The sequence below is a fragment of the Molossus molossus genome, unplaced genomic scaffold (genome assembly GCF_014108415.1).
Source record: "Molossus molossus isolate mMolMol1 unplaced genomic scaffold, mMolMol1.p scaffold_m16_p_4, whole genome shotgun sequence".
Classification (NCBI taxonomy): domain Eukaryota; kingdom Metazoa; phylum Chordata; class Mammalia; order Chiroptera; family Molossidae; genus Molossus; species Molossus molossus.
The window spans coordinates 81,987,562-82,128,819 of record NW_023425377.1 but is presented as its reverse complement, the minus strand read 5'-3'; the positions used below and the strand labels follow the sequence as shown (position 1 = coordinate 82,128,819).

At 48.5% G+C, this 141,258-nt stretch overlaps 6 protein-coding genes, 1 non-coding gene and 1 pseudogene across 13 annotated transcripts; 1 reads left to right on the top strand and 7 right to left on the bottom strand.

Moving 5' to 3' along the window:
- Positions 1-8,701: 8,701 nt before the first annotated feature.
- On the top strand, positions 8,702-9,636 carry LOC118643923 (annotated as a pseudogene).
- Positions 9,637-17,626: 7,990 nt separating this feature from the next.
- Positions 17,627-17,730, bottom strand: LOC118616589. The gene has a single exon (XR_004956585.1). It is a non-coding gene; the product is annotated as a U6 spliceosomal RNA (small nuclear RNA).
- Positions 17,731-30,608: 12,878 nt separating this feature from the next.
- On the bottom strand, positions 30,609-39,936 carry PLPP2 (phospholipid phosphatase 2). 4 transcript variants are annotated; one of them, XM_036241511.1, is made up of 6 exons: positions 39,806-39,936; positions 36,767-36,918; positions 36,258-36,535; positions 32,989-33,046; positions 32,555-32,731; positions 30,609-32,278 (listed from the first exon to the last, which is right to left on the bottom strand). In XM_036241511.1, the coding sequence occupies exons 1-6, from the start codon at positions 39,855-39,857 to the stop codon at positions 32,129-32,131; spliced, it is 867 nt and encodes a 288-aa protein (XP_036097404.1). In that variant the 5' UTR covers positions 39,858-39,936; the 3' UTR covers positions 30,609-32,128. The 4 variants fall into 4 exon arrangements, with proteins under 4 accessions (XP_036097404.1, XP_036097407.1, XP_036097406.1 ...); XM_036241514.1 differs by having other exon boundaries at positions 39,847-39,901; XM_036241513.1 differs by lacking the exon at positions 39,806-39,936 and adding an exon at positions 39,724-39,781.
- Positions 39,937-45,827: 5,891 nt separating this feature from the next.
- MIER2 (MIER family member 2) lies at positions 45,828-75,605 on the bottom strand. 3 transcript variants are annotated; one of them, XM_036241794.1, is made up of 15 exons: positions 75,580-75,605; positions 65,723-65,813; positions 64,078-64,220; positions 59,470-59,595; positions 58,694-58,817; positions 58,116-58,207; positions 57,606-57,675; positions 52,180-52,331; positions 51,538-51,619; positions 51,363-51,457; positions 48,896-49,020; positions 48,649-48,776; positions 47,247-47,676; positions 47,058-47,090; positions 45,828-46,859 (listed from the first exon to the last, which is right to left on the bottom strand). In XM_036241794.1, the coding sequence occupies exons 1-14, from the start codon at positions 75,586-75,588 to the stop codon at positions 47,087-47,089; spliced, it is 1,671 nt and encodes a 556-aa protein (XP_036097687.1). In that variant the 5' UTR covers positions 75,589-75,605; the 3' UTR covers positions 45,828-46,859; positions 47,058-47,086. The 3 variants fall into 3 exon arrangements, with proteins under 3 accessions (XP_036097687.1, XP_036097686.1, XP_036097688.1); XM_036241793.1 differs by lacking the exon at positions 47,058-47,090; XM_036241795.1 differs by lacking the exons at positions 47,058-47,090; positions 65,723-65,813; positions 75,580-75,605 and adding an exon at positions 65,000-65,715.
- Positions 75,606-77,335: 1,730 nt separating this feature from the next.
- On the bottom strand, positions 77,336-94,623 carry THEG (theg spermatid protein). Of its 2 annotated transcripts, XM_036242004.1 has the most exons (9): positions 94,316-94,623; positions 93,092-93,208; positions 92,778-92,849; positions 92,348-92,409; positions 91,614-91,683; positions 84,542-84,659; positions 82,942-83,101; positions 77,434-77,578; positions 77,336-77,399 (listed from the first exon to the last, which is right to left on the bottom strand). In XM_036242004.1, exons 1-9 carry the CDS (start codon positions 94,621-94,623, stop codon positions 77,336-77,338), a joined length of 1,116 nt encoding a protein of 371 aa, XP_036097897.1. The 2 variants fall into 2 exon arrangements, with proteins under 2 accessions (XP_036097897.1, XP_036097898.1); XM_036242005.1 differs by lacking the exon at positions 92,778-92,849.
- A 16,316-nt stretch (positions 94,624-110,939) lies between these two features.
- Positions 110,940-112,199, bottom strand: C2CD4C (C2 calcium dependent domain containing 4C). The gene has a single exon (XM_036242082.1). The coding sequence runs from the start codon at positions 112,197-112,199 to the stop codon at positions 110,940-110,942; it is 1,260 nt and encodes a 419-aa protein (XP_036097975.1).
- A 5,946-nt stretch (positions 112,200-118,145) lies between these two features.
- Positions 118,146-132,776, bottom strand: SHC2 (SHC adaptor protein 2). Its single transcript, XM_036240943.1, has 13 exons — positions 132,303-132,776; positions 128,810-128,880; positions 128,317-128,377; positions 127,951-128,070; positions 127,607-127,660; positions 127,426-127,477; positions 127,212-127,338; positions 125,913-126,075; positions 125,578-125,635; positions 124,957-125,100; positions 123,401-123,708; positions 120,592-120,725; positions 118,146-118,712 (listed from the first exon to the last, which is right to left on the bottom strand). The coding sequence occupies exons 1-12, from the start codon at positions 132,774-132,776 to the stop codon at positions 120,597-120,599; spliced, it is 1,761 nt and encodes a 586-aa protein (XP_036096836.1). The 3' UTR covers positions 118,146-118,712; positions 120,592-120,596.
- A 2,654-nt stretch (positions 132,777-135,430) lies between these two features.
- ODF3L2 (outer dense fiber of sperm tails 3 like 2) lies at positions 135,431-141,056 on the bottom strand. Its single transcript, XM_036241996.1, has 4 exons — positions 140,930-141,056; positions 139,403-139,510; positions 137,090-137,203; positions 135,431-135,978 (listed from the first exon to the last, which is right to left on the bottom strand). Exons 1-4 carry the CDS (start codon positions 141,054-141,056, stop codon positions 135,431-135,433), a joined length of 897 nt encoding a protein of 298 aa, XP_036097889.1.
- Between the last annotated feature and the right edge of the window lie 202 nt (positions 141,057-141,258).

Sequence of the window (141,258 nt, the reverse complement as noted above, 5' to 3'; positions counted from 1 at the left end):
TCCTAGGTGGATCCTGGTGTTTCTAGCAGACCTCTGTGTCCATGGTGGACCCGTATTCTATTGGATACTGGCATCGCTGGTGGATAAATGTCCCTGGAATATCCAGGGACCCTGGAGGACTGTGGTGACCCTGGTAGATCCAGTTTCTCTGGTAGTATCAAATATCCTTAGAGGCCCCCAATGTTCCTAGTGGATTCTGAGGCTTTCATTAGCATTTTGTCCTTTCTGGAGGATTCAGCGTTCTATTGGATCATAATGTCCCTGGTAAATCCAAGTGTCTCTGGTGGATCTGGGGTTCCTGAATGGCTCAGACATCCCTTATAGAGTCCAATACCTAGCAGATCCAGGTATATCTATGGATAATACTGTCCCTTGTGGATACAGGTGTCCCTCCAGGATCATGGATTCTCTGGAGGACATTTGTGTTACTGGAGGACCTCAGTGTCCCTGGTGAACCCCAATGTACCTGTTGATTCCAAGTGTCCCTGGTGCATCCTGGCATACTTGGTGCATCCAGGTGTCCTTGGAGGACCCCACTGTCCCTGGTGGATCCTAGGGTCCTTGGTGAGTCCTAAGGTGTCCCTGTATGATACAATTTCCCTGAAAAACCCCAAAGTATGTCAAGGGAACTAGTGTCTGGTGGATAATTGTGTCCTTGAAAGATCTCAAGCCCTGACTGGTGTTGCTCAGTGGTTAGAGCATTGGCCTATCTGGAGCATTGCACCAGATAGTCGCGGGTTCAATTCCAGTCAAGGGCATGTACCTAGGTTGCAGGTTCAAGCCCTGGCCCTGGTTGGGGCATGTGCAGGAGGCAACCAATTGACGTGTCTCTCTTACATCAATGTTTCTCTCTCTCTCTCTCTCTCTCTCTCTCTCTCTCTCTCTCTCTCTCTCTCTCTCTCTCTCCCTCCCCCTCTCCCCCCCTTCCTCCCTCCCTTCTACTCTAAGAATCAATGGGAAAAATATCCTTGGATAAGGAGTAACCAAAAAAAAGGAAGAAAGAAAGAAAGATCTCAATGTCCTTGGTGGATTCAAGTGTCCCTGGTAAATAACATTGTCCTTGGTGGATCTTGGTGTTTCTGGTGGAACTTAGTGTTCCAACAGAACCTTGGTATCTCTGGTGCACCCCAGTGTTTCTGGTGGATACAAGTATCCATAGCGGATCCTTGTGTCCCTGGTGTATCCAAATGTCTCAATTAGACATGTGTCCCAGTTGATCCAAGGTGTCCTTGAAAAGTCCCTGGTGGCTCCTGGTGTCCACATTGGACCTTAGTGTCCCCCATGGATTCTAGTGTCCTTGGTCCCCACCAATGTCCCTTGCAACCTGGTGGCCCTGGAAGACCCTGGTTTCCCTGGAAGATTCAAGTGTTATTAAAGTACCCCAGTGACACTCTAATACACAAGTGTCCCTGGTGGATGCTGGTGTTTCTGGTGGATCTTGTTGCTCCTGGTGCATTCAAGTGTCCCTAGTGGACTCCATTGTCCCTGGTGGATCTTGGTGTCCTTCTGTGATCCCTATTGCCCCTATTGGATCCATGTGTCTCTTTTGTTTACCCTCTTAAAATTTTAAGTAGACAGTAGTCTTGCTAACTATAAGCACAATGTTGTACAGCAGATCTCTAGAACACTGTCATTTTGCATGACCAAAACTTTATACCCATTGAATGACAACTCCCCATTTCCCCTACCCCCACCCGCCCCTAACAACCACAATGCTACTTTCTGTTTCAATGGCACTGACATTTTATAAACCTGATATAATTGAAATCAAGTAGTAATTGTTGTTCTGTGACTGGTTTATTTCACTAAGCATAATGTCTAAAGACTCATCTATGTTGTAGCATATGACAGGATTTCCTTCTTTTTAAATGATTATTCTATTGTAGGTATATAAAACATCTTCTAAACCCATTTATATATGCATTGGCATTTGGGTTGTTTATACATATCTCTTGGCTATTGTGAATAATGCTGAAATGAACACCCATGTCCATTTGACAGCTGTTGGAGGCAGTAGGGTTGGGGGCTAGGCAAAGGGTGGAGGGATTGAGCAAAAAAGAAACAAAAGAAAAAACTCATGGACAGGAACAACAGTGTGGTAATTGATGGGGTCGTGGGAAGTGGAGGAGGATATAGGAGGATAAATGGTGATAGAAGGAGACTTGATGTGGGGCAGTGAACACACAATACAGTGTACAGATGATATCTTGTGGAATTGTACACCTTAAACCATATAATTTTGTTAACCAGTGTCACCCCCAATAAATTCAATAAAAAGGAAAAAGAGCCAGTGTGGCTCAGTGGATTAAGTGTCATCCCATAGACTGAAAGGTTCCAGTTTGATTCCTGGTCAGGGCACATGCCTGGGCTGCAGGCTCAATCCCCAGTAGGGGTTGTGCAGGAAGCAGCCAATTGATGTTTCTCTCTCACATCAAAGTTTCTATATCTCTCCCCCTTCCTCTCTCTCAAAAAAAAAAAAAAAAAAATCAATAAAAACTTATTTTAAAAAAGAAAAAAATGTCTCCTCAAAATCCTTATTTTAACATTTGAATATCCAGAAGTATGATTTCTGAATCATATAATATTAATTCTATCTATAATTGTTTGAGGAACACTCGTTTTGTCTTCTATTGAACTATATACTATTTTACATTCCCATAAACAGTGTACAAGAGCTCACATTGTTCCAACACTTGTCATTTTTTTTATTTTAATAATAGTCATCCTACAAGTGTGAGGTGATATTTCATTGTCATTTTGATGTTCATTTCCATGAAGATTAAGAATGTTGAGTATTTTTTATATATCTGTGGGCCATTTGTGTGTAATCCTTTAGAAAAATGTTTGAGTCCTTTGCCCATATTTTAATTGTGTCTCTTTATTTGCTATTTTGTTGAAGTAGTTCCTTATAAAGTTTAAATATAAATGCCTTACAGATATATGATTTGCAAATGTTATCTCTCACTTTGTAATTTGCCTATGTACTTTGTTGTTGTTGTTGTTAATCCTTACCCGAGAACATTTCTCCACTCATTTTAAATAGAGTGGAAGGGAGGGAGGGAGAGAAAGAGAAACATCGATAGGAGAGAGGTATATCAATTGGTTGCCTCCTGCATGACCCCAACCAGGGCTGGGGATAGAACTTGCAACCCAAATATGTGCCCTTGACCGGAAATCAAACCTGTAACCCTTTGGTCTGTGGGTGGTGCTCTAACCACTGAGTGAAATTGGCCAGGGCTGCCTATTGGCCAGGGCTGTGATTTTGATAGCTTCCTTTGCTGGGCAGAAGTTTTTAGTTTGACTTAGTCCTAATTGTCTATTTTTGTTGTTGTTGTCTCTGCTTTTAATGCTGTATTTTTTTAAAAAATTGCTAAAATGAATGATATAAAGCTTCCCACCTATATATTTTTAGAATTTTAATTAAATCTTTATTGTTGAAAGTACCACAGATGTCCCCTCTTTTTCCCCCATTTCCCCCCTCCTCCCAGTTCCAATCCCACCCCAGGCCTTCACCACCCTATTATCTGTGTCCATGGGTAATGGCATATACATATAAGTTCTTTGGTTAATCTCTTCCCCCACTCCCACCCCCTTCCCTCTGAGATTCTTCAGTCTGTTCTAGTTTCCATGCCTTCGTTTCTATTTTATTTATCAGTTTATTTCATTCATTAGATTCCACATATAAGTGATATCATGTGATGCTTGTCTTTCTCTGACTGGCTTATTTTGCTTAGCATGATACTTTCCAGGTCCCTCCATGCTGTCTCAAAGGATAATAGATCCTTCTTTTTTTTCCAGCTGCATAGAATTTCATTGTGTATGTACCACAGCTTTTTTTATCCACTCATCTACTGATAGGCACTTGGGCTTTTGCCAGATTTAGCTATTGTAAATAGTGCTGCTATGAACATAGAGGTGCATATATTTTTTCTGATTGCTATTTCAGGCTTCTTAGGATATATTCCAAGAAGTGGAATCACTGGGTCAAATCTCAGTTCCATTTTTAATTTTTTGAGGAAACACCATATTGTTTTCCATAGTGGCTGCACCAGTCAAGTCTGCATTCCCACCAGCAGTATACTAAAATCCCCTTTTCTCCATATCCTCACCAGCACTTGTTTGAAGATTTGTTGATGGCAGCCATTCTGGCAGGTGCGAGGTGATACATAGTGGTTTTAATTTGCATCCCTCCACGATTAGTGACATTGAGCATTTTTTCGTATGTCTCTTGTCCATTTATATGTCCTCTTTGAAGAAGTGTCCATTCAGGTCCTCTGCTCATTTTTTTATTGGACTTTTTGTCTTCTTTTTGTTGACTTGTATGAATACTTTATATATTTTTAAAATTAACCCCTTATCCGATGTATCATTGGCAAATATGTTCTCCCATACAGTGGTTTCCCTTTTTGTTTTGATGCTGATTTATTTTGCTGAGCAGGTTTTAGTTTGATGTAGTCCCATTTATTAAATTTTTCCTTTGTTTCTCTTGCCCTAGATGATGTATCAGTGAAAATTCTGCTACATGTGATGTCTGAGATTTTGCTGCCTAACTTTTTTCTAGGATTTTTATGGCTTCACTACTTACAATTAAATATTTTATCCATTCTGAGTTTCTTCTTGTGTATGGTTTAAGTTGATGGTCTAGTTTTATTTATTTATTTATTTATTTATTTATTTATTTATTTATTTATTTTGCATGTACCTGTCAACACCATTTATTGAAGAGATTGTCTTTACTCCATTGTATGTTCTTGCCTTCTTTGTCAAATATTGAGTATAATGGCTTGGGTCAATTTGGGGGTTCTCTGTTCTCTTCCATTGATCTATATGCCTGTTTTTGTGCCAGTACCAGATTTTGTAGTATAATTTGATATCCAGTATTGTGATCCCTTCTACTTTGTTCTTCTTTCTCAAGATTGCTGTGGCTATTTAGAGATTTTTTTGTTCCATATAAATTTTTGAAGTATTTGTTCTAGATCTGTAAAATATGCCATTGGTGTTTTGATAGGGATTGCATTGAATTATAGATTGCTTTGCATAGTATGGACATTTAATTGATGTTAATTCTTCCAATCCATGAACACGATATATTTTTCCATTTGTTTGTATCTTTATTTTTTTCAACATCCTGTAGTTTTCTAAGTATAGGTCTTTTACCTCTTTGGTTAAATTTATTCCTAAATATCTTAATTATTTTGTTGCAGTGGTAAATGGGATTGCATTTTTAGTTTTTCTTTCTGATAGTTCATTATTGGTGTATAAAAATGCCACTGATTTCTGGCAGTTAATTTTGTATCCTGCTACATTGCCAAGTTCATTTATTAAATCTAGTAGTTTTTTGGTGGAGTCTTTAGGGTTTTCTATGTACAATATCATGTTATCTGTGAACAATTTTACTTCCTCCTTTCCAATTTGGATGCCTTTTATTTTTTCTTCTTGTCTGATCAATGTGGCTAGGACCTCCAGTACTGTGTTAAATAAAAGTGGTGAGCTTGGCCAGTGTGGCTCAGTGTACTAAGCATTGTGCCATGGACTGAGAAGTCCTGGTTCAATTCCTGGTCAGGGCACATGTCCAGGTTGCAGGCTTGATCCCCAGTAGAGAGCATGCAGGAAGCAGCCAATCAATGTTTCTCTCTCTCTCATTGATGTTTCTCTCTCTCCCATTCTCTTAAAAATTCAATAAAAATAATGGTAAAATAAAAGTGGTGAAAGAGGGAATCCCTGTCTTATTCCTGTTCTTAGGGAAAATGCTTGTAGTTTTAGTCCACTATATGATGTTGGGTTTAGGTTTGTCATATATGGCTTTTATTATGTTGAGGTATGATCCCTCTATTCCCACTTTACTAAAAGTTTTTATCAAAAATGTGTGCTGGATGTTGTCAGATTCTTTTTTAATAACTGTTGATATAATCATGTGATTTTTATCTTTCAAATTGTTTATGTGATGTATCACGCTTATTGATTTACAAATATTGCACCAGGCTTACATCTCTGAAATAAATTCAACTTGGTCATAGTGTATAATCTTTTTAATATATTGCTAGATCCTGTTTGCTGATATTTTGTTGAGGATTTTAGCATCTATGTCCATTGAGGATATTGGCCTGTAATTCTCTCTTTGTAGTGTCTTTGGAATTAAGATAATGCTGGCCTTATTTAAAAAAAAAAAAAAAAAAAAAAAAAAGATTGGAAGTATTCCTTCCTCTTTAATTTTTTTGAATAGTTTGAGAAGTATAGGTGTTATTTCTCCTTTGAATGTTTGGTAAAACTCCCCTGTGAAGCCGCCTGAACCAGGGCTTTTGTTTGGTGGTGGTGGTGATGGGGGTTTGTTTGTTTGTTTGTTTTTTATTCTCACCTGAGGACACTTTTCAATATTTTTGATAGAGTGGAAGGGGGAGAGAGAGAAACATCAACGTGAAAGGGACACATCGAGTGGTTGCCACCCACACAACCCAACCAGGGCTGGGGACAAACTGCAACCGAGGTACGTGCCCTTAGTGGGAACTGAACCCGGGTCTCTCCAGACCACAGGCTGACGCTCTAACCGCTGAGCCAAACCAACCAGGGCTGTTTGTTTTTATGACTGCTTCAATTTCATCAGTTGTTATAGGCCTATTTAGGTCTTCTGGGTTTTCCTGATTCAGTTTTGAAAGACTGTATTTTTCTAGGAATTTGACAATTTTGTCTAGGTTGTCCAGCTTGTTGGCACATAGTTGTTCATAGTATTTTCTTTTAATTCTTTGTGTTTTTGTGGTGAACACTGTTACTTCACCCCTTTCATTTTTTTTTTTTATTTTGGGGGATCCTCTTTGTTTCTTGGTGAGTCTGGCTAAAGGTTATCAATGTTGTTTATCTTTTGGAAGAATCAACTCTTGGTTTCATTGCTCTTTTGTATTGCTTTGTTGTTGTTTTTTAGTCTTTATAACATTTATTTCTGTTCTGATCTTTATTATTTCCTTCCTTCTATTTACTCTGGGCTTTTCTTGTTTTCTCTTTCTAACCCTTTAAGTTGTAGGGTTAGAGAGTTTATTGGACATTTTTCTTATTTCTTGAGGTAGGCCTGTAGTGCTATGAACTTCCTCCTCAGGACTGCTTCCACTGTGTCCCATAGATTTTGGGTTGTTGTGTGTTCATTTCATTTGTTTCCAGGAAGTTTTTTATTTCTTCCTCGATCTCATTGGTAACCCATTCATTGTTTAATAACATGCTATTTAGCCTCCATGTATTTGAGCGTTTTTTAGTATTTTTATTGTAATTGATTTCTAGTTTTATGCCATTGTGATCTAAAAGATGCTGAATATTATTTCAATCTTCTTGAACTTGTAGAGACTTATTTTGTGTCCTAACATGTGATCTGTCTTTGAGAATGTCCCATGTGCACTTGAGAAGAATGTATATTCTACAGCTTTACGGTGGGTAAAATGTTCTGTAAATGTCGATTAAATCCATTTGATCTAGTGTATCATTTAGGGTCAATGTTTCCTTGTTGATTTTTTTGTCTAAAAGATCTATCCAGTGATGTCAGTGGGGTGTTCAAGTCCTACTATGATTGTATTGCTGGTGATCTCTCAACGTCCTCCAAAAGTTTTTTTAAATATATGTTTAAGTGCTCCTATATTGGTTGCATATGTATTTACCAGGGTTATATCCTCTTGTTGTACTGATACTATTAGTATTATGAAGTGGCCTTCGTTGTCTCTTGTTATGGCTTCCACTTTGAAGTCTACTTTGTCAAATATGAGTATATGAGTATTGCTGCCACAGCTTTTTTTTTCCCCCATTTCCATTTGCAGGGAAAACATTTCTCCATCCTCTCATTTTCATCCTTTGTAAGTCTTTTGTTCTGAAGTGAATCTTTTGTAGACAGCATATATATGGGTCATGTTTTCCGAACAGCTACCCTATGTCTTTTGATTGGAGCATTTAAGCCATTTACATTTAAGGTTATTATTGATAGGTACTTATTTGTTGCCATTTGTATTCTTTATGCCTGTGTTCCTCTCTATATATTTCTTCTTCTTCTTACAACAATCCCTTTAGCATTTCTTGCAGTGCTGGTTTAGTAGTAATAAAGTCCTTTAGCATTTTTTTTGTATGCAAAGCTCTTTATTTCAACTTCAATTCTGAATGATAGCCTTGCTGGATAGAGTAGTCTTGGATTCAGTTCTTTGCTTTAAATATATATATATATATATATATGTATATATATATATATACACACACACACACACACACACACACACACACACACGTTTTTGTTCATTTTTTAGGGAGAGAAGTAGAAACATTGATGTGAGAAACATCAATCAGCTGCCTCCTGTATTCCCCACTGGGGATCAAGCCCACAACCCCAACAAGTGCCCTGACCAGGAATTGAACCAGAACTTCCCAGTCCATGGGACAATGCTCAATCCACTGAGCCACACCAACCTGGCTATCCCTTGCTTTTCATTATTTTGTATACTTCATGCCACTCCCTTCCGGTTTAGAGTGTTTCTTTTGAGAAATCAGCTGACAATTTAATTGGAGCTCCCTTGTAGGTAACCTTCTATCTCTCTCTTGCTGCCTTTAAGATTCTTTCTTTGAGCTCAGTCTGGCAGAAAGCAGGTGTGCTGTGACACTGGCGACAGGCAGGGCTGCGAGTGCCAAGGGGACCGGGTGGCTCGGGCTACTACAGGACGAGGCCCTGGGTGTGGCAGCCATGCCTTCACAGTGGAGGGGTATCTGGGGCATCCACAGGGAGACAGTGACTTGCCTGCACATCCTGGGCTTACCACCATCCCCAGCCTAAGGACAGGGTCTGCATGTGACCAGTGTCTCCTGGAACAGCACGGGCTCTGTGGTGGCCAGTGCCTGTGGCCAGCTGGATGATAGGGACTGGAGCATGCTAAAATCTTTTGTGTGTGCCTAGAACCTGGACTGATGAGGCCTGAATCCCCAGCAGCCATCAGCAGTGGTGAGTGGAGGTTCCCAGTGCTATCATGTGCCTGGCCTTCCACCCCACACAGCCATCCCATATTGCAGCCTCATCAGGGGGAGACTGAGGTGGGAACTATGGCAGTGATTTTCTCCAGCTTTGACTTTCTGGGCACGGAAGGTGGCTTCCCACTCAAGTGTTCCCTGGCAGCAGAAGCAGCTCTCAAGCAGATGCCTAGCTCTGTGCCCCTGCGGGCCTCGGCACAGTTCATCTTTTCTTCCCATGGCAGTCCTGTCTAATCTGTGAGCTGTTTCCCCTTCCTCGGGAATCTCTTCCTGAGTGTAGGGACCGATAGTCATGTCCACCTGTACTCCATGCTGCAGGCCCAGCCCCGGACCTCCTTGCAGCTGTCCCACAAGTACCTGTTTGCTGTGTGCCAGTCCCCAGTGTGTCCCTTGGTGTTTGTGTCAGCTTTGGTGATGGTGAGGTGCAGCTGTTTGATCTCCAGAAAAGCTCCCAGAAACCCAGTTTCAATCAAGCAAACCCAGGATGATAGCCCAGTCTACTGTCTTGAATTTAAGCACCATCAGAATCAGCTCTTGGCTGCTGGCAATGCAAAGGACACAGTGAAGGTATGGCTTCTGAGCACTGAGTTCACTGAACAAGGGCCCTGGGAAGCAGAGGACTTGGAGCAGCTGGCAGCAGAGATAGCCACTTGAGGATGATAAAGCTGTGGATGGTAATGTCCCTAAATACAGAGGCAGGTGGGGTGAGGCTACACCTGTGCTGGGCTGCGTATTTCTGATGGAAACTGAATGAAGAAAGATCAAACAAACAAAGATTCTTCCTTTTTGCCCTTCCCAGTTTGGCTCAGCAATTTGAGTGTCAGCCTACGGACCAGATGATCACAGGTTCAATTCCCGGTCAAGAGTACGTACCTGGGTTGCAGGTTTGATCCCCAGCCTCGGTGGGGGTTGTGCAGGAGGCAACCAATCGATGTCTCTCTCTCACATTGATGTTTCTCTCTCCCTTCCACTCTATCTAAAAAGCAATGGAAAAATATTCTCAGGTGAGGATTAAAAAAAAAGATTATTTGTCTTTAACATTTGCCATTTTAATTATGATGTGGATCTTTTTGGGTTCATCTTGATTGGGATTGTGTTTCTGGACTTGTGTGTCTTTTTCCTTCACCAGGTTAGGCAAGTTTTCTGTCATCATTTCTTCAAACATGTTCTCTACTCCTTGCTTAGATTATTTTCCTTCTGGTACCCCTATATGCAGGTGTTGTTACATTTCATGTTAACCCAAAGCTCCCTTAAACTCTCCTCCTGCTTTTTAATTTTTTTTCCAATACTGCTCTGATTGTTTTGTTTTGTTTTCCTACCTTGTCTTCTAATTCACCGATTTGGTGCTCAGCTTCTTCTAATCTACTATTGATTCCTTTCAGGGTATTCTTTATTTCAGATGTGTGATTCTTCATTTCCAATTGATTCTTATTCATGGCTTCTACCTCTTTTTTTAAGCTTATGTAGTTCCCACTGAGTTCCTTATAGTTCTCATTAAGTTGCTTGTAGTTCTAAGTTGTTTGAGCACCCTTAAAACCATTACTTTGAATTCTTTATCTGACAGATTGCTTGCCTCCAATTCATTTCATTGCTTTTCAGGTGGTTCATCCTTTCCTTTCATCTAGGGGTTATTTCAGTCTTGGAAGATTGTATGTTTCTAAGATTTATCTTTTTCTTCCACATTACCCAATTTGTTGGCATATAATTGTTTGTAGTATTTTCTTATAATCCTTTGTATTTCTGTGGTGTCAAAAGTTACTTGTCCCCTTTCATTAATTATTTGAGTTATCTCTCTTTTTTCTTGATAAGTCTAGTTAAAGCTTTATCAATTTTTTTTATCTTTTCAAAATCTAGCTGTTGGTTTTATTGATCTTTTGTATTATTGTTTTGGACTCCATTTGTTTATTTCTACTTGGATCTTTATTATGTCCTTCCTTCTACTCACTTCAGGCTTTCTTTGTGGTTCTTTTTCTAGTTCTTTTAGGTGTATGAGTAGATTATTTATTTGATATTTTTCTTGTTTTATGAGGTAGACCTGTATTGTTATGAATTTTACTCTTAGGACTGCTTTCACTGTGTCTCAGAGGTTTTGGGTGGTGTTTTCATTTTCATTCATCTCAAGGTATCTTTTCATTGTTTTCCTTCTCTCATTGTTGACACATTCATTGTTTAGTAACATGCTATTTGGTCTCCATGTTTTGTGGAGTTTTTAGTTTTTTTTCTTGCCATTGATTTCTACTTCCATACTATTGTGATTGGAGATGATGCTATGATTTCAATCTTAAATTTATTGACTTATTTTGTGGCCTAACATGTGGTCTATCCAGGAAAATGTTCCAGGTGAACTTGAAAAGAATGTATATTCTACTGCTTTGGGGTGAAATGCTCTAAAAATATAAATTAAATCCATCTGGTCTATTGTGTCATTTAAAGCCACTGTTTCATTGTTTTCTGTCTTAAATATCTATTCACTGATGTCAATGAAGTATGTGAATGTTCCCAACTATGACAGTATTACTTTTTTTTTTAATCCTCACCCAAGAACATGCTTCCATCTATCTTCAGACAGAGTAGGAGGGAGTAAGGAGGGAGAGAGAGAGCAAGAGAGAGAAACATTGATGTGAGAGACACATTGACTGGCTGCCTCCTGCACAAGCCTGACCAGGGCTGGGGCCAAACCACAACCAAGGTACATGCCCTTGACCGGAATCGAATCCGTGACTCATTGGTCCGCGGGCTGATGCTCTAACCACTGAGCAACCATCCAGGGATGCTTCATATATACATATGTTCCTATACTGGGAGCAAAAATGTTTACAAGGATTATACTCTCTTATTGGATTGAGCCCTCTATCATTATGAAATGTTTTTATTTGTTTCTTATTATACCATTTGTTTTAAAGTCTATGTTGTCTAATATAAGTATTGCTATCCCAGATTTTTTTCATTATCATTTGCGTGAAATATTTTTCCATCCCTTTACTATGTATATTTCCATCTGAAGTTGGTCTCTTGTAGACATATGTGGTCTCTTGTAGACATATGTAGATATATGTGGTCTCGCTTTCTTAATCATTCAGCTACCCGATGTCTTTCAATTGGAGCACTTAAACATTTACATTTAAAGTAATCATTGGTAGGTATGTAGTTACTGCTGTCTATTATGCATATTTATGCAATTTTTTTTTTATCCTCACCCGAGGACATTTTTTTTCCATTTTTTGTTCAGATAGAGTGGGAGGGGGGGAGCAAGAGAGAGAAACATCGATGTGAAAGGGACACATCAAGTGGCTGCCACCCGCATGACCAACCAGGGCCGGGGACAAACTGCAACCGAGGCACACGCCCCTAGCGGGAACTGAACCCAGGTCTCTCTGGATCGCAGGCCAACGCTCTAACCGCTGAGCCAAACCGGCCAGGGCACATTTATGTACTTTTTAAACCCTTTTTCATCTTTAAAAAGTCCCTTAATTTTTTAATATTTCTTGTAGGAATGATTTGGTGGTGATAAACTCCTTTAGCTTTCTCTTATCTGAGCTCTTTTATCTCTTCTTCAATTTTAAATGATAGCCTTGCTAAGTAGTCTTGGTTGTAGGTCCTCACCTTTCACTACTTTGAATAGTCCATGCCAATCCCTTCTGGCCTGCAAAATTTCTGTTGAGAAATCAGCTGACAGCCTTATGGGAGTAACTTGTAAGTAATTAACTGCCTTTCTCTTGCTGCTTTTAAGATTTTCTGTTTTTAACCTTTGCCATTTTAATTATGATGTGTTGTGGTGTGGGCCTATTTAGGTTCATCTTGTTTAGGATTCCCTGTGCTTTTTGGACTTGTATGTCTATTTCTTTTGTTAAGTTAGAGAAGTTTTCAATCACTATTTCTTCAAATAGATTTTTTTTTTTTTTTTATCACCAGAGGACATTTTCCCATTTTTTTGTTCAGGTAGAGTGGGAGGGAGAGAGAGGAACAGAGAGAGAGAGAAAGATCGATGTGAAAGGAACACATCGAGTGGCTGACACCCGCACGACCGACCAGGGCCGGGGACAAACTGCAACCGAGGTACATGCCCCCAGCGGGAACCGAACCCAGGTCTCTCCGGACCGCAGGCCGACGCTCTAACCGCTGAGCCAAACTGGCCAGGGCTCAAATAGATTTTTAATCCCTTGCTGCCTCTCTTCTCCTTTGGTACCCATATGATGTGTTCCAGATGCCCCTGAAGCTACCTTCATCTTTTCTTTTTTTTTTTTTCCTTTTTTTTTGTTCCAATTGGGTGTTTTCTGCTACCTCAATTGTTTTATCTAACATGCTGTCGATTCCTTCTAGTGTAGTCTTCATTTCTGACTGATTTTATATGGTTTTTGTCCTTTTTTGTGCTTACTCTTTCTTGAATTTCTCATTAAGTTCACAGAGCATAATTTTAACCAGTGTTTGGAACTCTGTGTCCGATAGATTGCTTGCCTCCATTTCATTTAGTTCTTTTTCTGGAGTTTTCTCCTTTTCATTCATTTGGGACATGTTTCTTTGTCTCATTTTGGCTGTCTCTGTGTTTGCTACTATGTGTTAGGTAACCCTGCTACATTTCCCATTCTTTGCAGAGTGGTTTTATATAGTAGGTGACTTGTGGGGCCCAGTGGTGCAGTTTCCTTAGTCACCTGAGCTGGGCACTCCAGAAGTGTTCCTTGTTTGGGTTGTTTGGCCTCCTGCTGTAGTTGAGCCTTGATTGCTGTTGGCATGTCAGTGGGTGGGGGTGACCCTCAGGCTGACTATGAGAATTGGCCATGACCACAATGTACAAGCTGCTATGAAACAGGATTCACCCCAGCAGGCTCTGGTGCCTGCCAAGACCACCCTTTGGGTCAGCTAATCAGGTGGTGCTTTGTTGTGGTCTGAAGCCCATCAGTGGGTGTATTGGTCCTGAGGCCTCTTGGGAAGGGCTCCAGTGCAAACCAAGGTCAGCTACTGCCTGTGACCAGCCCAGAGCTACCTGGAGACATGTGGAAGAATTCATGGTGCAAACCAAGGCCAGCAGCCACCAATACCAATTCTGCAGCTGCTCAACAAATATCACAGAACACCCCAATGCCTGCCACCACTTGCTGACTGCCTGTAAGTCTCAGCTTCTGAAAGAGCCTTGGGTGGTACAAGAATTGGATGAGGTGAGATTTCAGGGAGTCACCAGGGTTAAGTGAGTGGTGTTCACCTAGCTAATGCAGATTTAGATTTTGTTGTGTGTGGGGAACACTCAACACAGAAAAAATGATGCCTACCTGGTGGCTGTGTGGGAGGAGGGCTCAACACAAGGACAATGGTGGTTGTCTCTCCAGCCCTGGCCCTGAAGCCAGTGTTTCTCCTTGTATGTCTCCGGCACCCCCTGAGCTGCTGTCCTTTTTCTGGAGCCCAGGGGAAGTACTTGAGAGTGAATGTGTGCGGGCCCTTTAAGAGGATACCTAAGCCCGGCCAGTGTGGCTCAGTGGTTGAGCACTGACCTATACATTAAGAGATTGCCTATTTGATTCCTGATCAGGACACATATCCAGGTTGTGGGCCAAATCCCCAGTAGGGGCATGCAGGAGGTGGCCAGTCAATGTTCTCTCTCATCAATGTTTCTCTCTCTCTCTCTCCCTCTCCCTTCCTCTAACTCTAAAGTCAATAAAGAAGAAGAAAGTAAAAGAACAAAAAAAGAGGACACCTGGGTTTTCAGCCACCTTCTGTCTTATCTGGACGAATGGAATCCCCAATGATTTTCACAGCCAGATGTTGTGGGGGTTCCTTTCAGAACTGGTGAGCAGTGTGGGACTGGGACCCCTCACTTTTGTTTTTTTGAATCCTCGCCCGAGGACATCTTTCCATTTTTTGTTCAGATAGAGCGAGAGAGAAACATCAACGTGAAAGGGACACATCGAGTGGCCGCCACCCACACGACCCAACCAGGGCTGGGGACAAACTGCAACAGAGGTATATGCCCTTAGCGGGAACCGAACCCAGGTCTCTCTGGACCGTAGGCCAATGCTCTAACCACTGAGCAAACTGGTCAGGGCTTTTTTTTTTTTCCTCACCTGAGGACATTTTTCCATTTTTTTGTCCAGGTAGAGTGGGAGGGAAAGAGAGGAAGAGAGAGAGAGAGAGAGAGAGAGAGAGAGAAACATCGACGTGAAAGGGACACATCGAGTGGCTGCCCACCCGCACGACCAACCAGGGCCAGGGACAAACTGCAACCGAGGTACATGCCCTTAGCGGGAACCGAACCCAGGTCTCTCTGGACCGCAGGCCAACTCTCTAACCGCTGAGCCAAACCGGCCAGGGCTTTTTGGTTCTTTATTACTTTTCTAAAGAGAGAGGAAGGGAGAGAGAGAGATAGAAACATCGATGAGAGAACATCGATTGGCTGCCACCTGCATGTCCCCCACTGGGGATTGGGCCCACAACCTGGGCATGTGACCTGACCAGGAATCAACACACAACCACTGAGCCACATAGGCCTGGGGGGACCCCTCACCTCTTAGTGGGACCGCTGCAACTTAAATATCCCTCCCAATTCTCAACTGGTTGTGGGGCCAGCCCATTTTACATCTCTGCCCCTCCTACACCTTGACTGGCTTATTCTTCATATCCTTAATTATAGAACTTCTGTTCAGCTAGTTTTTAGATGGTTCTCCAGGTTAATTGTTGTATATATATATTTTTAATCTCACCTGAGGATATTTTTCCATTGATTTTCTAGATAGAATGGAAGGGAGGGAAGGAAACACTGATGTGAGACACATTGATTAGTTGCCTCCTGCACAACCACAACTGGGATGTGGGATTGAACCTGCAACCCAGGCATGTGCCCTCAACCAGGAATCAAACCCTTTGGTCCACAGGCCAACGTTCTAAGCCAAATCAGCCAGGACTAGATTGTTTCATTTGTTAATCCTCACCCAAGAATATTTTTCCATTGATTTTAGGTAGTGGAAGAGAGAGAAACCTTGATGTGGGAGACATCAATTGGTTACCTCCTGCACAATCCCAACCAGAGCCAGTATCAAACCCACAACCCATGTATGTGCCCTTGAATGGAATCAAACCCGTGACCCTTCAGTCCACAGACTGACACTCTAACTGCTGAGCCAATCTAACTAGGGTTGGGTTGTTTTATAATTTAGTTGCAATGTTGATGTGGACATGGGAGAACACAGTGTTTACCTACTCTGTCATCTTGACTGGAACTCTACTTATGATTAGTGATATTGAGCATCTTTGTGTGTGTCTGTTGGACATGTAAGTCCTCTGGAGAAATGTCCATACATATGTTCTGCCCGTTTTTAAATCAGATTGGTTAGGTTTTTTTAATGTTGAGCTGTATGAGTTCTTTATATATGTTGGATATTAAACCCTTATAGGGTATATCATTTGCAAATATACTCTCCCATTTAGTAGACTGCCTATTTTGTTGGTTTCCTTTGTGATCAAAAGCTTTTTAGTTTGATACAGTCCTATTAAGTTTTGCTTTTTTCCTTTGCCCAAGACATATCTAAATAAAAAATAAATATTGCTAAAACCAATGTCAGTTTATTGCCTTTGATTTCTCCTAAGAGTTTTATAATTTTACACCTTACCTTTAAATCTTTAATCTATGTTGGGGTGTTTTATATATGATATACCAAAATAGTCTCATTTTTATTTTTTTGCATGTATTTACCCAAGGTTCTCCCAACCCCTCATTAAAAAGACTCTTTACGCTATTGTATTTTCTTGACTCCTTTAGCATAGATTTACTGTATAGGAGTGCTCTTTATTCTGTTCCACTGATCTCTGTGTTTTTATTCCAGTAGAATGCTGTTTTGACTACCATAGTTGTGTAATAAAGTTTAATACCAGATAGTGTGATACCTCCAACTTTGTTCTTCGATTACTGCCTTGGCTACTAGTGGTCTTTTGTTGTTCCATATACATTTTTGGATAATTTATTCCAGTTCATTACTATTTTGATAGGGATTGCATTGAACCTGTAGATTACTTTGGATAGCATGAAATTCTAATTATGTTAATTTCTAGCCATGACCATGATATATGCTTCCATTTATTTGTATCTTCAATTTCTATATTCAAGGTCTTCAATTTTCCAAGTGCAGGTATTTTACCTCAATTAAACTTATTTCTAGGTGTTTTCTTTTTAGGCAATTGTAAATAAAAATTTTAATTAATTTTTCTGAGTTTGGTATTTGTGTATAAAAATGCAACTGATTTCTGACTATTAATTTTGTATCCTGCTACTTTACTGAATTTATCAGTTCTAATAGTTTTTTTTGGAGGAATCTTTAGGGTTATCTATATATAATACAGTGTCATCTACAATTAACCGTTTTTCTTTCCCCATTTCTATCTGGATACGTTTTCTCTGGATATGATTGCTATGGCTAGGATTTTCACTATTATGTTGAATAAAAGTGGTAAAAGTGATTATCTTTGTAATGATTCCTAATCTTGAAAAAAAGTTTTCAGTTTTTTCACCATTGAGTACGAGTAGCTGTGGGTTTGTCATATATGATGACCTTTGTTATGTTGAGATGTTTTCCTCTATTCCCACTTTGCTGAGAATTTGTATCATAAATAGATGTGGGGTTTCATTAAATGCCTCTTCTGTATCTACTGATCAGATTATATTATTAATATGGAATCCTTCACGAATTTGCGTGTCATCCTTGCACAGGGGCCATGCTAATCTCTGTATCGTTCCAATTTTAGTATATGTGCTACCGAAGCGAGCACTGATTATATTATTTTTATTCTTCATTTTGTTTATATGATTTATCATGTTAATTGATTTGCAGATATTAAACCAACCTTGCATTTTAGGAAAAAATCCCACTTGATCATGATGTATAATCTTTTTAATGTATCACTAATTTTTTTTTTTTTATCCTCACCCCAGGACATTTTTCCATTTTTTGTTCAGATAGAGCAGGAGGGAGAGAGAGAGAGAGAGAAACATCGATGTGAAGGGACACATTGAGTGGCTGCCACCCACACGACCAACCAGGGCCGGGGACAAACTGCAACCGAGGTATGTGCCCTTAGCGGGAACCGAACCCGGGTCTCTCAGGACCGCAGGCCGACGCTCTAACCGCTGAGCCAAACCGGCCAGGGCAATGTATCACTAATTTGGTTTGCTAGTATTTTTTAAGGAATTTTGTATCTATGTCCATCAAGGATGTTGGCCTATAATTTTCTTTTTTTGTAGTGTCTTTGTCTGGTTTTGGTATCAGGGTAATGCTGGATCTTGCTTGGGTTGACTAAGAATTTTATGGAGGATGGCCGAGGAAAATTTTCATGTAGGAATGAAGCATTCCTATAAAGATACCCACATTTGGCTCATCTGGAGTCATGCATGTAATGGCTGGTTTTTCCTAGATGTTTGTTCAGACTCTACACATCACAAAATTAACATAGGAAATCATGCCTCCAAGGCCAACAAGTACCATAAAGTGTCAGTCTCCCATTTATACTAAGATGGCCAAGAGGAGGATCTTTTGATACTTCTAAATTAATCTTTTTGTGTGCACAATTAGAAAAAGCTTGTTATAAAATTAGGCATCATGAATGATAAATATATTTAATTGGTCTCTTGAAGTTTCAAAAGTAGGATTTAGATAAATGGATCAATCTGTGACACTGTTTAAATGTCAACTCAATTATCGGGGTATCATAAAATGGCAGTCCTTATTTTAAAAAGGGGAAGGTAATTTGGAACTTGACCTGTCAAGGACACACATAAATTATAAAATGCCTCACAAACAGAATTTGAATTATTCTCTTTGTGCCTGTGTTTATATATGTATGTTTAAATGTGAGATAATTTTCTACCTCGAGATGGTTTTGTTAAAATTAATTTAAAGACAGGCACTTGTAAGGATTGGATATTCTAAAATATATAAACAAACTCAAATGCTTTTTCAAGTTTACATGACCTAAAATTAATCTTTAGTAAATAAAAGTTAGTTTAAAGTTTTGTTTTAAGTATAACAGACATGTCTTTTGAGTCACTGATATTAAATATAATATTTATATTTTACCCAGATTTCAAAAAAATAAGTCTATGTTAATCATTGATTTTGATGTCTATAAAGTGTTTCTAGAGGTTATAAACTGTCCAATATAAATACTGCTGATTGCTTACTTCTTAGTTTTCATTAGAAACTGAGGTTTTAAGGGTTAAAATCTCAATATCTACAGGAATAACAGTGCAGTATTCCAGGACCTCTGGAACATCTAAAAAAGATTTGTCTTTTATGTTAAATTTTATGGGAAGCATAGTAAAATAAGTGATTAAAAAATTTTAGGATAGCCCTGGCCGGTTTGGCTCAGCGGTTGGAGCTTCGGCCTGCGGTCCTGAGAGACCCGGGTTCGGTTCCCGCTAGGGGCACGTACCTCGGTTGCAGTTTGTCCCCGGCCCTGGTCGGTTGTGTGGGTGGCAGCCACTCGATGTGTTACTTTTGCATCGATGTTTCTCTCTCTCTCTCTGTTCCTCTCTCTCCCTCCCACTCTACCTGAACAAAAGATGGAAAGTTGTCCTCGGGTGAGGATAAAAAAAAAAAAAAAAATTTTAGGATATATTGTATGGGTAAACAATGGTTGTAAATTAAACAAATAGTCACAGCTATTAAAAACCAAGACAGCCACTTGGTTCTTTAATGATCCCTGACTCCCCAAATTTCAGTTTTTGCATTACCTCATGCACCATAGTGCATTTAAACTGAGTTAAATTGGATGAAGGATCTTATGAACTGATTATTGAAAGGAGATATCTTACACTATTGCCAATGTTTGATAGAGTTGCTTTAAGAAAATGCCAAGTTGGTAATTAATGACTTCCTTTCACAAAAAGTTCCCAGAAAACAAAGACTTTAGATACTGTTTTTTGAAAAGAAATTAAATAAAATCCACTCTCCACCTCACTGGAAGGAATCTTATCAGATGTCTAACTGCGCATGAACACCTACCCTTGTCTCTAACAATCACTAATGGACATCAAAAATTCCTTTAGGATGAGAAGCAATTGACATCAAAGGTAGCAGCTATCCCAAGACATTGACAAGGCCTGTATACCTACGGATTTTTGTTGAGCTCAAAATCAATTTTGTTTGATTGGTTTTACCTTTCTGCAAAATCCTAATCTCAAAACCAACCCTAACTCAAAAACATGTAACAATGTCAACCCTAAATTTAGCACTAATCCTCACATCAAATCTAATGCTAATCCTGCACCTAACCACAACCCTAAACCTAATCATAACCATAATCCTAACCTAAAACTTATACCTAACTCTAACACTAATTGTAACCCCAAATTTAGCGTATAACTAACCTCAAACCTAACTGTAACCATAAAACTAATCATAGTCTCAACTCTAACCCTAATCGTAACCCAAACCCTAAAATAAACCTTTATCTAACCTTACTCCTAAGCATAACATTATACCTAAATACAATCCTACTCCTAACATCAACTTAATGCTATACTTAAATCTACTCTAAGCCTAATACTATCCCTAACCTCAAACCTAACCCTAAATATAAGTCTAATCCTAACCTCAAACCTAACCATAATCTTAACCCTAACCATAATCTTAACCCTAATCTTGTTAATCCTAACCTATACCAAAATTCAACCCTAAATTTAATCTTAACCGTTTATTATATCCAACCAAAATTCTACCCCTAACCATATCCCTAATACAAACCAAAACCTTATCTCAAACCTAATCCTAATCCTTACCCTAACCTCAATACTAACCATAACCCTGTTACTAAACCTTTATTTTATTCCTAAACCAAAACCTAAGCCTAACATTCAAACCTAATTTTAACATTAACCTTAACCCTAACCATAACCCTACCTTAATTTTAACCTCAACCTGAATGCTAACTTTAACCCTAATATTATGCCTAACTTTATACCTAAGATCAACCCTAATTCTAACCAACCCATGACTCTTTGGTCCACGGGCCAACACTGAGCCAGCCAGGGCCCTAACCCTAAATTATTAACATCACCTATCTTCAACACTAAACCTAACCCTAACCCTAACGCTATACACAAATTCAACCATAATTTGATCCCTAAACTTAGTCCTAAACTCAACCCTAATCCAAATCCCAATCTTTCTTAACCCTAATCCTAACCTTGTACCTAACTACAAAATTAATACTGATCTTATCCTAAATCTATACCTAGCCTCTTAATAAACCTAATTTGCAAAACCTAATTTCATAAGCCTAACAAAACACTTAAAACTACCTAAGCCACTCACCTAGAGTTACACTATACCTAACCACCATCTTAATCCTAACCTTAACCCTACTCTAAACCTAACCCTACTGCTAAATTTAACCCTAACTTCAACCCTACCCCTAACACTGTCCTAAATCTAACTTCATATCAAATATCAACACTAAACCTAACCTTTACCCTAAACATAACCTCAACATAATTTTAACCCTAATACCGAATCACAACCCTAACCAAAACCCTATATATAAGCTCAACCCTAACACTAATCAAAACCCTTAAACTCTACCTAACCCTCTCCATAAATGAAACTTATAACCATAACCCTAAACTCAAACCTGTAATTAATCTCAAGCCTAACCCTAATCCTAACCATAACCCTCTAACCTCAACACTGAACCTACCCTAACCCTAAACCTAACTCTATACTTAACCTCAAACCCTAACCCTATACCTAAACTCAAACCTAACCTTAACATTAAGCCTTAACCTAAGCTTATACACAACCTAAACCCTAACACAAAATATAACCATACATCTAACCTCTCTGTAACCCTAACCCTATATGGAACAGTAAGCCTAACACTTATTCTATACCTAAAACTCTCCTTAAACCTAACCCTAACCATAACTCTAATCCTAAACTCAATCCTACCTAAACTTAACCTTAAACCTAAGCCTATACACCCTCAACTATAATCCTAACCTTAAGTGTAACCCTAACCCGAACCTCAATTCTAAATATAACCCTACCCTAACCCTTACCTAATCACAACCCCAACCCAATCCCTAACCATAACCCAACCCTATACCTATTTTCAACCTTAACCCTAAATCTAACATTAACACCAAACCCTCTTCAAAAACCTAACCCTTACACTAACCTGGACCCCTACCCTGACTCTTTACCTATACACAACCCTAACCTTCTAAATAACCCTAAACTTAACCCTACCCAAAAACCTAATAAAATCTCTACCATTACCTAAACCCAAACCTTATACCTAAACTCAATCCTAACTGTCAACCTAACCCTATAACTAACCTCAACCGTAATCCTATCCCTGTACCTAATATCAAGACAATCCTAACCCTACACATAACTTTAAACCATTTCAATCATGACCATAACACTATTCCTAAACTCATCACTAATCTGAAACCTAACCCTATACCTTACCTAAACCTTTAATCTTACCCTAACACTAACCATAACCCTATACCTAACCTCAAACCTAACCCTATAACTAACCTCAACCTAACTCTAATCCTAAAAGTAACCCACCAAACCCTAAACCTATATGTAAACTTAACCCTAACATTAAACCTAACCTTCTAAACTTAACCAACCACATCTAGACTGGTAAAGGGGCAAAGACACAGACCAAGCTAGTCCTACACCCATGTGTGTCAGATAAAAATCGGAGGGATATCTCTGCTGGGGAGGTCCCTCCTGAGGAGCAAGGGGTCCCAGCCCTTATCAGCATCCCCGGTGCCAGGAAGAGAAGTCCTCATAACTTCTGGCTGTAAAAGTGAGCCGAGACTGAGGCTGAGGGAGACAGAGGGCTTCTGGAGTCCAAGGCAGTTCCTCTTAAAGGGCCCACACACAGACTTACTCAGACTCACTCCCTCTGAGCTCCAGCACCGGCGCAGCAGCTTGAAAGAAACCAGGGACATAGGTGAAGAAACAGAACTGCCTGGCATCAGAGCAAGAACTTGGGAGGGGGCAGCTTTGTGTCAGACAAAAGTGGCAAAGGTCATTGTTCCTTTTCTGACACACCTGGGACTCTTTGGACTGCAGGCCAATGCTCTGACCACTGAGCCAAACCAGCCAGGGCTAAAAGGCCTTCTTTAAGAAGTAAAAAAGAAAGATAAAAAATATGAACAATTAAATGGCAATAAATATGTACCTGTCAACAATTGAACCTAAAAAAAAAACAACAATATAGGACTTCCGGTCAAGATGGCGGCGTAGGTAAACGCGGTATCGTGTCCTCCCACAACCACATCAAAGTCACAACTAAACTACAGAACAACCATCATTCAAAACCGCCTGAAATCAAGCTGAATGGAAGTCCTACAACTACGGAATTAAAGCAGCAGCCACATCCAGACTGGTAGGAGGGGCGGAGGGGCGGAGGGGCGGAGGCGCGAGGGGAGGAGGGGCGGAGGCACGAGGGCAGGTGGTGAGATGGGCTGGTCCCACACCCACGTGTGGCGGATAAAAATCAGGAGGTTCCCTCGGCTGGGAAGGTCCTTCCTGAAGACTGAGGGGGTCCCTATCCCACACCAGGTGCCCCACTCAGGGTTCCAGTGCCAGGAAGAGAATCCCCATAACTTCTGGCTGGAAAAACCAGCGGGAACTGAGGCTCAGAGAAGCTGACCTGGCTGGAGCCCCAGGCAGCTCCCTAAAGGGCCCGCGCACGGACTTATCAGACTCTCTCCCTCTAAGCTTGGAGGGGAGGCAGCTCGAGGGGCGCCAGAGACATACAAGGAAGAACTGAGCTATTTGGTACTGGAGCGAGGGCTGGAGAGGGGGCTGTCTCAGGGACAAACGTGCTGTCAGAGGCCTTTGTTCCTTTGGTGAGCCCTTCCCGGGGGCGGCAGACAGAAGCCATATCTGGGACTCCAGCAACCTGGCTCACACTGGTAGCCCCGCCCTGGTGACCCCCTGAGGCCCCGCCCCACCCCACCCCACCCCACCCCACCCCACCCCACCCCACCCCACCCAACTTTCAGGCCCACCCAAGCTGTTGCCACTTGCTTAACCATAGGATTGGCCTGTCTTGGATCCTGCTTCAGGATTTTCCTAAATTGTTTCAAACGAGCAGCATCTGGTCTCAGCTAGCCCCATACCTCTCATTAAGTAATACACTGGAACAAACACAGGGAGGCAGCCAAAATGAGGAGACAAAGAAACAGGTCCCAAATGAAAGAACAGAACAAAACCCCAAGAAAAGAACTAAGCGAAATGGAGATAAGCAACCTAACAGATGCTGAGTTCAAAATACTGCTTATAAGGATGCTCAATGAACTTAGTGAGAACCTGTGAACTAATGGAGGGCCTCAAGAGCATAAAAAAGGACCAGTTAGAAATCATGGATACACAGTTAGAATTGAAGGAGGCACTAACTGAAATAAAGAATAATTTACACAGCTTCAATAATAGAGTACGTAAATCCAAGAAGCAAACCATCGATTTGGAATATAAGGAAGCAAAAAACGCCCAATCAGAACAGCAAAAAGAAAAAGGAATCCAAAAAAATGAGGAGAGTGTAAGGAGCCTCTGGGACAACTTCAAGTGTGCCAACATTCGCATCTTGGGGGTGCCAGAAGGAGAAGAGCGAGAACAAGAAATCGAAAGCCTGTTTGAAACAATAATGGCAGAAAACTTTCCTAACTTGGTGAAGGAAACAGACATACAAGTCCAGGAAGCACAGAGAGTCCCAAACAAGATGAACCCCAAGAGGCCCACACCAAGACACATCATCATCAAAATGCAAAAGGTTCAAGACAAAGAGAGAATCTTAAAAGCAGCAAGAGAAAGGCAGCTAGTTACCTACAAGGGAATTCCCATTAGGCTGTCAGCTGATTTCTCAAAAGAAACTTTGCAGGCCAGAAGGGAGTGGCAAGAAATATTCAGAGTGATGAAAAGCAAGAACCTACAACCAAGATTACTCTATCCTGCAAAGCTGTCATTTAGAATCGATGGACATATAAAAACTTTCCCAGACAAGAAAAAGTTAAAGGAGTTCATCACTACCAAACCGTTATTATATGAAATGATGGTCTTTTTGAAAAAAAGATAAAATGTATGAACAAACAAAATGGCAATGAATACATATCTATTAACAATGGAATCTACAAACAAAATGAACAGGTAGAACAGAAACATTCTCATAGATACAGAGAACATTTTGTTGGTTGCCAGTTGAGAGGGGGGTTGGGGGAATGGGTGAAAAAGGTGAAGGGATTAAAAGTACAAATTCATTGCTAGACTGACAAACCTCAAAGGGAAAGGGGTTGGGGGGGTGGGAAGAAATAAACCAAAGAACTTATATGCATAACCAATGGACACAGACAATAGTGTGGGAAAAGGTGGGAGGGGGGCGGGAGTGGGGAGGAGGGGGGTCAATGGGGGAAAAATGTGGAACATCTGTAATACATTTTACATCCAACAATAAAGATTTAAAATATATATATATATATATATGTGTGTATATATATATATATATATACATACATACATATATAAACAAGTAGAACAGAAACAGAGTCATAGATACAGAGAACATTTTGATGGTAGCCAGATGGGCAGGGGCTGAGGGATGGGTGAAAAAGGTGAAGGGATTAAGAAGTACAAATCGGCCCTGGCCGGTTTGGCTCAGCGGTTGGAGCGTCGGCCTGGGGTACAGAGAGACCCGGGTTCGGTTCCCGCTAAGGGCACGTACCTCGGTTGCAGTTTGTCCCCGGCCCTGGTTGGTCGTGTGGGTGGCAGCCACTCGATGTGTCCCTTCACATCGATGTCTCTCTCTCTCTCTCATCCTCTCTCTCCCTCCTGCTCTATCTGAACAAAAAATGGAAAAATGTCCTCGGTTGAGGATTAAAAAAAAAAAAAAAGAAGAAGAAGTACAAATCAGCCCAGCCAATGTGGCTCAGTGGATTGAGCATCATCCCATGGAATGAGAGGTCCTGATTCTATTCCCAGTCAGGCCACATGCCCAGGTTGCGGCTGGATCCCCCGTAGGGGGTGTGTAGGAGGCAGCTGATCAATGTTTCTCTCTCACATTAATATTTCTATCTCTCTCTCCCTTCCTCGCTAAAAAAAATCAATAAAAACATTTATTTTTAAAAACCAATTCCAGGCTGAACCCTTCTGGGCTCAGCCCACCTGCACCCAGGCATATGCAATAAAACCATATTGCTCTAAAAAAAAAAAAAAAAAAAAAAAAAGCAAGCCAGCCCTGGCCAGTTTGGCTCAGCAGTTAGAGCGTCGGCCTGCGGTCCGGAGACCCAGGTTCGGTGCCCGCTAAGGGCACATACTTCGGTTGCAGTTTGTCCCCGGCCCTGGTTGGTCGTGCGGGTGGCAGCCACTCGATGTGTCCCTTCACGTCGATGTTTCTCTCTCTCTCTCCCTCCCACTCTATCTGTACAAAAAATGGAAAAATATCCTCGGGTGAGGATAAAAAATAAAAATAAAAAACAAGTCCATTAAAAAAAATGAAGTACAAATTGGTTGTTACAGAATAGTCATGAGGATGTAAAGTACAGCATAGGGAATAGAGTCAATAATACCCTAATAACTATATATGATGTCAGATGGTACAAGATTTATTGGAATGATCACTGGGGTGTACAGCTGAAACTAATATAATATTGTATATCAACTGTAATTGAAAGATAAAAAGTGACTTTAAAAAAACATAACTCAGACTACTTAAGATTTGGTTTTCTCCTCTGTGGGGGAAAAAGAAAGATAATGAGAGAATAATAATAGTATTCCTAATTTATCAGATTACCAAGAGAGTTATTGTGATGAATAAATTTGATAATTAACATAGAGGACTTAACTGTGGTTACTGACACACATTTACAAGTTCTTAAAAATGTTAACTTTTACTATTATTTTCTAGATTCACCTGCATTTTTAGTAGTATATACCAATTGGTTTGTCTACCACCAAACATTTATAAAACATTTAGTATTATTATGGGCTAAAAAAACACATTAACAATATGGAGTGTCTGTTCTTGTGAAGTTTCCAATCTAATTTGAGAGACAAAGCAGACTTAAAATGTATAAATAAAATGTGGTATAAACATACATTGGAATATTATTCAGCCTTAAAAAGGAAGGAAATTCTGACATGCTACAACATGAATTAACCTTGAAGACATTATGCTAAGTGGGGGAAAAATATTAAAAAGGACAAATATTGTATGATATACCTAGAATAGTCAAATTCATAGAGACAGCAGAGTAGGTATGTGCACACCAGCATCACTACAAATACATGAGTAATGCATTGTGCTATAATCTTAGGACAGCTGCATCATAACTAGACCATAGGAATTTTTCAGCTCCATTATGATCTTATGGGATCATGGTTGTATATGTAGTCTATCATTGACCAAAATGTGATTATGTGACACATGATTATACATATATGAATAGAATTGAAATGAGAGCCCAGAAATAAGCCCATCTGTCCACAGACATCTGATGTTTGACAAGGATGGACCATCATCAAATTAGGTCAAGAAAAGGTCTTTTCAACAAACGGTGCTGAGTGACTGACTATTCACCTGCAAAACAATGAAATTGGACCCTCACATCACATACAAAAATTAATTCAGCCCTGGTTGGTGTCGCCCAGTGGTTGGAGCATTGGCCCACACTCCGAAGGGTCACAAGTTCGATTCCCGGTCAAGGACACACATCTGGGTTGCAAGTTTAATCCCAGCCCGGTACTGAAGGCAACCAATCAATGTTTCTCTCCCTCCCTCCCTCCCACTCTATCTAAAAATCAGTGGGAAAACATCATCAGGTGAGGATTTAAAAAAAAAAAAAGAATTGCTAAACTCCAACAACAACAAAAAATGACACCAATTGCTAGAGGGTGAAGAATAGAAACTCTCCTTAATTATTGGTGAAACATACAACCACTTTGGAAGATAATTTGGTAGTTTTTCCACAGTCTCACCTTAAGATCCCAAATACAATTGTTACTCCAGTGTTTCTGCAATTGCTTTAAAACCTACGCCCAGCCCTGGCCAATTTGGCTCAGAGGTTGGAGGGTCAGCCTGTGGGCCAGAGTCCCGGGTTCAGTTCCCGCTAGGGGCACATACCAAAAAAAAAACCTACATCCAAACAAAAACTAGCATGGAATTATGCACAGCAGCTCTATTCATAACAGCTAAACACTTAAATTAGGATGTCCTTCTGAGGAGACAGAGGCATTAAGGGACAGGAACACGGGAAGGGAAGGCTGTGGGAGGTTTTCTTTATTTTATTTATTGATTGATTGATTGATTGATTTTAGAGAGAGAGGAAGGGTGAGGGAGAGAGAGAAACACTGATGAGAGAGAACACTGACTGGCCACCTCCTGCATGCTGGGGGAGGTTTTTGAGGACTTGGAGCTCAGCACACAGGTAGAACACAGTACACAGTATATCTGAAGGTTTATCTGGACTCTACAGATCTCAAAATAAAACTAAACTCAACATGGGAAATTATGCTTACAAGGCCAGAAACTCCCAGCCCCCATTAACACTCTGACTTATAGAAATGAAAAGCATGATTGCAAATTAGAAGCTCTTGTGCCCTGGCCAATTTGGCTCAGCGGTTGGAGCGTCGGCCTGCGGTCTGGAGAGACCCGGGTTCGGTTCCCGCTAAGGGCATGTACCTCGGTTGCAGTTTGTCCCCGGCCCTGGTTGGGTGGTGTGGGTGGCAGCCACTCGATGTGTCCCTTTCACGTCGATGTTTCTCTCTCTCTCTCTCCCTCCCAAAAAAAAAAAAGAAGCTCTTGGAAGGAGCAGAGATCAATTACATAACAAATAAAAAAACCAGAAAGGCTGGTTTCAGGCAAGAGAGGAACATGGATTGTATAGTTCCTTTTTCTGGAACCCTGATAGATTTGCAAATGAATTTTATTTACTGGTAAAGAATATAGTGCTGGCAAATCTGATCTATTCCAATTAATATATCTACTGATTTCTGGGAGCAAGGCAACTGGATTGCAGAATGAGTTCCGCTGCGAAACTGGAGTATGTTTCTATTGCAGAAAGCCAGGTTACCTTAAAAAGGATTATAGGAAACCAAAATTGGATTTAGAAAAGAAACCAAAAGCAAGCATAGGGTTGTTCCAAGGGCATTTCCCCTCCTCCTCACTGATAGTCTGCGAGAAGTTGAAATTACCATAAAAAGGAAAGTTACTGAGGCCCCTAGAGATACTTGGGGCTACTTTATTTGTTCTTAACCACACCCAACTAAATTGTCTCTTCCCTTGGGAATAAAGCTTCTGTACAAATGTCAGGGATAGCTAATCAACATCTGTTTTTAAATCAAAACCTGTCCACTTCCAACTAAGGAATGTTATGGGACAATGTATATTTTTGCTAATCAAATCTGCCCCAATTCACCTGACAGGGTGAGCTTTTTTTAAATCAGTGATGCCCACATATGTTTTTTCCAGAAAGGTAGTATGAATTTAGAGCTAGATGACCTAGGGCTAATCCCAGTTAAGGGGGAAACACAAGCTTTAAAATGTATGGGTGTTGCTAAGGCAGAATTCCTTGAAAGGATCAATCAGAAGCTAGCAAGGCATATATCTACCCCTAGACAAAGGAGCCTCACCGGCAACCCACTTGGATCCCCTCCCTGCTGAAGGGCGTCTGTTCTTCCAATAAATTTTGCTTTCTCTTGCCCCTTTGTCTGTGAACTCATTCTTCAATTTTGCGAGACAACAAACCCAGATCCGATCACTGCCTCTTGGTTTCATCTTAGTAGATGAATGAATGCATAAGCAAAGCGGGGTGTATCCATGTGAAGGAAAGCAGAACATGCCACCCCCAAATAATGCCTCTTTTTCATTAGGATTATTTTGAGCTGATTTTTCTTTTAAAACTAGACACAGCAGAATCTCTGTTGCTCTTTTGTGAGGTAAATTTACATTTATAAGGAAATCTCCACGTGTAGGGGTGTCTCCCTCTGTACCAGGAAAAGAAGAAAGAAAATCTCAAGACTCTTCAATGGAGAAGGCCTAGACTTAAATCTGCATTAACAACCATACCCTTGTTTACTGTTCTGCTGGATAACCTGCCTTAACTGGATTCCCCACTATCCCAACATCTTTTTGTTTTTAGCTCAAGATGGTATCTAAGGTGATGACTTGGGCTATTTCAGGAAGCTACTCAGTATTCCTGGTTCTCTCTCATGTATACAGGAGATAAATTTGGTTTCCTCTGTTAGTCTGTCTTTATTACAGGGGAGTCTCAGCAAGAACCTAGAAGAGTAGAAGGAAATTAATTTCCCTCTCCTACACAAGCAATGGAACACAATTCAACAATAGAAAGGAATGAACCATCAACCAGTGGAAGAAACAGGGGTTCTACCCAAAGTAACCTCACAGGGAGATCTAATCACAAATTCCTAACTCTGAAGGTCATGGTGGGTAGTCATGCCCCAGACATCTAACTCTTTTAGTAAAAGGTTTTATCTTTGCCTTAAGCAAGCCCTGTCCATTTTTGTGCATCGGGGTTAGCACACCTTTGAAATAAGCATAACTGCCCTCAAGAGAGCACATAATCTTATTAACTATCCTGTAATCCAGCCCACCCCACCCCTACCTGGCCTTGCTTTCTTCCACCTTCATTTAATCTTCCTTACATTCCCTCCTTAATCCCAAATGCAAAAGAGAAGCTGCAAAACAACTGTTCTCAGGTGCATGTGAGATCTTACGTCCCGGCAACTGTAGTCAATATTGGCTCAATTAATCCTTACAAAAATTCTCTATAGGCTTGGATTTTTTTATGTAAACAAACCTATACAAAGACATGGATGAATCTTACATGTATACTGCTAAGTAAAGAATCCTGTATGAAGAGGCTACACATTGTATGACCCCATTTATATGACATTCTGGAAAAGGCAAAACTAGAGATGGCAAATCATGGTGTGAGGACTCGATGTGTTACACAGGACACTTTAGTGACAGATATCTGCCATTGTGCATTTATGAAAACCTAGAGTTTTTTACAGCCCAACGATTAAATCATAATCAATTAAAATTAAGTTTAAATTTGAATTTAGGACATGGGAGTGTCACATAATGAAATACAGGATGTGCCAAAGAATGTAACTATATTAGAAATGTATGAAAGAAACTCACTGTAGCCACCTACAGTGGGGCAAAAGGTGCTGACCTACATAACTTTGAAAATGAGCAGAATCTATAGACTAAAGCAAAATGTACTGTACATAAACAATGGACTCTATTTTAGAAAATATTTCCCTTGGGGTAATTTACAATTCTGAAGCTACTGTCTAAATAATCTAGAATAGAGTAATGAATTAAATAAATGGCAGATGGCCCTGGCCCGGTTGCTCAATTGGTTACAGCATCATCCTGATATGCCAAGGTTGCAGTTGCGAACCCCGGTCAAGGGGAAGTTACAGTATCCATGTGATAATAGATCAGGCTGGAAACAACAGTATAAATTCATCTTTAGCTTAATATAGATATAGACAGTTACACACAGAAATCTTTATAATTAGATGTGTATACATAGGTTGGAATACATGCATACATTTCCTTACATGGTCAACTGAGCGCATTTAGCTCCCATATGATGTAAGTTTTTAACACCATTTTGTACTGAAGAAATGACTGACTAAAGACTTGGCTGTTACTTTCATCTGGCTTGTTGACTTCACCAGCTCTGACAACTGAGCTCAGCTGAGCTGCTGACAAGGGAGGGTTCTCCCTCTCTGCTGTAGAACAGTCCTCAGATTGACCATAAAAAACAGAGGCGCTGATAACATTTATCAAGCAAATGCCCTATTTTACTAAAAATCCACATATACATTTTACAAAAACAGCATTTATCCATATCTCTTGGTCCCTTCCCTAAGCCAACAAAAGAGGCACAAGGGAGCTCTATTCATAATGAAAGGTCCCCATCCAAACATTAGGGCTGCCCTGGGTACCACCATGCCCCTGTCCAGTGCATAGGAGGTGGGTTTAACAGAAACCCCTCTGGGAACCAGCCTGGAGCACCTGGAGCCTGTCCAGAGCCCTCACTGCCATCTCAGCACCACGGACATACTGACCCACAGCCTGAGTTCCACTGGAAGTCCTGCCCGGGCAGCTTCCAGCCTCAGGAGCTGGAGACAGGGTACCCATAGTGGTTGCGGTCAGCCTCACCCAGGGTCAGTGTCAGTGACAGGCTGGGCTTCCGTTCCAGCTCCTCTCCTTCCAGGCAGCGCTGTGGTGGCCGGGTTTTGAAGAAGTCAGAGATATAACGAACCTGGGTGAGGAAAGAGGGCAAAAGCTGGCTGGGCAGGGGTAGGACTGGAACCCAGGTGGGGGGGTGGGGAAGGGAACCCTGGGAAGGAAAGGGGGTGAGGAGTGGTAGAACCAAGAGGGATAAATACCATGGCAGGGGCAATGAGAAAAGCAGAACCTGGGGTGGGAAGCCTGGGTTCTTAGGGGAGAGATGGGAGTAGAGAGGACTAGGGACCTGTAAAAGGGAGACAGTGGGTAAGCAGGTACCAGGGCAAAAAGTTGGGACCCAGGAGCTCACAGTGAGGCAGGCCACCAGTGCCCCCTGCAGGAGGCCCACGAGGACATCACTCCAGTGGTGTTTGTGGTCAGATACGCGGGTGTAGCCCACATAGAGGGCAAATGCCACCAAGAAGAACTGCACCGTGGGCCGCAGCAGCCGTGCCCACTTCCAGCAGAGCCGCGCCTGCACGTAGAGCTGGGGGGCCAGAGGGCAGCCATGAGTTCAGGATCCTTCCAGGCTCAACCCATGGCCAACGCACAGATGGTAGCCCTGAGGTCAAGACTACGGAACCAGAAGACCCAGGGCCTCCAGTTTTTATAAACAAATCACTTAGCCCGACCAATCACCTCCTCCACCCACCCTGTTTTATGGATGCAGAAACTGAGGCCCAGCAAAGGAGAGTGTCTTGGCCACAGTCCCACACCAAGCAAGGCACAGAAAAACCAACTCACCGCCAAGAACATCATGCAGTACATCCCAAAGGAGGAGTGTCCGGAGTAGAAAGATAATCTAAGAAAGGAGAGGGCAGCAGGCATCAGGAGGGTTGTGCAGAGGACAGAGCCGGAGGGCCCATGCTCAGAGACCTGACAGTTTATTCAGCATCTCTACCTTCAACACCCTCCTGGTCTCCTGTCCCCTTCCACTGAGCTTCTCACAATCTGAGGGAGAATTTTACATTGAAACAAGGTTGCTGTTAGACATAATGGGAGTCCCAAAAGGAGAGGAGAGGAGAGAAGAAGGCAGACAGAATATTTTAAGAAATAATGGCTGAAAAATCCCCAAACGTGATGAAATACTTTAATCTACACACCCAAGAAGCGCATTGAAACTCCAAGTAGGATAAGTTGAAAAACATCCACAGAGAGACACATTATAATCAAAATGCCAAAAAAAAGTCAGAGACATTCTTAAAAACAGACAAGAGAAGGGACTCATTGTGTACATGGGACCCTCGTAAGATTGGCAGTTAATGTCTTATCAGAAACCATGCAGGCCAGAAGGTGTAAGATTACATATTCAAAAAACTAAAACAGAAAAAACTGTCAACCAAGAATTCTGTATCTAGCAAAATTATCCTCTAAAAATGAAGGAGAAATTAAGACCTTACCAGATAAGCAAAGATCCAGAGAATTCAATGCTCATACACCTGCGCTACAAAAAGGGAGTCTCTCAAGGAGAAATGAAGGATACTACTAGATAGTAACTCAAATCCTCTCAAAGATGTAAAAAACACCAATAAAGGTAATTACAAAATAGAAATGTCAATATTAATGTATTTTTGGTTTATAATTCTGGTTTTTGTCTATGTGACTAAAAATAAAACTGCCCAGCTGATGTGGCTCAGTGGACTGAGAGTCATTCCATGGACTGAGAGATCCCAGTTCGATTCCTGTTCAGGGCACATACCTGGGTTGCAGGCTCGATCCCCAGTGGGAGATGTGCAGGAGTCAGCCGATCAATGTTTCTCTCTCACAATGATGTTTCTATCTCTCTTTCTCTCAAAAATCAATAAAATCATTAAAAAAAACAAAACCTGCATATATGCTAACAAAGTAAATAAGACTTACTGTGGTAATCACAATAAATACAACTATCAAATAATTATATAACATATATATAACTAATATGTTATTATGCCTCAATTTCAAAAACTACGTAAAACAATATATATAAATCTATATTGAATAGCACACAATGTATAAACATATCATTCATGGCCCTGGCCGGTTTGGCTCAGCATTTTGAATAATGGCCCTCAGACCAGAGTCACAGGTTTGATTCCAGTAAAGGGGACATACCTCAGTTGCGGTTTGATCCCCCAGCCCTGGTTGGGGTCATGTGGGAGGCAACCAATCGGTGTGTCTCTCTTACATGGATGTTTCTCTCTCTCTCCCTCCCTCCCACTCTATCTGAAAATCAATGGAAAAACATCCTTAGGTGAGGATTACAAAAAAAATATATACATACATATATATATATATAATTTGTGACAATAACTTCAAAGGGGGTGCACAATATCTCTGTAAACTTTTTGCATAGGAAATACCTATTTAACAGAAAAGACAGTTATGGAGAAATTAAGAAACAAAGCAAAACAAAAACATACAATATGTAGACAACAGGGGTTTTTCCTTATCAGTAATTACATTAATGTGAATGTATTAAATTATCTAAAAGGCAGAAACTAGAGAATAGATTTTATTTATTTATTTATTTATTTTTTGTTGTTAATCCTCACCTGAGGATATTTTTTCCATTGATTTTTAGAGAGAGTGGAAGGGTGGGGAGAAAGAGAGAAGCGTCGATTGGTTACCTCCTACACATGCCCCTGGGGATCAAACCTGCAACCCAGGTACATTCCCTTGATCAGGAATAGAACACACAACCCTTCGGTGCACAAGCCAATGCTCTGACCACTGAGCCACACTGGCCAGGGCTGAGAATGGATTTGAAATACATCTAACTTTATAATGAACATAAGAGACTCACTTTAGATTCAAAGACACAAATAGATTGAAAGTACAAGAATTAAAAAAAATATTCCATGCAAACAACAACCAAAAGACTGCCAGGCTGTCTATGCTATACTATTATCAGGCAAAATAGACATTGAGACAAAAAATGTTAGGAGAAAAAAAGGACATTACTGTGATAAAAGGGTCAATCAATCAAGAAGATATAACAATTATAAAGATATATGCACCTAACAACAGAGCTCATAATACATGAAACAAAAAATGACAGAAGCTACAATATGGGTGACCTTTAAAACATTAAAGAAGCCCGGGAAGACCACATGGTATATGATTCCATACATATGAAATGTCTAAAGTAGGTAAATCCATAGAGACAGAAAACAGGTTAGTGGTTAACAAGGGCTAGGGAGAAGAGAGAGCTAATGGACATGGAGTTTCTATTTGGTGTGATGAACATATTCTGGAATAAGATAGTGGAGATGGCTGCACAACACTGTGAATGCACTAGAAATCAATTAATTATACACATTAAAATGGTTAAATTAGTGAATTTATGCTGTGAATTTTATATCATTTTTAAAGAGAAAAATAAGAAGCCCTAGCCCATTTGACTCTGAGGTGAGAGCGTCAGCCTGCAGACCAAAGGGTCTCAGGTCAAGGGCATGCAACTGGGTTGCAGGTTCGATCCCCAGCCCTGGTCGGGGTCGTGTGAGAGGCAACCAGTTGATGTGTCTTTCTCACATCAATGTTTTTCTCTCTCTCTCTCTCCATTTCCTTCTCGTCCACTTTATCAAAAAAAAAAAAAAAAAAAATCAATGAAAAAACTCTTCGGGTGAGGATTAATCAAAGAATAAAAATAAAATTAAGAAAGAAAAAGAAGGAAGTCACTTAAGTGAAGTTTATCAGCGGAGATGGTGAGAGGACAGAGCAAAAGCTGAAATTTAGGGGAGGTGGGTAACCCCTCCTAATACTGACTGCTCTGCTCCAGGGCCGGAAACTCCCAGCCCCACCTTGCCTCCCTACCTGCAGGACCCAGGCCCACAGGAACCTCCTGGCCCCGCTCCCACCCTGGACGCTGCCCAAGGAGGTACCTCTTTATCCTTCTCCATCTAGCAATTCATTCTTCAATATCCAGCTTCTGGAGGCCCTTCTCCAGCCCCCATTTTCCCCCAGGGAGTGGGCGTATCTATAGCTTGGGCTCTCCCAGCATCACCCAGAGTGAAAGCTGCTAATCCAGCACCCACCTGGACTCAGTGATGTTGGCAGGGCTTCCCCTGCACACCTTCTCCACCTGTACATAGATGGAGCAGTTGACACGGCTCCAGTCAGGGTCACACACTGCCAGGAAGTTGGGCCGCAGCCGGCCAATCATGTACTTGGCCAGGTCTGTTAGGGACTGGCTCACTGCAGCCCCAAACAGGAATGTCCCCAGCACCTTGTAGACAGCAGCCACGTAATTGTTGAAGTTGGAGTGGGAATAGAGGCGGTCTGTGTACACCAGGTAGGCTTCTCCCACAGAGACCTACAAAGGGATCAGCCAAGAAGTTCAGGGTGGGGCCAGAGCAGCAACTGTGGGGTCTCCACCAGGCAATGGCTCAGTCCTTCCCACTAAAAGGGGTTTAGGATTTCTGGCTCCCCTGAGGCCACTAGGGAACTGGGAATTCTGAAAGGGGCCCTCTTCCCCACAAATACCACCCAGGGCAGATACTACAAGCCCCTCCTGCCCCCACCCTACAAGCCCTTCCTGCCTTACAAGGATGACGGTGGCAGTGATGGTGACCCCGGCCATGAGCCCGTGAGTGATGGTGTCTGGACGGTAGGGGTACCGGATGGAGTCATCACCACAGTAGAACCCTCGCTTGTACGGGGCATTCACGAGTGTCAGGATGATGAAAGGCAGAGAAGCTGGGAGTAGGGGAAAGAAGCCATGAAGCCACATGTTTCTCCCCTAGCACCAGCCAAGCCCCAGGCTACATAGACCAAGCCTTCTTCTGGAGCTTGCACACCTGCCTCAGCCTCCCTCCTGGATTCCTCATATTCATGCCCACCATTAAAACCCCCTCAGGGTTCCCCATCATCCTCAGATGAACACCAAAGTCCTCCCCAGGCCCATTGTCTAACCTACTCCATGTCTCCTACCCTCTCCCCTCATTTCCCTCCATCCTCCTTTCTGCTCCTTCAACAAATCCAGAAAGCATCCACCCCAGGACCTTTGCAAATGTCCTTCTCACTACCCAAAATATCCTAACTAACTTCCCCCCAGTCTCAGTTCCATTCCCCTCTCCTGACTGTCACACCCAAGTAATCACTCTCCAAGAAGAAAATGTCTGTCACTCCTGTCTCTTGTCCTTATGTATAATTATGTAATCATTGATACTTGATTGAATCCCCTCCCTCCCACATCTGTGAGCAAGGAGGGTTGCAATGCTCAAGGCTGAGTCCCAGGAGCTTAGGCAGGCATTAATAAGGATCTGTTATAAGAAGGGCTTCCTGCTCTTCCAGCTGAGAGGCTCACATTCTCATTTGTCCCTGAGCCGGCCACACAGTGACCAAGACAAACCAGACTTGGAAGTTCAGTTCAAAGACACATTAAGGAGCCACAAGTCATGACCAAATTATGAAAGGTTAAGTCACTCAGGCACTGGAGTCCTGCTAAGCTGAAACCCTTTCCCCCTTCCCATAGAGGGCTCCCTGATCTATGGAGTAGGTGTACAGAGACAAACTCCAGCACGGTGTCCTTTGCCCCTGGCAGGGCAGGTAACAAGTGTAAAAGGGTGTGGCTCTTCTGAGATCTGAATTCCAGAGGAGGGGGACAGCGAGGCCAACTCCTCCCAACAGGCCAAATTCAAGGGTACCAGGGGCCCTTTAGTGATGGTGTTGAGCACTTTTGATGCTGAGTCTGGAAAAAGACTGAAGAAAACAGAGATCAACTTCAGGGAGCCGAGAGGAGTTAGAAATAAAGAATAAGTAAATGATGGCTGGAATCGGAGAGGTGGCTGCAGCTTTCAATAGGAAAGTAAAGGAAGTCACAGAGAAGGTGGCTTGGAAGAGAAGAGGAAGTTCAGGGAACAGCTGAGGAATAGTGCCAAGTACAGGGTACAAGCTAATGCAAAGGTCTGGAGGTTTGACCATGCCAGGGGAGTTGGAGCATTGAGAAGGACTGTGTTGAGGGATTGGGGGATGGAGGACATTATGAGAATGTGAATCTGGCTGTAAGTGAGGTGGGAGGCACAGGAGGGTTTGGAGCAGAGGAACAGAGCATGTTTTCATAGGATCCCTCTGGCTGCTGTGAGTGAGGGCAAGGGTAGAGACAGACAGGCCAACAAGGAAACTCCCAAAGGGGGGGGTGTGTGTGTGTGTGTGTGTGTGTGTGTGTGTGTGTGTGTGTGTTGGACTGGGGGCAGGGCTAGCAGATGCTGAGAAATCAAGTCACACAGGGTGCCTGGGAGGGGAGGTCAGCCTCCCAACTCCCGTTTCCCAGCCCCTCCCACTGAAGACTCAGACACCCCCAATCAGAACCAGACTAGCCTTTCCTGGGATCGGGAAGCAGAGCTCTGTGCACTGAATCAGAGCCTCCCTTGGTTCAGCTTCCCTGACCTCACATCATCCCACAGTATTTCCTCAGGACCCTTGTAAGCATTTCAAACTGAAATGTTTATGTGTTGAATCTTCTAGAATGGGGAGCAGGTCTTCCTGAACCACCAACTCCTGGCACACAACAGCAATAAACGACCTAATCTTAGCTCTGCCTCCCGTGGGATGAAGTTGGGGATTAGAACATCTCCTCCCTCAAAAGCTGTTTGGAGGAGAAAGTTTGATTATTTGCATGTTGCTTAGCCCCTACCATACAGTAAGTCCCACACAAATATTTAAATAAATAACATAGGTGCTCAGGATATAGTGCCCAGGTGATTTCCTGCTGTCACCTGGCCCATCCCAAAAGGGGTTTCATCTGGGACATGGGAGGAGGGCCTGGCCCCTGCATCCACCAGGACTGAACTCGCCATCCCTTGATCTCAGTCGGCTCGGTGTAGGTCTGAGGAGCAAGAACCAGATTAGGAAGCCGGGGGCGATTTCTGTAGAGGGGCCCCTCCCCCAGCCGCGGGTAGAATTCCGAGGCCACTGCCCTCAGCCCCAGAGCAAACACTCAGCCTTTGTTCCTGGGACCCTGGGGGAGGGGAGGGTTAGGGAAGGGGCGTCGGGCTGCCCCCTCCGCCAACCTGGCCCGAAAAGCCGCCCAACAGGTTTGGTCGCGCGGCCCCGAAGCCCGCGGTTCATTCGTAGCCCGGGGCCCAGCTTTCTCTCCGCGACGCTACGCCTGAGCGGGTTCAAATCCCACCGACGAGCTGTGCGTCCCGGGCCAGGCTTCAGCCCTCCCCGAGACGGGAGTGTGAAGGTCCTCCGGATGGGGGCCCGCAGCGCACTCTCCGTCCCGCCCCGCTCCTACCGGGGCCACCGCCCGCGTGAATCACCGCCCCGGTCGGGCGCGGCGGGAGCCGGGGCGCTTGCGGCGACTTCCTGCTGCCTCGGGCCGGGGTGCCAACCCCGGCGCCGTTCACGACCCACTCCTGAACCCGGCGCGAGCAGGGTAAACTGAGGCCGGGAGGGCGCACGCCGGGGAAGGTGCGCCGAGTCCTCTCCCGAGTCACCCCTCTAAGAAGGAGCCTCGGAGAGGTGGCGGCGTCGCACGCCCTCCCCCGCCCTACAAACCTTCGCGGGAGCGCAGACGAGAGCCACCTGGGAAGAGGTGCCCCCCAACACACACACACGCCCGGGTTCCTGCAGCTCTTACCGACCAGCACGCACAGCACGTCGAGCAGCACGAAGACCCACCTCCGCTCCATGCCGCCCCCGCCCCGGGCAGCGCCCGCGAGCCGCGACGCCAGTCCCAGCGCGTCCCGGCCGGTCCTGGCCCAGCCGCAGGGTCACATGGCCGCCGAGCCCGGCCCGGCAGGGGAGGGGAGGGGAGGGGAGCGACGGGCGGGGCGGGGCAGCCCCAGGGGAGGGGGCGGACTCTGCCCCCGCCCCGCCCGCTGCGCGCAGGAAGCAGCCGGGTGGAAAGTGAGTGAGCGCCGCGGCTGGGGACCGGGGGTGTGGAGGAGGAGTCTCTGAGCTGGTAGGGGTCGTCTGCGCCCAATCAACCCCCACCAGCCTGAGAAGCTAAGGCTTAGGGACAGCGAGCCCAGGGTCACCCAGTGCCTAGGTCACACGGATCGGGCTGGCTGAGTCTGGGGGATTGGGACGGGGTGGGATGAGGTGACAGGCGAAGAACGTATGAGTGAGGTGTGAATGGGCAGCCTCAGCATAACTGCGGGGTGTGGAGGAGCTCGGGCTCCACTGGATTAAGTCCCCCAGGCTCCTCTCTGAGCCTCGGTCTCCTCATTGGAGACTGGTACTCATTCCGTGTACATCTCAATAGCCTGAATCAGTTAAGTGCCTAAAAAAGTGATGGGGTGTCTAGGCTTAATTGCAGAGGTTTTTCTGCGGTTCTGCCACCCGTGGCAGTTTAGATGAGATTCCTCAACACCCACCCTGAAGGCTGTGCCAGGCACTGTTGCTATCTAGCACTTACTGTCTCCATTTGACAGAAGAGCAGAGGTGCCAGGAGGTAGGAACTCTCTCACACCTGGAAAGGGTTAGCGTTTGGGACTGTGCCCTGCACCCCACAGGTCCCAGGGAGCCCTGAGCTGGGAGGTACCTGGAGGTCAAGAGCACCCAAGCCAGGGAAACTGAGACCAGAGGGGCCCATTACATCCACTCTCAGTGTCCACACACCCACACTGGATCCTTTTGGCTGGAACCACTTGAGAGGCACTGGAGAGTGTGACCATCTCCTGGAGAGCCCTGACTTGATCTGGCAGAACACTTGACAGGCAAGAGGTTCTGTCACTCCCAAGGTCACACAGTGGGAAGGGGGCAGGGACTGGAACCCAGGTGACCTGGCGCCAAGGTCCCATGTCACCACCCCACCACCTCCAATGATCCTACAGAGGATATTCTCGGCCCTTTTTAGAGATGAAGGGAGCAAGGTCCACAGAGGGGCAGCCCCTGGCCTAAAGTCAAGCAGCTGGGACTTGAACTCAGAGACCCACCCCTCGACCCTGCTTCTCGGAAGGATGAACAGGCCTCTGCTTTTGGTCATTGTCCAGACGGTGGGGTTTGGGGGACAAGTGTCTGAGTCAAGTCCCCTGGGCCCCGATCAACTTTCCATAAGCAAGCCGCTGGAGGCACACCCCGACCACCCCCACACACACCAAAAATAACTCAACCCACCCCCAGGACGTGACAAGGTCCTGCCTGGAAACTTCTGGACCTAGATTTTCCGTCTGTAGTGTGGTGGAGACGGTGTGGAAGGGACGTCACGTCAGCAACCAACCCCCTTTTCAACCGCACGCCCCAAGAAGTTGAAGTCGCCCCGAGACTTCCTCCAAAACGTCCCGGAGAATCTGATTTAATTGCCTGGAGGGTTTCCCTAAAGTCTGGGCAGAGGTGGGGCTGTCTGAAGGGCCTTTTCAGGCTCAGCTGGATCCCGTGCGTCATCCTCTCCTGCCGGCGTGGCCCCCGCCCCACGTATGCTCGGGTTCTGTTCATTGGCTTCTACTGCTGCCACTCATAAGTTAAGGCGGGCCCCAGGGAAAGGCCGGTCCTGGGTTCTAACTCCCAGCACTCATTCTTTCATTCATGCAACATAAACTAAATTAGGGTTGTTGTGAGAATTACCTGATAAAATAATGAAGAGCCTGACAAAAATTTTACATAAATATTAGCTGGCATCATTATTATTGCACTTTTTTTCATTTTAACCTCACTTAAATCAGGTGAGTACCGCTCTTGGTGTTGACAGCCCAACAACACTTCCAGTTAAGGTAAAGATGCAACATTGTATTGGATTCAAGGAAATTCGGGGTTCTTTTATTGAGCACCTACTGTGTACTGGGGGAAGGTAAACTGAGACACCCGCCAAAATGGGGCGTGGTGGTGGAGACAGCCTAGGTGGGTGTGCTGCAAGGTCAGACCCAGGAGGTCTCCAGGGGAGGCTTCTGCAGGCAGAGGCGCTGGGTGGGACAGGGCATGGCCTGGTTCCTGGTGAGCCAGGAGTGGCTGGAGGGAGGGCATGAGGCTGGAGCTGGTGTGGCTAGCAGCCCTTCCCCAGTGACCTCAGTCTCATCCTGTTCTTAAAATATCTGGGCAGGGTCAGGATTAAAATCTAGCAGGGCAGTAGGGATTAGGATTAGTGTTAGGATTGGGGTCAGGGCTTTTACACCAGCTACCTGGGGTCTCCCACTTCAAGCTTTCACACCTGGTCCTTTGTAGAGAAAATAAGCCAGCGAGGACTGCTCAGGGTACACAGCCTGGGCTGGATGGCTTCTCCCTCACCTGCAGATGGCAAAGCTGGGGCACTGATGATACCGGGACCATGCTTGTCTGCCCTAGAAACCCGCCAACTCCGTGGTGACTGGTCACTCCCAAGCTGTGACACTCAGGGCTCAGAAGGTTGTCAGCTCTCATCACCCTTTTGCCTCAGCACAACCTGAGAGACTCCAAGTTTGCTTCCAAAAGGAGTATTGTGAAGATTAAGGGAAAGAAGACTGGCAGGTGGGCAGAAGGGTACCCACTGTAGGTGCCACCTGAGTGCAGCCACCACTCCCACCTATTTCTATACTTCTCCTTAGGGCTGAGAGACCACACTGGGAGCTGGCTCCCATACTGGGGGCTTTAAGCCTTGCTGAGGGCCCTGTAGTTGAGACTGTATCCCTGGGAGGCTGTGATGGGTATATCTGGCCAGGGAAGGCAAAGTGGGTGAATGGTTCTCAGTCTAAGAAGCACTATTAGAAGGTTAGCTGAATACAACACAGTGGGAGTATATGCTTGGAGTCACCTGCGAGTCAGAATCCCAGATCTGGATACATATACAAGGACTTTGCCATCCCCAAGTGCCACACAACCTGAATCGGACAGGGCAACCTTCCCAGCTTTAGCACCAGGTCAGCATCCTGGGAACCTTCAGCACTGGATGAAGGACCTCTACTACAAAGCCCTCCCTGCCCTATACCCTAGCCTGCTACTTCCTTCCTCTAAGACAGTGTTTCTCAACCTTCCTAATGCCACGACCCTTTAGTACAGTTCCTCATGTTGTATGTGGGTGTATCTGCATGTGGGCAGACTCGCCTGGACACGGATAGAGGAACGGTGTCTCGGTTCCTAAGACCATCGGAAATATGTGTTTTCTGATGGTGTTGGGTGACCCCTGTGAAAGGGTCATTCAACCCCCAAAGGGGTCACGACCCACAGGTTGAGAACCACTGCTCTAAGTTCTGGCATTATCTCCGCCTGTGTGTCTATCAGTTTATCATAATCTCCTCTGAGAGGCAGCTCCAGGAGAGCAGGAACTCCCACAGAGTAGGTGCTCAATTAGTGTTTACTGAATGAAAAGTGACCTAGTGAATAATGAATGACTTAGTCCTGGGCCCTGAGGTCACCTGAGTAACTGCTGCTCCAGCCAGGGACTCAGTCTGGGCTGGGCTTTCCCAGGATGAGGCTGCTTATTCCTTTTTTTTTTTTTTTTTTTTCTTTCTTTATTGATTTTAGAGAAAGGGAGAGGAAGAGAGGGACAGAAACACTGATGAAAGAGAACATCGAATGGCTGCCTCCTGCATGCCCCCCACTGGGGACCTGGCCCACAACCTGGGCATGTGCCCTGACCAGGAACTGAACCAGTAACCTCCGGGTGCATGGGTCAACGCCACACCAGCCCGGCTGCTTATTCCTTTCTGCAAGACCTATCTTCAAGGAGAGTCGAGCCTCTGAGCCACACACACACACACCTTCCCTGACTACTGCTTGGGGAGAGGGTGGTATTTTGGGGTCTTTTACTCCAAGCCCCCACCACTGGGCCCCAAGATCAGGAGAGGCTGCAGACTCCAGTCTACCTCCAAGGTAGGGGCAGGAACAGCCTCTGCTGTACAGTGAGGCAAAGCAACAGTCCGGCCTTGACCTTCAGACACTCATGGGGCACTAATGTGCCAGGCACCCACACCTCTAGCAGCCCAGAAATAATGTTACCGTAGGGTATTATAGAGGTTAAAGAATGTAGAGGAAAAGAAGAAAATCATGGAGAGTTTCAGCAGAGAAATGGAAAAACAAAAACAAAAAACAGTGGAGATACATGACGGGCCGAATTGCAGTCTGGAACTGTGGAAAAGTGGACCAGAGACCTCAAAAAACAGTCAATAGCAACAATCCAAATAGAAACACAGAAAAAATAAAACACATGGAAATCCGTGGGACAATACCCAATGCTCTCCTGTATAACTGGAGGCCCAAAAGGAGAGAAAAGGGGGCAGCAGACATACCTGAAGAAATAATAGCCAAGATGCCCCAACACAGATGCAAGGCAGCCCTCAGGCCCAAGATGTCCTGGTGGAAATTTACACCTGGCACATCACACTCAAATGTTGGTGTCCAGACAAAAAGTAAATCACAAAAAAAAAAAAGGTGGGTTTAATTTAGGAAAACACATGAATGGTTTCTCATCAGAAACTAGGAGTCAAAAAAAAGAAAAAAGAAACTAGGAGTCAGTGGAACGTCTTTAAAATGCTGATCCCACCAAAAAAAAAAAGTGTTTCAAAAATGAAGGAGGAATACTTGAGGATCTTCCCAGACCAGTGAAGAACATCTGCAGGAAGAAATGAGGGTCCATCTCTGAAGGCTATAGAAAACGGTGAGATACCACCACACACCTATCAGAATAGCCGAAATCCAAACCAAGGACAACACAGAGTGCCCGAGAGGCCCTGAAGCCGGCTGCAGGACTCTCCTTTACCACTGGTGCGAATGCAAGTCGTGCAGCCCCTCTGAAAGACAGTTTGATGGTTTCTGACTAAATTAAACTCAACCTTAACATAAGATTCAGCTCCAAATAAGTTGAAAACATGTGTCCTAACATCTCTCAGGTCGATGTTTCTCTCTCTCTCTCCCTCTCTTTCGCTCACTCTCCCTCCCACTCAATCTGAAAATAAACAGAAAAATATCTGAGGGTGAGGATTAAAAAAAAAACAGGAAGAAAGATACAAACCTTAGCAGTCAGGGCAAAAACATGAAGGTAAGTAAGGACAACAGCAGCTTTCTCAGAAGCAGAGCAATCCAGAATACAGTAGAGCAATAGCTCTAAAATACTCAAGCATGTGAAAATAGACTAAAAACTCCAATGAAAATCACTCTAATGTCCCTGGCATTCCACCCCACAAGTGTTCCTGCTCCCAGTGCTGGCACAACTGGCTCTGAAGGACTAAGCTCTGAGTTCCAGGAGACGCCCAACTTGCTCACACACCTGAGCACAACCAGCCCTTAGCCTCCACTCCCTCAGTCCAGGCCTGTCCCCTCTCAGCATGTCCCCTGCCCCTGCCCAGCCTGTCTGCACAACCACTACAGGGGCTTCAGCACAAAGCCTGCTGGCAGCCCACTCAGCCCCACAGCTGCTCTCCCTCCCACCCTCCACCTCCATCCTGGGACTCCAGCCCCTGCCCACACAGTTGGCAGTGACGTCAGCCTGACTCACACCGGCCCTCACCAAAACAGGGTGATTTTCCTTCAGGATCCAGATTAAACGTACCCTCCATTTAACTAACCACCTCCCTCGCATCAGTCATCCTGACATGGACCATGGCCCCCATGCTCTCAGTCATGACTTAGCCTAGATCCTTGAACGATGCCTGGTACAGAGTCCACCAAGTGACTAAGTGAGGAGAATGACCTGCATTCTCTAGCACCTCCTCACGCCCTGCCCAATCCACCACAACGCATCCAAGGGGCTTCAAATAAAGTTTAATAAATAAAACAGCAAGGGATTCAAGGCAGTTATCACTTCACAGTGTGGTCCTTGGTGGGGTGACAGGGAAGGCTGAGTTCAACTCTGCAGATGGGCTCGAGCCAAAACTCTCCTGGTGACACCCGGGACTGGGGAGTACTGCCCTGCCCCTGTGGAGGACCCCACTCCAATTTGTAAACAGAAACATAAATAAAATGAGGGAGGTAAGGGCAGAGAAGGACCAGGACCCCAAACCATCTTGCTGGGGAGTTTCAACAGAAATACGACCTGCAGGGTCAGGAAAACAGGCTGGAACCTGGCCCCTCAGCATTGCAGGCGACAGGGGGGTGTCCGTCACCTGTCTTGGAACCCTGCCTGCACGAGGCTGCTGAGAGGCCCTTGGGCAGATAGAGAGGCAGATGGGCGTAAAGTGCGGCTTTTCCTGAAGTGGACAGAGTGGGCGAGGTCAAGGGTGGGGCAGGGCCAACGTCGAGGTATATGGCTCTGTGCCCCATGGGGTTTGGCACCGAGTAGCAGCTGTCCACTGACCCCTGGGCTGGGGCAGCCCATGGCCCTGCCAGGTGCAGCCCACGACCCTGCCAGGTGCAGTGAGACAGAGCCAAGCAGAGTGCTGTGGACTCCCTGGGCGGAGGCTGCTGGTGGGGGGAGCGGCATCCTGCCCTGTCTCCCCATCTCCCTGATGGGCAGGCATGCCTTTCCTCGCCTCTGCTGGCTAGAGGGGGCCGGGTCCTTTGCACCCAGCTGCCCAATGGGTCCCACGGTGGGTGGCAGCCTGGAGCCAGGCAGTGGGGCCAGGCGCTGAGGGTGCCAGTCTGTGTTGGGGAGGGGCAGGGCTGATAGCCCTGCCACTGCTCACCCTAGTCCTTGAAGTGTTCTGAAGCAGAGATGGCGTTACCCGAGGCCCACGAGGAAAAGGGTCGGGAAGACTGACAGAGGCAGGCCCCAGAGTGGCCTCAAGTCCAGTCTAGGCCACACACGCCCACCTGTGGCCAGGAATCAACAGGTCATCACGTTACAGCTGCAGTGAGGGGAGAGACCGAGAGAGAGACCAAGAAAGGGTCAGTCCAGTCTCACAGACTGCACGGCTTGAGCGCTGTGGGCCGAACACATGGCTCCCAACCTCGCCTCCCCCAGCAGGCCGTGTTTTCACGTGTGCCTGGGGAGGCTGGTGGCTGGGGCAGGGCTGAGAGGAGACTAGCACTGGCCCCATTTGTACCTTTTCGGGTTTTGGACCATATGAATGTATTACCTAGTCAAAAAAATAAATAAGCCAAATTAAAAGTAGAGAATAAAACTAAATAAACAAACAACCTGCTCCTTGGGACCACACCACCCTCAGTCCCTCAGGGGAGACCCCTCCCACTCTCCTGAGCCTGGGGGCCCCTGGGGTGGGGGCTGCACTCACTGTGACAGGGGCTCCGAGTGCAGCCCAGGGCCCGGGCACACTGAGTGGGCAGCCAGGAAAGGATTCACGTCCCCAATGCCAATAAGTCCAAACTCAGTGACCGACAAGGCCACCTGTGCAGGGGCCACAGCTTCCTCAGGCTCTCCATCCATATCCACGTGGCTGGAGACCAGTGGCTGCTCCTCAGGAAGGGCCTCGGGCAGGGCCAAGTCCACAGCCAACCTCGAGCTGGTGCTGGGCTCTGGAGCAGCTGCAGTGGAGGGGCAGAAGGCCGGCTCGGCCAGGGCTGGGGGCCGCTGGGGCAGGGGCACAGCCGGGACCTCGTCCAGCTGCTGGAACAGACAGGGCCCTGGCTCCGAGGATGGGAGGCTGTTGGAGCCCTCCTCAGGCTCACCAAGACTGCCAGTCATGCCGTCCACGCTCAGCGGTTCTACGGGGAGAGAATCCAGTTGAGGCCAGGCCCTCAGCAGCATCCCACACCCAGCCCTCCCAGGATCCACAGCAATCCTGGCTAAGAGGCACTCGCTTCAAATTACACTTTTGTCTTCAGGCTGCAACCTATGCAGGCTCCGGACAAACATCTGTCAGAGACAGCAAAATCTAAAGACCCCTCTTCACAAATATTTTCACACAAATACATAAAATACACATAAACACAAAAGAAACCAGTTATACCAAACTGTGCCCCAGGCTAAGGCCCTGCCTTGCAAGGTTGTGACTCCCATTTACAAACAGAATAGAACACAACAGATAATGCTCGAGTGCACTGCAAAGGCAGGGTAACAGGAATCTGGAGCTCTGCACACAGGCGCATGACAGGCAGCTTCGGAATGGGTAGATGTGGGTGCTCTTCCAGACAAACTACAGAACCAACCAGTTCAACAGACCTACAGAGCAAAGGTCACTGTCCTTCACTCTGTGGTCACCTTCAGAAACTGAAGTCACGAACTAGCCTTTCTCTTGCTCTGGACTCTGGAGCAGCTGCAGTGGAGGGGCAGAACTCAGCCCAGGACTCTGGGGAGGGCTCAGACACCCCCAGATCTCCCACATGCAGCTGGGGCTAAATAACCCCCATCTGGGGCCCAGAAAGAAGCCCCCTAACCTGGACCTGGAGAGAAGCCCCCCTGACCGAGGGCCCAGAGAGGAATCTCTTAGAGCCTAGAAAGGAACCCCTCAACCTGGGGCCAAGAGAAGAGCCCCTACTCTGGGCCACAGGGCACACATGGTTCCCCTCCACATGGAAAACCAACAAGCACCCCATGACAACTCATATGTGTGACACCTCATGGAGTAGACAGACAATGTCTCCCAGACACCTGCTCCTTAGTGTCCACTGGCACAGGTCAGGGTGCCAGTTACAAGGGGGATCCCCCAAGGACAGGGACCCACCCCACATTCTCACCTATGTGCATCCGTGCCAGAGGGTCCTGCTCAGGGCCTAGGCTGTCAGCAGCAGGGGGCAGGGGTGGTGAGGAGCGGGGACGGGCAAGGCCATCGGGGTCACTGCCGTCTAGGTCCTGGTCTGTGTCCCTGTGGAAAGAGGCATCATGGGTGACTGTAGGGGGACAGCTGCCTCGGGCGGGAGGTGCTCCCTGGGACTCTCAGTCCCCCCTTGACCCCAGGTCCTGTTGGAAGCCCACCGCACATACGTGGTTCCTGATGGGCCATACTTCCTCCGGCCCAGCCGTGTCTGCTGTGAGAAGTAGTCATAGCGCTCAGACTTCTTCCACAGGTAGTAGTACTCCACACACTCGCCCACAGACCGTGTACGCACCTGAGGGACAGCGCGGTGTCATCTGGGCCCCACATGCCCAGCCCCTTCTGCTTCCCAGGAAAGCGAGAACAGGTCACGGGAACCACTGAGCTCAAAGACCCTACCCACACCCCTAGGGTCCTCTGCAACCACCTCCAGTCCCCATCTAAGGCTCAAAGGCCACCCCCTGTCCAGGGCTTAGCCTTTGTCCTAACCATGAAGGCACCCAATCTCAGCTCCACCACCTGCTGACATAGGACCCCATTCTACTTCACTCTGGATCCATGTGTCCAGTGTCCACCTCTCTTGCCCCAGATCTCACCAAGCTCCCAGGGACTGCAGTATCTACCTCATCCCTTGCTCATCACAGGTCCAGCAGAAGGGGAATGACAAGCTCTTGTGCAGACACCAGGGACAGAGCCCCAACCCAGAGAGAACAGCATATGACCTGGCTGCACCCACTTTTCCCACAAAGCAAGGATTGTCACTAACATCCCAAAGGAGATACCAGGGACAGAGCCCCCACCCAGAGAGGGCGACATGCAACCTGGTCGAGTCTGCTTTTCCCACGGAACATCACTAGCACCCAAGGGAGAGCTATCTATGAGCACATGGGATGCCGTTAAAGACACACTGGGGCTTCATGACCCACAGACTCAGATCACATAGAAAGATAAGGGACGGTCCAGCATGGAGCTGGATGCCACCTAGCAAAACCTCTTGGGGCATCTTTGGAAAAGCCCCTACAGCAAGGCCAGGGGTGTGTTACAGCTACAATGTTTGAGAAGCCCTGCTGGTCTGTCCACAGGATGAGAGACAGAAAACGGAGCCCAGGGAGGCCTGGGAGCCAAGGGGACAAGCAGGGCACACAGGAGCTGTCCCCTCCTCAATGATCCCCTTCTGCATCAGGGGGTCTAACTGAAGTGAGAGCTTCATAGCCTCCCTGGGACCAGTGTAGGTGCAAATTTAAAATGTGTGTGATAACCACGGGGCAAACATGTGGAAGATAACCCATGTCAAGTTTTGCTCATGGAAGCAGCCTCAGCTGCAGTGGAAATACAGGGAACAGCGCACTGCAGCACACCAGCAGGAGCTGATCTGCCTATAGGATCTAGCTACTGCTGCCTGAAATGACACTGGGCAGGTCAGCTAAGCATCATCCTGTTCCTGCAGTGGCCCAGCACAGGTGCCTCATTGACTCCAACCTCCCAAGAGAAGACACAGGCCCCAAAAGTGAGCTAGGTCTCAGCCAGGCCCTGCTTCTCCACAAGCTGTCACCATGAATAGCAGGAAGGGGCCAGGGCTTCTTCCCTAGAAGGGCAAAAAAAAAAACACTAGGAGCAGGGGTGAGGAGGAGGAGCTGCGGTGAGATAGACAAAGGAAAACTCAGACTCAGAGATAGAGTCATGGGAGCATATCCAGCCAGATGTCCAGGGAGAGGGACCTAGGTCTAGGAAGGACAAGGGGACTCAGGTCCAGGGAAGGACAGGGAAACTCAGGTCTAAGGGAGGACACATAGACTTGGGCCTAGGAAAAATAGGGGAATTCAGGTCCAGGGAAAGACAGGTGAACTCAGGTCTAAGAAAAACACAGGTCCGGGGAGGGCAGAGACCTGGCACTCAGCAGCCCCTCTGGTCATGAACATTTGCCACAGGTGGCAGGAGAGACCTACTTCCTTGGATCGAACAAGGAGACCCTTGTTCCCCATGGCTAGGAGCTGAGAGTGGGGTCCAGGCTGGGGGTCAGGACTGCAGCATAAGCACTGGGCTCCATGGAGATAACAAGGCAGTATCTATGACCACATGAATAGATGGTGAAGACAGGCACAACTACTAAAAATTCATCTTTAGGCAAATTAGTTCCCATAATGGAGCCTTCTCTCTTTTTTTCATTTTCACCCGAGGACATTTTTGCATTTATATTCAGATAAAGCACGAGGAAGGGAGGGAGGAAGAGAAACAGAAACATCGATGTGAGAGAGACACATCGACTGGTTGCCACCCACACGACCCCATTTGGGGCCGGGGACAAACTGCAATTGAGGTACATGCCCTTAGCAGGAACCGAACCCGGGACTCTCTGGTCCGTGGGCCAACGCTCTAACCGCTGAGCCAAACCGACCAGGGCTGGAAGTGGCTTGAGACAGGAGACTAGAATAATATGAAAACCGGTATGCAGGACGAGAAGCAGAAACCAGAGCTTTAGCCCTCAGCTCAGAGGAGCCTCAGGAGCCTGGTGAGGGTAGTCACAACCCTGTGCTGTGTGGTATAGGGTGGTGCCATTTGCCCAGGCTCCCAAGTCCTTCCCAGCCCCAAGGAGACCACGGTGCAGCCCAGCAGGAGCAGAGTGGGCCATGTCCTCACCTTATTGGCCTGGATCAGGTGGAAGTTTTTCCCGTGCACTCGAAAGCCGTGCTCAAAGTTTCTGCATTCCTCCTCACTCCAAGCACAGAGCCCGTCTGAAACCAGGAGGCAGTGGCATCAGCAGTGCCCACACAAGGACACACAGCAAGGGTGGTGGGGGGGGGGGGGCACTCACCTCGGATCACCTTCACATTAAACCGCAGTCTCCGCAGAGCCTCCTCCACATTGAAACTGCATTTCACCAGCTCATACAGTGCCTGGAGGAGTGAAAACCTCTTCCCACCTGCTCACCAGCAGCTGCAGTAGTAGCATTTACCCCATCGGGGCAGGAATTTGGGGGCATTTACACCACCATCAGGGTGATGATATTGGAGGCATTTATCCTACCATCACAGTGGGAAATGGGGAGGGAGGGGCAGTCACACCACCATCGGGACAGGGATATGGGGGTGTACACATCATTGGGACAAGCATATGGGGGGCATTTACTTCACCATCAGGGTGGTGATATGAGGGTGCTCATCTCACTATCAGGGTGTGGATATGGGGAGTGTTTATAATGCCATCAGGGCAGTTATATGGAGGTGTTCACACCACCACCAAGGTGGGTATATCAGGGGCATTCACCCCATTGGGCAGGGATGTTTGGGGCATATATATCATCATTGGGGCAGGGATATTGAGGGCATTTATACCACCATCATAGTGGAGCTATCAGGGGGCATTTACCTCCCAATGAGGCAGGAACATGGGGGCATTTACACTACCATCGGGACAGAAATATGGAGGTGTTCACACCATCCAGCATGCTGCCTACCTGCTCACTATCTTTCACTGTTTCTCCCTCTGGGAGTTGAGACCCGGTCGTCTCGTGCCATCTCCGCTTGACTGCCCGGTACAGGAACTCTTCCACCTCCCTCTCAGGGAGAATGTTCGGGTCCCACAACAGCTGGTCTTCATTCTCATAGACTGTTTAGAAGGAGCGCCAGGGTCAAAGAGTGTGCACTCCCTCCCCACAAGCATCCACAGGCTGGCCGCCCCAGCACCTCCAAAACAACAGCTGTTAATGTGCATGTCTGGTTCTTGTGACCTGGGCCCATCCCTTCCACATCCCTCCAGGTCATAAGGTCACCAGGCCCAGGGTAGTTAGGGTAACAACAAAGGGTGGGAAGCTGTGGAAGGCCAATGGGGTACTTCCCAGCCAGGAAATCTGAGGCAGCCTCCTGAAGGAGGCAGCCACTAGCCTGAGTTGAGAAAAGGGGAACTTCTGAGCAGGGCCTTTGGGGAGAGAGTTATATAGGTAATGGGTTCAAGGAAGGTAAATCCATTTACATAGTTGCAAGTCTTGAAAAGCAGAGTCCTAAGAAAGCACAGTGAAGAGCCCGGACTTGATACCAGCAGTGAGACCTGGGTCCCAGTGGTCTCACTTAGGCCACGACCACTCTAACCACAGCATCGTACAAACTACAGAGAGTGTACTTTACCCAGGGAAGGGGAGTTCTGCCCTTTGGTGGCAGTGGATGGCAGTCTCCAGCTGGGGAGGGATGTGATGGGGAAGAAACAGAAGGGAGATCTCACGGTCAGGTCTGGAAAGACCCCAGTGCCAACACCTTTTAATTATCCAGGGAAGAGTCACAGGGACTACAAATCAAATAATACAAACAATCCAGTGCAGTGGCCAGAAAGTGAAAAACACACTCAGAAAAATGGCTCCTGTGTTGGAATTTCTGATTGAGAAATTGCCTAGGAAGCAACAACTTCTGGGTTGGTGCTGAGAACCACAGGGTCAGTGGCCTCTCCTAGTGCAAGAGCCCCTGTGGGCCTGGAGCTACCTTCTACCACCTCCATACTGATGCAAGTCCCAGCCTGAACCAGGGTAGTTGGCCTGAGAAGACAACAAACCCCTCTCTGGAAAAAAATATCATTATCCTGTGACCTTGGCCCTCCATCTACCTAGCACGTGAATGTGTGAGGAAAACTATAAAACAACAGAAGTAAATCTACAAATGGCTGGAAATCAGAGTTAGCAAACGGGACTTTAAAAAATCACATGAACTTTCCAGGACTGGAAAATACAACTTGTGAATGTATGAACCCACTGAACACTCTAACAGCAGCTTGGACATATCAGAAGACATAAGTGAAATCTAAAAGAATTAAACAAAAATTTAAGAGAAGGAATCAAACTGAGATTGAAGAGAACATAGTTAGGGGATGAAGAAGATAGTCACATGTATAATTGAGTCACAGAAGAAATGGACAAAGAATGGGGCAGAAGAAAATCTGAAGATACAATGGCCAAGAATTCTCCAAAACAGATGCATGATACCAAATTACAGATCCAAGAAAGTCAAGATAAATACAAAGAAAGCCACATCTGGTCAAAATGCTAGAAAATAAAAGAAAATGTAACCAGCCTGAAGAGAAACAATGAACAAGGATTTCAACAGAAACAGTAAGACAGACGACTGACTTTTCCACAGAAACAACAGATGCCAAAGACAATGGAATGAAATGGTTCACATATAAGAAAAAAGCTGACAAATCTAGAAATCTAGACTATTGAAACTACTCCTCCAAAAGTGAAATCAAGATTAAGATTTTCCAAACAAACAAAAGCTAAAAGAATTCATCAACGTAACAAGAAATATAAAAGAGCAAATTCTTTAGACAGAAGGAAATGATCCCAAATGGCAGCTGGAAGGAATGTGAATAACCACCAGGCAGCTGTGAATAAACGTGAGGAACATCTGTCATGTAAACCACAATGTTGTCACTGTGGCAAATGCAGTCCCTGCAGAAGCAGCAGCAGCACAATGGGCAGGACAGATGAGGGGACTAGAATGCACTTATCTCATGGCACACATAAATTACTAAAATTCTGAAGCATACCAAAAAGTGTATTTTTTGCCAATCTAGCAAAAAAAAATAACTGTGTAATTTGATTCATTCACACCAGACAGCTATTATTGTGTTGGCTGTTGTCACTTTTTTACTTGACAGTCTAAGGAAAATTAGGTCAGTGCCCCTGACTAAACAGTAAGGTATTGCATGTTTTAAGAAGTCTAGCCCTGGTCGGTTTGGCTCAGCAGTTACAGTGTTGGCCCACAGACCAGAGTTACAGGTTCATTTCTGGTCAAGGGCACGTACCTCGGTTACAGTTTGAACCCCAGCCCTGGTTGGGGTCATGTGGGAGGCAGGCAATCAATGTGGCTCTCTCACATCAATGTTTCTCTCTTTCTCTCTCCCCCAACCCCCACTCTATGGGACAATAAATGGGAAAAAAAAATCCTCAGGTGAAGGTTAAAAAAAGAGTCTTAAGGCACATTGGTTGAAAATTGCTGATCTAAAGTAAACTAGGACAATCACTGAAAAAGTAATATAAAAATTAAAACTTATAATCTCAAGGAGAAAAAAATTAAATAAAACTACTTGACTAATCAAAAAGAAGAAAAAAAGAACAGATGGAACAAGGAGAAAACACACAGAAGATGGTGACTTATCCCAACTGTTTTCACAATCACATGGAAAACAGTCCAAACTGTAACTGGACTAAATACTCTCTATTAAAAGGCAAAAGAGTATCAGACTGGATAAAAAATTAGAACCAAAAATATGCCAAATATAGAAAATACACCAAATATAAAAACACAGAAAGCAGCATTTACAAAATAGACTAAATATTGGCCATAAAACAAGGCTCAACTAATTTCAAAAGACTAAAATCACAGAGTATATTCTCTGGACTTGAAGAGGGAGTGGCACAACGAGGAATTCCCCAACAACTGGAAATTAAACAGAACACTTCCAAAGTCACTCCTGAGTCATAGAATTGATCACAATGTGAATTAGATAATAACAAACTAAAAGGAAAGAAAATACAGATAAAAGTAAAAATCAATTAAATAGCAATCAGACAACAAAGAAAACTCAACAAGCAAAAAGTGAGTTCCTTGTAAAGGGCAATAAAAGTTACAAACCCCTAACAAGACTGACCAAGAGAAACTAAAAAGGAGAAAATGCAAAATACCATTATCAGGACTCAAAAAGGGGACACCACTATAGATCCTACAGACATTAAGATAAGAGAATACTATGATCTTTTTTATAATAAGGTTAACAATTTCTTAATGAAATAAATGCTTCAAAAATGCAACATATCAAAACAGAAACTCTAGTGAGGACTATATTATTAAATATATTTAATTTGTAATTAAAATCTTCCACAAAGCAAATCTCAGGCCCAGACAGCTTCACTGAGGAATTCTTCCAAACACATAGAGAAGAAATAGTAACAATCTCAAGCAAATTCTCCCTGAGGTTAGTAAAAGGCACTTCCCAGCATACTTGGTGACAACAGCATACCTGACCCCAAAGCCTGATAAGGACAAACATAAAGTAAAATGACAGGCAGTGTTATGGCAAGCTAATTTACATACTTCCATGGACATGCAACGATATTTCGAGGCCAGAGGACCTGTACCACCCCAGACAATGTAGAAGCAGAAGCTCAGAAACAGTGCACAACATAGGCACCACTGCGACTGAGTGGAGAATAAATTACCTTTTCAATATGTGGTGCCAAAGTAACACAGGGGAAAAAAATGGACCCAGACCCCAACCTCCAACCATAAAACAAAAATCAAATTAAGTCACATCACGACCTTAAACGTAACAGAGAAGATAAAGAATATCTGCCACACCTGCAGAGACACCTTCGCCAGCTCATACAGTAAGCTAAAATACAGACTGATAAGCGGGACGTTAGGAGAAAACCTGCAGCGCACAGCACCCACGCAGGACTTATATCCATAACACAGAAGGAACCCCACAAATAAGAAAAAGACAACCCAATTTAAAAATAGGGAAAGACCCTGGGCAGGTACTTCGCATGAGATATCAGAATGGCCAGTAGACATATTATTATTACTCATCAGAGAAATCCAAATGAAAGCCACCACTCAACCCACCCAAAGGGTTAAAAGCAACAAAACAGTGGAGCACTAGAGCCCCTCACACTACTGGTAGGACCCCCTAAGCAGTGTCCATAGATCTAATGTAAGCAACCATATGCCTCCCAGCCATCTATCCAGGAACAAGTGCGTGTGTCCACTAAGACACACCGGAAGACAATCATAACCACAACAGCAGACAACCGTAGTATCAATCAATAGAAGGGACAACCAATGTAGTACATCTATACAGGGAACATAACACAACAGTAACACAAGATGGACATGCCACACACATGGATCTAATCTCACAGTGTAACATGAGAGGCCAACTCCCATCCCCACAGTACCAAAGACCTAATCCCTGCAGTGCAGGCTTGGGGGAGAGAGCAAGGCAGGACATACTCCACAGCAGGGCTTCAAACCAAGGTTGGCACAGGCTCCAGCCCCTCTGAGGTGTAGCTAAGGTGTGTACACAGGTGCCTTTTTTCTGGGGGAGGGTCCTGGGTGTGGTCGGATGCAGAGATTCACTGCAGTGTCCCTTGTGACCCAGCTTAGCTTCACTTTCCTGTCTACCATCCTTTGCCCAAACTGCCTACAACAAAGCAAACACATCCCATCACACCCACGTCCCAGCCTCTGGCCCCCCCGGAAGCCTTACTCTTTACTAGGGGTCCCTGTCTCCCTTGTCTATCCCATCCCACCCCCAATCCCAACTGTTGAATCATCTGGGAAAAGCCTCCTGAGAAAAGAGTACCAGCCCAGGGCCTGCAGAGGCTCTGGAGCAAGAAAAGCAAGACTCAATAGGCAGATTACCTCACATCTTGTTTTCTTCACCTGTAAATGGAGGCCACAATTCCTATCTCAAAGAACAGAGGCCTCTACATTGTAGTGGGATCAACAGACAGACAAACACCAAGTCCAGGTTGGGGAGAACCCCAAAGGATAGAGCAGGGCACAGCAATAGTGATTTCTGGAGGACTCTGGGACAGGACACAGACAAGGTAAGGGAGAGGCCTGTGGGCTAAGTGGGGAAGAGTATGAGTGCCCAGAGGACAAGTGCAAAGCCCTGCTTCCTCCTGCTCATGAAGCGCTCTGCAAACCTGCTGCCCAGAGCTGGCACAGGGCGGGCACCTGACCCAGGCTGGGCACCTGACCCAGGCTACGCCCCTCAGATTCCCTCTGACGATTTGGGAACTGGCCCTGACTTAGATGTGCAGCAAGTTACTTCTCAGCTGGAGTGGGGTTTTCATCTTCTCCCTGTCCCCACCATGATCCATGCCCCACTTACTCTTCTCACCATGGCGGTTCAAGTGCAGGTTGCTGAGGTCGGCTTGAAACTGAGGCCCAACCATGATCTCCTGCAAAGGCAAAGGCCCAGGAACGTCAGGGATATGGAAGGCTCAGCCATTGCCCAGAGCCCAGGGCTGTTAGTCTATGCTATCTTCCCACAGATGCCAAGTCCTAGGGTCTGAGAATGGGAGGCAGAGACCTGGGTATGTGTGGGTATGTGAGTGACCATGTGTCTCAATCTTTTTGTCCACCTCTTCGGCATAGCCAGTCATGTGGCAAGAGGTGAGGCTCGAGGACCCAGGTATCCTGATGACCAGCTCAGAGCACCCAGGACAGGACCTTGGGCCACATCCCTGGACCAGCCAATGCCACAGCAGCATGGGCTTGAGGTGCGCACACCATGGCTAAGTCCCAGTGCAGCCCACTTCTCAGAAGCCGTGCATTTGTCTCTGCGCCAGGGTAGGGCAGAGGTCCACGTTGAAGGTACTACAGGGTCAGAGCCACATACCTTCTTACATTTGTTGGCAGGAAGAGGGTCCTCCTCTGTGTCAGATGAGGTGGAAGAACCCAGCTCTTTGTCTGTGCCAGTCAGGAAGCGGGCTTTGGGAAAGGGGGAGCCAGTGAGACACATCTGTGGCACAGGGTACCCTCCCAGGCTAGTAGATTCTGGGTTCTTCACTGCTGCAGCCTACACCCCCTTCTCCATCCACCTGACCTCCTAAGAAGAGGTGTGTCCCAGGCCCTGGCCAGATGACAGGTGTGCAATGGCAAAGGAGTGGGGACTTGCTAACCACCAGCTGTGAGCCCCCAGCACCTCATGCTGCTGGGACACTTCCCCCACATCTGATGGGCTTTTAGCTACAGGAACTAACACATTCCCTCCTCCTGTAAACCAAAGTCAATCAGTCTCAGCTCACAAACCAGTGAGACAGAAACCCCAAAGGGACTCGGATCAAGAATAGGGCACCCCAGAAGCACCAGAGAACTGTGTCTGAGTTCTTTGCCCCCAGTAGCCCAAGCCCTACATCTGTATCACTAAAGCCTTGCTTGATCCAGCCCAAGTGGAGGAGCAGGCAGGACACCTACATCCACTCTGGCTAGGGAAAAGGTCGGAGGCCTCATGGGAGGTCACAGATGGGGTGAGGTCATCAGCCGAGGACTGTGTCTCTTCCTCTTCTTCCCCTGAAAGCAAATCCTTCGCTATTTGTTCCTTTTAATAAAAAGTAAAGAACATTTTTGCAGTTTGTTTTAACAATCTTAAGATAACCCTAATAATAACTGTGACCCTAACTTGATGGGCCTCCCTCTGGGATTGACAAGGGCTCAGGAGGAGCTGTTCTTCCCACTTTGCAAATGAGGAGACCAGGGGCCAGGGCAGGGCAGCCAGGACTCCAGCATGGGTGCACGTGGTTCCTGAGCCCATACCCCTGCAGTCTGGAAAAGGGACATCGCCCATGCCTAGCTCAGGACGGTAGAGCCCCCAGTTACTGCTCTCTCCCCTTGTGCATTTGGTTTTCAACTTCGGTAATAAAGCCCTCCTCCTGGCACCACCCCTGACCTGGTCAGGACCTGGAGAGTCAAGACCTCACTGGTTCTCCTCTTCCCAGCTATGTTTCTTCAGGCCAGTCTCCACTCTGCCCCTCTCCTTTGGCCAGCTGTCAGAATCTTTTCATCTCAGCCCCCTCCCCTGTGGCCACTGTAACCCTGGGTGCATCAGCTATGACTCTGGGGAGCAGGAGAGTAGGGTCCTCTAAAAAATCATCCAGGCCTCACAGTTACTGACAGCATTTCTGCTTTTCCAAGGCCTTCAAGCCTACCCTCCTTAAATCCTCCCAGCAGTTTCAGAAAGACACCCCACTCACCTTGTCCAGGGTCATGTCCGGGAGGTTGGCTGTAGTATCACTGCCCTCACTCTCCCGCTCTGAGATGGGGTCTGATGTCTCATAGCCATAGAGGGCAAGCAGCTCATCAAGGGGCATGTCACTGCTCTGAGGGGGGATAAGACTCCGTCAGGAGGAGCTGCTCTGTGGGTTCTGCTCCCCCTCCTCCTGTCTGAGCCCCATGAGCCACCACAACCAGGGCCAGGCCAGTTTGTCACATTCACAGCAACTCACCCCAGCCAGACCCCAGGTCCAGTCCTTCATCCAAGGACCCCTTACAACCTTCAGGAGAGCACAGATGAGACACCAGAGCCCAGAGAGGTCAGGTATGTGTCCAAGGTCACCAGCCTTAAAGGGTGGAGCCAGGACTGGCCTCTCAGTCCACAATGCCCCGAAAAGCTTCCCTGCTCAAACCGGTTCAGGCTTGATTTCCAGGAAAGCAAGGATGGCACACTATCTGGAAATCTACCACAATTCATGACATCAGTAAATCAGGAAGGCAAAGACATATGACTGTCTGGACAAATGTGGAAAAGGCATCTGGTAAAATCCAACATCCACCTCTGATTTTACAAAGCCCTCAGTACACTAGGTAAAGAGATGGATGCCCCGTCATTGTAATGGAGATGCTGTCAGCCTCGATGGTCAACAATGCATGGTCAGAACAATCCTATCACGCTCAGAACAGGAAGGCAGGATCGGGAACATAGAGCTACTCACACTGTTTTGACACTTCGATCACATCCAATAGGATAAGAAATGGAAATAAGACATTTAATTACTAGGAAAAAAGAGATAAAAACTATCACTACCTTCCTCTCTAGTACTGCTTTCAAATCACTGCTTCTCACCCTCCTGTAAACCTCTACTCCTTCTGACCACACTCCATCCTGGCCCCAGGGGTCCACTGTCAGCCTCCAGCCTCCTGAGCATTCCCTCTCATTCTCTCAGGAGTTCTGCTGCCCCTCCCCCTGACTCCTGCCCTGCCCTCATGCTGGGACTTCCATCGCTGTGGAAAACCACCCAGCCTTCTCCCAGCCCTTCCTCTGAGGCATTCCTTCCCTGCCTCTAAACCAAGTTCTCACAGGACACAGGATGAAAAACATTCATGTTGCCCATCATAGTTTATAATTATGCATCTGTTAAAGGGGTTCATACAGTGGTCCAAAGATGCCCAGATTCCCTGGGACTTTCACAACACTGTGATGCCATTACTTCTGCCTCCCACTCTACTGACACTTGCACTGATGGAGCAGAGTCTAAGGTCCCACACACAGTGCCCTGCGGTGGAGGCAGGAGCACAAAGTTCGTGAGTCACCAATGCATGTTCCTTACCGCCCACCACCTACTCAGTTTTAAAAAGATGCCAGTTTCACTTAAGAACATCCCATATAAGATTACTGATTTTATTAACTTTCAGCCTGAGCAGATGTCATTTTAATTTTCTGTGTGAGGAAATGGGAAGCATGTAGGAAGTGCCTGCCACATTAAGAAGTGAGGTGGTGACTGTTAAGAAACGTACTTGTAGCCTGGCTTGTGTGGATCAGTGGTTGAGCACCAAGAGGTTGCTGGTTCGATTCCCAGTCAGGGCACATGCCCAGATTGTGGGCCCAATCCCCAGTAGGGGCATGCAGGAGGCGGCCAACAGATGTTTTCTCTCATCGATGTTTCTATCTCTCTCTCTCTCTCCCTTTTTCTCTCTCTAAAATCAATAAAGAAAAACAAAATTAAAAAAAAAAAAAGGAACGCACTTATAGGAGTGAAGTTGTGAGGGAAACAAGCTGCCTTCGGTATACGGCACCAACTTTACTTTAAAAATGGCAGGCAGCCCTAGCCAGTTTAGCTCAGCGGTTAGAGTGTCGGCCTGCGGTCCAGGGAGACCCGGGTTCGGTTCCCGCTAAGGGCACGTACCTCGGTTGCAGTTTGTTCCCGGCCCTGGTTGGGTCATGTGGGTGGCAGCCACTTGATGTGTCCCTTTCACATCGATGTTTCCCTCTCTCCCTCCCGCTCTATCTGAACAAAAAATGGAAAAATGTCCTCGGGTGAGGATAAAAAAAAAAAGGCAGGCAGACATCATCTCGGACACAAAGTAAATGGGTGGCTGCTTCCAAAGAAATAACTGACTGAGGTTGCTGTGAGAGTAAAATGAGCTTTTAAGCAAAAATTCAGCCCTGGCCAGTGTGGCTCAGCAGTTAGAGCGTCGGCACGGGGACCAGAGAGTCCCGGGTTCCATTCCCGCTAAGGGCACGTACCTTGGTTGCAGTTTGTCCCTGGCCCCGTTGGGGTCATGTGAGTGGCGGCCAGTCGATGTGTTTCTCTCACATCAATGTTTCTCTCTCTCTCTTCCTCCCTCTCTCCCTCCCGTTCTGTCTGAAGATAAATGCAAAAACAAATGTCCTCAGGTGAGAATAAAAAAAAAAATTCTAATTTTGGAAAACATGGATCTGACGATGTAAACTTGATTCCCACAGCCTCTGGTAAGGTAATATGAAATGAAAGGGTTTCTGCTTTTACCTTAGTTTTTAAGAAAATCTAGATCTAGGTATTTAGCTAATAAATAGCTGATTTAAGTGTGAGAGTTTTGAGAAGTTTTAAGCTCATGTTGAACTTTTTAAAATTGTTTTCTTTTCTTTTTTTTCTTTTTTTTTTAATTTCTTTTAGAGAGAGAAGAAGGGAGAGAGAGAGAGAACCATCAATGTGAGGGAGAAACATTGATCAGTTGCCTCCCATACACACCCTGACCAGGGATTAAACCCGAAACCCAGCTGGCGATCTTTTGATACAGTGTCGTCCACTGGCCAGGGTTGGCTTTTGGGTTTTTTTTAATTTTTTTTTTTAACTCCTCACCTGAGGATATTTTTCTATTTATTTTCAGACAGAGGGAGGGAGAGACAGAGGGAGAGAGAAATATTAGTGTGACAGAGACACATTGATTGGCTGCCTCCCACACGATCCAGACCAGGGCTGGGGACCGAACCACAACAGAAGTACGTGACCTTGACCGGAATCGAAGCCTTGATTCTTTTTTTTAATCCTCACCTGAGGACATTTTTTTTTTCCCATTTTTTGTTCAGATAGAGTGGGAGGAAGAGAGAGAGAAACACCGACGTGAAAGGGACACATCGAGTAGCTGCCACCCGCACAACCCAACCAGGGCCGGGGACAAACTGCAACCGAGGTACATGCCCTTAGCAGGAACCGAAACTGGGTCTCTCTGAACTGCAGGCCAACGCTCTAACCGCTGAGCCAAACTGGCCTGGGAGGCTTTTGGTTTTTGAAGAGAAGATTTTTGTTTTGGTTATAAGACCAAACTGGCACCAAGTGATCCATGACACCAAGTTAAACAAATGCCTGGTGGTTAGTCCTTAAAAAAAATTCCCAATATTTAAAAGACGTCGGATAAGATCAGTGTTGATACTATTGTGGACTAAATGTTTGTGCCCCATCCCCCCCATGTATATGTTGGGTCCCTAATCTCCAACTTGATTTACTGCATTTGGAGATGGGCCTTTATGGGAATACTTAAATGGTGTCATGAGGGTGGGCCCTGATCCCTGATCTGATAGGGGAACTGTCATCCCTCCACGTGAGGACCCAATAAGAATGCAGTGTTTACACACCAAGAAGGGAACTCCTCACAAACAGTCCTATAAAACCTTGATCTGGAACTTCTGGTCTCCTGAACTACGAGAAAATAAATGTTTGGTATTTAAGGCCCCTGGTCTATGGTATTAACAAATGTGTGTTTATATTGTGAACTGTCAACACGTGGAAGATCTACATGTCAAAAAACCAAGGTTTTGCAAACATGTTACCAGTGCAGAGGTGACAAGATCACACCTGGGTTAAGATCCACACCACGTTCAAGACCACTGAATTGAGACGTAACCAAGTACAGGAAGCTCACTAGATGTGGCTACAGAATGCCCTCTCCAGTCACCCTTTACAAAATGACTAGCTGCTGAATCCTGGTCCAGCATCAAAGAACAACAGCAACTATCTGAACAGTTTGTTAAATTATCCACCCTTTTTTCAGGAACATCTGCATGAGGCCAGATTCACATGTCAACCAGAAGAACACATCACGACAGACACATCTGCCAGGACAGCAGCTGGATTCTCTTACACTGTTCCTGCATTCAGAGATTTACAAAAATGTAAAACTATTCCACTCATCCTTAATTTCATTTTTGCTTGAGAAAACAGTGATTTTTTTCATTTTCATAAAAATGTTATTTCTATTAACAACTGGCTTACTGTATACTGCATCAACAAAGCTGCTTGAGACCGTCAATAACTTTTCAAAGGATAGGGGGTTCTGAGGCAAAAAAGTCTGAAAATGGTTAAGTTTAATGTCCAGCCACACCACTGGTTTACAGCTCTAGAGCTCCTTGAAGGCAAGACCAGGTCTGGTCTGTCCCCTGTGACCTCAGCTCCTAACATAGGGCCTGGAGCTTTGTAAACAGATGGGCAAGCAGAAGTTGTCATTGCAGAATCTGAGCACCTTGCAGACCAATTTAGCTGAAATAAGAAAGTGTGGAATTTGCCTAGCAGGTTTCACCCACATCGGGCAGACTCTCAGCCAAGTACCTGGGAGATGAAGTCCTTGTCCAGCTCCTCCTCGGGCTGCTCTGGGCGTCTCTCGGCCCCTTCACACTCCTCCTGGATGCCGTAGTTCTGCGACAGGATCTCTGCAAGGTTGAACTGCTGGTCTGCAGAGCCCATGGACACATCTATAGAGGGAATACCACCTGTGTGAGCTCCTCACCCCACCCATCTCCGTCATCGCAATGAGACTGAAGACGGCTGGGGTAGAGAAAGCAACAGTGGCCCAACTGCCACCAAGGATGAAGCCTACAGTGTGTGGTCAGTGTGCATGTGTGTACATGCATACATGAAAGTCCATGATTGTGAATATGTGTGTATGCATGCAACTGTGTGAAGCTGTACATGTGCATATATACACATGCATATGTATGTGTAGCCACATATGCCTGCATGTGTGCATGTGGTGTGGCCATGTGCACACATGAGGCTATGTGCATACGTGTATGTAACTTTGTAAGCCTGTATAACTTGTGTATATGCAAATATATATGCAGGTGCACAACTGTGTGTGCCTGCATACATGACATGTTCACCTGAATGGAGTTTGTGGCTGTGTGTGAACAAGTGCATGCAAGGCCATGAGTGTGCGTGCATATGTGTGCGCATGAGGCTGTGTTATGTGTGTGAGAGGCTGTGGTTCTGTACATGCAGGTGGTCAGCAATGTCAGTCTACCATGTGGGAACTCCCAACAGAAGGACTCCTGACAGAACAGCACACCTGGCTAACTGCACACGAATTCTGGGCATTTTAGGGATGTGTTTTCCTGGGGGACTGTTTGGCCTCCCTGACCACAGATACCTGCGAGGGTCGGGGAAGAGAGCAAGTGGTCAAGGAAGAGATGAGCCCCCCCGCCGTGAGTCAGTGTGAATAGAGCACAAGGACCCAACAAAGCAGGCTCCACACCTGGTTCCTGTTGCCTGCATGGCTTGGTCAAGACTTCAGCTCCAGAAATACAAGGGTGATGCTGTACACCCAACCTCTGTGAGTCACTGCAGGCACAGTGCAGGGAGAATGCCAATGAACAGCACGCAGTAGGCCCAACAAATGTCAGTCCCTCCTCCTCCTCCAGCAGAGTTACAGCAGTATCCCATGCATGACCCAGTGGGTGGTAGATGTTATTACCAGATTTGGGGTTTTCCCAAAAGAGCCAAGATATGTTCACTGCTATCTTTCCATTCAGGAAGTTGAATTTTACAAACAAACAAAAATAACTAGGTCTCAATCAACCCAAGCCAGGGAGCGATGAAGGCCATGGTTGTTGGTTCTCCACGTGGGTCCAAAGCACACAACAGCAATAGGATGAGTTGCAGGGGCCAGGCAGGAGTGGGCAAGCAGCCAGCTCAGGGAAGGTGAAGGACACCCAGGATGGTGCCCAACCAGCACCCATTCCTCCTCCCTCAGCCCCCACTTTTCCTTCAGCCTTGGTGCAGGCACCAGCAGGACCCCTACCCAGCCCCCAACATAGAATGGAAAACAAAAGTACTGGCCACTCTGTCTGCACCCATCCCTAGACTCTGTGGGCCAGCACACCATCTTTGTATCGCCAGGCTGAGAAAGGTTCTGTCTCTGACAACTGAAGTGGCCCTGATGGCCCTGGGCAGAAAGAAGATGGGGCAAAGGAGGCACCTGCTGTTGTCGGTAATCCAGGCTCCCCAGTGCACAGGCTGTGAGTAAGGCAGGAGACCACTTGAGGGCTCTGCCTCTCCAGCGAGGAGGCCTGTAAAGGAAGAGAGGCAGGGTTAGCTCAGCCAGCCCCGAATCCACTGAAAGCAAACACATGTCAGAGCCTGGCTCCCCGGGTGGCCTCGGGAAGTGGCCTCATCTGGACTCCAGGGGATAATGCATGGGAGCTGCCTCCAAGGGCTAAGGAGGAAACACTGAGAGTGGGACCAGGAGTGCCGGTGCTAGAAGCTACTTCCCAGCTCCTAAGTCAAGCACACAGAGGATGTACCAACACAAGTTTACATAGTAGCTCCAGAACCTCGGAACCTCAATATCCTCATCTCCAAGTGGGAAAACAACACCATGGGGACTGTGATAAGCCTGACACAGCCAGCAGGTAACAATGGGTATCACCTGCCCAGGACACAGGGACCAGGTAACCGAGGCCCACACAGCCCTACTGCACACACTCAACAGGCATTACTGACAGCCATGTCTAACACAATGGCCCATTTTGCAAGGGTCCCAGCCTTCAAAAGGCAAAACAGCCACTTTGGGGAAATCTGGCAATTCCTCCAAAATCAAATGATAACTCTATTTATTTTTTATTTTTTATGTTTTTTATTATTTTTTATTTTTTATGTTTTTTATTATTTTTCTTTATTGATTTTAGAGAAAGAGGAAGAGAGAGGAAGAGAGAAATAGAAACATAGACGAGAGAGTATCGACTGGCTACCTCCTGCACGCCCCTCACCAGGGACTGGGCCCACAACCCCAGCATGTGCCCTGACCAGGAATTGAACCGGCGACCTTTTGGTGCATGGATCAATGCTCAGCCACTGTGCCACACCAGCCAGGAAAATGACCCAGCATTTAATTCCACTCCTAGGTACATACTAAACACACATGTTCACATTAGCATTGTTCACAAAGGCCAAAAAGAAAAGCAACCCAAAAGTCCTACAGCAGATGAATGGATAAACACGATGTTGTCCATTCATACACTGGAATATTACTCAGCCACAAAAAGAAGTGTAACATTGACACATGGATAAACCTTGAAAACACAATGCTCAGTGTAAGAAGCCACACAAAAAAGCCACACAAAAAACCATACAGTGTAAGATTCCATTTATGTGAAATGTCCACAACAGGCAAATCCAGCGACAGAAAGTGGATCCATGGTTGCCAGGGCTGGAGAGAGGGTGGGATGGCTACTGATGGGGATGGGACTTCCTTTTAGGGTGATGAAAATGTCCTAGAACTAGATAGAGGTGATAGTTTCAAAACTTTGTGAACATATTATAAATCATTTAATTAAACACTTTAAATGGGTATATTTTGTGGTATAAAAAAATACCTCAAAAATTTTAAAAAGGTCAACAAACTAGGAATAAAATGGAACCTGCTCATGATGGAATCCAATAACACCCCTCAGTGGTGAGAGGCTGGATAGCCCCCAATCCCAGGCACATGACAAGATGCCTACCTTCGCCACGTCTGTTCAAAGCAGCACTGGAGGTTCTAGTAAGGGCAAGAAAATGGAATAAAGGAATCCAAAATGGAAAGGAAGAAGTGAAGCTATTTTTTTTTTGCAGATAAAATAATCTTACACAGAAGATACTAAAGAATCACTAAAAACATGTCTGAACTAATAAATGAGTTCAACAAGGTAGGAGAGTACAAGATCAACATATAAAAATCAATTTTATGCCAGGCTGTACTTAAAAAACACACGTAAAAGTCTAGCCAGTGTGGCTCAGTGGTTGAGCATTGACCCATGCACCAAGAAGTCGCCAGTTCAATTCCTGGCCAGGGCGCATGCCTAGGTTGTGGGCCCAAGCCCCAGTGAGGGCATACAGGAGGTAGTCAATCGATGTTCTCTCTCATTGATATTTCTCTCTCTCTCTCTAAAATCAATAAAGAGAAAAAAAAATTTTAATCAATTTTATTCCCATATATTAGCAATTAACTAAAAAAGGAAATTAAGAAAACACTTCCATTTACAATAGCATCAAAAAGAATAAAATGCTTAGGAATAAATTTAGCAAAGGAAGCTCAAAACTTATACTTTATATTCTTTTTTTTTTTATTTATCCTCACCCAAGGACATTTTTTCATTTTGTTGTTCAGATAGAGTGGGAGGAAGAGAGAGAGAGAGAGAGAGAGAGAGAGAGAGAGAGAGACATCGATGTGAGAGAGACACATCAGTGGCTGCCACCCGCAGGACCAACCAGGGCCGGGGACAAACTGCAACCAAAGTACATGCCCTTAGCGGGAACCAAACCCGGGTCTCTCTGGACCGCAGGCCGACACTAACCGCTGAGCCAAACCGGCCAGGGCTCAAAACTTATACTTTAAAAAGTACAAAACGTGTTGAAAGAAATTAAAGATCTAAGTGGAAAAACATCCTATATTCATGGCTCAGAAGACTTTAATATTGTTAAGATGTCAATACTCCCCAGCTGATCTACAGAGTCAATGCAGTGCCTATCAGGATCTCAGCTGGCTTCTCTGCAAACACTGACAAACAGATTCCGAAAATAATATACAAACTCAAGGGGCTCAGAATAGCCAAAACAATCTCGAAAGAGAACACTTCCTGATTTCAAAATTACTACAAAGCTACAATAATCAAAACCATGTGGTACTGGTATAAGGCTGAGCATTTAAATCAAAGGAATAGAAATGGCCCTGGCCGGTTTGGCTCAGCGGTTAGAGCGTCGGCCTGCGGTCCTGAGAGACCCGGGTTCGGTTCCCGCTAAGGGCGCGTACCTCGGTTGCAGTTTGTCCCCGGCCCTGGTCGGTTGTGCGGGTGGCAGCCACTCGATGTGTCCCTTTCACATCGATGTTTCTCTCTCTCTCTCTGTTCCTCTCTCTCCCTCCCACTCTACCTGAACAAAAAAAAGGAAAAATGTCCTCGGGTGAGGATAAAAAAACAAAACAAAAAAACAAACAAAAAAAAAGGGAATAGAAATGAGAATCCAAAAATAAACCCACACACTTACAATCAACTGAATTTTGACAAAGGTGACAAAACAATTCACTAGGGAATGAACAGCCTTTTCAACAATGATGCTAAGAAAACTGGATATGCACATGCAAAAGAAAAGAACTGAACCCATCTCACACCACATAGAAAAATTAACTCAAAATAGGTCAAAGACCTTAAATATGATTAGAAGGAAACAAAGATAAATCTTTGTTACACTGGAATAGGCAATGGTTTCTGAGATAAGACACCAAAAAGCACAAGTAACAACAACAAAAAAAAAACAGATAAACTGGACTTCATTGAAATAAAAAAACTTTTGTGCTTCAAAGGACATTACCAACAAAGTGAAAAGACAACTCACAGAATGGAAAAAGATATTTGCAAATCATAGTTGATAAAGGACTTGCATCTAGAATATAGAGAGAATTCTTTTTTCTTTAATATAAAGAATTCTTACAATGCATTAATAAATGGATAACTCAATGTTAAAATGGGTAAAGGGTCTGAATAGATATTTCTCCAGAGATGCACAAATGGCCAGCCAATAAGCATGTGAAAAAATGCTCAACATCAGGGGAAATCAAATAAAAAATACAGCAAGATACCACAGAATGACTATGACCAAAAAAGACATAACAAGTGTCAAGAAGAATAACAGGAGAGAATGTAAAATGAAGCAGCCCCTTTGGGAACCAGTCAGCAGCTCCTCCAAAAGTTAGCACAGTGTTTACCAGCAATTTCACTCCCAGGTATACACAATGAAGGAGTTCAGAGTACGCCACTCTAAAATACACCACTCTGGTATAAAGATTATTTCAAGCTGAAAGCAACTGAGAAAACCAGACACAGGATGAGCTCTACCCCACACCTTCCTGAAAGCAGAGCATAAACTCCTGTGGGGGTGCCACTCAAAACCAGGAAGAGAGCCCACTTATCATTGGAGACAAGATGGCACCAAGAGAGAGAATACACACACAGACCTTACTAATTCACCTGATCTTCCACTTAGCTCCCTCATGTTTACCTTCCCACAACCTGATGCCCTCAGAACTCAGTCCTTTTCGTCATCACTTGTCTATGATCTATTCTTTTGTTCAGATGCTCCCAAAGCCCAAATCCTCACCACCCCAGTTACTCATCACCTAGTTCGACTGTGTGATGGGCACTACTTGTTTCACTCTAGTTGGTTAACCTGCTTTTCATCAGTCTAAATCACAGGGCCCTCATGAAGAACATAGGAGAGTAGAGGGACAAAGTTAGGCTCCTCCTCCCCTGTAATATCCAAGAGAAAAGAAAACTACATCTACGCTGACACTGCACATGGATGTTCAGAGCAGGATTCTCCACAACAGCCAAAGGTGGAAAGAACCGATGAACAGAAAAACCAAACTAAACAATAAAATATTACTTGGCCAAGAAAAGGAGTGAAGCACTGACACTCGCTACAACATGGATGGACAGTGAACACATAATGGTCGATGACAGAAGCCAGACAGAAGTACACACAGTGTGCGATTTCATTTATATGAAATGTCCAGAACAGGCAAATCCACAGAGAAAGAGTGAGTTCATGGGTGCCAAGAACTAGGGGAGGCCCTGGCCGGTTTGGCTCAGCGGCTGGAGAGTCAGCCTGCGGTCCAGGGAGACCCGGGTTCAGTTCCCACTAAGGGCACGTACCTCGGTTGCAGTTTGTCCCCGGCCCTGGTTGGGTCATGCGGGTGGCAACCACTCGATGTGTCCCTTTCACATCGATGCCTCTCTCTCTCTCTCTCTCTCTCTCTCTCTTTTCCTCCCACTCTATCTAAACAAAAAATAGAAAAATGTCCTCGGGTGAGGATAAAAAAAAAGAACTAGGGGAAGAGGATGGGGAGTGACAACCAAGGAATACAAGGTGTTGTGTTTTTTTTTTTTTGGAGTAATGAACATCAATTCTAAAATCAATTAATAATAGTTGCACAACTATATGAACATATAAAAACACTGGACTGTACACATTAAAACAAGTGACTCAATTACACATCAGTAAAGCAGTTTGCCCAAAAAAAGGGGGGAGAAAAAGATTAGAATATTTATTAAAATAAAGTTTAAAATTTTAGAGAAAAAAGTTTAGCAAGAATTTCAATACTGCTTTCCTCACTGCATCCTCAAGAAAACCTCAAGAGGTTCTGTAATCATTCTCTTTTTAAGAGAAAGAAAGGAATCGAAGCTCAGAAAAATCAAGTAACTTACCTAAGCTCACATAACAAGTATTTGGTACAACTAGAAACTCACACACTGACTCTGTGACTGAAAAACCCTTTATAGATGCGCAAGTGCAGGAAATCTCACCTGGTGCTCTGGGTGGATCCTATGGCCTAGCAAAGACAGTCTCATCTCTTTCCAGAAAACAGCAGGTTGCCACCAGCCCACAGGCCTCTCTGCAGGACCACACTCAGCACATGGCCATGGTGCCAGCACCCTAAGTGTCCTCTGAAATCACCCTGGACCTCCTCAGGACCCTCCTGACTGCTCAGGTACACAGACCTCTCTGGACACCCTTCCCACCTCAGCGAGAGCTGGCTTTCTGTGTCCTGCTATCAAGAGTCGTGACTAATGGGGAAAACCAGAAGAGGCCAGAGTGTGGATAGCTCTTTTCCCAGAGACAAGGGAGAATAGCTCTGCTCCAATGCTGTCTCCGCCTCTAGTGCACAGCCCTCAGGAAGGGTCTGAGGAGGACCTCGCCCATACCTGACTTGCCATCTGACACAGGAGCTCAGGCAGAGGAGCAGAAAAAGTAGCTGGGGTGATAGAAAGAGCAGCAACAAGGAGGCAGCCAAGGAATACAAACTTCATAGATTTCTTCCCTCTTCCTACCCTGACTTCCAGTGCAAACCCACCCTCAACAGTGGGATTCCCACGAGCTGCACTTCCCCTGGTTCAAAACAGTCACAGTTCCAGCAGTCACTGCTCCATTTGCCAAGACAGAAGAAGGAAGAGGATGGGAAGCTGGCTAAAGGCATTCTGGGTTAAAAACAGTTGGGGAAGGAAGAGAAGACAGCATTCCAGAGACTTAGTCCCAAACAAGAGGGAGCCAAATAACCTGGTGTCCAGGCCAGGTCTCTTGCGCACAGAGGAGGTACAAGCTCATCAGTAGGAAGACTGTCCTGTCTGATGGGGGACAGTCTTGACTCCTCAGATGCAGAACAACCCTTCTTCCAGGGCTGCATCTAATTGCTACTTACCCCTCTCCACATTTAACCCCCAGTGACATGTCAGATCCAATTCTCCAAGATGGTGCACCCCACACACTCTTTTCCATCTGACACTAATATACCTGGCCCTCTTCAAGAGGTGGGGTTCTATGCCCCCTTCCTGTCCACCGGGCCGGGCCTGTGACTGGTGGGAGGGATTCTATGTGACTTCCTAGGCTAAGTCTTAAAATGCAACTCAGATTCCACTTGGTATCTTCTGAGACAGACTGTTGGAACTCGGCTGCCATGCTGTGAGGAAGCCCAAGTCACACAGACAGGCCACATGTAGGTGGCCTGCACCAGCAGCCACACCTGAGCAAAGAAGCTTTCCTCCAGTCCCAGCCACTATCCAAGGCAACCACATGACTAACCCTGAGAGAAAACTGCCTAGCTGAGCCCAGTCAACCTTCAGAACCATGAAAGATAATAATACAATGATTGGTGTTTTGAAAAACTGAGTTTCCAGGGGTTTCGTTTCACAGCAATAGTTAAATGGAACACCCTTCACTCACACCAGCGGAGGTGGTCAGTCCCACTGGGCAGCACTGCATCGCTCCATTAGACCAGCATTTACTGAGCGCTTCCTCTGGACCAGGCTAGGCAGTAGGCACTGGGAGCATGGCAGTCAATTCAGAAACAGGTTCTGCCCATCTCCACCCACACGAGTTACCGATCTAGTTGGTGACACAGATACCAAACAAGTGGACCTGCACAGTACCAAACAAGAAAACAGAGGGGGGGCCTGCACTACTGGGGTCAGAAAAAGCCTCTGAAGGTGTCTCTAGGCAGGGCCTGTAGAGCATTGGAACAGCATCATGGCAGCCGAGTCCCTCCAGGGTACAGAAAAAGGAAGCCCAGGGGGCGGGCATGGGTGACAGGGCAGATCTGTGGGGACCACACCACCAGGCAGGGATCATAGGAAGATACACTGCATCCAAAGGACAACAAAAACCACTGGAGTGTTTAAAGTACAAAACGAAGACCATGTACTTAGGTATCTGTGAGAAAAACAGTGTGGAGTACCACGTCTACTCTCAAGCACTACCTCTCCTCTCACAGTGCTGATCGGGGGCTGATGGCTACTTTGGTTATGACAAAAAGCAGCCAGTTAATCCTGATCAAGTGCTTTCTGCTAGGTAACAAATCACTGTTTTCATCAGTTAGACGGCTGGTTTTCAGTGATTTTATGAGGTTCAGCTTCTCTGTGCAAGTCCCTGAGCCCAGTTCTCAAGCAACCTCTTACTCTTGGCTCTTACCATTTCAGAGATGAGAAAACTGTGGCTCCGAGACATTCAATAACCTGCCCAAACAGACAGAATAAGAGGTTCCAGAGCCACAACTCTCCTGGGCAGAGTCTAGCCATGGCTCGTCATGTCTGACATTTGCACACTTGTTGTTCCTTTGCTGACCAGCAGCCTCCAATTCCCTTTAGAACAGTCACTGTTGAGTTTCTACTCACAGCCAGATCCTCAGGGCCTCCCACAGAACCAGGCACAGAGGGGACTTCATACATAGGCTTTCTCTAAGGAAACCAACTCAAATTCACTCAAAAGGGCACCACCCCAAATTGCCAACACGGTAATAGGAGCACCCAGGGCAGCTGGCTGCTGTGAGGGTTCCAGGGCCTTAGCATTGGGCAAAACAGTCAAAAGCCAAACCCAGCAGCAATCAAGGAAGGTTGACTATGGAATCTGGCCCTTCCATCCATGGTACACAGGTACCTTCCTGGCCAAGAGTGCTGCCCAGATGACACCTTGTGCCCAGGAAGAACGCCATCCATGCATGCCCCTGAGCCAAGAGCACACACTTTTTTCTCTTTTCTTTTCTTTTCTTTTCTTTTCTTTTCTTTCTCTCTTTCTCTCTCTCTCAACCACCTCACCTCTTCTTGGCCAATGGAAGACCTGGCTTTTGCCTCCAACTTGTAAGGTCAGCTACTGCCCCCATGAGACCTCAGTTTCCCTAAATGCTCTGTAAGAAAGAATTAGCCCTGGCCAACCAGCTCAGTAGTTAGAGTGTTAGCCTGCAGACCAAAGGGTCTTGGGTTCAATTCCGGTCAAGGGCAGGTAGCTGGGTTGCAGGTTTGATCCCCAGCCCCAGTTGGGGTTGTGCAAGAGGCATCCAATTGATATGGCTCTCTCACAATGATGTTTCTCTCTGTCTCTCCCTCCCTCCTTTCCACTCTCTAAAAAGGAATGGGAAATTATCCTCGGGTGAGGATTAACCAAAAAAAAAAAATTATGGTTACAAACAATTAACTCTCTAAGAACCCTCTGGATCCAAGCACCCAGCACAAGACTGAAATTAGCTGGTGAGGTCTAGCCTTGCACCCATATGCCCACACCCTCATTGGCACAAATACGGAGCCTGTTGCCGCCCCTGAAAAAGTCATTTGTGGGAGAGAATGGCCACTCCTGCCCTCCACAACACCTACCCATGCTCTGCTAAGACAAACACTCAACATGGTGCCATGATCAGGTGGAATATCCCACGAACCTGCTGCACCTCACTGGGTGAGTACCTTCTGCCCTGGTGGCCTCGGTGGCACCACCCACCCATTTGATGAGGACCACTTGCAGAGTCTGTGTACCAGTTTGGCAACGGCCTTAACTTCTGCGTCCCCAGAATGAATCATCATGCGCTAAGAGTCACATTTACTGAACCCCTAGCAGGTGCATTACCTCATTTCATCCTCACTAGGTGAGGGCAGGTCTGCACTGTCTTACCCAATATTCCAAAGTCAAGAAACCTCAAAAGTTAGTTTTTCGTCCCTGGTTTGACCTGACAAGAAGCTATTAAGTGTCTTTCTTCATCCCAGACAGTCCTAGGTGAGTTTGCTCAAGCATCAGTTCCAAACCTCACAGATAGAGCCTCAAATGGGAAAAACTCTGAATTCCAAAACACATCAGGCCTCAAGGATTTTGGGTAAGGGGTCTTGGGCCTGCTTTAAGGACAGGGAGAAAAGGCTCCTAGAAGTAACTTCGAGCCCCGGGTAAAGACAGGTCTAACTCTGCCTCCCCTCAGGAAACCCCAATGCACCCCACCCCCCCGTGCCGAGTTCGAAGGCCGCCTGGCAAGTGGCGGGAGGACGAATCCGCGGTGTCCGGCACCTGGGGGCTCGAGAGCGTGATGCGGCGCTGGGTCCCAAGCAGGGTCTGGGCGGGGTGAGCGCGGCGCCGCGACCGCGCGACCAGAGAGCGCTCTGCAAAGTTGGTCAAGGCTTCAGAGGGGAGGCACGCGCACAGCCGGGCCGGTGGCGAGCGGGGAAACCCGGCGCGCCCCCAACGCCCGGGTCGGCCAGCCCCCCCCGCCCCCTCCCCACTCCGCGGCCCCCGCCGGAGCCACTGCCCCCGCACATGCGCACTGCAGCCCGCGATGTGGCAGCCGGGGAAGAGGGGGGGGGGGCCAGGGCGGGGGGCGGCTGCCGACGGAGCCCCGCGCCCCTCGGGTCCCAACGGACGCGGCGCCCCGGGTAAGGCCTCGCATCCTTGAAGCCAGGGTGGTCTCTGTGCCCAGTGCCCCGACGTGGCCGAGGACCGGCAGCGGGGAGCGCGGGTGCGCGGGGGCGGGGGGCCGGCTCCCCCGGCCCGCTCACTCACCTCCGCCATGGCCGTGTGTGCGCGGGAGGCGGTGGCTGCACAGGGATCCCCGGATACGGAGCCGCGGGTTCATTGGCTGTGGCGCCTCGGAAGGCGTGGCCTGCGAGGGCGTGGCCTGCGAGGGCGGGGCGAGGGCGGGGCGTAGTAGGTGCGCGGACCGGGATGCGCGGTGTGAGTGCGGGGGCGGGGCGGGCTTTGAAAGTATGGGTTTAGGGTCTCTGCCTGGGCCTTGGTCTGTGAGGTAGGGGATGCCATTAATAAAAACACTGATTCTTGATAACCACATCTGCCTAGGGAGCTTTGGTTCTGTGTCCTCCCTTCAACAGCCTGGCTAAATACTATCAGTACCCTGGTGTTACAGGTGAGGAAACTGAGGCCTAGAATGATGGACCACTCAATGCATAAGTGGTAGAGCCAGAACTGAAGCCACAGCGTGGTTCTAGAACTTTCTTCAGGTTTTCACCAGTGCTGATCCATCCAGTGTGCCAAAGAACCAATTTGGGGAACTTACGAGATGCACCGTTAGGATGAGCTTTGAGCAGCAGAGCAAATCCACACCAAGGAGCTGAAGTGCTGACTTGGGGGGCTGGAGAGGTGGATTCAAACCCACTGTTTGGCTCTGAATTCATTAAATGTTTACGGACTGTTTGCACAGTCTGAGGTGCTGGGGGAGAGTTTGAACAGGACAGTCCTGGTTCACTACATTTAAAATTTCAGACTTACGAATGTTGTGAGCACCGCCCTGGCGGGTTTGGCTCAGCAGTTGGAGCATAGGTCCAAGGACCAAAGAGTCGCAGGTTCAATTCTGGTCAAGGACGCACCTCAGTTGCGGTTTGGACCCTGGCCCTGGTCGGGTCATGCCAGAGAAAGCCAATCGATGTGTCTCTCTTACATGGCTGCTTCTCTCACATCAATGTTTCTCCCCACCCTCTCGCACATGCGCACGCTCTCTCTCTCCCCCTCCATCCCTTCCTCCCTCCTACTCTGTCTGAAGATAAATGGAACAAATATCCTGGAATGAGGATTAAAAAAAAAATGTTGTGAGCATCTGGGAGATAAAGAGAGGAAATGGGAGAACGGAGGCAGTGAGTAGGCAGAGATGTCCAGCAGGACTCAAGTGGTGGCCAGAAGCAGAGAAGTGAAGAGAGCTGGGAAGGTACACCCCACAAAATCCCTGATATAGTGAAGGTGGAAAGGGCATGAAGGTCGGCTCCCAGATTTCTGACTTGCACAAATAAGTGGATGGTAGTTCCTACTGAGACTGGGAAGAATGGAATTGGGAAGATGGGGGACTCGAGAGCCCCATTTCCTTTCCCAGCTGTTGGCCAGCAGAATACTGTTGGGGTCATGGTGACAGGGTGCTCTTCTTAGACCAGCCAAAGGAGAGGAGGCCACAGCGGGGGTTGGTTTTATTAGGGAGGTCACACTGAGTCTGAGGTGCTTGTGGACACCCCAGGATGTAGTTGGATAAGCAAAACTGGACATAGATTCGGGGGGGGGGGATTGTAAAGTTGTGGGAGGCTGATGTGTGACATGGGAGAAACTCAAGACAGCAGGGAAAAGTGATTTAGGAAATAAAGGACTAGACAAATAGCAGGTAGATATGAACATAAATATTATTTTCCTCTTCTCATCCTTTTGGCCTTTCATTTTGCCCTCCCTCCTACAGGCCAAATTCTCAGAGCCAGCCACACACACAAGGTTAGGATGCACTTGGGTATTTACTGGGAATGAGGCCTCAGAGGCCAGGCCTGGATCACTCACACTTTTTTGGTAATGCTTTTGGGGGTGGCAAGCTCATACAGGCGAGGGGATGCCTGAGCCAACAGGGAAGCCCGGGAAATATAGTAGGGGTCATAGCCCTCATTGAGGTCCTTGCGTACTTTGGGTTTGGCCAGAGAGATGATCCGGGGACTGGCCACCGCCTTCTTGGTGACATCCAGCACCTCCCAGCATGGATTTCGGTCAGGAATACACTTCTCTGACGGGGCCTTGGGCACTAGAGTGGGCAGGAGAGAGTGACAGCATCAGGCACTCCTACAGAGATCAACCTGCAAGGTCAAAGTTCAGTGGCCTCTCCAATAATGAAGGAATGAAAAAACACAACATGTCCCATCCATACGCTGCAATATTGCTCAACCATGAGGAGTGAAGCACTGACACAGGCTACAACGTGGATGAACATTGAACTTATGATGCTCAATGAGAAGCCAGACACAAAAGGCCACACAGCCCTGGATGGTTTGGCTCAGCAGTGTCGGCCCCTGGACTGAAGGGTTGCAGGATCGATTCCTGGTCAAGGGCATCATATCAATGTTTCTCTCTCTCTCCTTCCCTCCCTTCCACTCTGCCTGGAAATCAATGGGAAAATATCCTCGAGTGAGGATTAACAAAAAAAAAAAAAAATTTTTTTTAAAAGGGCCACACAACTGGTTCGATATCCAGTCAGAGCACATGCCCAAGTTGTGGGCCTGGTCCCCAGTGTGGGGCATGCAGAAGGTGCCAATCAATGTTCTTTCTCATCAATGTTTCTATCTCTCTCTCACTCTCCCCTCCTCTCTTTGTAAAATCAATAAAGGAAAAAAAAAATTTTTAAATAAAGGGCCACACAGTATGTGATTCCATTAATGTGAAATTCCCAGAACAGGCAAATTCATAAATACAGGAAGGGTTTATAGGTGCCAGGGGCTGGGGACGGGATGGAGAATGACTGCTAATATTCACGGGGTTTCTCTTTGGGATGATGAAAATGTTCTAAAATTGCCCTGGTCGTTTTGCTCAGCAGTTGGAGCAACTAGGGTTTGATTCCTGGTCAGGAGCATGTGCCTCGGTTTCAGTTCAGTCCCCAGCCCCAGTTGGGGTTGTGCAGAAGGCAGCCAGTCGATGTGTCCCTCTCACATCAGTATTTCTCTCTCTCTCCCTCCCTTTGTCCCACTCTATCTGAAAAAAAAAATCAATGGAAAAATATCCTTAGGTAAGGATTTAAAAAAAAAAAAAGAAAATGTTCTAAAATTTATTGTGGCGATAGATACACAAAAAGTGTACTAAAAACTTTGAATTGTACACTTTTTTTTTTTTTTCTCCTCACCCGAGGTCATTTTTTCATTTTTTGTTCAGATAGAGTGGGAGGGAGAGAGAGAGAGAGAAGCATCGACATGAAAGGGACACATCGAGTGGCTGCCACCCGCACGACCAACCAGGGCCGGGGATAAACTGCAACCGAGGTACATGCCCTTAGCGGGAACCGAACCCGGGTCTCTCTGGACCGCAGGCCAACGCTCCAACCGCTGAGCCAAACCGGCTAGGGCTGTACACTTTATTTTTTATGGTAGTATATTGAATTGTACATTTTTAAAGGATAAATTGTGCCCTGGCCAGTTTGGCTCAGTGGTTAGAGCATCGGCCTGCAGTCCCAAGAGACCCAGGTTTGGTTCCCACTAAGGGCATGTACCTCGGTTGCAGTTTGTCCCGGCCCTGGTTGGTTGTGTGGGTGACAGCCACTCGATGTGTCCCTTTCACGTTGATGTTTCTCTCTCTCTCTCTCTCTCTCTCTCTCTCTCTCTCTCTCTCTCTCTCTCTGTTCCTCTCTCTCCCTCCCACTCTACCTGAACAAAAAATGGAAAAATGTCTTTGGGTGAGGATAAAAAAAATAAAAGAAAAAAGAAAAGGATAAATTGTAAAGAAAAACATTTCAAATGGCCGCATCCCACACAGAGGGACTCAGAGGAGCCAGCCAAAAGTGTCTTGTAGGCTCCGTAGGCTGTTCCACACTCTTTCCTCCATCTTCTGATGGCACAGTGGGGAGAGCTGAAGAGCAGTGGCTACTGGAGGCATCTTCCCCTGGCTGGTCCTGCAGGCCTGCTGCATGAACCCAGGGGCAGCTCCTGCGTGCACAGGCCCTTTCAGGATTCAGCCTCCCACCTCGTTCTGGGCCCCTGCCCTCGCTGTCCAACACGACTGCAGCCTCAGCCGGGCCCTCCCAGGGATGCTGACACTATGGCTCCTACCAGCCTCATGTGCCAGTGCCTGATATGAGCTGGACTTTTCTTCTACTTAATTTTAACGAAGTCAATTCATTTATTTAGATCAACTGATTGGTTGGTTTTAATTTCATTGAAGTGACCACATGTGGACAGTGACTGCAGTCAAGGACAGACAGCTCTCAGGAGCAGAGACCTGTGGCTCAGCCGGGCTCCCTCCTCACCACCTCTCCGCCTCCCCCTCCTTTACAGTGAGCCGCAGCGCACGTGTGGCTTGTTTAGGGACTAGAATGGAGGTGATCACCACTGGTCACTGACTTGGCCTTCAGTGTCTGGGAGCTTCAGGATCCTCAGCTTTGAGGGGTGCTGCAGTCTCCTTTCTAAACCCCTTTGTTTGGAGCCTCTGTGCAAATGGAAAAGGGTATCCCCACCTTCTCAGCAGACAGACCCTGGCTTGGTGGAGGGGCCCTTGATGAAAGAGAGTGGGGTTCCTTCCACCAGGCAGTCACAAGCCCACACAGGCCCACTGCTGGGCAAAGCCATCAAGGCCGCACCGGAGCTTTGCCAGGCAGATAACCATTCCTGCCAAAGGGAAGGAGGCCAAGCAGTTGAGCCTCAGTGGCCCCTTGCAGGACTGGGAAGACCATGCCCAGAGCCCAGACTTCTCTGAACTCCTCTGTGAGAATTCTGGAGCATTTCCACTGTTGCAATATCTGGGTTTTTAAACTCTGTTGACTGAGTCCACCGCCACACAGCACACATGTCAACACACAGAGAAACATGAACTCACACCCACCCACATAGTTCATGGTCTTCCTGTGTCATCATTTCACTCTTTTAAATGCTGGTTACACCTAAGAGTGGGTGGAAGTTTGCTGTTTGAAAAGCACAACCTGACACATTCTTATACACACACACATGGATGTGTACTTACAGGTACATCTGAAACATGAATCAATATATGGACAAGTGTGCATGTACAAATGTGTATATATTTATATTCCAGGTATATGTGAGAGAGAAACAGAATGGTCTTATGAAGCAGTGCATATGTACTCATATATTTTCATTCATTTAACCAATCATTTAATAAGTACTAAGGGAATGGATAAATGAGTGAATCAAACAAACAAACAAAAGATCCTGTAAGCAAAGTTAAAAGAAAAGAGGCGGACTGGGGAGAAGTTATTTTGCAATGTGCTTAACAACGGATTAGTGATCATCTTATATAAAAAGCTGCTCCAGCCCTGGCCGGTTTGGCTCAGCGGTTAGAGCGTCCACCTGCGGTCCTGAGAGACCCGGGTTCGGTTCCCGCTAAGGGCATGTACCTTGGTTGCAGTTTGTCCCCGGCCCTGGTTGGTCGTGCGGGTGGCAGCCACTCGATGTGTCCCTTTCACATCGATGTTCCCCTCTCTCTCTCTTCCTCTCTCTCCCTCCCACTCTGTACAAAAAATGGAAAAATGTCCTCGGGTGAGGATAAAAAAAAAAAAAAAAGCTGCTCCAAATCAGTAACAGAACAAAACAAAACAAAAACACACAGGAAATAGAAAACTGGAGAAATGATAGATCAGAGTAAACCAGAATGGCCAATCATACTCTCTGGCAGTTATGTGCCAGGAGCAGGAGACACACGGAGTCTCCAAAGCCTCTGACATTGTAGGCCGGGCATATAACAGACCTCAAAGAATAAACAGACACATAAATATATTGTAAATATATATGTTAGAATGCAGCAGGTGCTACAGGAAAAGAGCACAGAGAGCAGCCATTGTGCACACAGGTGTCCAGAAGTGGGCACAGTTCATGGGTTAAGCAGGGTGCTCAGAGGGGCCTCACTGAGAGGATAGATTAGAGCTCCACCCCATGCCCTGGCCGGTTTGCTCAGTGGTTAGAGTGTTGGCCTGCAGACCAGAGAGTCCCAGGTTCGGTTCCCGCTAGGGGCACGTACCAAAAAAAAAAATAGAGCTCCACCCCACAGGAGGCAGAGGAGTAAGCCATTCAGGTATCTGTGGTCAGTGTTCCAGGCAGTGGGAAAGGAACCTGGTGGGGGAGGTGGGGGTGGAGGAGACAGATCACAAGGGCCTGTGGGCCACACAGAGTGAGACAGGAGCCCTGGGGGTCACGAGCAGGGAAGGGTGGAATCCAGCTTATATTCAGCAAGACCTCTGTGGCTGCCACATGGGAAATGGGCAAGAGTGGCACTGGGGATAAGGGTGGAGGCAACTACTCTGGTCCAGGGGCACATGAGGGGGCCTTGAGGGGTGGAGGGGGAGCTGGAGGCAGGTTCCTGATGTGCTCGGAAGACAAAGCCCACAGGGGTTCTCAGAGCACTGGACATGGAGCGTGATGGGAAGGGACAGGCAGGGAGAGTACTTGTAGTGTACACACTCACAGGTACACATATGTGAACTGCATGCATTCGTGGCTCTGCATGTAACCCTGTGTTATACCCAGAAGGAAACACTCCAAACTGCATTATTGTGGGGTGGGATTTCTTTCTTCTTCTTTCTTTTTTTTTTTTTTTTTTTTAATCCTCACCCTAGGACATTTTTGCATTCATCTTCAGATAGAGCGGGAAGGCAAGAGAGAGAGAAACATCTATGTGAGAGAGACACATCGAGTGGCTGCCACCCACACGACCCCAACCAGGGCCGGGGACAAACTGCAACCAAGGTACATGCCCTTAATGGGAACCAAACCCAGGGCTCTTCTGGTCCGTGGGCCGACGCTCTAACCGCTGAGCCAAACTGGCCAGAGCGGATTCCTTTCTTCTTTAGGCTCTCCTGCATTTTCCCAATTCTCTACAACTAGTTCACATTACTGTTGTTATGCGGGGACCGGGTACTTCATTTGTTTTAAAGGACAGAAGAGAATCAGGCCAACACCACTTCAAAGCTGCCCTTCGTGTCTGGCCAGAGTGGCTCAGTTGGTTGAGTGTCATCCCGTGCACTGAAGGATTGCCAGTTCAATTCCCGGTCAGGGCGTGTATGGGAGGCAACTAATCGATATTTCTCTCTGGCATTGATGTTTCTCTCCCCCTCTCGCTCTCTCTTCCTCTCTGCCCTTCACCTCAGTTTGGCTCCCTCGTCCTTGGCACTGTGCTCCCAAGTTTCTTTTCTGTACCCATTTGTCCTGCTAGGAGACCCATTCAGACAGCACTCGGCTTTAGGACCATGGACCCCTCTAACTTCTGCCTCTTTTCCCTGGGGAGCCTGCACAGTGTGCCTTGTCCACAAGAATCTGATAGCTGGTTTGCAGCTAAGGGAAGAGACGCAGGAGGAAGGAGCGCAAATCTGGCAGAAACAGGCCTAAAGTCCAAGTCTTCCGACTGTTCCCCGCCCCTGCCTGTGTCCAGTGGAGACTGACACAAGGATCTACTTACTGGCCAACTGAAGGAGCCGATTATAGTCTGATGTGTGTGGCTTGGGTTTTGGCACAGGGTCCCATTCTTCCAACAGGGTGGCTGGAATCCTGGGCTTTGCCAACTGGAGGACCCTTGAACTGGGGATGGCCATCTGGGCTGCCCTGGACACCTGAGACACCTGGTAACAGAATGAGAGGGGGAAAAGTGGAACATTCCATAATTCCTCAGAGGCCCCTGGATCAAAAAAAAAAAAACAAAACCTATAAGCAACACCAAGAGACAGAAGACTGACTGGAAAGAGGTTAGTTTGCAGTGTGTTCAGCAAAGGTTTAGTAGCTATCATATGTAAAGAGCTCCTCTAAATCAATAACCAAAATAAATCCATAGGCTAATTATATATATTGAATAATCACTCAATAATCCTTTCTGTTGACTAGGGAAATGTAAATTAAAACAAGAAAATATCACTGCCAGCAAACAAATGTGCAAAAATGAAAAAGTCTGATATTGTCAAGCCCTGGCAAGAATGTGGGAGGAGCAACATCCTCATGCATGGCTGGTGGGAGAATAAATTAGTACAAGCACTTTGGAGAACAGTTTGTCCATCTCAGGCGAAGCTGAGCATGTGCACACTTGATGACCGCCATATAGGAAAGCATCTAGTGCAGGCACAAGGATCTGAGTGCAGTAATATTCACTGCACCTGTAAAAAACTTAGTTGTCCATCAATAGGGAACTGGATAAACTATAGTATATTAATAAGATAGAATGTGACCCAGCAGTTAAAATGTTGCTTCTATGTAATACAGTATGACATGCTCTAGAAAACAAACATTGAGGGGAAAAGCAAAAAGTAAGATGCCATATATGTATATTAAAAACATGATACTTGCCCAGCTAGTGTGGCTCAGTGGTTGAGTGTTGACCCATGAACCAAGAGGTCACTGGTTCGATTCCCAGTCAGGGCACATGCCCAGGTTGTGGGCCAAATCCCCACTGGGGGTCATGCAGGAGGTGGCCAATTGATGTTCTCTCTCATCAATGTTTCTATTTTTCTCTCTCCCTCTTCCTTCTTCTCTCTAAAAATCAATTAAAAATTTTTTAAATAAAAATATGGTACTTGCCCTGGCCAATGTTGCTAGTGATTAGAGTGTCAGCTGGCGCATCAAAGGGTCGTGGGTTTGATTCCTGGTCAAGGGCACATACCTGGGTTACAGGTTTGATCCCAGGCCCCAGTCAGGGCATGTGCAGGAGGCAACCAAGTGATGCATCTCTCTCACGGTGATGTCTCTCTCTCTCTCTCTCTCTCTCTCTCTCTCTCTCTCTGTCCCCCTCCTTCCCTCCCTTCCACTCTCTCTAAAAATCATGAAAAAATATTATCAGGTGAGGATTAACTAACTAAATAAACAAATAAATAAAAACACTATGATTATGGTTTATGGCTCTGTGTATGTAATAAAGTAGAGCATGATGAAGGTAAGAAAGCTGGCCAAAGTCACTCATCTGTTGCTCTGGAATCTGTTCCCATTTGTCTGTCTAGGCCCCTGATCCAAGCCCACTGAGGGCAGGCAGCGCCCCTACCATTGAGGTGGGGGTCCCAGGAGAGCAAGTCACCTACCTCAGACATGTTTATGCTCCAAACGTTATTCCGGACCTTCGGGGTGGCCAGTTCCCTCAGGCGACTGGATGCTTGGTGTTCCAAGGTAGACCGAGGAATGGGCAGGATGGCGGTAGTCCTAAGGGACATCCACATTTGAGACAGTAGCTCAGCCAAGGGGGGTGTCTGTGCGCATGTGCACGTGTGTGTGTGTGTGTGTGTGTGTGTGTGTGTGTTCTCTTTCTCAGCTCCTCTCTGTTTCTTGGGATAAGGGAGGGAAAGTGGAGGGTTTAGAAAACACCTCCAAGAAGGTATTCATATGGGTTCTCAAAACTAGAGCTACAGTGTCCTGAAGTCATCCCCACCCAGGGCCTTCTCCCCATACCCACATAATCAGAGCCAGGGTTCAGATTGGAACATGAAGGATAATAGTGTGTGTCCAGCAGTTGTCACAGAAAGCTGGGAAAGTGAATTTCCACTGGGTTTACTGAGCCCACGCCTCCTAAAATCAGGTCTCAGCTATTCCTCTGCTCCAGAAATAAAGCCATGTTTCATTGATCTAAGGCAGACTTTTATATTTTCACATCTCTGAGGTTGGGATGCAGCTTATAAGTGCTGCCAGCCGGACATCAGGAACTCCACAGTTATCCTCGCTGCTGTGTAGATGTAGCTGTTCTCACTGAAATAACCTAAGTCAAGCTATGTGCGTTCTTGGTTCTACAGATGTTAAGTCTAATTGCAGTTTAAATTATGTTCAGATTATGCTATGATTCAACATTAAAATAAAAATTTATTTTCACATAAAGTAGGCTTAAAAACAGTGTGTGGAATATGTTAACATCTCTGAATCAAAAAATGATTCAGACTTCCGGTCAAGATGGCAGCGTAAGTAAACGTGATACTCACCTCCTCCCACAACCACGTCAAAATTACAACTGAACTACAGAATAAACATCATTCAGAACCACCTGAAATCTGGCTGAATGGAAGTCCTACAACTAGGGAAGTAAAGAAGGAGCCACATTGAGACTGGTAGGAAGGGAAGAGACTCAGAATGGGCTGGTTACACACCTAAATGGGGCAGATAAAAATTGGGAAGGATAGCCCTGGCCGGTTTGGCTCAGCGGTTAGAGCGTCGGCCTGCGGTACAGAGAGACCCGGGTTCAGTTCCCGCTAAGGGCACGTACCTCGGTTGCAGTTTGTCCCCGGCCCTGGTTGGTCGTGCGGTTGGCAACCACTCGATGTGTCCCTTCACATCAATGTTTCCCTCTCTCTCTCTTCCTCTCTCTCTCCTTCCCGCTCTGTCTGAACAAAAAAAAAAAAATTGGGAAGGATATCTTGGTAACAGAGGTCCCCCTGAGGAGCGAGAGGTCCCAGCCTCACACCAGTTACCTCAGCCCAGAGTTCCAGTGCCAAGAAAATAATTCTCCATAACTTCTAGCTGTAAAAACCAGTGGGAATTGAGGCTGAAGGAGACAGAGGGCTTCTGGAGTCACAAGCATTTCCTCTTAAAGGACTTGCACATGGCCCTAGCCAACGCAATTCAGTTGGATGGAGGGTCATCCCATGCACTGAAAGGTCATGGGTTCAATTCCCAGTCAGGGGACACACCCAGGTTGCAGTTTCAATCCCTGGTCAGGGTCCATACAGGAGGCAAATGATCAATGCTTCTCTCTCACATTGATGTTTCTCTCTCTCTCCTCTCCCTTCCTCTCTCTCTAAAGCCAATGGAAACATATCCTTGAGTGAGGATTGGGAAAAAAAGAAGGCCTGCTCATTCCCTTGGAGCTCCAGTATGGGGGCAGCAGCTTAAAAGGCACCAGAGACATATGGGAAGGAACTGAATTGTCTGGCATCAGGGTGAGAGCTGTAGGGGCTTCTTTCTACTGGACAGAAGTACTGGCAGAGGCCATTGTTCCTTTGATGAGCTCTCCCCCCCCCCCCCCGAGCCAGCAGGTGGGCACCATATCTGAGACTCCATCTACCTGTTTGCCCCACTCACACTATTTGCCCCACTGTGGTGATTCCCTGGGGCCCCACCCCACCAAACTTTCAGGTCCATCCAAGCTGTTTCCAGTGGCTTTTCCATCAATATGGCCTGTCTTGGCTCATGCTTCACATTTTCTTAAATCTCTCTCCATGATCAAGCAGCATTTGGCCTCCGTGAGCCCTGTACCTATTGCTTAGTGGTCCCAGGCCGGCACTAGCAGCAGCTGGGCTTGGTTCACAGCTCGGCCTCTCCAAGCCCAGCACAAGTAATAACCATCTGCAGATCACTGTGTAACTCATGCTAGGTGGTCCCAGGCAGGGAACATAGGTGGTGGCTGACCTTGGCCTGCACTTCCCAGTTGGTCCCACAGCCAATGCAGCTTCAGACCACATCAAAGCATCACCACCCAACCACCTCCACAAATGACATACTCAAGGGGCAGACTCAGTGGGCATCAGAGCCCTGCTGAAGTAAGTCCTGCTCCATAAGGTGGGTCCCTGCACAGCTGATCCTCCACCAGGTCAAAGGTCTATGGTCATAACCAGTCCTTGCAGCTGATCAGCCTGCAGGTAAATCCCTCCCATTGACATGCCAACAGCAATCAAGGCTCACACTACAACAGGAGGGTGTACACAGCCCACACAGAGGGGCACATCTTAAGTGCCCAGCTTGGGTGACAATGGAGGCTGTGACTCTGGATTCTACAGAACACCTACTATATTAGGCCACTCTACCAAGCCCAGGAGATGTAACAACTCTACCTAATACATAGAAACAGACACGGGAAGGCTGCCAAAGCAAGGAGGCAAAGTACTATGTCCCAAATGAAAGAACAAAATAAAACTTAAGTAAAAGAGCTAAATAAGATGGAAGCAAGCAATCTACTAAATGCAGAGCTCAAAACACTGCTTATAAGGATGCTCAATGAACTTAGCAAGAACTTCAACAGCATAAAAAGGGCCAGTCAGAAATGAAGGATACACTAACTGAAATGAAGAATAATTTACAGAGAATTAACAGTAGAGTAGATGAGGCTGAGAATCAAATCAGTGATTTGGAATATAAGGAAGCAAAAAAACACCCAATCAGAACAGCAAAAAGAAAAAAAAAAAATTAGAGTGTAAGGATCCTCTGGGACAACTTCAAGCATACCAACATTCTCATCATGGGGTGCCAGAAGGAGAAGAGACAAAAGAATTTGAAAACTTACTTGAAAAAATAATGACATAAAACTTCCCTAATCTGGTGAAGAAAACAGACATATAAGTCCAGGAAACACAGAAAGTCTAAACAAGATGAACCCAAAGAGGTTCACACCAAGACACATCATAATTAAAATGCAAAAGGTTAAAGAAAAAGAGAGACTCTTAAAAGCAGCAAAAGTAAAGCAGTTAGTTACCTACAAGGGAGCTCCCATTAGACTGTTATCTGATTTCTCAACAGAAACTTTGCAGGTCAGAAGGGATTGGCAAAAAATATTCAAACATGAAAGGCAAGGACCTACAACCAAGATTACTCTACTTAAAAAAAAAAAAAAAAAAAATGTCATTTTTAATTGAAGGACAGATAAAGAGCTTCCCAGACAAGAAAAAGTTAAATAAGTTCAGCACCACCAAACCAGTATTACAGAAATGTTAAAGGGTCTTCTTTAAGAAAAAAAATTAACCAAGGAAGTAAAAGACTTGTTCTCAGAAAACTACAGGACATTGAAAAAAGAAATAGAGAAAGATACTAAAAAGTGGAAGCATATACCTTGTTCATGTATTGGAAGAACTAACATCATTAAAATGTCCATACTACCCAAAGCAATCTATAGATTCATTGCAATCCCCATTAAAATACCAACAACATATTTTACAGATCTAGAACAAATTGGCATATAGATCAATTGAACAGAACAGAGAACCCAGAAATTGACCCAAGACATTATGCTCAACTAATATTTGACAAAGGTGGCAAGAGCATACAATGGAGTAAAGATAGTCTCTTCAATAAATGATGATGGGAAAATTGGACAGCTACATGCAAAAAGATGAAACTAGACCACCAACTTACACCACACACGAGAATAAACTCAAAATAAATAAAAGACCTAAATGTCATTTGTGAAACCATAAAAATCCTAGAAGAAAATGTAAACAGCAAAATCTCAGACATCACACAGCAAGAGTAACAAAGGAAGAAATTAATAAATGGGGCTACATCAAACTAAAAAGCTTCTGCACAACAAAAGAAACCAGCATGAAAATGAAAAGGGAACCCACTCTCTGGAAGAACATAATTGCCAATGATACATCAGATAAGGGGTTAATTCCCAAAATATATAGAGTACTCATACAACTCAACAAAAGGAAGACAAACAAACCAATAAAAAATGGGCAGAGAACCTGAATAGACACCTCTCCAAACAGGATATACAAATGGTCAAGAGACATATGAAAAAATGTGCAGTGTCACTAATCATCAGAGAGATGCAAATTAAAACGACTGCAAGCCCTGGCCAGTTTGGCTCAGTGGTTGGAGTGTTGGCCTGAGGTTCAGAGAGACCCGAGTTTGGTTCCCATTGGGGGCATGTACCTCAGTTGCAGTTTGTCTCCGGCCCTGGTTGGGTTGTACGGGTGGCAGCCATTCAATGTGTCCCTTTCACGTCGATGTTTCTCTCTCTCTCTCCCTCCCTCCCTCCCTCCCACTCTATCTGAACAAAAAATGGAAAAATGTCTTCGGGTGAGCATAAAAAAAAAACGACTGCAAGGTATCACCATACACCTACCAGAATGGCTGCCATCAACAAATCATCAAACAAGAAGAGCTGGCGAGGGTGTGGAGAAAAGGGGACTCTAATACACTGCTGGTGGGAATGCAGCCTGGTGCAGCCACCGTGGAAAACAATATGGAGCTTCTTCAAAAATTAAAAATAGAACTGCCATTTGATTCAGCGATCCCATTCCTAGAACTATATCCTAAGAAGCCTGAAACACCAATCAGAAAGAATATATGCACCCCTATGTTCATAGATATTTACAATAGCTAAGACCTGAAAACAGCCAACGTGCCCATCAGTAGATGAATGGATAAAAAAGCTGTGGTACATATAAACAAACATTATGCAGCTGTAAAGAAGAAAGATTTCTTACCTTTTGGGATCTGGAGAGTACTATGCTAAGCAAAATAAGCCAATCAGAGAAAGACAAGTATCACATGATCTCAGTTATTTGTGGAATATAATGAACAAAATAGACCCATGAAAGTAAGGAACAGACTGACAAACCTCAAGGGAGGGGTTGGAGGGCCGGAAATAATAAACCAAAGAACTTATATGCATATATCCATAACCAATGGACACAGACAGCAGTACTATGAAGGGGTGGGGCTAGAGCAGGGAAGAGGGTGTCAATGAGGGGGAAAGGAGGAACATTTGTAACAAAAATTAACTAAGTTTAAAAAAGAAGAAGAAAAGAAAAAGATAAAAAATATGAACAGCAGTGGCCAGTTTGTCCAGCGGTTAGAGCACCAGCCCTCGGACCAAAGAGTTGCAGTTTGATTCTGGTCAAGGGTATGTACCTCAGTTGTGGTTTGGTCCCCAGCCCTTGTCAGGGTAGTGAGGGAGGCAACCAATCAATATGTCTCTCTCACATCAATGTTTCTCTCTCTCCCTTCCTCTCTCTCTTTCTCTTTCCCTCACACTCTATCTGAAGATAAATGGAAAAATATCCCCGGGTGAGGATTTAAAAAAAAAAAATACACACACATACACACACACACATGAACAATAAAATGACAATAAAGATATATCCATCAACAATGAATCTAAAAAACAAAATAAACCAGCAAGCAGAACAGAAACCGACTCATACATACAGAGAACATTTTGACAGTTGCCAGATGCAGGAGAGTTGGGGGATGGGTAGAAAAGGTGAAGGCATTAAGAAGTACAAATTGGTAGTTACAAAACAGTCATGGGAATGTAACATACAGCATAGGGAATATAGTCAATAATATTCTAATAACTATGTATGGTGACAGATGGGTGCAAGATTTATCAGGATGAACACCTAGTTATGTAATGTCCAATCACTGGGGTGTACACCTGAAACTAATATAATAATACATGTGAACTGTAATTGAAAAATAAAAAATTATTTTTTTAAAAATGATTCAAGCCCTGGCCAGTTTGGCTAAGTGGTTGAAGTGTCAGCCTACAGACCGAGGAGTCGAGGGTTCAATTTCTAGTCAAGGGCACGTATCTGGGTTGCAGGTTCAATCCCCACCCCGGTCAGGGTCATGCAGGAGGCAACCAGTCAGTATGTCTCTCTCACATCAGTGTTCCTCTCCCTCACTCCCTCCCCTCCACTCTATCAAAACAAAAAGAAAAAAAATAATGGAAAAATATTCTTGGGTAAGGATTAACAAAAAAAAAAAGAGCCCGGATAGTGTGGCTCAGTGGATTGAACATTGTCTCATGGACTGAGAGGTCTGGGTCCAATTCCCAGTCAGGGCACATGCCCAGGTTATGGGCTCGATCCCTAGTAGGGGCACGCAGGAAGCAGCAACCGATGTTTCTCTCTCTCTCTCCCTTTCTCTCTCTCTGAAATCAATAAAAACATATTTTTCAAAAAAGATTCAAAACATTCTAACACACCTCAGCTAATTTAGTTCAGTTGTATTTTCCTTTCTATGAATACATTAAGATGGGTAATTAAAATGTGTGCCTAAATAACTCTAAAGATTACTTTTGACAAGCATGGAAGTTCTAAGTGATAACAAAGAATTGTGTCATTAGTTGTACATTAAATAATAATGTCTTACGATTGCAGCTTTTCAGAGCCAACAAAATTCATGATGGTGATCAGTAACATTAGTAAGCACTTGCTGTGGCAGGCACTGTGCTAAGTACCTTTAGTATGTGATCTTCACTCCCATGGGCTCTGCAGGTGGAGAACTGAGGTCCCTAGGGTCAAGTGCCTGCCTGCAGGCATGCAGTTCGGACGTGGGTTGTCTAGTCCTAGGACCTGAATCCTCCCCATGCTACAGCCCTTCAAGGGTAGGGAAAGGTTTCTGCCGAACTCTGTCCTCAGAGTGCCTGCCCAAGCCTCCTACCCTTACCTGTTGTTGTTGTAAAACTCCGAGTAGAACATTTTAGGTCGAGCCAGTTCCTCCACTCGGCGGGACACTGCTACACAAATGGGAAACAGCCCCAACTTGAAACCTGCCCAACCCCTGGGGTTTTCTCCCTAGTGAATTCAGTTTTCCATGGGCCAGAGCAAGAGGCACAATGTGAGGAACTATGGGCCCAGACGGCTCAGCATTAGACACCTTGCAGAGGGGTGACTTTTGCTGTCCCCATTCTGGGGATAACAGGCTCAGAGGCCACAGGATGGGAGTGGCAGGGCTGGAAAAGGGGCTCAGGCCCCTCAGTTCCTCAACTTGTGTGGGAAAGTAGATTTTGGTCTGAAGTCTGTACATGCCTAGGGTTTCCAGGGGCTTAGTGTTCACTGTCGGGGAGATTCTAAACCCCAAGAGAGAACCTGCCCTTTAGTTATCTCCAATAATGAGCTTTCTTGAAATGTGGGGGATAGATACTCCTGGGAGATGGAGGGAGAAAAGGAGCCACAGGGACTCCCAGAGGGGTTAGGGCTAGGGGAGTCCCTGAGGTCTCCCCAGTCTGAGCAGGGCACAGGGTGGGGTGAGATAGGGGTGATCCAGTCCCAGGAGGCCAGGAGCAGCATGTCAGACAGAATGGCCAAGAGCCATGGCTGGGACAAGGGCTACCTCTGGACAACCACTGAGCCAGGCAGCCCCCAGTGGAGAAGTGGAGCCGGTGGGCGGGCTCAACCTACCAGGTATGGTGACAGTGAGGGTGGTGTCTTCCAGAAACCTCTCCGTCCAGTACACAGATGGCCTGGAATGCACCCAGTCGTGGCTCAGGGTGAGGGAAGCCGAGGCAGAGGCTTCCTGCGCCCTGCTCTGAAACAAAACTCAGGGCACCCCATAAACACAGACACACGCACGGACAGAAAGACAGTGAGGCAGAGACAGGGTGGCTGGAGAAAGGAGAGAATGTGGAGGCTCAAGAGAGGGGCAGGTCAGAGAGGGACATGGGGAGAAAAATCTTAGAGTCATGGGGAAATATAGATTATTTTGAGCAAGGCTGATGTTCAAAGAAGTGGGGAGCTGGGGAAAAAGGCCTAACTAAGGAAAGGGCCCTGGGGCCTGGCTGTTCCCCCCAACATGGGTAGGAGATGGAGAGGGGGTCACCCTGGGACTTACCAGTAGACACAGAACTGCAAGCTCTTCATGCATGGGGAGATCCAGGCATAGCCCTTACAGCAGCAGCCCATCCTGCGATGACACAGCCCAGCCCCTGCCTCGCTCTGCATCTCCCAGTTGCTCAGACGCCTCGCTCTCCTGGGCTGGCACCCAGAGGCCACCACCAGCCACTGCACCCCGCCAAGTCCCCATTGTTGGCACCCTGACTTTTCACCCCAAGTATACCATATGGGTGACAGATGGGACACCCAGAGGCTGCTTTCCTCCTCTCAGACCCCCACCCTGGCCCAGCAAGACCACCCGCACCCCCTCACCTGTCTTTCAAGACTTGCCAGTTGGTCTTGGGTTTTGCCAGCTCAGAAAGCCTCCTTCTCTTCTTCCTCCCTCTCATCACAGAGGTGCCAGGGAACCTCTGGTTGATGGATAGCCGGCTTTGGGAGAGTTGGATGGTGAAGCTGGGGTTGCTGGCTTTCCAGCCCCCCTAAATCTCCTTGCTCTCTGAAGGGCCCTCTCTGGGAGTGAATTCGGGCATCAAAAGATGTGGACAGTGATCTTCACTCCACCAGCAGGCCTCCTGGCCAGGTGGCCCCGTTCCCCCCACTGTGAAATGTAATAGAAACCCGCCCTCACCTCACAGGATGGTCACAGTTATCACGTAAGACGTTTTCTCATCTCATGTGTATCCAGGCCCCTGAGAGGAACTGAGCTACAGAGAAGCCCCAGGTAGCCTTCAGACTACGGGAGGAACAAGGCCTTCTCCTCGCTTCCTGCGACCACAGGCTCAAATGTCCTCCCTGGGCTCCCGTCACTGCCCTGCACCATTTTCTCCACAGCACCACCCCGCATGTCACAGTTCGAGTCAGCGAACGCCCACCTGCGGTGTGGCAGGTGATGCCCATGAAGAGGGCAGCCGATGAAGGAGGGCACTGGCCAGTGCCTGCTGACCCACTGGGCTCCTTCCTGCCTGGACAGTCACAGTCCAAAAGAGCCTAGAATGTGGCCCAGTGGAGGGAGGGAGGCACACACTAAGTCCGCGGATGAGAGGGCACCTGGCTCTTTCCAAGACACTACCGATTGCCAGAAACCACTCCCACATGTGCTGGATCCACCAATCCTCAGTTCACCCAGAACATGTCCCCTGGCCATCTGTAGTGGTTAGAACAGTTGCAGCTTCTGAGCTGGGAGATTTTCCCCTTTTCTTTTGCTCTCTAAATGAAGGCCATCTCTCTTGACTTCCCAGCTCTGGCATCTGAACCCTGTCCGACTCCAGAATTGATGCTTTTGTAGGGTTTTCCACTATAACCCACCTGCTACCTGCACAGGGGTTGTGTTTGCTGACTTCACCTTGGAGGCCATTGAAGGTACTGCCCACCCTGTCTGTTACCCTCACCCTAGAATGACTGCATGGTCCCCGGGGGGACCCACGCAGCAGTAATGACACAGAGACTGCAGGGGCACAGAGTGGATGTGGGGATAAGCTCTCTCCCAGTGCCTGAGCCCCAACCCCAGCCTGTGTAGGCCCCACCCCCTGTGCCCACCTCATCTCAGGCACATCCTCCTCCTTGTCTTTCTCCAGAACCGTCTCCGGCTCTGGGAGGGCCTCTCCTGGGTCCTTGACATCTAGAAATTCCTCCTCGGTCAACTCCTCAGGGGGAATTTCCTCTTCTTGGTCTTCGAACCCCGGTTCTCCATCGTCTAGGTCCTGGTACTTGGAGTCCTTTGACCCTTGGCTCTCATACACAGTGCTCTGGAGGCCCAGAGCATCACTGTACTGCTCCCTCTCTGACCTGCCCTCGGACTCCGAGGTGCGGTGGTTATCAAGCAAACTTTGCCGATGGTCCCCCATGAACGGGTCCCTCCCCCAGCCCTTCAACCTTGCTCCCAGCACACCCAATGTGTCTGTAGTCACCAGGCAACAGGAGAATGGCCCGCCCACATTCTGAGCGTCCGCATTCCACTCTGCTGATGCCCATCACATGGATACTGCTGAAGCTCCTCCCATGGTCCCTCCACAAGGTCCTGTGTGGGGCCCTCTCACTCCAACCTCAGCCCCTCATTTGTCCTCTTCTGTCACTCTGCCTTCCTGCTCCATGAACATGCCAGGTACCCTTCCTCAGGGCCTTTGCACCTGCTAGTCCCTCTGCCTACAACCCTCTGTCCACATGTGTCCCAGGCCAGCTCCTACTCAGGAAGACAGCCCCAATCTTGGGTCTCTCTGCATCCCAACATCTTCTTTGATTTCTCCGTGGCATGTGGTATCACCTAAAATCATGTTGTTGACCTTTTTGTTTTCCGCTTTGCTTTGTAGAAGTCACCTCTCCAGACAGGGCCTGGGAGTGTCCCATTCTGCATGTCCTGGTACCTAGAGCAGCACTACCCACAGAAGGCTTTCAGGAAGAGCTATTGAATGAATGATTAGACTGGAAGCATGGCTCGGTGCTGGAGCAGACCCAACTCCATCCTATATTTCTTCTTAGTAGGAGACCCCATCTGTGCTCAGGAGGAGGCAATGCTGGTGATCATAGCTCACCAGGGGCTGTTTCCTTCCCAGGATTGATTCAGGAATGAGACCCGAGGGGAAACTGCAAGGAGCTTCTAGAGATGGCTTCCTCTCATGTGAAAGGAAATACAAGGAAGAAACCCATGTCTTCTTGGTTATTTTTGAGACTGCCGATGATGTCTATTGCTCAGACAGCTATCTTGTGAGCGTGAGACCTGCTCGTCTGAAGGTGGTGAGCTGAGGATGGGTCTTTGGCGGCATTGCTGAGCCTGGGAACTTGACAACCCCGGAGACTTCAGGGCGGGGGCTTCCCAGGCAGTGAGGGAGGAGGCCACTTCCAGCGTCCCAGCCTTCAAAGACACTGCATGGAAGGAGAGCTGAGCTGCTGAGCCCAGCCCAGGAGGCAGGGTCGTGGGAAGTAGAGCATCTTCATAATTTTAAGCCACTAATTTGGGGCTGTCTGTTATGTAGAATCTTTTCCTGTCAAAGCAGCCCATTAGCCCTGCAGGGTCCCTGACAGCTTCCTGCCTCCAGAGGGAGACCACCTGCCATCTGCCACACTTGGCCCCCTCTCCTGTTGGCCTGTTCAAACCCCACATCCCCACCAGTCTCACTTCTTATCACCTTGCAGTGAGCATACCCCTCGATTTTTGTGTGGCTGAGTCCTCCAAGATTCACCTTAAATATCACTTCCTCCAAAAACCCTTCTCTAAAGTGTTTTCCTACCTAAATCTATGGGAACTTTTTGGTGGTGTTTCACAGCGTTTATCATGATTTTACACTATATTGCATTTGTAAATGTCTTTTTACCTCATCAGAGTATCTGGGCATCAGCTGGGCAGGAACCGTGCCTGTCTTGCCCCTGCCTAGACTCCCCACACCCAGAACAGGCCCGTCCCACGCAGAGTTTCAATAATCGCCTTGAAAGATTTTATGTTCCGCTGAAGCCAGGGAGGAACAGCAATACCGCAGGGCCGCCAAAAGAGGTCGCCCCTCTCAAGGACATGTGCGCCCCTTTGCCTGTGCTCTGCAGAGTCTCCTTGAATCCCCCACACAAGCCGTCCTTTTGTCTTCCGAGATGGATTTCAGTATCGTCATCCCCATGTCGCCCAGAGAGGCCAAGTCATTGCCCAAGATTGCACAGCATGGAGCATTAAGCGGCCTTTGGAAGGGCCCCAGCATTTGCAAATTTCAATATTTGCAAAATCCAGCAGTGATGGGAAGGGCCCTTGACCAAAGGGCATGTGTGTGTGTGTGTGTGTGTGTGTGTGTGTGTGGCAAAATCTGAGGGATTCGGTGCCCTTCCTGACTCTGGGGAAGGGATGTTCAGTGGAGGCAGAAACAGAAACAAGGGCTCAGTACCTAATCCTCCACTGCTGAATTCCAAGCACAGTCCAGTTCCTATGGAGAGGCAAGGAGTGAAAACCATGGTGTAAAGCTTCCCAGCCCAGCTCTCAGCTTGAGACTAAATTAGTTCTCCCAAAATGCAAGGGTAAGTGAGTTGGGAGTGATTCCACATGGTGGTCCTGGGAAAGGGGCCTGGGGACTGTCACCTACCCCCCCTCCTACTCAGCTGGTGAAGACACAGCAAGGCCTGTGGAGTCCGGAAGGGGTGTGGATGGTGTGTCTTGCTCCTCAGAAGAGCCCCGGAGGCGGCGTGGGGCCTTTCCATCTGCTACATGTTCTTTAGCGTACAGCAGGGTTTCTCCATATAGGCACTGTGGACGGTTGGATAGTTCTGTATGGAGGGTCGAGCAGTACCCCTGACTCTACCCACTCAATGCCAACAGCACCCCCAGGCATGACAACTACAGATGTCCCTGACACTGCCCATTGTTCCTGAGTGAGAACAAATCACGTAGGTAGGGCCTGGTGTGGTATGTCCAATTGGTAACAGTGGGATGAAATGCACACCATCTGCTCTTGTCTAAAATAGCAAAACATGTCTCACTCATATTTAAGAGACTTCGACTCCAAAAAGGCCACTACACTTGGGTTCGATTTCTCAGACCCTAATGAGGAGTCTATTTTTCTCCTACAGAGGCAAGCGGTTTCATGGCTACAGCAAAGACCCAGAAGAATTTCTTCCTAGCAAAAGTCTGGGTATCTGCAGTCCATGCCTGCCCAGCTCAAGATGGAAGGGGAAAAGAGGCTGGGCCCATCCTTTTGGAACTGTTTTACTTTTTGATGTCAAATACCATGTATCCTAAGTGTAGGAGTTTTCACAACAGACCACAGCCATGTAACAGCCCCAAAGCCACCAGACCCTTCGGTCTTCCATCCCCACTCCCCACAGGGATAACCATTATCCTAACTTCTCAGAGCATTGATTAGTTTTGGCTGATTTTGACTTTATATAAATAGAAATTTTTGGTATTTATGTTTTCGGTCTGGCTTCTTAAGCTCAAAACTGTCTGTGAGATTCATCCATGTTCATTGTCATTGCTTGGGAGCATTCCGCTGAACTGAGTGGATACACCACAATTTTTTTGCCCATTCCACTGTTCATAGGAATTTGGATTGTTTCTAGGTCTTGTGAACGCCTCACTTTGGAAGGCATAACCACTCTTGTTCACATCCCATTGGCTGGAACTTAGTCATAGGGCCATGTTTTGTTGCAAAGGAGGCTGGGAAAGGTAGGCGAGAGAGAGAGAGAGAGAGAGAGAGAGAGAGAGAGGTTCTCTTTCCAGGACATCTAAAAGGCAGCTGCAATTCTGCTCTGTAGATACCTTTGACAGTAAGCAACTAAAAAGCCTGCCTCTGATGGGCCCAAGGCTCCTGGACTCCATTCTGCTGCTCTGTGATTATTTTGGCTTTGCCTCCTTTCGCATTGTATTCCTCCTTAGATGGGCACCAATATGGCTGCAGCTGCTCCAGACACCTCATCATGAAGCTGTAATGGTCACAGGCAGAAAGGGACCACTTTCTTGGGCCTCCCTCTTAGGAACACAGAAACCTTCTGTGGTCAGCAGAATAACAACCCCCAAAGATTTCCACATCCAAATCCACAGAACCTTTGACTATGTTTTGTTGCGTGTCAAGGGAGAGTCAAGGTTTCAGAGGAAATTAAGGTTGTTAATCGGCAGACCTTGAGATGGGAGATGATCCTGGGTTATTCTAGTAGTGTAACATGAGGACCTTTATAAGTGGAAACAGGATGCAGAAGAAAGAACAAGAGATGACAGCATGAAGAATGAGTACAGGTTGTTGAAGTGGTCATGAGCCATGGAATGCAGTGGCCTCTAAAAGCTGCCTCCCTGACCTCCCTCATATCTCATTGGCCAGAAGGGAGTCACTTGTCCACACATAAACCAATCTCCAACAAAGGGGTGGGACACCAATGAGGATTTTCAGCAGCACCCAGGTAGGATGGGTTTCTCTGAGTCACATGGGGTGGGGAGTGGACGCCCAAACAGTGTCCAGGCTCTGTCCACAAGGGAAAAGGAGTCTGTTGGGTGACCCTGGAAGCATGAGGGATGAAGCAAAGGGAGGCGTCATCCTATGCATGGAGCAGTCATGGAGGGCCTGCAGGACAAGGGGCAGCTTGGAGATGCCTGACATGAACTGATTATAACTGCAGACCAGGTGCCTACTGCCTAACCCAACAGTGACATGGCTAATATCCAAACCTCATGGCCCCAGGAATTTACACTGCTTGGACTGGGTTGAATTGTGTCACCCCAAAAAGATATGTTTTAAGTCCTAACTCCTCTACCCCCATTGATCTAAGAGGACCAGGAGGAATTTCATTCTCTGTGGTCCCCAAAGTTCTATTAACCCTGACCTCCCCCAAGCTTGGTGGGGGCTGTCCTCCCTCTGAGCTGTTGCCTGCTGGCCTGGCTGCCAGCATATGTTGTCATGGCAACATGCTCAGGTACCCAGGCCCCCCTAGTCATTGGGTCAGATATGAGTTTATTTCAATGCGAATTTTCCTAATCTTGATAACTGTACCAGGTTATTTTTAAAAATCATTTTTTAGAAAATACGTGGCTCTGACCTTAGTTGGTTTGGCTCAGCGGTTAGAGCACTGGCCCTCAAACCAAAGGGTCTCTGGTTTGAATCCCAGTCAAGGGCACCTACCTGGGTTGCAGGTTCAATCCCCAGCCCCAGTCAGGATCGTGCAGGAGGCAACCAGTCAATGTGTCTCTCATATCAATGCTTCTCTCTCTCTCTCTCTACCCTTCCTTCCCTTCCACTCTATCTAAAAATCAATGGAAAAATATCTTTGGGTGGGGATTAACACACACAAAAAAAATACGTGACCCTGTGTTTATGGATGAAGGGGCATAACAACACCAATGTCTTCTTAAGTGGTTCAGGAAATGCATATCAATATATGTGTATACACATAGCTAACAGGTGGATGGAAATCCAGGTATAACAAAGCAAATGGCAAAATGCAGCCGACTGGGGAATCGGGGCAGAATTGACAGGAGTTTCTGTACTTAATTTGAAATTTTCTGAGTTTGAAATTATATCAAGATTTAAAGCTGTGCCCTGGCTGGTTTGGCTCAGCTGTTAGAGCATCGGCCTCTGGTCCAGAGAGGCCCGGGTTCAGTTCCCGCTAAGGGCATGTACTTCTGTTGCAGTTTGTCCCTGGCCCTGGCTGGGTCGTGTGGGTGGCAACCACTCGATGTGTCCCTTTCATGTCGATGTTTCTCTCTCTCTCTCTTCCTCTCTCTCCCTCTCGCTCTACCTGAATAAAAAATGAAAAAATGTCCTCGAGTGAGGATAAAAAAAAAATTAAAAAAAATTATTTAAAGTTGTGAAAATAACATCCCAAGTGCAGAGTTCTGGACCCCCAGAAACTTGACTCTGCAGATCTAAACAGGTCTCAGATCTGATTTCACCACGGCTGAGGACAAGCAGGGTGTTGTGGGCTGAATCGTGCTCAAATCCCAATTTTCGGCACCTGTAACTGTGACCTTACTTGAAAACAGGGAGTTTGCAAATGTAATCAAATCAAATCTAGAGGAGGGTGGCCCCTAAATCCAATGAATGATATCCTTATAAGAAGAACGAAATATGGACACAGACACATGGAGGAGGAAACCATGGAAGACAGGTGGAGATTGGAGCCAAGGGATGCCGGAGGCCAGAGGGGGCCTGGAACAGAGTGTCCCCCAGGCCCCCCAGAAGGAACAGCCCTGCCAACACCTTGATCTTGGACTTCTGGCCTCCAGAGCTATAGGAAGTTTTTGTTGTTTTGTTTTTGTTTTCTTTTGTTTTTTAATCCTCACCCAAGGATATTTTTTCTATTTATTTTCAGGCAGAATGGGGGGGGGGGAGAAACACCAATGTGAGAGAGACATATCAATTGGTCGCTCCCCACACGACCCCGACCAGGGCCGGGGACCATACTGCAACCAAGACATGCCCTTTACCAGAATCAAACCTGCGACTCTGGTCTGCGGGTCAATGCTCAAAGTGGCCAGGGTGAGAGTTTTTGTTGTTTAAGCCACCCAATGTGCAGTCCTTTGATATTAATCTTGATAACCGCACCAGGTACAGGAGAGCTGAGTACAGAGGGCATCTCAGGCAGGGAGGCTATGGTGGGGCTCCCTCACCCCCTTGGGTCCCACTCAGCTCACTGAGGAGCTGGCCAGATCCAGGCACTTGCCGAAAGAGCTCCCCATGGACCTGGACAGTCAGTCATTCACTCACATACACCTTAAGCATACATTGGGTCCATATTCTGTGCACACTGGCAGAGGGTAGACCCAGTAGTGAACAAAACCAATAAAAGCTCTGCCTAGAAGCTGATTTCTTTTTTTTTTTCCTCCTCACCCAAGGACATTTTTCCACTTTTTGTTCAGATAGAGTGGGAGAGAGAGAGAAACATCAACGTGAAAGGGACAGACACATCAAGTGGCCGCCACCTGCACGACCCAACCAGGGCCGGGGACAAACTGCAACCGAAGTACGTGCCCTTAGCGGGAACGAACCCGGGTCTCTCTGGACCGCAGGCCGACGCTCCAACCGCTGAGCCAAACCAACCAGGTCAGGAGTTGACTTCTTAACAGGGAGATGACCACATACACAAGGGAAAGAAAGTCTGCAGGGACACAAGGTGGCGTGGGTGCAGGTTAAAAAGGAGGTAATGGGGAACTTACTGTGAAAGGAACTTTGCACACAGATGGGAAGGAGGAAACTCTGGGGTCTGGGGACAGAGCCCTGGCAGGGGGCACAGAAAGAGTAAAGGCCCAGAGGTGAGGGATGTTGGAGCCCAAGGGACCTCATGCGAACAGTGAGGCCAGAGTGGAGTGAGAGGGCAGGGAAGGAGACCCCATTACATCGGGGCTGTGGCTTTACAGGACCTGCCTGCCACCCTGTGTGTGGGTAGATGCCTGTACCAGGTGTACCCCTGCATAGGAGGGCTTCTCTGGCCTCCAAAGAGGGCGGTGCTAGTGTTAGGGAATTCACAGAGTTCACCACCTGGGGTGCTCTATTCAAGAACAAGATGTGGCTGTTGTAAGGTAGTTTTATTTACTTGCAGCAAGTAAAGGAGACAGAGGATTCATATCCAAAGCTCTGTCTCCTAGAAGGGAGGCTTAGCCATTGCTCATATACACTATTTGGTCAACTCCATGTTGATTTCTTCTTTGTCGTTGGCTACTTTCATCTCAGTGAGTTCCTGTCAGCTCATCCTGTTTACAACTGGTCTGCGAAATACTGCACTACATTTTCACATTTAGCAAGAATAACACTTACTAATAACATTTAGTAATAACATTTAGAACTGCCCTGACCTTGAAACCATTGTCCTACCCAACACAAAGGCAGACACATGAAGGCCCACGTGGGCTGAGCGGGCACCCACAGATCGGCTGCTTCCACTTGTAATTTTATGTTGGCTCACCCATCAGCTCACCCTTCTTATTGTGCAGTTAAAACACTCAGGTGGACCAACAGGCAGTAACAAATAGCCCTTCCCAGTCACCTGAGGGAGAGCCTGGGAGTGGGAGTGGAGGGTCTGCAGCTGCCTCTGGAGGTCGGAGGAGGCTGGGCCTCTGCCCTCTCCCCGCCCCTTGTCGATAACTCAGGAAAATGCAGCAGCTTAGCTTTGTGATCATCATTCACTGGGTCGTTCATTCAGCAAACACTTGTCAAGCACCCACTATGTGCCAAGTATTGTTCTAGTCCTGGAATGACAGGAGGGAGGTGGCCCTCCTAGAGTGCTAGGAAGAAAATAAAGAAGGGTAGGAAGAAAAGGGGTGTGAGGGGCATTTTGGATGGATGCCCGGGGAAAGCCTTTCAATGGTGAGGGTACCATGGAAGTCTGGGAAAGGGCACATCAGGAGGAGAACACAGCCATAAGGGTGGACAGTGCCTGGCGTGTTGGAGGAACAGCAGGGAGACCCATGTGGCTGGAGTGGAATGGGGGCGGGGGAGGGTAAAGAGGTGACAGGGCAGGCCGTGCAGGGCCCTGTGGGCTCTGGTAAACTTGGGCTTTTACCCCGTGGGACGTGGGGGCCGTGGAGGCAGTGGGCAGAGCAGGACCCTGCCCACTCAGTGCTCACTGTCGCCCTCTTGTATCTACTGCCAGGAGAACAGGCTGTGTGATTCAAAAGCCAAACCTGACTTAAATGTTCACAGGCGCCCTCTGGTGGCTGAGAGGAAGAACAGGCTGTGCGCAGCGCCAGGACACCAGGATGGAGGGGACTGTGCTGGTCCAGGTGGGATGGTGGGGGCAGATAGTTGGGCCCAGCAAGGACCAAAAAGGGGGGGGGGGGCAGGTTCTGGGGAAATTTTCATATCCTTTCTATTGAAATATAATTTATAGTAAAGTGTACAAATCATAAGTATATCAAGCACAGTGAACTTTTAAAAAAATTAAAGTCATAAAATTAAACATTTTAAAGTGAGTCATTCAGTGTCATTTACTACATCCATGATGTGCAACCACTACCACTCTCTGATTCCTGGACATTCTCATCATCCCAAAAGGAAGCCCCGTCCTCATCAGCAGTCACTTCTCCTCTCCCTTCCCTATCTGACAACCACTAACCCACTTCCCATCCCTGTGAATTTGTTTTTTGGTTTTTAATAATGTTTTTTTCTTTCTAAAAAAAAATTTTTTTCTTTATTGATGTTAGAGGTGGGGGAGGGAGAGGGAGATAGAAACATCCATGACAGAGAACATCAATTGACTGCCTTCTGCATGCCCCCCACTGGGGATTGGACCCACAACCTGGGCATGTGCCCTGACTGGGAATCAAACCGGCAGTCTCTTGGTGCATGGGTCAACGCTCAACCACTGAGCCACACCAGCCAGTCTGGATTTGCTTCTTCTGGACATTTCACATAAATAGAATTACACACTATGTGACCTTTTGTGTCTGGCTTCTCTCACTGAGCATATGTTTCAAGGTTCATTCGTGTGGTAGCAAGTGTCAGTGCTTCACTCCTTTTCATGGCTGAATAATGTTCCATTGTATGAATGTACCATTTATCCATTCATTCATTGATGGATATTTAGGCTAGTTCCACTTTTTGGCTACTGTGAATAATGCTGTTATGAATATTAATGTACAAGTTTTTGTTTGAGGAACAGTTTTTAATTCTTTTGGGTATACCTAAGAGTGGAATTGCTGGGTCACATGGTAATTCCATGTGGAACTTTTTGAGGAATTGTCGGTCTGTTTTCCATAGCAAGTGCACCATTTTATATTCTCACTAGCAGTACGTAAGCTTCCAATTTTTCCACATCGTCATGGACATTTGTTATTTTTTATTTTCTTGATCACAGCCAACCTATGGGTATGAAGTGGTATCGTCTTATGATTTGCATTTTCTTGATGACTAATGACATTGAGCATCTTTTCTTTTCTTTTTTTTTAATCCTCACCTGAAGATATTTTTCTATTTATCTTCAGATAGAGTGGGAGGGGGAGAGAGGGAGAGAAAAGGAGAGAGAGAGAAACATCGATATGAGAGGGACACATCAACTGGTTGCCTCCCTCACGACCCCGACCAGGGCTGAGGATGAACCACAACCGAGGTACATACTCTTGACCGGAACCGAGCCGGTGACTCATTGGTCCACAGGCTGATGCTCCAACCGCTGAGCCAAACTGGCCAGGACATTGAGCATCTTTTCATGGGCTTGTTGGCCATTTCTCTTTGGTAAATGTCTATTCAGGTCCTTTGCCTATTTTTTAATTGCACCATTTGTTTTTTGTTACTGAGTTGTAAGAAATTTAAAAAGTATATTCCAAGTACTTGACCCTTATGAGCTCACTGAGCATTTATAAATAAACTCACCACAGGAAAAACCACCCAGATGAAAATATTGACAATGACAGCTCCCCAGAGGCCATCTTCATCCCCCTTCTGGTCACCACTCCCCAGGTGGCCATCCGACTTCCATCATCGTAGATTATGTTGCCTGTTCTTGAACTTCTCTTATAAATGGAATTGTACAATGTGTTCTTTGTGTTCAGCTGCTTCACTCAACATCAGTGCTGACGTTCATCCAGGTTGTTGTGTGTAGTAGTTTGTTCTTTGCAAAGATGGTTCAGTTTTCTGGGTTTGCTTGTGGGTGGGACCGAGTGGGGCTGAAAGAGAGGCATCAATGGAGTCACCATCCCTCCCCCACCCCTCATTCCCCACTCCTCGTTTCCCACATCCAATCTCAGCACATCCCAGAGGTTTTACATCCTCAGTCTCTGGGCAAGGTCAGATTCCCTGCCAGTCAGAGAAGATAGGGCAGAGCCTCACCCCGCAGACCCCACAATGGGGTCTGCATGCCTCCATTGAGCCTGCCGTGCTCCCAGCTCCAGGTTTGAGGGCCATGTGAGTGCCAAGTCAGCCCTTACCCCCATCCCCACCAGCACAGAGTAGGATACAGGGTACTGGAAAGGAAACTGAGTCACAGCAAAGAAAGTGATCTGTCAGAATTCAAACCAGGCTGTGTTGTCCAGGCAGGGTGTAATGTACAAGGCCTCTAAGGGGAGCAGGAGTCTGCGGGACAAGGGAAAGCAGTACTAGTGAGCTTGAGGGCTTGGGGTCTGCACAAGCCCTGGTTCAAATCGTCATCCTGCCACCTGCCAGCTGGGTGACTCTGGGCATGTCACTTTGCCTCCTTATGCCTCAGTTTCCCCATGTATGAATGGAGTCTGCAGAGTCCAGACACAGACTTACTGGGTCATCCTCTCCCGGTATGGGCCATGCAGTGCGTACACATAACTTATATAACCCGGGAGGGAAGTGTCTGTAACATCTCCGTTGACCAGGGGGAGGGTTAATTGAGGCCCAGAGAGCCAGGCAGCCAGCTGTGAGCCGCGAAGCTAGGACTCGCATTTTTGCAACTGATGTCAACCCATGGTCATTGATGCCAATTCTACATCAACCAGAACCCCCAATTTGGGATGTGGTGAAAGAAACTTTTATTCAGTGCAAACAGCTCTGTAGTGTAACAGCTCAAAAGTGGGACAGCACCAGAGTAACATGGCCATCTGGCAAGGTCCCTGTCTAGCTAGACAGCTCTGTTCCATCAAGATTCTTTGGTGGTTCAGTTCCAGCCAAGGAAACACAGGCCTCAATGGAAAGGGAAAATGTACTCCCACTCCAGCCATAGGGGAGTTGACTTATATAGACAGTAGTCCAGGCCCCTGGTTCCAGATTGGTCCATCTTCATGCAAATAAGGACTCAAACCTCACAGTTTGATTGGTCCTAAAAGCACTGTCTTGATTGATTGGAATGGAGCCACCCTGATTGGTCAGTAAAGATGCTACGGGAGCTATAGTTGCACAGCTCCAATTGACAGGGAAAACCTCAGCCCTATTGGTTGAAATACAATCCCAGAAACTCCTGTATAAGAGCTGGCTCAGGCAGCAGGCAGGCAGTTCAACGCAGGCTTCTCCCTGAAGTGTAGTCTGTATAAGAGGCCAGGGTTTCACAATGGCTACTAGGCTCTATTTATACATTTGAGCCCTGTTAGCCACCAGGAGCCCTTCTTGGTGGATATCTTCTTTCTCTAGGACAACGCTGGACACCCACCCCATGCTCCTGCGCTCCATGAGGGGAAATGGTTTTACTCCTGGTGCAGAGGGAGCGCATGCTCATGAAGGTCTCCCTCTGCAGCGGTTCCTTTTTATTGAAGTCATTTTTCTCCTCCTGTCAGCAGACCCAGATGCAGGCAGCCCCTCCCTCCCACTCTCAGAAGAGCTGAGAAGAAAACAAAAGCTTAATTGAATCCCACACTGCAAGAAGGGGGTGCAAGCGGCTGGACAGAGGGCCAGGTGCAGGAGAAAGGCCCCCAGCACAGGGAGGCCAAGGAAGCTCCAGGCCTCAGTGGGTCTGATGGTTGTCTATGATTATCATCCCAATGTGATTCTATTCTCATTGCTATGTTGTGCCTGCTTCCACAGAACGTGCCTATACATAAGCTCTTTCCACACATGAGCCTGAGCTTCGTCACCAGGGCTGAAGCATTGCTCATGGGGAGCCTGAGACCCACACAAGCTTGTGACTCACCCACGGCCACACTCCTTTGTGGAGTGGAAAGTCCTGGGCTGGAATTCCACCATGGAATGCTCACCAGGCAAGTCAGGATTCAGATTTGCAGTCCCCTAGATGTCCTGGGGAGGCGACCGCACAAGCAAAGGCTCCAGAAAGGGCGTATGGAGGGCATGTACAAGGCTTCTGTGCAGGGCATGTACAAGGAAGGTGTGGCGCCATGATGAGCCATGGACAGTTTCCAAGCAGGGCAGCAGGAGAAGGCAGTGGACAGACTGGGGCGAGCAGTGCAGCCGAGGCTGAGGTGGAGCAGATGGAAGCGCCAGTCGGCTGGATTCCCAAGACCCTTCACTTTACCTCTAGAATGAACCTGCTACCCCAGTACTTTGTCCCAGTTTCAATTTCTGCTCCTTCTGCAAAGCCCCCTTTAATTAATGCTCGCTCCCTCACTCCAGGGCCACGTGCTCCAGCTCTCTAGGCTGTACAAATCCCTGGCTTCAGGATGCTGCCTTCCTTCCTGTCAGACGGAGGCATACCTAGCTCAGTGCTTTTCCTCCATCCTCATATGAAAGACTCATTGTATAAGTGTTCCTTGGCAGCAAATGATAAAAAGAAAGTCAAACTGGCTTAAGCTAAGGAAGGACTTGAAGGGGTGTCAATGGGGGCAAAATGAGAAACATCTGTAACAAAACCAAATTAATAAATTTTTTTAAAAAGAAAGGACTTTTTTGCCCTTCTGAACTGAAATGGTGTAGTTACGGACTTCAGGTACAGCTGGATCCAGGTGCCCACAAGATCTCCAGGCATTAACTCCTCATCTCTTGGCTCTGTTGTCCACTGTGCTGGCTCCACTCTGAGAAAAGGGCACTATTTTGTGGTTTGCACCAAATGAGGTGTCTACTGCTAGTGGTGGCCCTGGATGCCCACAGCCCTTTTGAAAGTAGGAAGACTCGGGATGGTGGCTGGGCTGGAAGGAGAGTGCCAATGCTTCCTTTAAGCACTGGGATGCTGCAGGTGCAAATAACATCATGTAAGGCAGTAAAAAGGATCTCACCTCGTCGGGGTGGGGGCTGCCCTGACGAAGAGGCAGTGGGTCAAGACCCAAAGGCCGAGTGAGAGGACATAGACTAGGGTGCTCCCAGTGAAGAACCAGCATGGAGAGAGGAGAGAGGGGGCCTTCTGGAGCCACTGGTCCCATTATGTCCTTTTGGGCATTCTGAGGCCCAGGGCAGCCACAGCACACACACACAAGCACACATACATGGTGACACATATGTGCAGTTACACAGCAATATATGCACACACTCACATGGTTACATATATGTACAAGGGTGCACAGAGAAAAACACATGTACAGCCCACAAAGAAATGCAAGCACACACACACACACACACATATGCTGACACACACAGCTACACTTGTGTGCATACAAGCACTCACTTGGTTATGCCCACACTATGACACCTGTGCACAAACATGACTGCACTCTCACATGCACGTCGCTACACTAGCAGGCACATGCATGTACATAAAGCACACATGCAGTTACACATGTGCAGAAGCACACTGTTGTGTGTGTGCACATACATATCCACACATATACACACACATAGACACGCAATCCCACATGCACACACAGGCTGCCCAGTGATGAGTGGCTGGTGGGAAAGAGGAGAGAAGGCGCCCGGTTGCCCTGGCAACACATCCTAGGTCCCGACCAGGCCTCGTTAGCGCGGCTCATCTGGCAATTGTCAGCAAGTAGAGGGCTGTTCAGGACCCCAACCCTGCACAAAGGTTCCTGGTGCTTCATGATGGCCTGGCAGTCTGTACCCCAGTGGGGATAAGGAGAGAGGAAGGAGCAGGCCTGGGTCAGAGCAGGAAACAGCCCTGCACTGGAGGCCCTGTGGGGACAGACACAGCCTGCCCTGGGGGATGTGAGGGGGACAAAGGGGTGGAGACTGGCTCTGGCTGACACACTTGCTTTCTGATTCCTGCTGATCACAGGGGCTGGGGCAGACCAGATGAGAATGAGGGTCAGGTCAGTGGGGGTGCTCCTGTGTTGACAGCTGATGGGACATAATGGGGTCCCCATTAGTGATGGCACCACATGTCTAGCCTTTGTCCCCCGGAGGGCCAGAGCCCAGAAGGGGCAGATCCTACCAATTCTCTCCTTGGTGGCTGCAGGGAGGGCACGGGGTCAAGTCCTGGCTCCTGTTACCTAGGCCGCCTTGGGCAGGTTACCGAACCTGTGAGATGAGAATGTGGACAGCCTTCCCCAGGGCTGCTGTGAAGGCCATTCGTGTAGATGGAGGGTAAGAGCAGTGCCCACAGGCACCTGCTGAGTGAATGCCAGCTGCTGTTATAACAGGGCCTGGGGGGCCCCAAGGCATCACTCTGTGCAATCCTGTTTCCTTGCCTTCACCCCAAGAAGACGGTCTGAAAGGGTTGAGGACTTCGATCTTGAAGGCTCCTGTCATGCTACTTGGAATTCAAGACAAAATTTCTCTAGTTATTAAAGAAGGCAGATCTCCACCCCCGCATTCCCGAAACACCTTTATTGCACTAAAAACAGCATTTATAAACAAACACACGCAGGGAGGATGTCTTAAAGGTTCACCCACTGTCAATTTCGAACACAAAGATATGAAACAGTGCAGGGACACATAAAAATGGGAGGCCCCAGAGGAAGTAGGGGAAGGGCGAGAGAAGGGGAGGGATGTGAGCTCCCAGCATCTAACTCTGTGCAGGGCCCTCTGTCGCCCACAAGCCTGGCCTGGGTGGTCCCCAGGTTTCAGAGTGAAGGGAGGAGCCCCTGTGAAGGCAAGAGCAGGAGCATGAAGGAGCAGGCACAGGACAGAGACCAGAGGGGGCAATGAAAGAGACCTCAGCTCCAAGGGCCCCTCCATCTCAGTCTGCAGGGTGCACTGGGGGTAATATGCTTCTTCACCTCTCTCCCAGTGGGACTTGGAAACTTAGTCAGGAGGGACAATGTCTGGACAGGGAGGAGCACCCCAGAATCCCAAGGGGCTGCCCTGGCCCATCCATACCCAGAAGTGAAGGGGCAGAGCAGGCCTGGCCTCACTGGCTCCTGCTTCAAACGGTACCATTTGTTTCATTGAGCTGGAAAACCTCCACAAAAATCATTCAAGGACCCACATGCTGACACAACAAGCAAACCCATGCAGCCACTTAGCAGCACGAAAAGCCACAACTAGGGTCCCACCAGCCCTCCCCTTTGTCCCCTTGTCCCATCCACCCTAATCAAAACCTATTTACACATGTGGAGTAAAAGCCCCATCAGTCAATGGGCATCACTTCCTGGTGGCCAGCTGCCAAGGGTGCTGGGCAGGAGGTGAGAGGGTGGCAGCCTGGGGGGGATGGGAGAATGGGGCCATGGGTGAGGGGGCTGCTCCCTGGGTGCCTTCTGAGCATCCCTCTCCAGGGGAAGGAGGCTCCAGATGCCCCAGCAGGACAGAGGGGTCCTAAACAGGTGCAGTGGACCAGCCAGGCAGGTCTGTGCCCGAAAAGCAAGCAGAGAGGTGTTGGAGGGAAACAGCCCACGGGACCACTGTCTGGCTCCAGGGACAGAAGAGGAGCCATTGCTCCCATTTTCCTCTTCTGGGACTTCCTGTACAGTGAGCTCCACAGCGCAGCTGTCTCCCAGAGCCCCATGGGGCACTGTCAGCAGAACCACGGGCCTGGCACTGCTTTGCATCTGGTGGGCCTGGGGAAGAACACTCATGCAACACAAGAAAAGATTCAACTCAGTTTCAGGAATGGAGACCTCTAGGTCTGTGATCCACCTTCGGCCACCTCCTGGCACAGGTTACCAGCTGCCTGAGAACCCCTTTCCAGAATTCTAAAAGGGGTGAGACCACCTCAAGGGGCATGGAACTTGGGGCACAGGAGCAATGTTCAGCTCTGCAAATGGCCCTCTCTTCCCTGACAGCCCCTATCTTCCTCCTTCAAAAAACTTAATCCATGAAAAATAGTATCCTGGTCACCATCCAGCAACCCAGAAAAGCCCTGGCTACAGCTGCAGCATCAGGGACCAGCCCAGCCTTAGTTTACACCCATCTCCCCCTCCCAGGCCCTGGTGCGACCAAATGGTCTCCTGCCTGTCAGAATCTGAGTGGGGAGGGGAGGTGGAGTCTCCCCTCGGCACCTGCGGGAGGAATGGAGGGTGGGCAGCAAGGGGCCTTTACAAGAAGGGGAGCAGGGAGGTCAGGGGCAACTCCTTCTCCCCCAGCAGCGTGTCCCGCTTGAGGCTGCTACCCTTGTTGACCACCTTGATCCTGAGGGCCAGTTTTCGGACGCTGGCCGGCCCGAGGCCATCAAAAAAGAAGTCCTCATTGAAGACAGGGTGGCGGCTGTTCTTAATGATGGTGCTGCGCTGTTTCTGGAGCTTTCCAGGAACCAGGCACAGGCCCACGCAGCAGTTGATGCTTCGGGCGTCGCAGAGGTGGTCGTACAAGCCCTCTGCGGCCAGCAGGCGCACACGCAGGCGCGCCTGAGCCGCCTCGTACTCGGCCAGCAGCCGCACGCTGCCCCGCGTGCCCATGCGCACGGCGTGCTCCGCGCGGGGCACCTGGCCCGGCTCAGGGCACGGCTCCGGGGTGGCCCTGCGAGTCAGGCGGCGCCGGGCCCCAGGGCTGGTGTCCGGTGTGCTGTCGTCAGCCGACAAGGAGCCATGGCGGCCCACGGAATGCTTGAGCTGGCTCACCTTGGCCTGGCTGTCCTGGGCGAAGCCTTTGAGCAGCGACACGGAGCGCGAGAGCAGAGGGGACCCAAATGGGGAGGACTCGGCCGAGGACCCCGTGTCACTCTCCCCACCACTGAAGTAGCGGCTGGGGCTCATGAGGGCCCCGCCAGCCTCCCTGGACACGCCATCGCCCCCATTGGCCTTGACACCTCCCCGGCGGCGCCGGGCTCCCGGGGACCCCACCTGGGCCAGGGCCCCATGCTCGCTGTGGAATAGGGACTCCTTGCGCCGTGTATGGGGGCTCTCTGCCAGCGTGGCGAAGCCGTAGGACGTCTGGGCCTTGGGCACTGAGGGCAGGGACATGGCACCCTGGGCCTGGGGGTCCGAGTTGGTGGCAGCCTCCTCAGCGGGCCAGTCCTCAGCGCTCTCAATCTGGATCACATGCCGGGTGGCCGCCTTCAGCAAGCTCTTGCTCTCGGCTGCCAACTTGGCAGGCAGCCGGGGGCTCCGGGGGGCTCGGCGGGGCGAAGCAGAGGCCAGGTTCTGCTCTGCAGCCGGGCCCAGCTCAGCCTGCCCTTCAGGCTCCGCGGGGCTGGCTGGCAGTTTAGGGGGGATGAAGAAGTCGGGGATCTTGTCGGGTGTGAGCACGTTGCTGTACAGAGGCCCCTTGGAGGCCTTGTCCCCTGCCTCGCCCCCAGTAGCACCGTTGTCCCCGGACCCCCGAAGCCGCTCCAGGAACCACATGTTGGTTTTCTTCATGGGGGCAGCAGGCAGAAGGCCAGGAGGGGTCTGCGGAGTCTGGAGGAAAAACCAGAGGCCAGGAGATGCAGGCCTACATGCACTTGGGGGGGGGGGTGCTGAAAGAGGGGTTCTGGCACCTGTCTGGGGGAGCCTCTGGGACGGGGCCCGGTCCCGCAGGGTCCGGGGCGGGGGTGGAGTAGGCTTGCCCCTCCCTTCCCTCCCCAGAGGGATCGTGCTTAACTTCCAAGCACCCAAGCAAAGCGAGGAAGGTGGGGGTGGTGCTCTGACTCTAGGGAAGCTCCCAGGGGAGAGCGGCCCCTCTCCTGCCCCCAACCCCGTTTCGAGGATCTCAAAGCGCTTTTTAAAGGGTTTCACGCTCAGTCTACAGGGACGACACCTCAGGGTGTGGGTGGACCCCCAGGTATCCCAGCTCCGCCCCCCCCTTAGGCTCCCACCCACCTGTGGCTTCTTGGGCTGAGGGTCCTAGCAAGCGGAGTGGGGGAAGGGAGAGGAGAGGAGTCTGGGGACCCACAGCGCAGCTGGCTGAAGCCTCCACTCGGTCTCCCCCACCCCCTGTTAACTCAGCTTGGGGTGGGGGTGGGGTCCTAGCAGCCCCCACGGAACGTGGCAGGGTCCCTAAACTCACCTGCCCGGGGTGGTGGCAGAGGCTAAGACTATTCCGTGGACTCGCGGGGGTCTCGGCACGAAGACTCCGAGGCTGGGGTGGGGGACGCGGCCTCAGCTTCCACAAGGGCGGCGGCAGCAGCGCAGTCGGACTCATTCACCCGCCGCGGCGGGAAACCGCCCTACCGGGCCGCGGCGCCGCCGTATTCTCCCTAGTACAGACGCCGCTCCCGCTCCCGCCCCCACCCGCACCCCCCCACTTGTGTGCCCCCGCCTCGCGGCACACCAGCGCGACACCCCGGGGCCGGTCGTACCCAGGAGCCTCGCAGGGACCCAAAGAGCTGACGAGGGTAGGTGAGAGGGAAAGCAGGTGATCGAGGTTTGCTGACCACCCCTAGCACTGGTGCCTGTGGATGGGGGAGCAGGGGGAACGGAAACCCCAAGCTACTGCCTCAGTTCATTTGGGGAGGGGCGCAGACCCATACGTGCTGCAGGCCCTTTCTCTGGTGAGCTGCTTTCCCGACTTATGATGATGAATAAAATAATAGCAGTAATAATAACTGCATCTGGATTTATTATTGAGCACTTTCTCAGTGCCAGGCTCTAACATCCTTCCCCCAACTCTTCCTGCCCTCCTGCCCCCCATTTGTAAACGAGAAAGGTGAAGGTTTCCTTCTGGAAATAAGGACCCAGAATCTAAGCCCCACTCCTCCTGGTGAATGGGCTTCGCTCTGTGCAGCCACCCCAGAAGCCAGGGAGGAGGCTGCGCCTCCATTTCATGGACAGATGTTTATTGAGCACATACTGGATGCTGGACAATGATCCAGACCCTGGGGACACAGCTGTGACCAAAGGATGCAGCGCCCAGTTTGTGATGCAGCCCACCAGAGGGGTGCCAACAGAGAGGTACACAGGTGAGTAAGAACTGTAACAGGAAAATGTGGTTGGAGGAGAGAGGAGAGGGCACCAGTGTGCTATCCACAGATGGAGAAACCAAGGCAATCCCAGGCCTGGCAGCTCCTAAGATCCCAAAGTCCCTCTGGGATCCTCCCTCCACCTTGTGATCTGCCAGCCCTAATCCCCCTGCTTCCTCACTCTTTCTCCTCCCCCTCAGCCTCAGTTTCCCCTTCTGGAACCCATGGCTGACCAGTCCCACATTCAGTCTCAGTTTGTGAAGAGTCAGAAAGATAATGTGGCCAGATGGAGGCCCCACCCCTCCAACAAATCACTGGACTTTGGAGTGAGGTGGGGTTTAGAGTCCCATGGTCCACATAAGCAAAACAAGGCTCCGAGGGGGCCATGACTCCAAGAGGCCTGTCTCAGACTTGCTCACCCAGAAAACACTGAGCTTCCCTTTGTGCTGGGGCAACACTTACCAGCATGGCCACACAGTCTGCCAGGGTGATGCATCACCTCACCACTGCCTGGGCCAGCTCCTGTATCACAGCCTGACAGAGCCTGCTGAACCCCAATTATGGCTATCATGAAGAGTGCCCTAGAACAAGTATTTGGGTGATTCCGTTGCCCCTGCTGGGCCTGGAGCTGTGGTTGGAAGGGTTGTTTTGGTCTTAGCCCTGCAGTGTCTCCAAGATGCTGGGGTTTTTAATGACAATTTGCCAGACAAATGGACAGCTTACAGGAAGGATGACTCCTAGAAACAGCACTCCTTTCTGCAGTGGGGGCCTCAGGGGCCTCAGCCACCTTCCTCCATTGACCAGACAGGGACAGTGGGGCCCAGGAAAGGGAAGTGACCAGTTAGGGTCTATAAGGACAGCAGTGTCAGGCTGAGCTGGGAATTGGGGGCTTCAATCCCCACTCACCCTTGCCTAGCTGGGGGCAGGGTCTCTCCTCCAAGTTGCACTGGGAGAGAATGCAGAGTTTATTCTGTGCCGTTGCCTGTGCTAAGCAACTCGGACACTAATCTAGAGCCACTCAATCAGGGTTCAAATCCTGGTACCAACATTTCCTGCTTTGTGACTTCTGGCAAGTATTCAAACCCCTCTGCCTCCTTCTCCTCAGTGGTCCATGGGCATCACAACATCAGAGTTACTATTTGCAAAGTACTTCGAACAGGGCCTAAGCATGTGTGATGTAAGTGTTGGTCATCATTTCCCAAAAGCCGCTACTGGTGAGGAAAGAGACTCAGCCAGGGGGAGGCCTTGCCAGGCCTTGAAGTGAACCCCAGAACCTAGACCACAGCCTAGCTCAGCCTATTCCCTCACCCCATCACCTAAGGGGGCTGGGAAATTGAGGCCCAGAGGGGAAAAGTACCTGGGGCTGATCCAGAACACCTGCCCTGTGGGCTGCCACAGAACCCACCCTGAAAGGGGCAGGAGCAGGGAGGCCACCAGCTCTGGCTCCAAACAAGAACCTCTTCAAGTCAACAAACCTCTGCCTCTTCTGCAGAGCCCTGTGACTGACAGGTGTGGCAGCGCCCCCAGGACTCCCCCAAACTCTGAGCTGTAGCCTCCCTAGAATCAGAGATGAGGAGGCTGCAGGTTTCAGACCCAAGCTGGGGAAGGGGACCCAGAGGGTATCCACCTGCCCCGCCCACCCTAAGTCGTGCCACTTCACACTGTGTGGCCTCAGTCTTCAGTCTCCCTCAGTCCTCTCTGCCTCCCCCCCCCCCCCCCCCGGAACATGCTGTATGGAAAGGGGAAAGTGGCAGGTCTCAGAGGAGATACAGGAAGGTGATGCTTCCCGGGATTCAGGCCTGAGTCATAGGCTGCCCCCTGTGGCATTCAGCAGACAGGCTTGGAGGACACACAGGGAGGTGGCTCAAAGACAAAGAGCCTGAGATCCCAGCTCCAGGCCTGAGGAGTCAATCTGTGCCAATGCAGCTCTGGGCTCTAAGCTGTCTTCTCCTTTGAGAGAGGGGAGGGAAGACCTGTCTGCAAGCTCCCAAGAGGGACTCAGGCCCAACAGGGCACTGGGGGAGGGGTGATCATCCCTGTTTTCCAGATAAGGAAACTGATTCTATGGAGTGCCCAGTTCAGGGAAGGGAAGCCTCTGGTCTAAGGCTGCGCAGCAGAATCTGAACCAACATCTCTACCACCTCCCACCTCAGGACTCCCTGAGGGTGTGACTGGGGCAGGAAGCATTTGCTGACTAAATAACTACAGGTAGAATGGGCTGGAGACAGTGTGGGAACCCAGAGAGAGCCAGGCTCCAGCTCCTGTCACCATGGGGGCTCCCCAGACCTGGCTTTCCTGGGTCAGGAAGCAGGATGGGGAGGTAATGAGGTTCACACCCCGGCTCTGTACCTCCCAGGGGTGTGGCTTTGGGAAGCTATTTCACTCCTCTGAGCCTCCATTTCTCATCTTTAAAGTGGGGAGAATCTGAGCACCCTGAGTTTGTGCAGTTTAGCACATGCCTAGCAAGAGTGCTAGGTGACTCTTTGAAGTGGGTGGTGCCAGCCTTGGTGGTCCCAGGGCTATGAATGAATGAATGAAGTGCATTAAGACCTCTTTGGCCCACAAATCTCTGGAATCTGACACTTCTTGACACTATTTAGTCCACTCCCAGAATAGTCTATCCTGCCCCCAACAGTATATTTCCCACTTGAGAATCTTATCACCTCTGTGCTTAAAAGGTCTCCTGGTTGTGGTCATTTTGGCTCAGCGGTTAGAGTCCAGGTTCAATTTCAGCCAAGGGCACACACCTCTGCTGCGGTTTGTCCCTGGCCCCAGTTGGGGTCATGCGGTGACAACCAGTTGATGTGACTCTATCACATCGATGTTTCTCTCTCTCTCTTCCTCCCTCTCTCCCTCCCCTTGTATCTGAAGATAAATGTAAAGATATCCTCAAGTGAGGAAAGGAAAAAAAAAAAAGGTCTCTGGCACAGTTTCCTATCTGCTGTGTCCATTCCACTGCCCCGTTTTCACCTCCAGCCACTGGCCATCCTTCTGCCCCTGAATGTCCTGTGCTCCATACATCACAGGGCCTTTGCAAATGATGCTCCCTCTGCCCAGAACTCCATCCTAATCATCCCCCAGATCAAAGCTCCTGTGTCATTCCCACAGAGAAGCCTACAGGATTGCCTGAGATCTCTAAGCTCCAAGACTCTCCCCTTTTCACAGTTGTCATTAGATGCTCTATGGTGACTTGCTGATTAATGTCATTTGACTGTTAATTCCACTAGGACAGGTCTATCTTGGTCACTGTTGCATTCTCTTACCCACCAGAGCTTCTGGCAGATAAGGAAAGCTCAATAAAGGCAATTAAAGAATTTAGGATGCAGGGGGAGGGGGTTTAGATGGATGAACTGATAATGGAATTAATAATAGATGGACGGACTAGTGGATGGATGGATGGACGGACGGACTGATGGCTCCCAGTCTCCATGTCTCTGAAGTAAGAGACATAGCTCCTGTCCCTGCTCCCCAGACGTCCATGTTGTGGCCTTATGGCCTTTCTCTGGACCCCTTCTGGCTCTACCTTTTGATGGTTTCACCCCTAGTTAGGGGCAGAGCCAGAGTGGCTTTTACTCCCACACCCTTACTAGGTCCCCCACGGCCTGCCAACTGCAGGGAAAGCACGACCCCTCCCCAGAGACCCAAACCCGGGGAAGGGATTTGGCCCTGGTGGGATGTGGGGAGGGCTGGGGACATCTTTGGGAGAGGCCTCCATGTTTGGGGAGGAATTAGAGGAGGGTCCTGGGAGAGTGGCGGTGTCTCTGGGAGGGAATGACTCAGAATCCATGTACAGGAAGTTCTAGGATAGAAGTCAGGGTGCTGGAGGAGGAAGCAGGCATCATGGAGAACTGAGGGTTTTGAGGGTGATGGAAGCATCTCAAGAAAACCAGGAGGAAAGAAGTTGAAACCCCTGAGAGATCAGCCATGTTTAGGGGCAAGTTAGGAGCAACTTGAAGACAACAAGGAGATTTTTGTCAGATATACATGGATATCTCAAGAGAGAGCTTTGTAGCATTTGAGAGATGAGCTAGGTGTTTCCAAAGAGCAGTTAGGGTGTATTTAATAGAGGATTTGGGGTACATTTCATTGAAAAGTTGGGGTATACTTTAATCTCTAAAAATAGATGTATCTGAGAGAGGTTGGGGGATTCTAGGAGAGGGGACCTTCCTCTCCCCCCTCACTCTTCCCAACAGGGACAAACCCATGGGCAGCTCCCTTCTCTCCATGTCCAGGCCCTTGCCACCACCACCACCACCACCGCCACCACCTCCTCCAGCCCCCAGGAGGCCAAATCTGGTGCCACCTGGCTTTCCACTGGGGATTCTGACTGCAGTCCCCAACCCAAGAATGCCCTTTAATGTGTGGTGGGCTCACACTCCTCATGGTCATTCCCAGGTTTAATTACAAACAAATTTGAAATGTACAGTTCATGTCAATACCCTTAAGGCTTCCCGCACAGTCAACATCAGCATGAGTCCTGGCCTGAGGACCCAAAGCACCTTAATTCTCCTTCAAAAACTGTGCACCAATTTTTCAGGTGAAAACACTGAGCCCAGCCAGGACAGGACTCCAGCTCCATGCCAGGGACCTGGGAACCTTCCCCTTCCGGGGAGACAAGCTGAATGAAGTCCAGCTGGAAAAAGAGACAGTGTCTCCCTGCCCCCCCCAGGACCTCACCAGGATAGTGAGGGCTGCTTTTTTATACATTTTCCTTAAAGGCGAGAAACGGTTCTGTCTTTGGTATGTACACCCTCACTCCAGGCAGAAGAGAGGAGGCAGGGGCTCAGTGGGAGAGAGGGGTCTTGGGCCCTCATCTCCAGGCATAGTTGAGCCAGCCCAGCCAAGAGTGGGCTGGAGAAGGAAGATATGAGGCCCATGTGGAGGAAGGAGAGACAGCAGAGGTTCGGCCTGACCAGGGTCCAGAGAAAGGCTGTAAGGCCACAACACGGACGTCTGGGGAGCAGGGACAGGCGCCTGGGGTGGGAACCATCACCTGGAAGAGAAAGCAGAGAAATCAAGAGTCGGCTGAGACAGCAACCAAAGACCTGGGTTCAAGTGTCAGGTGCAGTTACACTGCAGTAAAGTGACCCAGCAAAGAGCCTCAGGCCCAGGGCCCGGGTTCAAGTCCCAGCTCCTCCCTGTTCTTACTATGTGACCTAGCATAGTGTCAGTCTCTACTGTTTCTTCTGCAAAATGAGAACACTGTTAACAGTGCCGGTCTCAGAACCTCGTGGGAGTCAGTGGAGACGTGGGGAGGTCAGCACAGTCCTTGGACACAGCAATGGCTGCATTAGCAACTATTAGAATTGCCATCGGCATTATTTCTCAGGCCACAAGCAACTTTAGGGACAGAAGGAAAGCAGGTCGTACCCTGGCACGTGCAAACACACAGCCCCAGAGCACTGCAGATCACTTCAGGTTTCCATAGGCCCACCCCTCAACTCCTGAAACCCTTTCCCAGACTGGGAACCCCATCTCCACCAGAAGCCAGGCCTATTGGGGGGCAGGAAGGAGGCCTGTGCTGGGTTGGGAGGGGAGGAGGCAGGAAAGAAACCTTTGTCACGGAATAGGAGAGCAGCCTAACCTGGCCCAGGAGATCCTCTGTCCCCTTCCCCTGTGGTCCCCCCTCCCTAAACCCAGCCCCCAGTTCCCAGATCCTGGAATCCCCAGGTCCTGTCTCTCCCTCTTCCACAAAAGCTGCTCCTGACACTCCACCCTCTGCACCCCAGCTCAGCCATATTCTCCCCTGCCTGGACCGCCTCCCACTTTACCCCCAGAGCCCTCCTCTCTCACCAGAGACGTCCTGTACTTGCCTATCCCTCTCCCCACTCAAAACCCTCCTATGGCCCTGGCCAGTTTGGCTCAGCGGTAGAGCGTTGGCCTGCGGTCCAGAGACCCGGGTTCGGTTCCCACTAAGGGCACGTACCTCGGTTGCAGTTTGTCCCCGGCCCTGGTTGGGTTGTGCGGGTGGCAGCCACTCGATGTGTCCCTTTCACGTCGATGTTTCTCTCTCTCTCTCTCTCTCTCTCTCCCTCCTTCCCTCCCTCCCTCCCCACTCTATCTGAACAAAAAATGGAAAAATGTCCTCAGGTGAGGATAAAAAATAAAAAAAATCCTCCTATGGCTCCTCAGAACCAAAATCAAAAGGCCAAGGGTGCACCTTCTCTTCTCACCTACTCCACCTGACACTCCAGCCTACAAGACCCAGACCACACTGGTATCTCCTCCAGGGTAGCCAAATGCTGCCTCCTCCTGGAAATTTTTTTATCACCAATTAAACAGAGTCACCATAGCAACTCAGCCATTCCGCTCCTAGGTATAGACCAACCCAAGGGCAATGAAAACACACATCCATACAAAAACCTGTTCACACATGTTCACAGTGGGCAAAAAGTGGAAACACCCATCAACAAATAAATGGATAAACACAACATGATCCATCCACGCACTGGAATATTACCCAATCATGAAAAGGAGGGAAGCACTGACTCTCTCTACAACGTGGATGAACCTTGAAAACATGATGCTCAGTGAGAGAAGCCAGACACAAAAGGCCACACAGTGTGTGATTCCATTAATGTGAAACGTCCAGAACAGGCAAATCCTCAGAGACAGGCAGTGGGTTAGTGTTTGTCAGGGGCTGGGGGAGGAAGTGGGGAGTGACTGTTAAGGGGGACAGGGTTTCTTTTTGGGGTGATGGAATGTTCTGAAATTAAACAGGGGGATGTTGCACAACTCTTTGAAGATACTAAAAACTACTGAGGAGTCCACTGTAATGGGTGAACTGTGTGGCATGTGAATTCTTTCTGTTTTTAAAGTGAGAAGTGTGGTGAAAGGGCAATGGCCGGAAGCCAGTAAGACCCACTACAAACCTGGCTCAGAGCTCCCGCTTGACCACACCACGCAGGTGCAGCTCGCTCTCAGCAGCCACAATGGGCTGCCCATTCTGCAGGTGATAGTCGATCAGGTGGCTGATGCTCTCGAACAGCACGTCCTTTGTCCGAACCTGCGGAGCCAGAGGTCTCAGCATCAGCACCACCAGGAGTTTGTCAGACAGCAAACTCAGGCCAGCCCCAGACCCACTGGACTGAAACCTGCATTTTCACAAGCTTCCCAGTGGCTCCGATGCACACAAGTGTGAGCATCACTGGACTTAAGACTTACAGAGTTGGCCTCAGAATTCACAGCTAGGTAAGGACACAGGCTCCAGAACCACCAGGATTCTGGGGCCACACTCCCTAGAATAGTGGCCCCAAAATGATGTCCACATCCTAACCTCTAGAATCTGTCAATGGGAACAATGAAAAAGCATCTTTTCAGATATGATTAAGTGAAGGGTCTTGAGATGAGCTCATCTTGGATTATCCAGGTGTCCCCAAATCCAGTGACTTGTGTCCTTAAAAGAAGAAAGCAACTTGGACACAGAGATACAAGAAGAACACATGAGACAATGGGGGCAGCAACTGGAGTGATGTGTCAACAGGCCAGGGAACAGCAAGAACTGCTGGTGACCACAAGAAGCTGGGAGAGGGCATGGAACAGGTTCTCCCTCAGAGCCCCAAAATGAACCAGCCCTGCCAACACCTTGATTTCAAACCTCTGGCCTCCAGAGCTGAGAGAGAATAAATCTCTGTCATTTTAAGACACCCAGTTTGTGGTCATTTGGTAAGGCAGCTCTCGGAAATGAATACACCCCTGGAATCTCAGAGACACAGATCCGAAAATCAGAATCACCAAATCCAAAACCACCTGCATCTTAGACTAAGAAAATTTTAGCATCAGTGCAGACTAGACCTGGATACAACACAGAGACCCTCTGGCCCCCCAGCTACCAGACATTTCATGGGTGATGCTGGCTCATTGGGCACATGTCATTTGGACAGCAGGCTTAAATGCACATTTCTGGGCCCAGCCACACAACCAACCTCCTTCCACCTGAGTATGGCCTGTACAAAGAGACAAGGAGTGTACCCAGCCACCCAGGGCAGTTTTGAGGATTCTTCTGAATGGGTAAGAGCAGTTGGTAAACTGTAAGACTTTTAACACCTCCAAACACCTTCTCACCTGAGAAATAACCTGTAAAGCCCAAGGCCCTCAGGCGCTGGAAAATACTTTACAAACCCTAGAACTGCTTATAAACTGGAAAATGTTTTGTAAAGACTAAAATGCTTTAGGAACTGTAGAAGACCAAATCTCATCGACTCAAAACAGCTGTTATGTGCATCACCATTTCATGTACCATGATTTGGGGGAGGGGGACATAAGTAATTAAATAATTATGCTGTTCAAAGAAGCAACAGATTGGTTAAAAAATAATTCAGGCCCTGGCTGGTGTGGTTCAGTCGGTAGAAGAGTCATCCCGCCCACCGAAAGGTCCCGGGTTTGATTCTTGGTCAGGGCACATGCATAGGTTTCAGCCTTCATCCCGGGTTGGGGTGCATGCAGGAGGTGGCCGATCAATATGTCTCTGTCTCTGTCTCTCTCTCTCTCTCTCCCCATCCGTCTCCCTTCCTCTCTCTCAAAAAAAAAAAAAATCAATAAAAATATTTTTAAAGAAATTTATTCTCAAAAATAAACAAGGCCCTGGTGGGTTTTGCTCAGCGGTTAGAGCATCGGCCCACAGACCAATGATTCGCAGGTTCGATTCCGGCCAAGGGCACATACCTTGGTTGCGGTTTGTTCCTGGTCTTGGATGGGGTCATGCGAGAAGCAGCCACTCAGTGTGTCCCTTTCACGTCAATGTTTCTCTCTCTCTCTCTCTCTCTCTCTCTCTCTCTCTCCCTCCCTCCCTCCCTCCCACTCTATCTGAACAAAAATGGAGGAGTGTCCATTAAATCCTTGGATGAGGATTTAAAAAATAATAATAAATAAATAAACAAGAAAAAATTTTAGATGATAATATTCAGACCTCAGAGATGTCAACTGAGAGGAAAGAAAAGTATGCATCAGAGGGTTGAAGCATTCAGTAACTTGCAGACCCTAAGACGCTTGTAAACTAAAACCTGCTTTGGGAACCCTAAAATACACTAGAAACTGAAAATACTGTATTTATCAAAGACATCACTGTTCGTTTGTTTGTTTGTTTGCTTGCTTTGGTGCCGAAACCCGGGATCGAACAAAGACATCACTATTTGTAAAATGCATTAGTGATAATAGAATGTGCAAAAAAGTGCATCTTACAATTGTTGAAATATGATACTTATTAAACCCTGAAAGGCCTTGAAATTGGAAAAGGTTTTCTAACCCCATAATGCCTTATAGACTAGGAAATACTTCGTAAATCCAAAAAAATCTTCTTAAACTAGAAAATAGTTTGTAATTCTAAAGTATCTGTTAAATGGAACAGAATCTGTAAACAAAAAGCGCTTTGTAATCCGGAAAATACTTCATTAAACCTAAAGGGCTCTAAGAAGATGGGCTCTGGGCCCAGAGCAAAGCGGAGGTGCCCACCCCACTCCCGGTACTATGCCAGCCCTCCTGAAGCCAGCCTGGCGCCCCTGCCCCAAGCCTGGCCAGACTCCCAGACCCCATCCACCTGCCCCGTGCGTTCCAAAACCCGCTCAGCCCCTCTTCAGGGCTCCGCCTCTAGCTCTGACCCCGCCCCACCCATAGGCCCACCCCCATCCCCACACCCAGCCCCTCCTTGGTCCCGCCCCTGTTCCCGCCCCACGTCCACCTTACCACGCCCTCAGGGTCCACAAGAAGCAGGTGCTTGGGCTGCCCGGCGTGCATCCCGGTGAGGACGTACTGCCCGGGGTTGGTGACGCTGTCGCGCACGAGGAAGTCCCCGTCGGCTCGCAGCAGTTTCTCCGCCGCCCGACGGCTCATCTGGCCGTGGTACCAAGGCTCCTGCCGCAGCTGCTCCTCTGTGGGGGCGATGGGAGCCCTGCGGGTAGGGGGACTGGGCCACTGGTCCTCCAAAGGAAGGGAGGCTGCCGCACCCGCTGCCACGGAGCACTCGTGCAGCTTCAAGGCATCCTCGAAGGGTCCTGTGGGCGAGGACAGGGTGCGGGAGGCAGGGGGCGGGCAGCTGCCTTCAGCTGGGAAGGAAGGGGTCTGGACAGGAGGAAGGACCCACCCTCGGGACCTGGGTAACATTGATTGAATACCTACTTTGCATAAGACCTCCACTAAGCCCACCACAGTGGGTCGTTGGCTGTGTGCTGTGTGCTGAGTGTGTGCTGTATGCTGTTTGTGCTGAGTGTGCTGTGTGTGCTGTGTGTGCTGTGTGTGCTGTGTGCAGTGTGTGTGCTAATAGGAACCTGGCAAGAAGCAACTCTTTCTCCACAGGCGTCACTGGGCCCTGTGGTCACTAGAAGGGATGGCTTGCCTCACAAGGAGTTCACACGCAGCACCTTCTTTCCCATCAGAGGATTTTTGTGAGGAGCCAGTGGGGCCACACTTAGTCCAGTGCCTGGGTGGCACACAGTAGGTGCTCAATATATCCTAGTGCATGTCATTATTACAATGATACATCCGGTTGTCAGATGGCAGGGAACCAGGCTTTGCAAAAGTTGGAGAGGAAGAAATTTCCAGCTGACTTGGGAGGTTCTCAGGGATCTCCAACTAGTGAGGTGTCCTATTGGAGGGGGACCACCCTGCCTGGCCAGCATGGGGCCAACACCCCCCACAGTGCTGTGGAAGAGGATGGATTTATTGTGAGAAAATTAGCAGGCATTTTGGACACAAGCCTCGTCCATCAGACTGAGCCCTCCTTCAAGCACAGACAGAAGGAAAAATTGAGTTCTGTCAGCTAATCCCTCTGTCAGGACCTAGATTAGGACTCCCTCATCGTTCTAGGGGTCCCCCAGGGAGCAGACAGTGCCTCCCCCATCAGGCTGGGATTCCCATAAGAAGGGTTTTGGGCCTCCTCCCTCAGACCATGGAGTCACATGAGGATGGAGCTCAAATCTCCCCTGAGACTGGGAAAACCCAGTGGTAGGAAGTTAAGCCTTCCCCAACAGACTGAGAAGTCCCACAGAGAAGAGGAGGGGCCTAAGCCCCCCCCCCCCAACATACTAGCTACTCAAGAATGAACTAGGTAGGACTCTCCTGTCAGACTGGGGACCCCATGGAGAGGAAGCTGGGTTACTCCCAAGAGACTAGGGAGTCCTATAAGAAACAGACTTCCCCACTCCACCAACATCAACTTGGAAAGTCCCAAGGGGAGAAGTCCCTAGGGGAGAAGCCTGGACTACAGGTGACCTCCCCCTTCAGAATGGCTTGCCCCCACATACTCATGTCAAACAGGTCCTTCTTAGGGCTGTCCTCCAGTTGCAGAGGCTCCGGGGCGTCCAGACCCTGCGTGTTGACGTACAGGTGGTCCTCGTAGTCTCGGGGCCCCTGGGCATCTGCCTGCACATAGCCATCCCCTGATGGGGCTGGGGAGGATGGGAAGGGTGGTGAGGTCAACTGGGGGAGTCTGCCCTGGTGTGCAGAGGGGGGGCAGGGTTAGACCCAACCTGCAATCCCCACCCACACGTCTCATTCCAAAAAGGGAGCATTATGCCCAGTGGAGCAGCGCCATCAAGAAAAAAAAAATGCCCTACCTTGGGTGGTGAGGCATTAGAGGTCTATACCCAGGAAGGGGACAGCCACCCACCCACCTGCCCCCATCTGCCAGGCAGGAAGGTGGCCCAGGGGGCCAGAGCTTTCCAGTTTCAAAAGAATTCAAATCTTGATGAAAAAAAAAAATAGAAAATGATGCTATCAAATCTCATAAGAGCTTGTGGAGTAAATACACTCTTGCAGGTGAAAAGTGAAATGATGCAGAGAGGAGAATCTGTGAAGGGGGACGCAGGCACCCAGTGGGGGAGGAGCTGGGGCACCCTTATGGCCCCCAGAGCATCCTACCCTACCTGAGGGGCCCAGCTCCCAATGCAGGCTGCAGGTGTCTCTTCGAGGAGGAGATGCTCCCTGAAAAAGAAAGTGGTGGTTCCCTTTTCACAGCCCTGATTAAATCACTGATGTAATTATCTACTCAATGTCTGAGTGTGAATCACATCAGAAGTGTCTAGGACAAGGTGGAGCAGATCTGTACAGTTTTGGGGAAGAGGGAAGAGCGGGGGGCATGAGAGACCCTACTCTAGGATCAAGAACAGGAGCAGAAGGAAAAGCTAGGGACAAGGCCTAAGGAGTCAGCACCTGGGGACAACTGCCACCATCCCTCCCCCATGAGTCCACAAGGGCTAACCTGGCTGAAGGCTCCTAGGGCCCCGAGGGTGCAGGGTTGTGTCAAGGTGAGCCTGGAGTCCACCAGTCCACCCAGGGGTGGCTCCTTCCCTGGGATGCTGTTGTAGTAATTGTGTTCCATGTCCTCTTCATCCCCCCAGGCCGACTCCTCTAGCCCGGTCAGCCTGAGGACAGACAGCAAGCAGGAGCACAGGCAAGGGCCCCAGCACACAGAGCAGAAGGAACAGGGGCACCCAGGGGCCACTAAGGCCTTAGGATTTGAGCTTTGAAGGGTGGGTGGAAAAAGCCAGGCCCAAGGGGACTCTGACCCCACCTCCTATCAGCTGAGCTTTCACCCAGAAAATGTTTCCTGGATGCTGTCTCTCTCTTCCCTCTTCTATAAAATGGGAATTGGCACAGCTTCAGCAGGTCCTCAGGAAAGGTGGTCTCCACTTCTTTCCACCTGCTTCTGGCCTGACCAGGCAGCCAGGACACACCAGACTTACAGCCAGGACATGACACCAGACTTGCACCCAGGATCGGGATGCCTGCCGTGCATTAGGGTAGAACACCCTCGGCACTTAAACCGCTCCTGCCGTCTGGCCCTGTGGTCGCACCTGTTGAAATATATCCCCACAGGTGCTCCTTCAGGTAAGCTTTGTTCCTAAGAGCAAAATGGGGGAGCCCATGGAGGCAGAGGCAGCTCCAGGTGCCCAGCAATAGCAGGTGAAACCCACCATGCATGTGTGACAGATGTGCAAACCCATAAGAAGGCAAAAGGGCCATCTCACCCCAGGGAAGGGCCTCACTCTGCGCTGTGGATTCCTCTTCCTTACCATGTGCTTATTTGAATTTCTAACAATTAATAGATATTAAAGTAGCTGAAAGCAGGGGTCAGCCCAGGAAGTCATAAAACGTAAATAGTTAAGAAAAAAAATCCAAAGAAAAATATTTGGTGACGTGGTGAAAGTTAATGAAATTCAGATTTCGGTGTCTATAAATACGGTTTTGCTGGCACACAGCCCATCCATCGCTTTAGTACCCTCCACAGCTGTTTTTCACAGACAACGGCCAAGACACGGAAAATATTGCCTGTCTGGCCCTTTGCAGAAGCGCCGACTGCCCCATCCACACTGAAGACGGTCATGATGGCAGCGCTGACTGGCTCCTCACCTCAGCCCGGGAGGTAGGAGCTGTTTCTCTCTGGGTTTTATAGCCGAAGGAATGGGGATCCTGGCAGCTGTAAAGAGCGCACAGGAGCACAGCGGGAGGCGAGGGCAGAGTGGACCCAAGCCCAGGAGGAGCAGGTGGGGGCTGGTACCTTTCAGGGGGGATGACCACCTTGGGGGGGCTGTGCAGGTACTGTTTGAAGCGCAGCTCAAAGGCTTGGCCCACCGTGCTGATGACGCTCTGGGCGAGGCCCTCACAGCACTCCAGGATATGGCAGGCTGGGGGGTCATTTATGACACATCAGTGTGGCCTGGCAGCTGACACGGTCTACACGGGGTCCTCCCACCCCACCCACTGGGCCTCACCTCTCTGGTTGATGGGGTCCTTGGCAACATAGGCCACATAATCTGTCATGTCCTGGGGAGAGAGGGGGTGGGTGGGAGGGGCCAGCTGACCTGCCTGGGCCCACTGACCAGGATTCCTGGCCGCCCACCTCCAGCAATGCAGAGGACAGAGGAGACCAAGTCCACCAACCCAGCCCCTTACCGTGTCACCCCCTGATGCGAAGGAGATGGACTGCATGTGGTGGTTGGCGATGATCTGCCAGAGAGACACCCATGGTCACAGGCTGTCCTGAGGTCAGGGACCTGAGGCTTGGGCGGGCACTAGGGAGGGGACTGGGCGGGCAGAGATACACAGACACACAGACACACACAGATACACACTAGATGCCAGGAACATCCCCAGTGGTGACAATTGTGGGGTGCTGTGAGGGCAGGGGCCTCAGTTGGTCTCCAGGTGAACATGTCACATGAAGCCCTTCACCCGCTATCCCTCCAGGCTCCACTTCATGTGAGCCACATGCCTCTCACCTGTTGTGTGGCCCTCACCTGGCGTGTAGCAGGCACAGAGAGGTTGAGGCCATCCGTAGAGATGCTGACGGCGATGCTCATGCCAGCGAAGCGCAGGTTGCTCTTGCCCAGAATGGAGGCCAGTGCCTTGTTGGGGGCCTGAGGGGAGCAAAGAGACAAGGTGGGGGCCTGAGGGAGTAGAGGGCCATAGGGTGGGGGGTTTAAATGTGCATCGCAGAGTCACAGGGTGGGAGGCCCGGTGGGGAGCAGAGGGCAGCACAGGGCTGCAGGGTGGGGTGCCCAGGCTCTGGGTAGGGGCTGCAGAGGGACTCCAGCTGGGCAGGGTCTGAGGGTGGCCATGGCATCCCCACCAGCCCCATCCGGGACCGTGAGCCTCTCACCCACCTTCTTCTTCCAGGAACCCCGGACTCCAGGCACAGCCTCGTGGAGCCGGTTGATGGCCTCCCTGTGGGGGGATGGGGAGGGGGCTTAGAGGGCTTGGAGGAAAGGGGTCTAGGGAGGGACAGGACCTCAGAAGAAAGTGGGAGTGAAAGGGCAATGGGCTGAAAAAGGGGTACAGTAGACCCTAAGATGGGGAGGGGCTCAGAGGAGGGAGGGGACAAGAGGGGGAGGGATGCTGGGGTACCTGAGGAGAAGAGGAAGGGAGGGAGGCATGGAAGTGGGGGACTCGCAAGCATCTGGCAGATACCCTCCTTAGCTGTTTCCTTCTGCAGGTGTCAGATTCAGTGAGGCCAACATAGCCCCTGCACTTAGACCCAACTCCTGTGTGGCCACAGGCATTGAAAGGATGACCTCTGCTAATGGCAGAGCTGATGAGACCAGCTTCCTGGAGCCCTGGTCCCGTACCCCCTTCCACAGCCCAGCCTGGAAGGCTTACCTAGTGACCTGGGTACGAGTGTTGAAGTCCAGGGAGCGCATGGAACGTAGGACCTCAATGCAGCCCATGTACTAAGGGAAGAAAGAACAGGGTGAGTGGGTGGGGCCCACAGAACCAGCAGAGGAGCCCAGATGGGGCTGACAGATGAGCTCTTCACCCTCCGCTCCTGCACCCACTGGGTTCAGTTCCTTCCCTCTGTCCTTGACAATGCCCAGCCTGTAGCCTCAGGTCTTTCACCTACTGTTCCCCTGCTGGCTGCTCATCTATTTTCAAACTGATTCCTCCCTATCTCCAGACTCAGCATCACCTCCTCAGAGCTGGCTTCCCTGACTCTACATAAGTTGTTCCACAGAATCTGGTTGATTCCTCCAGGCTCGTTTAACTGTCTGTTCCTTCTCTTTCTGTTCTGCTAGAATGAAAGCCCAGGAGGACCAGATGGTGGTCAACTTGCCCACTTCCGGGTCAAGCACAGGGCCTGCAAGCAGACAGGTCAGAGATCATCTGGCCCATGAAGCTCAAAGCATTGACTGTCTGTGATCCATTTCAGGAAAAGTGTGTGGACTCCTGCCTACGCCACCATTTCCACAGAATCACCAAGGGACAATGCTGCAAGACAGAGCAGGTGGAAACAGCCAGAGTTCCCAGGCAGCTTCTACTGCTGCCAAGGGCAGGGGCATGAGGACCAGAAGATGTCCATAATCACCCTTCCAAATTCTAGCTGCTGAGTAGGTAACTGGTACAATTGGAAAGCCACATGGCAGTGTCTGTCACATGATCCCATTGGTAAGAAATGTCCAGAACAGGCAAATCCAGAGATAGAGTGAGTTTGTGGTTGCCAGGGGTTGGGAGGGGGGATGCTGAGGGTGACTGTTCATGGAGACAGGGTTTTCCATTGGGGTGATGGAATGTTCTGGAACTAGATAGTGGTGATAGTTGCATAACCTTGTGAATGTACTGCATGCCACCGAACTGTACACTTTAGGATGATTAATGATTAAATTTGTTATGTGAATTTTGCCTCGATTTTTAAGGTAAACTATGGTGATAGAAGCTGGGATAGTGGGAGTGCTGTGGGTGGTACCAGCCAGAAGGGCACCAGGCAGCTATCCAGCTCCGTCTGGGCACTATGCACCTGAGACTTGTTTACACACCATATGTATATTGTACTATGTATGTTGTTCCTCAATTTTAAAGTCTGATCAAGAAATAAGTATATCCCACAGATACTTATTAATTATAAAGGAAACAAATGGTAACTTTACCAGGGACAAATGTCACCTTAACCAATGCGTTGGTTTCCTGGGGCCATGGTAACAGAACACCACAAACTGGACAGCTTAAAACAATAGGGAAATATTCTCTAGTTTTGGAAGCCAGACATCCAAAGTCGAGGTGTTGGCCAGGCCGCACTTCAACTGAAGGCTCCATGGAGGGCCATTCCTTGTCAGTGGTGGTGGCCAGCAATCCTTAGCTTGCAGACACATAAGTCCAGTGTTTGCCTCCATCTTCACATGGACTTCTTCCTCTATGTCTGTGTCCAAGTTTCCCTCTTTATATAAGGACACCTACATGTGATATGTAGGATCCCTAATATAGTATGACCCCATCTCAATCTGATGACATATGCAAAGATCCTATTTCCAAATAAATTCAAATTCTGAGGTTCTAGTGGACATAAATTCTGGGGACACCATTCTCCAAGGACACCAAGTGATCAGTTTCCAGTGCCAGTATTGGACCACACTGGCACCCCAGCCTCCCAATTCCATGCACCGAGGACATACAAGCATGCTCATGTGCTTCCTGCCCCAAATGCACAAGCTGAACCCAAGCGTGAGCAAACACCAGTGAGACACAACCTGAGGGGCAGCGTGCAAGACAACTGGTGTGCACTCTTCAAAAGCTGGAACAACCTAGGCATTTCTCCCGTTGACGCCAGATGATCTTCTCTGTGTCGGTGTCCAAATTTCCTCTTCTTACAAGAACACCTGCCATTGCATTAGAGCCACCCCACTCCAGGATGACCTCATTTTAACTTGATTATATCTACGAAGACCCTGTTTCCAAATAAGGCCACGTTGGCATGAATTTGGGGAGAACACTATTCAACCTGTACCAGAGGAGGGGGATTTTAATAAAGGCAGGAAAGCCCGGCTAGTGTGGTTCAGTGGTTGAGCATCTACCCATGCATCAAGAGGTTGCCAGTTTGATTCCTGGTCAGGGCACATGCCCAGGTTGTGGGCCTGATCTCCAGTGGGGGGCATGCAGGAGGTGGCCAATCAATGTTCTCTCTCATGATGTTTCTATCTCTCCCTCTCCCTTCCTGTCTCTCTAAAATCAATTTTAAAAAATAAATAAATAAACTTCACCTCCTGGAAGGGGAGTGCATATGTATTAAAAAAAGATAAAATCAGGAAAGGCACAAGTAAATGCAAATACATCACTGTGCCAGTGTGGCTCAATGGATTGAGTGTCATCCCATGGACTGAGAGATCTCAGTTCGATTCCTGGTCAGGGCACATGCAGGGGTTTCAGGATCAATCCCCAGTAGGGTGTGAGCAGGAGGCAGACGATCATGTTTCTGTCTCATGTGGATATTTCTATCTCTCTCTCCCTTCCTTTCTCTCTAAAAAATTAATATAAACATAAAAAAGATAATAATACAAACATCAACTTCCAGGATGCTGGTACCCAAAACCAGCAGAGACTTGACTTCCACTCAATGGTCAATGACACTCTGGGATACCTAATAATTTTCATTCATGTACTGATGAACTGTGGGTGTGCAGGAGAACAGCTAGCCTGGGAGACCGTGGGTAAGCATTGAACAGCGAGGGTTATGCACTGGCAGCTTACTTCCTAGTGGTTCACCAGGGATAGATAAATTGCACCTAGAGAACGTAACATTTTAACTGTCATAGGTGCAGGTGCACAGGCGATCCATTCGTCCAGCTTTTCCGTATGTTTGAAAGGTTCATAATAAAAAAAACTCTACACCACATTCGAGGTCTGGTTGGGCGCCGCCCCTTTGCAGATATCCGTTCCCCGAGCCCCCCACTTCAGGCCAAGGTCTCAACAGGTTCCGATTCTGTTGTCTGCGAACGAGTTTTTACTGCGGGTCTGGGTAGCAGGATGCCCCCATCCTGGTCCCCACAGTCCGGACTCTCCGGCCCAACTGGGATGGGGCGGGGGTGAGGGGGAGTGCTCAATCTGCGCATGCGTGTCCCCCACCCACCTGCCGCCCTCTCCCCGCCTCTCACCACGTGACGCCGTGGGAACCCGGACCCCAGCTCCTCCCCACTGGGGGCGCCGAGCGGAGCACAGGCTGGAAATGGGGGTCAGAAGTGATGGGAAGAGAAGGAAAGAGGGAGAGGAGACACCAGGCCCTTAGGGTCCCGAGTGTCCGAGAGAAAGAAGTGGGGGAGGGGAGCCCCAGTCCCCAGGTTGAAGGGTCCGAGCATGGCATCCCTGTGGACCGGGCCAGCGCGCTTACCCGAACGATGTAGGAGACTCCGGGTCCCAGGACCCTGGCGTCTGGGTGTAGCCAGCCGTGCGCGGGCTTGTGGATAAAGCTGCCTTTGCGGATCCACTCGTCGGCGGCGGCGTCTGGGGGCCCAGCCGCCCCCCGCGTGCCCCGAGACCCCCGGGTCCCGGCTGTCCGACAGCGGCTGAGAGCCGGCAGGGGGCAGGGCGCGGCGCAGCGCGGCTCGCAGGCGCCCAGGACCGCAGCCGCCAACGCCGGGACGCTAGTCGGGCCGGCCGGCTCCGACTGAGGATCGGCGCCCCCCGCAGCCCCTGCGCTTCCCGCTGCTCGTGCAGCTGCGGGGCCGCGGCCCAGGAAGCCGGCCGGAGCAGCGAACTTCCACTGCGGCATGCGCGGCAGCAGCGCACAGAAGGTGGTGGGCGCCTCGGGTTCTGGGGGCGCAGGAGGCGCGGGGGGCGCGCGCCCTCCGGGACCCTGCGTCATGGCCGCGGCCGCCGGACCGAGCCCGACCGGGCGCTGAGCCTGACGCGGAGGAGGCCCTCTCTCTCCCTCCCGCTCCCTCCCCGCCCCCGGCCCGGTGATGTCATCCGCCCGGCCCAGCGCGCAGCCGCGGGGGGCTGCGCCCCTGGGACCCCGGCCCTCGGCGTCCCGGCGCCTGGAGGGGCGGATGGGAAAACTAAGGCCTGCCGAGGGCACGACGCTAACCTGGATCGGGCAGCCAGGGAGGGAAATGTTTCCAACCCAAGACCCGGGCATGGATCCCCTACTTCGCCCCCCACCCGTCGACCAACTTCCTAGAAGGGTAGAAGTGGGAGAGACTTAGAAATCACCTCCCTTCCTCCTTTTTTGACTGATGGGGAAACTGAGGCCTGGAGTGGAGTGGAGGCGCGGTCAGAGAGATTCCCAACCCCAAGGTCAGTCCCCTCCATTCCCACTGTTCCAAGCCGAAAGGTACATGAAAATCAGATCCTAGTGGGGAAACAGACCCGGAGAGAGGAAGGGGTATGCCTGAAGGCACACTGCGGAGACTTGGGACCCAGGAATACTGCGTTGGGCTGGCTGGGTCTGGGAGAGGGGAAAGCTCAGAGCCAAGCAAAGTCTCTTCTCTACTGCCTTTCCCTGGGCCTCAGTTTCCCCTAGGCTGTAAGCTAGGAACAAGGGCTGAAGGGTCATAAACTCCTCCATTCCTGGGGAGCCCTTTAGGGCAACATTGCAACTGAGCCCATGGGCCTCAGCCTCCCAGGCGTGCCAGCCCCCCACTCCCACCCCCACCCCCGTCCCAGCCAATCGTCCCCACTCAGGCTTCAAGGGTTGTCACAGCCACCCCAGGACCCAGCTTCCCGGCCTGTTTCGGCCGATCCTCCTCCCCCTCCAGCCCCACCCCAGGCAGGGCTGACTGCTGGGAAACAAAAGGAGGGGGCCGGGGCGCGCGCTGGCAGGTGAGGAAGGAGGGGCGAGGCCGCTTGGAGCAGGATCGATAAATCTGAGAGATGAGATCACAGCCCGGCCGCCGCGATGGGAGATGGGGGGCGGGCGCGGCCGCAATTGGCTGGCAGCCGGTGGGGGTGGAGGGAGCCAGTGATGCTGCCCGAGTGTCACTGTAGTCTCCATTGTGCGTCCACAGGGTCTGGGGTGAATAAGTGCAGAGGGCGTGGCCTTTGGGTCTGTGTGAGGGTAAGGCTTGTGGGGTTGGGAGCCCCCATCTGGACTTGTGTGTGCTGTGTCTATTGTGGTTTACATACATGTGGACTGTGTGAGGGTCAGGTTGTGTGTACTGTATATCGTGTGCCAATGTGAACATGTGTGTGTGGAGGGGTTCTAGGTTTCCCTCAGGTATATGATTAGGGGGTCCATGTGCATTTCAAGGTGGGTGTACAGGGTCCTGGTGTGTGTCTAGGTGTGTGTAGAGATACTATTGTGTGTTCAAGGGTTGTGTTCAATTTGGGCACCCCCAGGCTGGGGAAAGGGACAGAGTTAGGAGAGAGCTAATAATCACCATGGGGCCATCTCCTCCAGGGAAATGCAGTGACAGACTGTCTGTTCCTCCCAAGTTCCTGAGTTGGGGGTCTTTCTGGGTCAGAGTTTTTAAGGTCTGGACCCAGGTGTCATCACACAGAGGGTTTGATCATATGACACCGTTCATATCTTTCCTTCCCGTCCTTAGGAAAGAATGGCAGGAATAGAGCCCACTGGCCAGAATTCAAATCCTAACATCAGACAAACACTAGGGCTTATACTGTGCCCTTAGACAAGTATCCAATCTCTGAAGCCTGATTTCCTATCAATAAACATCACCTAATTCCTGAGTTGCTGAGAAGTTTAAATGATCTTTATCAACATCTGGAACATTGTAGGGTACCTGCTGATGAATATTAGACTATATCAAACTCCTATACATCCTTCAAAACCCAGATTCAATGTCCCCTGATCAAAGAAGCCTACCTGGGTCCCTCCATTCAAAGCTCTGGCTCCACCTCTGGGTACCCCCAGCTCTGGATTCTTCCTCTGGTCTCATCTAAACCCCAAGGGGCTACAAGAGTTGGGGGTCTGGATGTTGAGAGCAATATTTCAGATCCTCTGTGATGTAAACAGACCCTGGGTTAAATGAACATGCGCGTGTGCACTACTGACAGCTCTTGGTGCTACAGAGATTTATTGGCAAGCAGCTAGAGGGTGGGGTGGGGAGGGGAGGGCACCAGGACTGCTTCCAGCCTGATTTTGGGCTGGGACCAGGTCAGGAAGCTGTGCTTCCATGAGAAACAGGTTAGAGCCCAAGTTTGGCAGAAACCTGAGCTGTGTTGGGGACCCAGGCCCTAGCAGTGCGGACACCAAGTTCTAGGACACAGGAAACTCCGTCTCCAGCCAGCCACTGGGGAGGGCCAGGAGTGTCCTTTTCTCAGCCTGGCCTTGCTTGGCCTGGCATGACCAGGAGAGAAGAAACTGGGGCGCTGGAAGAAGGCTCAACCTGCAGAGGGCCATGGGGTCACAGGCCCCAGGGACTAGAGGAAGCAGGTGGCCTAGAAGGACCTCAGTTCAGAAAAGTGGAAGAAAGGAGGTTCTTCCCCCTCCCCCAGTTTCTCTGAGCCGTTCCACCCCAGCCAAAGCCAGGCCCAGGAGGGGCCCGCCCATACCCCACTTCAGGGTGCAGAAAAAGTGAGGTTTAGCCCAGGTGTTGGCCTGCATTTTGTCCCCCAAAGGTGGCAGGGTGTTGTGTCCGCGGCCATGTTGGTGGCCCGTTTGGAGTGTCGGATGCCCATGGTGAAGGCCGGGGCCCTGGCTTTGGTCACAGTGACCCGCTCAGGACTATGGGTGCCAGGGCCAGGCGTCTCATCAGGGCAGCGTGGGGCACGGGGCCGCCCCAGCATGGTGAAGGCGGGCCAGCGCTGACGGTAGGCATTGGGGTCTGGGCTATCATACTGGCCTGGGCCTGGTATCTCAGTGGGGTCCTGGGGGGGGCGGGGAGGAGGTGTGCGACCTACTACCGTGTAGCTGGGGCTACTGGGCTTGATGAAGATCTGAGCACCCCAGAGAGAGGGCAGGGTATAGGCATTGGGGGCGGGGGCTGAGGTGTCCAGAGGCTGTGGACGCAGGCGGGAGCCCAGGGTGAAAGCCGGAGGGGTCCGCTGGCGCACAGGGGCCACCTTCTCTGGGCTATAGGCCCCGGGGCCAGGTGTCACCTCCAGACCTGTGAGAATGGGGCAGGAAGTTTGGCAATGGACAGAGTGCTCAGCTGATCAAAGACCTTGTATGGCTCCCCATTGCCCACATGCACCCCAGAGCTCACAGCATTTCTGAAGAAGCCCTGAGTTGTTCCCCCCCTTCCCTACCTTGCCACACAGTCTGTTCTCTTTCAGGCCTCCATGCTTTTGCCCAAGCTCAACCCTCTGCCAGGCAAGCCTTCTGTTTCCCATTCTCACCTCCCAGGAGCTGCTTCTCATCCTTCCAGACAGCTCCAGAGTCCCTCCTCCCGGCTGCCTTCCCTACAGCCCTTCTAGGGGTCCCCTGGCCTGGTTCTTCCCCTCTCTCCGGACGTGGCCACACTGAAGTGGGATGGTCCCCATCCACTAACTCCACCATTCTGAGGTCTCATAAAAAGCAAAGACATGTCAAATCTACTTCAGCTCCCAGAAGTTGGCCTAATACATGTTTGGGAGGGTGAGTGAGAAGAGGACTGGTGGTGAGTGTTGAGTGAGAAGTGAACGAGTAGATTACTGGATCCATAGGTGTGTAGATAGTGGATCCTGGATAGATGGACCAATGGATAGATGGATGGATCAGTGGATGGATAAATGGATGAATGGGTGGATATGAACAGGTGGATGGACAAGTAGATTGATGAGTAGATAGATGGGCAGGTGGATGGATGAATCAGTGGGTGAATGAGTCGATGGGTGGTAGGTGGAAAGATGAAAGGGTGGGTGGATAGGAGACTGGAGTCAAGTGATTCAGTCGAGCGCTTTAGGTGAAAGTAAGCTGTCCGCAGCCTGTGAAGGGGGTTTCCACATTTGCCACAGTCCCTTCAGCACCCTGCTGTCTCTTGATGCTGAGGAGGAGCCCCAGCTGCCCTCGTGGCACCACGTGTGCACAGGGTCACCATCACCCTGGCCCACTTCACTCACTCAGGCTCTCTTAGGGCCCCCGGCTCCTCTTCTGAGGTCTTGGATTTTATCATTCCAAAGACACTGAAGGTCTAAGAACTTGGGGGTAGGAAGGGAAGAAGAGGGCCAGAGGCATGGGAGTCACTGAGACCCTGAAGGGACAGAGTCCTCACGGGGTAGCACAGGTCAGATACTCACCCCGAGTCTTGCCCCGGCCCTGCATGGAGTAGGCAGGGGTGCAGCTTCGGCCAAACCGGGTGACTTTTGGGTCCAGGAAGTAGACTGGCCCGGGACTGGTGTCCTGTGGAGATGCTGGGGAGAGAAGCCTGAGGTCCTGAGTGCACCTCTGATGGCCTCCCTGCCCTCAGTGCTCCTGCTGAGCCCCGAGGTCTGCCACCCTCCAGACACCTGCAGCCCCCGTCTTGGAGAGCAGGGACCTCAGTCTACTGAGGTCTGATTGCCCTGACCAGGAACCTGGATCTCTGCTTTGAATTTGTCTTGATGAGTGTTTCTATGCCCTCCTGATCAACACTGTCCCACCCCTCAACCTCTTCTCTGCCAAGCTAGGGGACCAGAGAAACCAGCTCCTGGGTTGATTAGAATTGTACATAAAATGAGAGTAACTAGGCTCTAAGAGTCCGAGGAGGTTACTTGTAGTGCCTAGGCTCCTTGGCATGTGACAAGCTTAAGGGAGAGGTTCTAAGTCACATTTCAGTACCAGCAAGGCCTCTGTGAGCTGTGTCCTTGGGCCTGTCAAAGCCTCCTTTTCCTCAGTAGTAGATGGGAAGCTTGAAAAGTGAGACCATCGCCCTGGCTGGTTTGTCTCAGCAGCTAGAGCATCAGCCTGCAGTCCAGAGAGACCCACGTTCGGTCCCTGCTAAGGGCACATACCTTGGTTGCAGTTTGTCCCTGGCCCTGGTTGGGTCGTGCGTGTGGGAGGCAGCCACTCGATGTGTCCCTTTCACAGCGATGTTTCTCTCTCTCTCTCTCTTCCTCTCTCTTCCTCCCACTCTATCTGAACAAAAAATGGAAAAATGTCCTCAGGTGAGGATTAAAAATAAATAAAAGAAAAATGAGACCATCCATGGAAGGGATGATTCAGTGCCTGACACTTAGTAATTGGGACCAATGACTGTGATTGCCATTACTACTATTTATAAGCACATCCAGATATAAATGTGTAGTAGGTTTGACAAGTATTAATTGGTTTACATATGTACATGTATGTGTACACACAAGACACCATGCACACACATGAAGCACACTTGTGACAAATGAGCACATCCTAACTCATCCCATTACTCACCTCCAGACCTTTGCCTATGCTACAAGCTCTGCCTGGAGTCCCCTTCTTCTCCTGGGGCCTCCAATGAACTCCTATTCATCCTACAAAGCCCAGATCTCATGCCTCCACCTCCAAGAACTCCTTGAGCATTCAGCAAAGTCTATACTAACCACCCCCACCCTGATTCCTGAGGTGTGTCTTTTGACTAGAATTAGACCTAGGAACCCAGGTTGCTCTGGGTCATAGGCTAGGTTCTTAACCTTCCCAGTGACAGATGTGACACTGACTCCCTCACTTGCCTTCTGGGGCCCCTTCCCACTTCCTGAGTTCTCTTTTAGTTGGTTTGGGGTTTTTGCTGATTCTGAAGGTGCTCTGCCAGTCAGCCCCTCCCAACAAGCCTCCATCCACATGAATCAAAGTCCCCATAGGGCACCCTTCTGAGCCCTAACCCTGGCCTACTTGGGACCTCAGAGCAGCTCTAGAAAATGGGCAGATGGAGTTTGTGGGCACTAATATGAAGGGTACAGGCTTGTGGGATGAATGGTGATAACACACTGGTGGAACAGACAGCAGGTGGCCACCACCGCGTCCCTGCACTTGGTGCTTTCTCACACACATCCTGGCTAGGAGAAAGGAAACGTCACAGAGGTCAGGGCATCCACTGACCAGGCGAGCCCCACAGCCTGGGGTCTCACCACCCCTGCCTGTCTAAACAACAGAATTTTCCTTCTACCCTCACTACACGCTACGAGGTAAGCAAGGCCTGAGAGCCGGCACTCGTTCTCCAACGGAGCCCAGCATTGCAGCTACTTTTAAGGCATTTAACCCTCACTTAATGGACATCTCCAGGCACCTAATGTTTATTTAATCCTGACAACTGTGCAAGGAGTGTATTTGTCATTGTTTACAGAGAAGGAAACTGAGGCACCAAGCAGTCAAGTGGCAAGAAATGTGCAAAGTGCAGAAAGCAAATGCAGGTCCTAACCACCACCCTACTCCTTCCACTCTCTTCCTCAATAAGGAAAGAGAGAACCAGAGAGGCACAGCGGCTTCCTGAGGTCACACAGTAAGCCAGGGTTGAGTGACCTACCCAGATTATTGCCTCACTCAACACAGCATGGATCTATGGAGTGAGAAAATGCTCCATGGGGGGAGATTGGAGGTTCAGGAGGCCTCCCAGAACCCGCTCTCCCACCCCAACCTCCCTGCCCACCAGCTGGCCTTACCCTCACTGGGCCTCCGGAGGAGTGAGTAGGCAGGACTGGCCACCCTGGTGCAGTCGTGGTTGATGTAGCCGACGGTGGAGGGCAGGGCGTACAAGCCCGGCCCAGAGCCTGTGACCAAAGCCTTCAGGTCACGGCTTGGGCCTACATCCCCTAAAACATGGTGGGGAGCTCAGGACCCAGCCACTGAGCCCCCACCCAGGCTCCCAGCCACCCTCTGTGGCAGAGATGGGGAGAGCCGGAGCTGCCTGCTGCAAACAAGCATTGTGAGTCAAACACAAATCACAGAGGGAGGGGCTGCAGGTCCAGCAGCCTCCGCCCACCTTGGGCACACAGGATGGGATGACTGAGGCCTAAACACAGAAACACCTTGTCACAGGTGGGGAAACTGAGGCCCGTGCACAGAAATGCACTGTCACAGGTGGGGAAGCTGAGACCCAGACACAGAAATGCACTGTCACAGGTGGGGAAGCTGAGACACGGACACAGAAATGCACTGTCACAGGTGGGGAAGCTGAGACACGGACACAGAAATGCACTGTCACAGGTGGGAAAGCTGAGACACGGACACAGAAATACACTGTCACAGGTGGAGAAACTGAGGCCCAGACACAGAAATGCACTGTCACAGGTGGGGAAACTGAGGCCCAGACACAGAAATGCACTGTCACAGGTGGAGAAGCTGAGGCCCAGACACAGAAATGCACTGTCACAGGTGGGGAAGCTGAGACACGGACACAAAAATACACTGTCACAGGTGGGGAAACTGAGGCACAGACACAGAAATGCACTGTCACAGGTGGGGAAACTGAGACACGGACACAAAAATACACTGTCACAGGTGGGGAAACTGAGGCCCGGACACAGAAATGCACTGTCAGAGGTGGGGAAACTGAGACCCAGACACAGAAATGCACTGTCACAAGTGAAGAAGCTGAGGCCCATGCACAGAAATACACTGTCACAGGTGGGGAAGCTGAGGCACAGACACAGAAATACACTGTCACAGGTGGGAAAACTGAGGCACAGATACAGAAATACAGTTACAGGTGGGGAGACTGAGGCCCAGACACAGAGATAGTGTCCAGCTGCAATGTTTGATGGCTTCTGCAAGAATGTCAGTGCCACAAGAGCCAGGAAAACCAGCCATGGAGACCGACTCCAGATATTTTGTTACAGTCAGGGAAACTGAGGCACAGGCCAGGACCCTAACCAAGATCCCACAGTGAACGTCACAGTCAGAACTTTCAGCTCACTGATTCATACACCACAAACTCTTCCCATTGCTTTGCCTGGCGTCTGTCCCCTTGGCTGCTCGGTTCATGGCTGTGCCCTCAGCACCTAGAAGGGTATGCGGCCCAGAAAATGCTCAGTTCTTGGGTGGAAGCCTGTGCAGGGGACATAGAAACACTATGTTCACACCCATTCTACTGGACAGAAAATGGAGGTTTGGGAAGGGTGGGGACTCCTCAGAGGCTCCCAGAAGGGGTCCCACTGCCATGGCCCCCCTCCTCCGTGGCCTGTATATACCGTTCTCCAAGGTGGCCATCCTGCAGGTCTTCCTCAGGCCGGTCTCTGGAATCTGGCACTCTGTGGCCCGCCGACCCAGGGGCGCTGCGGTCAGCCGCGGAGCGGGGTCACAGCTGAGGGTCCCCATGGTGAGCAAGGGCGGGTTGCAGGGAGCACAGGGCTGGGCAGCACCCACACTTGATGCTGTCTCCTCTACCGCAGTGGCTCTGGGCCGCAGGTCCCAGCACTGTCTCCAGTCCTCGAGGCTTCTGCCTGTGTTGGCAGAGCCCTGGCCTCACCACACCCTCCCAGGGACCGCACAGATGGCCCCTTGTCCTTCAGCAGGGAGT

Coding starts and splice junctions, on each gene's coding strand:
- ODF3L2 (XM_036241996.1), bottom strand. CDS start 141,056: ATGGGGACCCTCAGCTGTGACCCCGCTCCGCGGCTGACCGCAGCGCCC. Junction 137,204..139,402: donor CCTCCGGAGGCCCAGTGAGG/GTAAGGCCAGCT, acceptor TTCTCTCCCCAG/CATCTCCACAGGACACCAGT. Junction 135,979..137,089: donor GGGCCGGGGCAAGACTCGGG/GTGAGTATCTGA, acceptor CCATTCTCACAG/GTCTGGAGGTGACACCTGGC.
- MIER2 (XM_036241793.1), bottom strand. Junction 64,221..65,722: donor TGGATTACCGACAACAGCAG/GTGCCTCCTTTG, acceptor TTCCCTCTATAG/ATGTGTCCATGGGCTCTGCA. Junction 46,860..47,246: donor CACTCGGAGCCCCTGTCACA/GTGAGTGCAGCC, acceptor CCCTCACTGCAG/CTGTAACGTGATGACCTGTT.
- THEG (XM_036242004.1), bottom strand. CDS start 94,623: ATGGGGGACCATCGGCAAAGTTTGCTTGATAACCACCGCACCTCGGAG. Junction 93,209..94,315: donor GAGGATGTGCCTGAGATGAG/GTGGGCACAGGG, acceptor ACTCTCCCAAAG/CCGGCTATCCATCAACCAGA. Junction 77,400..77,433: donor GACCTCAATGAGGGCTATGA/CCCCTACTATAT, acceptor TCCCTGTTGGCT/CAGGCATCCCCTCGCCTGTA.
- PLPP2 (XM_036241511.1), bottom strand. CDS start 39,857: ATGGAGCGGAGGTGGGTCTTCGTGCTGCTCGACGTGCTGTGCGTGCTG. Junction 36,919..39,805: donor CGTGCTGTGCGTGCTGGTCG/GTAAGAGCTGCA, acceptor CCCTACTCCCAG/CTTCTCTGCCTTTCATCATC. Junction 36,536..36,766: donor TCACTGCCACCGTCATCCTT/GTAAGGCAGGAA, acceptor ATCCCTTTGTAG/GTCTCTGTGGGAGAAGCCTA.
- SHC2 (XM_036240943.1), bottom strand. CDS start 132,776: ATGACGCAGGGTCCCGGAGGGCGCGCGCCCCCCGCGCCTCCTGCGCCC. Junction 127,478..127,606: donor TCGCATCAGGGGGTGACACG/GTAAGGGGCTGG, acceptor CTCTCTCCCCAG/GACATGACAGATTATGTGGC. Junction 125,636..125,912: donor CCCTAGGAGCCTTCAGCCAG/GTTAGCCCTTGT, acceptor TTTCTTTTTCAG/GGAGCATCTCCTCCTCGAAG.
- C2CD4C (XM_036242082.1), bottom strand. CDS start 112,199: ATGAAGAAAACCAACATGTGGTTCCTGGAGCGGCTTCGGGGGTCCGGG.